The sequence below is a fragment of the Manis javanica genome, chromosome 14 (assembly GCF_040802235.1).
Source record: "Manis javanica isolate MJ-LG chromosome 14, MJ_LKY, whole genome shotgun sequence".
NCBI classification, from domain to species: domain Eukaryota; kingdom Metazoa; phylum Chordata; class Mammalia; order Pholidota; family Manidae; genus Manis; species Manis javanica.
Window position 1 is genome coordinate 80,152,510 of NC_133169.1, and position 121,724 is coordinate 80,274,233.

The 121,724-nt window shown below is 41.6% G+C and overlaps 3 protein-coding genes across 11 annotated transcripts; 1 reads left to right on the plus strand and 2 right to left on the minus strand.

The window, feature by feature from the left end:
* Positions 1-2,949: 2,949 nt before the first annotated feature.
* On the plus strand, positions 2,950-11,098 carry IL4 (interleukin 4). Its single transcript, XM_017648683.2, has 4 exons — positions 2,950-3,223; positions 3,499-3,546; positions 8,296-8,421; positions 10,565-11,098. The coding sequence occupies exons 1-4, from the start codon at positions 3,089-3,091 to the stop codon at positions 10,658-10,660; spliced, it is 405 nt and encodes a 134-aa protein (XP_017504172.2). The 5' UTR covers positions 2,950-3,088; the 3' UTR covers positions 10,661-11,098.
* KIF3A (kinesin family member 3A) lies at positions 3,295-72,816 on the minus strand. Of its 4 annotated transcripts, none has more exons than XM_073221285.1 (17): positions 72,684-72,816; positions 69,279-69,552; positions 54,190-54,334; positions 53,964-54,048; positions 46,406-46,511; positions 41,933-42,072; positions 41,337-41,534; positions 40,863-41,037; positions 37,730-37,828; positions 29,982-30,138; positions 29,400-29,580; positions 29,088-29,198; positions 28,648-28,773; positions 23,787-23,840; positions 23,391-23,459; positions 22,688-22,812; positions 3,295-3,604 (listed from the first exon to the last, which is right to left on the minus strand). In XM_073221285.1, the coding sequence occupies exons 1-17, from the start codon at positions 72,687-72,689 to the stop codon at positions 3,310-3,312; spliced, it is 2,346 nt and encodes a 781-aa protein (XP_073077386.1). In that variant the 5' UTR covers positions 72,690-72,816; the 3' UTR covers positions 3,295-3,309. The 4 variants fall into 4 exon arrangements, with proteins under 4 accessions (XP_073077386.1, XP_073077387.1, XP_073077388.1 ...); XM_073221286.1 differs by lacking the exon at positions 3,295-3,604 and adding an exon at positions 16,347-16,964; XM_073221287.1 differs by lacking the exon at positions 3,295-3,604 and adding an exon at positions 17,763-20,206.
* A 7,529-nt stretch (positions 72,817-80,345) lies between these two features.
* SEPTIN8 (septin 8) lies at positions 80,346-107,327 on the minus strand. Of its 6 annotated transcripts, none has more exons than XM_037017218.2 (10): positions 106,911-107,327; positions 95,828-95,948; positions 94,668-94,863; positions 94,187-94,367; positions 93,523-93,684; positions 92,890-92,986; positions 92,524-92,692; positions 90,933-91,065; positions 90,627-90,817; positions 80,346-81,680 (listed from the first exon to the last, which is right to left on the minus strand). In XM_037017218.2, the coding sequence occupies exons 1-10, from the start codon at positions 106,938-106,940 to the stop codon at positions 81,515-81,517; spliced, it is 1,446 nt and encodes a 481-aa protein (XP_036873113.1). In that variant the 5' UTR covers positions 106,941-107,327; the 3' UTR covers positions 80,346-81,514. The 6 variants fall into 6 exon arrangements, with proteins under 6 accessions (XP_036873113.1, XP_036873112.1, XP_036873111.1 ...); XM_037017217.2 differs by having other exon boundaries at positions 80,346-81,677; positions 94,187-94,373; positions 106,911-107,318; XM_037017216.2 differs by having other exon boundaries at positions 94,187-94,373; positions 106,911-107,318.
* Positions 107,328-121,724: the final 14,397 nt, after the last annotated feature.

Genomic DNA, 121,724 nt, shown 5'->3' on the forward strand with positions numbered 1-121,724 from the left:
TCACCGATGTGCTGGACAGCTCATCCTTTCTTCCCTGGCCTCATCCAACCATTAAAACAAAACAAAGCAGCAGCTCTAATTTTGAGCTACTGGTTTCCATATTATAATATTATATTCCTTTCCTGACTCACATCTTTGCCCCCAGAGCCCCAAGACTGGGGTCTGACCCTCCAAGAAGGCAGGCCCTAAAAAACAACTGCTGAATCCACGGACAGCTTTTCTAGTTTCTCACACACTCCAGGATCCTGCCAACCTCTCGTCCTCCCCAGCTCATCCTCAAACCTCAAGACTTCGAGAGGTGTGCTTGGTAGTCAGACTCTCCCCCAGTGTGTCTGTACTTCCAAGTTCACTCCTGTTTTAAATGAACCTTTCCTCGAGAAAGCAGTATGCCCCATTTCACTCCAAATAATAAATACGGATTTGAAGTCACCTGTCCAGAAAGGAAGTCTGCCATTCTCACTAGGTAGTGAAGAATTAATTTACCCTAGCAAAAAAATGAATAATCTAAGGGAAAAAATGGGCAAAGGACCTGAAAAGACATTTTTCCAAAGATATATGAATGGCCAACAGGTAAATGGAAACGTGTTCAGCATCACTAATCATCAGGGAAACGCAAATGAAGCCAGGGAGGTATCACCCTGATTATGCCTGTCAGAATATCCCTCAAGAATACAAAAGGGAACAAACGCCAGTGAGGGTGCGGAGGAAAGGGAACCTTCCCACACTACTGGTGGGATTGTAAATTGGTGCAGCCACTATAGAAAAAAGTTTGGAGGTTCCTCAAAAAATTAAAAATAGGACTACTTCTGGGAATACATCCAGTGGAAACAACCTACCTATTGACAGATAAGTGGATAAAGAAATCGAGGTGTAAACACCCATACAAACACAATGGAATATTAATCAGTCACAGAAAAGAAGGAAATCTGCCATTTGTGACAACATGGATGGACAAGCAATATGGTTAAGTGAAATAAGTCAGATATAGAAAGATAGATATTGTACGATCTCATTTGTATGTGGAATCTAAACAAACAAAATCCCCCACTAAACTCATAGAAAAAAGATGAGATTTGGGGTTACCATGGCATGGGGATGATAGAGGGGTGGGAGACTGAAGGAGGAGGTCGAAAGGCACAGACCACCAGCTCTAAGAGAAACACATTCTGGGGATGTAACGTGCAGCACGAGGGCCACAGTGAGCACGGCTCTGCGGTATGTTTGGAAGTTATTAAGACAGTAAATCCTAAGAGCTCCAATCACAAGGAAAAAAACATTTTTTTTCTGTTCTATCTATATGAGATGGTGGATGGTAACTAAGTTATTGTGGTGATCATTTCACAACATACATAATCGTAATGCTGGTACATAATCATTATGCATCTACACTTCAAATTTATACAGTGCTGCATGTCAATTATATCTCAATAAAGTTGACAAAATGATGTCTATTCTCCAAAAAAGAATTAACTTACCTAGGGAGGTCAAACTCTGGACACCCAAACTCAGGTGAACCACCCTGGCTGGCAGTACTCTGAGTGTTGTCAGACATGAAGGAGCTGGGGAGGTGACATGTTTGACTCCACGTCAGGAGACATACGAAGCTTCATATTTGAGACCCTCCTAGACCCCCCCTCTAGGTGTCTGCTTTTGGCTGGGTCTGGCTGACTGCTATGAGAAAACTGTAACTTCACATGTAAGGCTTTCTTGAGTTCCGTGAGTCATTCTAGGGAATTACTGAACCTGCGAGGGTAACAGGAACTTATAAATTTGTAGCCAGTTGGCCAGAAGTGAGGGTGGACTGGGGACCCCCAAATTCATAGCTAGTGTCTGAAGTGAGGGCAGGCTTGTAGAGGCTGTGCCCTTCACCCCGGAAGTTTGGCCCACATCTGTGTAGTTGGTATGAGAAGCCACTGCACTGAGTTAGGCTAACTCACTGCAGTTCCAGTGGAAGGATCCTGAATGGGGTCGAAGGCCCTTCCTGATACAATGCCCCAGATCCTCTCGTTCGGGAAGAGCCAGGCACTGTAACATCTAAAGTGCAGGAACCCCCTTCGCAGCAATCTTTTCTGTGTGGCCCTCCAGAGGAGGTCAGGAGGGAGAGGAAGGTCAGAAGCGAAGAGAAGGCAGGCAGTGGAGAAGAGGAGAAGGCAACGCTGAGGGAGGGAAGGGCAGCAGCCCACTAAGGAGCCTGCCGCGTGTGAGCGCGGGGCTGGGGAGCGCAGACCTCCCGGGGCCACAGGATCAGACTAAGGCAGCGCAGAGGGAGGTGGGGTGCTCTGACAGTCTGTAAAGCAGTGTGGTAAGACTCTTCCCTGATTATCTGAGGGTATATTTAAGTTCCATTTAAAAAGTGGTCTTTCCTGGAATTTTGGGAGAGACATACTTTGCCTAGGGCCTCCTTATTGTTAAAGTCCTGTGCACCTGATGTGACCCAAACAAAGCCTCACCTGGTGTTACCTGTCTTTTGCCAAAGTCCTAAACCTGGAAGAACACCATGACGGAGTGTCAGGATGGAAGAAAATCTGTGCCTGTCACTTCCCTTCTGCCCCAGGTATCCCAGATCAGCTTTTCCACAAAAGCAGAGTTTCCAAGACGCCTCCCATACTAGGAAGAAGCCACGCTGAAGCACCACTCAAGTCCAACTTCCTCGGTATCACTCTGTCTCTCCCCAGGAGGATGGCACTAAACAGACTCGGACACCTGTGGCTTCTTCCTTCTGTGCAAATCAAAAGCCGGCAGCAACCCCAAGCTGATAAGATTAATCTGAAGTGCAAATTATGGTGTAATTTCCTATGCTGGTACTTTGTAGTTAATTTTTTAAAAAGGTTTCATTTTCCTCTTGGTATGATTTCACAGGAACATCTTACCTGTTTCTGTGAGGCATTTTTTCTCCTGGACGAGAGGCGCTGATTGGCCCCAAATTACTGACAACCTGGTGTAATGAAAATTTCCAATGTAAACTCATTTTCCCTCAGTTTCAGCAATTTTATATCTATATATAGAGATACCTTTGTCAGAATGGTATTGGTAGTTTCTCCTGGGAAACTTACTGTCTTGCATTATCACTGCAAATAGAAAACTATTAATGGGTCTCACCTCCCAACTGATTCCAACCCTGGTCTGCTTTCTAGCATTCACCAGCAACCTCATCCACGGACACAAGAGGGGTGTTGCCTTACTGGAGATCATCAGAACGCTGAACATCCTCACAGCGAGAAACGTGAGTGAGCTATCTGGCACCATCTCTCCAGATGTTTTGGGGATGCCGGGGTGGTTCTTAAACTATGAGAAGAACCATAGCAGCTTCTAGAGAGGCTGGTACTTGGTGGTTGGTGACAGGATGGAGAACAGCGTCTTCTTCCCTGGAGTCTTTTTCTCCTGAGGGACCGTAAGAAGTTTTCTCGGTTTGGGAGTGAGGGACGTTCGGCCAGGATCCGTCTGAACAGGTGGAGGTAACTCTGTGTCTCTTGCTCTCTTGTTCTTGCCCGGCCCAAGGATCCATGCATGGAGCTGACTATACAGGACACCTTCGCTGCCCCAAAGGTACGGATTGTCTAACGGTCTGCTTTGGCAAGTGGGTGACTTGAGAGAGGAGGGCCATCTGCAAGTGTTTAAATAAGAAACTATTTAAATAGAAAATAGGCCCCAATGAACTATAAGGTGTTAAATGTTTTCAACGCATGAGAATTCTGATCTTTACTCTCAAATATGTTTTGGTGTTTCTGGTTTCACTTGACTTAGAAGATGTGTAATACAAAGCTTGGGTTTTGAAATCCTAATTCAGACTATGGTCATGGCACAAACTCTTTAGGATTTTATCCGGACCTGGCCTAGTACCTGGAATATGGAACATACTCAATAAATGCTTGTTGAAGGAGAGAATTTTTCTGGCCCATGCATTTCTGAAAAACCAACATTCTCACAAAAGCAGATATTGAGATTACAGGTTGAGGGAGCTTTCATTTTGTCTAAGAGACTTCCTATGGCAACAGAAAAGGCATCGCCAAGAGCCCCTCCTCTTCCGCAGCCTGGCCACCTACCAGCCCACTGCTCAGGGGGCAGCTGTGCAGAGACCCTCAGCTTGCTCTGTCCTGCCACCTCCCCTCCAGGCTGGCCCACAACCCTCCTGCCAGAAGGGGCCCCACACATCCCTGCTTCTGGTTGCTTGGGCATCTTGCCTTTCCACCTCCTAGGCCGCCTCACCCCCGCCCCCCAATCTTTAGTGGGAGGAGATAGATTTGACAGCTGATAGTGCATTTTCTCTGACAAACACATGACTACAGCCATATCAATAGCTTTGTGCACATCAGTTCCTGTTTTCATGGAAACACACAACTGAAAATGAAAAACCCAAAGCTTCAATTTCCCAGTGGTCTCCTAACTGCCAGCTTTCCAAGTGTAACGGAGGGGTAACTCGGCCAGGAGGGAAGCCTAGCAGGGTGCGTAGGGCCACACCCCAACACTCAGTTTTACTACTTCATGAGAAAAACTGTTCTTCAGGATTTGATCTGGACTCTGTCATTTCATTAAAGGTTATTCCAAGAGTCTGATGTACAATAAGATGAAATACTGTAACATAATTACATATAATATAAATTAAATGCAGAATATACACTTTTGTCCTTCGGAAGCTGGTCCTGTATCAGACTGTTCATCAATAGGCTGGAAGGACTTGGAGATTTTACACAAAAATATAACATATAAAAATTATATAACATACATATTAGTATTTTATATACATATTAGAGCCAAGAGTCACTGGGTGATGCTCTGGGCTCCAGAGGGCAGCTGCGCTGCTGAGAGGCTTCTACCACAGCCAAGGGTGGGCTCCAGGGAGGCGCTCAGGGTCTAGAAGGGAGGCGGTCTATGGCTTCAGCCTAGGCCTGCCATTAACTAGCTGTGTGTGGCCTTTGGCAAGTCTCCACAACTCCATGTGCCTCAGTTTCCACAGCTAAAGATACAAAAGTGATGCTGAAAGTGGTTGGAATCCAACTCGTGAGTTAGTGGAAAGTGTTATTATAAGATGAGACAACTGGATTAAAGGCGAAAACCGGTTGTAGAGAAGCACTAATTCTGAGGAGCGGCCAGTGGTTGGAAATAAGCGAACCCTCCATGACTCCAAGCCTGGGGGAGACCACTCCGGGCTAGCTCTAGAAAACCCAGCACCCTGGCCGAGGCGCGCGCCGGGCCAGTGCTTTCCTCCCGTTCTTAGGACTCCGGACACCCGGCTCCCACGGGGCCCCTCACGAGTAGGCATTTCCGAACACCAGCCCCACTGCCTTCCTTTGCCCGCTTTCTTGTATGCCTTCCCCCAAACTGCTTCTGGATCTCCTGGTTGACAATCTCATCTTTCCACTGTTTTTTCCTCAAAGATTTAGCACTGGTTAATTATCTATTGAGATATTTTAGAACAAGAGGTTATTTTCAAAACCCACAAAGGTCGTATGTGAAAGGAAGTTACTACTTTGTGTTCCCAAAGAACATCTTTCCAAATGCAGCACATACATTTTACCTCTTTCGGGGATCAAGAGTTCCATTATTTCCAAGTTGGCATCCTGCTCATGGCAGTTGCTGGAAAGACGTGCTGGTCTAAATCCTGGGCTTCACAGGCCACACCTCCCCAGGCGCCTATGAAATTAAGGTGCTCTGAGGAAGAGCCAAGTGGAAACCTGGAAAGCAAGCAAGCCAGCTGGTCTCCAAAGGATTTCTGGGGTGGACCGTGAGCTGGAGGTACTTCCTACTTGCCAAAGAGAGCTAAAGTCCATAATTTTTCAGCTCTATGCCAGTCCTCAAATTTTTTTTTTTTTTTTTTTAGTGAAAGTAAAGGTTTTTCTCAGCTGTAACACTGGCTGACTAAATTTGGGCAGAAGTGGAAATAATGAATACAACACAAAGAGGACTCTATTTTTATGACCTTAAACGAAGGGAGTCAAGAGCTAAGGTAGAAGTCTCAGAGTCCAGGCCCCAGAGGAAATGTCCCAGGTGGAGTTCCACCATTTGCTGACCTTCCCATGGGGGACATTAACGGGGTGTTCTTGCTGTCATGGACTTAACCCTCCTTTTGAGTCTCTTCTCTTGAGCAGTCCTGCACTGTGAGGTCCCCTAGGCTCTCCAAGTGTGCCCCCTGAGCTATGGCAACAGCTGGGCATGCGGATGCAGTGCCACCTTGCTGCTGCAGTACCCGTGGGACTCAGACTTTAAGGCTTCAACTAAAATGCCTTCAGAATTACTTCTGAGTTTTTCCATTTGATTCAAACTTTTTTCAATTCCTATTTTATCCTAATTACTTTCAGGAAGTCCTTTGAAAAATATCTTTAGAGGCTATTTTCCTATATTAGATAGTCATATACTCAAAACTGAGGCAATTTAATTTCTAGTCTTCAAGCCAAAGTTTTAGAAAAGTCTCATTAGGTTTTGATGGAAAAAGCAGCAGAAGAGCTTTTCTCCTTTTGGGCTTCTTGAGCTCTTTGTTGTCTCTCCGGCAGCACAGGTGGCTGCCCACATCTGCGTACACACGTACTGTCTGCCGTTCTCTCGGCCTCCCCACCTCGCCTCACCCACACAGCCCTCAGACATATGGTGATTTATGGGAAGTTTCTTGACTCCCAGAGCCCAGAAAAACTGATGCTGCTCTTAAATTTCCAAGCAGAACCAGGGCGTCAGAGGGCTGTCGGCCAATTCGGTAAGGGCATGTCCTTCCAGAGGCCAGGTCAGATGCACAGGGAGAAGGGGAAGCTTTTAGTCTAGGGTCCTGATGCCTCAGTCTGGGTCCAGGTCTCGGAAATAACCTCAAATAGGAACTGCACTTCTAGAATTTAGCTTAAAGAAATAAGAGACGAACACAAAGATTTATACAGATAACCCACTGCCGCTTTTACAGAAGCCAAAATTGCAGTGACAGGGGATTGATCAATTGTGGTACAAATACGCCATGGGATCCTCTGCAGCTCTCAATCCCAGGTTCTCTAGTACTTCGGAATGACTTGAGAAAATCCTTGTGCTAGATGTGTAAAAAAGTCACAAAACAGTACCAACCATTGATGCCTATTTTTTTTTTAAGTATTTTAAAAACATAGGAAGATATTTACACTAGTTATCAGTAGAAATATTACCAGTAGTTATCACTGGCTGGTGGAATATTGGGTGAAACCATTTTTGCTGAAGATAGCAATAGAGTAAGTTTATGTTACCTTGATAATCAGTAAAAATATCTAAGAACTTAAAAAGCTGCTTGGACAGCTCTTCTCATATAAATCCCCTGGAGAGCTTGCTAATGTACACCGTGATTCACTGAGTGTAGGGGAGAGGAATAAGATGCTGCATTTCTAGCAAGCCCCCAGGGAATGTCCCTGTGGCTGCTTCGTGGACCATACCTGGAGGGGCAAAGGACTGAAGAATGTCCTGGCAGAGGCTAGAGGTGCCTCAGTCTGAGCTGGCTGGGCTCAAGCCAAGACTACACTCTGGGCTCCATGCCTGGTGAGGGGACACACCAGGTGTGATTCATTCTGAGACATTCTCTCTCCCAGGTTCCCAGCAAGAACTGTTTCCCCACTTGCACATTCCCCCTCCTAAGGCCTAAACGCCCCCAAGAAGGCCCAGACCCACACTGGAGCTGCCAGCATCCCAAGGATGCCCTCCCTCCGAAGCTTCCCCTCACTAGCACCTAGCCCTGATTCTGGCATTCACCTCAAGCTCTGTGGGGAGACATCTACCTCCTCACCTGGACCCTGAGCTTCCACACACACTGCTACCTCCCATGGGGTGGGGGTGGGGGCTAAATGGAAAGTACTGTCCAAAGCACCCCAAACATTGGGCAATCATTCATTCAACAAGCCTATAGGATTTCCAGGGAAGCCTGGATTTTAAAACCTTATGGGAATGAGAGAGAGCATAAATTGAATATGGCTCATGTAGACACCTTCTATAAGGAATAAGCTATTCTTTAAGCTACATGGTATAAGGAAACAGACATGGGTTGTTGACAGATTCCCCACTCTGTCATTTACTTAGTTGAGCGACTTTATTCACGTATCCACCCTTTCAGCAAAACCCTTGAAAGGGAAAGAAATGGGGAGGTTCTGAGGAAAAGGTTGCATTTGTAGGTAACTGGGTGAGGGTGTTTAATGAGATGAGTGGCCTTCATTCCCATGGCAGGAATACTTGAATACCTGACCCATAGCTGAATATACCTTCTCCATATTTCCTCCTGGAAAGAAGAAATCAGAAGGAAAAACCTCTCTCCTGTTCAAAATGGAGCTAGCTTATTGCTCTCTGTTGCATTTCCTTTCCTAGAACACAACTGAGAAGGAAACCTTCTGCAGGGCTGCAAATGCGCTTCGGCAGTTCTATAAAGAGCACAAGTGCTGGCGCAGACTTTTGAGCGGACTTGACAGGAACCTCAGCAGCACGGCAAACACGGTAGGCTGCATCACCCCGACAGGTCAGCTCCGGAAACACAGCATCTCACTTCTTAGTGTTCCTCCTTATGAGTTGTAGTATCATTGAATAATTCATCCAATTAATATTTGTTGAGGCTCCGTGCTGGCCAGGTGCTGTTCCAGGCACTGAGGATACAGTCCTGCTCTCACAGAATGTTCTGGTGGGGAAAATAGTAAACATGTATTGCCTAGTAGTGGTAAGTGCTATGAAGAAAAACATAGGAATAAAAAACGCAGGGTCATGAGGGAAAGGGCTGATTTAATGCTCAGTGACAACATCTGATACTTGGATTGCGGGAGCTGGCCACATGACTAACTGGGGAAAGAACAGTCCAGGCAGAGGGAATAGCTGTGCAAAGGCCCTAAGGTTGAAATGAGCTTCATGGGTTCAAAGACTGGTAGGAAGGCCAGTGTGCTTGGATCAGAGGGGGTGAGGGAGATTTTAGCAGATCACTCGTGGCCTTTGGATTCTCCCCCAAGTACGGCGGTACAAACCCACAGGGTTTTGAGCAGGGCAGAGACTACTTGATTTAAAGCAATCACTCTGGCTTCTGTGTAGTAAACAGGCTGAACAGGAGTAACCACAGAAGCAAGAAGGCCTGTTGAGAGGCTACCGCAGCAATCCAAGCTAGAGATGATGGTGGTATCAACAGAATGGGAGCAGCAGAAGTTGTTAGGTTTGGGATATAATAAAGAATAGAGCCAGAAGGGCTTGCTGACATGATTGTGAGGGGTAAGGGAGAGAATACAAGGTACCTCTTGGTTCCTGGCCTAAGCCCATTGGGGGATGGCTGGTGCTATTTACAGAGACAGAAGGCCGGGCACGACTAGGGGTGAAGCAGGGCTGGAGGCTGAGTGGAGGACTACGCTCTATGCGCAGTGGGTTTGAGGTACCTGCTGGAGGGAGGGCCAAGGGATGTTGAGAAGATTGTTGGGCAAGTCCGGAGCTTAGAGGACAGGTCAGAACGCGTGGTATCAAACGAAGAGTCCTCAGACAGATGTCACTTAACATCATAAGCCTGAAGGACATGGAGGAAGGGAGAGATCCGAGGACTGAGCCCAGGAAGAAGAGAGTCCAGCAAAGGAGCCTAAGGAGCAGCCAGTGAGGTAGAACATCAAACAGTCCTGGCTGGCCAGTGAAGCAACTCTTAAGGAGGGCGTGGTCAGCCCTGTCAAAGACCTGCAAGGTCAAGTGAGATGAAAACGGAGAGCCGCCAGCGGACTTGGCGTGACAGGGGGCTTGGTGATGCTGATACCGACGGAGATGTGGGAGTGATGGGCTCCAGAAATAGGGGTGGGGAAGAGTGAAAAAGAAGGGGCTGGGAATATGGAAAACTCTAAGGTTGCAGAGCAATGGAACAAGAGCTGAAGTACAGGTGTGGAGTGAGGGAAGTTTTTTAAGGTGGGCTGTATATTTAGAATGACAATGTGCCAATGGGAGCTATGCCGTAGACAGAGGCTCATTAATAGTGTAGTAAAGAAGGGAAGCCAAGAGTGGATGTGCTCTGATGCCAAGTAGAGGAACTCACTGAGCCTTGCCTTATTTATAAGATAAGGTAATGGACTCATTCTCTCTTAAATCCTCTTAATTATCTTAGGAAGTAGGCACTATTATCCCCATTTTACAGAGGAGGAAACAGAAACTTGTATAAATGAGGCAGTTTGTCCTGAGCAATGCAATTAATAAATTGGTCGAGCTGAGATGCAAATGAAGCAGCAGCCTGATCGTAGGTCCCTGGAGTCCTTTCCACGCAAGTACTAGCAAGCTGTGCTGCTGCTGTTTATGGGCAGGAGGGCAAATACACCGACTCTGTCCACACGGCCAGGTGGCCAAGAGGCCCAGTGTGGCACTGGGCAGGTGGAGCCTCCCGTGTCATCTTACACCCCAAGCAGCACCGAGCTGTGACACGCCTCTCCAGAGACTGTGACCCCCTGAAGGCAGACAGCTAGCGATGGTGCCGTTACCATCACCGGGAGTGTAAGAAGTATGCACCCCAAACAGGCAAACCCTGCTGGCTTAGAGGCAAAGTGAGGCTCCCAATCAAGCTACTGCCACAGTAGGCTCGGCTCAGCAAATGCTCAGAGACCGAGCAACACAAGCTAATGAAATGTTTCTTTTGTAGACCTTCTGTCCTATGAAGGAGGCCAAGAAGAGCACATTGAAAGACTTCCTGGAAAGGCTAAAGATGAACATGAAAAGGAAATACTCAAAGTATTGAAGCTGAATATCTTAATTTATGAGTTTTTAATGCCTTTATTTTTAAAATATTTATATATTTATGACACTATAAAATAAAGTATATGTAGAAAATGATGGCATGATTTCACTTTAATGGCACTGGCCATGTTTACTTAAACAACTTTTTGGAAATGTCATTTAATTTACCAAGAGACTAAAACTGGTGTGGGAGTAAAACAGGAAACACTCCCAAGGAGTTCTCTTTCCAGTTGCGGACCTAATGCACAAAATGGTTAAAGAATACAAAGCCCCATAGGATGTAACTGGTAAACAAGAGAGCTTGCAGAGTTGGTCCATGAGACCTGACTACCAAATAATTCTGAATTGACAAGGTGTCAACTGGATGCTCAGAAAATTCTTCTCCCATTGGTATACGGTTGTTACAGTGAGTCTATGGGGGGGGAAATTCTAGCACATACATGGCTCTGCAGTGAACAATATTTAAAGTCCTAATAATGTAAATTCCTTTGATTCTCAAACCTTAAAACCAACCAATAAACAAAGCACAGAAGACTTAATTATGGTTACAAAACAGACTGCAAAGGCTATCAACTTGATAAAAGGTATAGCTGAAAATGGTTGAGAAGTAAAAACAGGAGGACGAAAGAGAAGTGGGCACTCATACCCCAGCTCACTTAGAGAGTGGGTCAGTTACGCACTATTGTTTAGGGTTGATGGAACAAAAACAAGAGATTTAAGTATTTATTCAAAATTGCAAAGGAAATAGAAGATGTAAAAACAATTTATTATAAAAAATTCATAAGGGGTGGTATAAACAGGGTAACCCCTCCCTTTTCAATAGGGAAATCAATACCCAAATCTAAATTAAAAAAACAAATAATTAGCTGGTCAGAGTCATCATGGTTGACCGATGTTGTGACAGGGGAAGTGGACATGGTGGTTGGTTGTATTACTATGCTTTTATATGTGCATGAAAGCCTTCACAGTAAAAAGTGAAAGAAAAGAAAACAATAGTGAATAAATCAAGATATTTGAGGCAGACATCAGAACAACAGAAAAGGGAGACTGTTGGGAATGAGACTTGGAATAAGGATTGGTGAAAGCAGGTAGGAGACTGTTGGCTTTCCATTTTAAGTCAGCGTGTAGTGCATAAATGATAGAATGTCTTTAACAATTGAAGAACTAAAATCAAAAAAGACAGGCAATAACAAATGCTGGCAAAGATTTCCAAAAACTGGAATCCTCATATGTTGCTGGTGTGATTGGAAAATAGTGTGGCACTTCCCCAAAAGGTTAAACACAGTTACCATATGACCCAGCAATTTCAATCCAGGTGTCTACCCAAGAGAACTGAAAACACATCCACACAAAAACCCCTACACAAATTTTCATAGCAGTGTTATTCACAATAGCAAAAGTAGAAACAACTCCAATGTCAATCGACTGATGAATGGATAAACAAATGTGGTATATGTTAGGCAGAAAAATAGGTATGAGCAGGGTAGACAGAGAATAAGGCCAGTAAAGCCCACTGAAAGGGACTCAAATAGTTAACCAGATAAAACTAGAGAGCCGGAAAAGATTCAGAATTAATGAGTTAATTAGTTGAAGCTCCAAAGGCCAGGAGTAACTTGGAATATCCCAATATTCCCCAGATAAAGAAAAGTATCCCAGCACAGCCCATGTCTTCATTGTGTTAATTAAATCATGCCAATGTAAGATTTACTTTAGCCTGCTAAAAGGCCCGGCTTATTCTTTAACTTAACCTATATGCTGTTTTTTTCCTCCTCCAGCCCCTAATCAAGTAATTTGCAACCTGGGCAGGAGACAAGCATCATGATTAATTTAGCAAATAAGCCCAGATATAAACAGTATAGTAAAAACAGGAAAGATTCCATTTTAAAGCTAAAATTTCATTTTAAAACCCAACAAGTTAAGAAGTAAGATTCTTAACTTACTCTTTAGCAAACACACAATAACTCAGTCCACCTTGCGGGCTAGGCAGGCAGTCTTGATTGGTCTGTTCCCAGAGGGAAGCCGCTCTCCTGAGAAAGAACTGGATCAGTAAATTTCTTGTGTTAATTATGCAGAATTACCTAGAGGACTGATAATAGAAGAGACTTAATGTCTCTCATCAAAGATAAACACCCTGAGACCACTTGACAAGTCTACGCCCCCTAGTCCTTTGTCACATTCCTGAAAAATCCTTAAAAGGGGGAACCACCAACCTTTCAGGGTGCCTTCCTCCTCTCTGAGGACACCGCACTTTGTAAGTGTGTAACCTTAAATACAATTTTTCAACCTTACAAGCCTCCTCTCTGAGGATGCCCGCACTTTCTCTCTCTTTAAGTGCGTTACTTTAAAACTTTTACTCCGCTTCACTACTGCATCCCTGCCCTTCAATTCTCTGTGGCCGCTGGGACAAGAACCGAGGAAAATAACAACCACCCCGTAACAGTATATCCATATAATGAAATAAGAAGAAATTAAGTACTGACACATATGCTACAATATGAACTTTGGAAACATGATGCTAAGTACAAGAAGCCAGACATAAAATGTCATATTGTATGATTCCATGTATATGAAATGCCCGGAAAAGGCAAATCCAGAGAGGGAAAAATCAGAATATGAGTTGCTGGGGGCTTAAGGAATAAAGGAATAGAGAGTGACTGCTAATAGAGAATAGGGTTTCTTTGGGGAGTGATGAATATGTTCTGATATTAGATAGTGATGATAGCTACACAAGTCTGAATATACTAAAAACCACTGAATTGTACATTTTAAAAGGATGAAATTTATAATATGAATTTCATATGAATTTTATAATATGAGCTATATATCAATAAAGCTGTTATTTTTTTTAAATTAAAGAGAAAAAAATAGTGTCCCATCACTGAAAATCGCTGTTTGAACACAAGTCCTCTGCAAGAATATCGACCTAGTAGTAACAGGGAATGAGAAATCTCTTTTCATTCTCACAAGTGTGACAGAAAATTAATACTAGTACCAAAATTATACCATAACATATTAACATCTTTTTAACCCTTTCAAAATAAGGGAACAAATCAAAAGCTTTAAGTCTCACCCTGACCACAGCCAGTTTCACCCTGCCCACATGAAATACCAGCATGCCAAGGGCAAAAGTAGGTAAGAGGGTCATGGAGCCTTCCACGGGCCACAGTGAAATACTTCACTTTCTTTCTTCTCTGACTGACGCTCATTTGCATTCAATGGCTAACACGAGCTGTAGTTGGCCACAGGATATGAGTTGTGGACTTTAGTATGCCTGAGCCAGGATGGCAAAGGAAAAGCTGCTGGGAAGAAAGATCTAGAACAGGCCATAGGAAGGCTCCAGGCAGGTCTGTTTTAAGATAAGCTTCAATGGTTAAGATGCAACTAACATTTCTATTTACTTCAGACAGGTTGTGCTGGGCTCTGGATGGTAACAACCCAACAATATGCCCTTGAGTTTACCAAGAACATGACTGAGGACACACATAAGAATGAGCAAAGAATTAAGGATTCTTTTTAGGAATTCAGTGAAAGTTTAGATGTGTGTCATTTAAGCACATTCATTAGAAAGCGTGCCACAGCCCATGCCTGCTCCAGGGGATGCACCTCTTTTCTGTATATGGAACGCATGACATTGATGGCAAAGAGCCCCTCCCTCGTGCTATCAGCTGCCTCCACCTTTGCCAATGAATGTTTTATGTATCTCCAACTGGCATTAGTAGGTAATAAATAGTTACTGAATAAATAAAAGAAAAAAACATTTTTCATAAATCTATGGTTGAACATCTCCTGAAATATTCTTGGGCCACAGTTAGAAATGCTGGTCCCTGATGACTACACATCAAGAGCTCTCGTTGCTGTTGGTCTCCATGCCCATTACTCTTCCTTGTTTTTTCCCACCTGTTGCTCCAGGAGGAGGGGCTTCCCCACTCTGAGCACATTCACTATGAGTTCACTCAGACCGAGTAACGACAAAGGAATGTTGTGGGTAAAAAGGGGCTCATCCCAAGCTTTATTCTCATGGCAGTAGGTCAAGCACTAGACTCCTATCTGCCTGTCTCAGTGTCTGGCCCAGGCACTGTCTCTGCTTGGTGGCTCCATCCCCACTCCCTCCTGTTCCCCAATACTGGCCCCACTCCTTCCCACTCCACTTTGCGGCCTCTCCACCAGCCTCTGCTCCCTCCTGCTTCCCAGCATGGGGCTCTGTTACTTCTGCTTCCTGTTCCCCTCTGCCCCTCCCCAGGCCAGTATTTCTATGACTGACAGTTCACTCTGGGAACTCTACCAGCCGGTAAAAGCTCACTGCCAGTGGGCATGGAAGCAGGTTAAGTATGTATATGATGGGTGATATTAGAATCAGATGGGACTCTTGGACATAAAATTTCCCATTTTCCCAATACCACCCTCCTCCACAGGTCATCTCGTTTGGCCTCCCAGGAAGCCCCAATCATCCGAGAGAGGCCATCTCAGAGAAGAGCACAGTGCATGGGTTTTTCTCACAGAGCAAGGCATAGCTTGGCCTATCAGCACGCAAGGTTAGCTCCTCAGTTCCTACCAGCTTCCACAAAGGGCAAGGCAAGCACTCGCTGGTCTTGAGGGCTGATTCCGGTTCAATTCGTCAGCTCCGGTTGGAGTTCCATTCCCACCGGGAGTACTACAGTCTAGTCAGCTGTCATGCCTAGCATTCTCTGAACTGGTCTTTGTCCAAAGCACTCATTCTCACCTCGGCTCTCCAAAGCACTGATCTTCTAAACTATCTTTTCTTTCAACCTCTTCCTAGTTCAACTTTCAGTCTCTAAGATGTCTGTTCCTTTCGTTTCCGATTAGCCGAAGTTAAACCAAACACAAGCATGGTTTGATGTTTTGTGTGCTGACTGCATACCTGGGTGTCTGCTAGGCAACATGAGTAAAGGGAAGTAAAGATATTATGTCCCCTCAGTCTAGGTACCAGCCATGAGTATGAGAGAGCCAGCTGAGAAGAGAGGGCGGCGGGCTCCCTGGTTCATGACCATCCCAGCTTCCCGGGTACAGCTGTGAACATCGTCTGCCCTCCCAGAGCCCTCCATCCTAAGTGTTCACGACATTTCCAGTGGATATTCCTCTAAAACAGATGGTGTGAGTGACCCACTTAAAATCCTCCCAGGGCTTCCCACTGCTAATAGACAACTCTTTCACAAAAGGATCCTGGTCCATCTCCTGTCGTTTCAGGCTCATCTGTCTGCAACACTCTTGCCTTACTTCAAACATATCACCAGTGCTCACAGCATCTAGCATCATGTTACTCCTGCCTGTAACTTCGCCCACTTACTGGTCTGCTTTAACACCTCAAACAGCATTCCCCTAAGAAAGCTCTCCTAACCTTTCTTGTCAGGTAGAAGTTCTAGGCACCGTGTTCACTGCTAGGGAAGAAGCCATGCCTGGCAGTTCACCATACGCCCTCCTTTACTACAGTCCTTGACATGCTGCATGGTAATTCTCCACTTAAATGGCCACCTCCCCTCCTGAGGGAGGCTATGAGCTTTGCAAGGACCTTCTACTCAGCACTGCACAAACAGTGAATACAGAAGACACCCGGTGACTGAGCGGCTTAACTCATGATGGAATAGAAATCAAGACCAACATAATATTTCTGTGATGACTATGGTTACTTTTAGGTTGGGTTAGGCAATATCCTCTTGCTAAGATTGGTATCAACTCTGAGAAATATTTTATTCAGTTGTAAAGCCCCAGTTAAATTCCTTTGTACAATTGGATAAATACAGCCTTTGATTAAAAACTAAAATTTCCCCAGCCCTCTAAAAAGGGATGGGGGAGGGGAGTAGGTGTGGAAGAATGTGTGATCTGGCATATTCTTTAGTCAGAGCCATAAACGTGTTTGGTAAGACAAAGTGATGTTCTGATAACATTGATAAAAGTAACTTGAAGATTGGGTCACAGGAAGCCCAAGATAAATGCTGAGAGGAAACAGGTTCTTTTTGAAGTAGCCTCTTCATAATCATCTTCCCACACATTTGTTCAGCTTCCGAAGGAGGACTGAATACCTGATTTGCTTTGCAAATGAAACAGCTTAAGAATGACACATAGATAATGTTATAACAAATGTCTTTAGAAGGTTCCTCCAGCTGGCTTTGTGTTTAGCTGTGGCTTCGGAACAGTGTTAACTGTTCCCATAGGCACAGGCTAACTCTAGTCCTTTGGCTGCTACTTAAATTTTCTTTTGCTTTTGTTTTCTTTTTCATACTTGGTTTTAAAAGAGTTCTTGAGGGTCTTCATGAGAAGATGGGTGGGACAACATCCTCAGCAGCATCCTGGCAACACAGGCAAAAACAGGTTTCCCTTAGGTGCGCCTTAGTGGTGCTCCCGATGAACATGAGTATCATAGTTCCAAAACCCAGCGGTGGAGGAGCAGTAGGTGTGCAGCAGCGCTGCTTATCACCTTGCATATGCCATGGCAGCCCTTTAATTTTAACATTCTACACACATGTGAGAGTTTTACTTGAGCTGGCAGTGGGGAAAAGGAAGAGAGTGAGCCCTGAAATGGCAGAACAATTCTCTATTGCTATGCAAAAACACATTTAAGTCCTCTGAAACTTGCCAACAAATCAAGGTCCACTGCAAATTTCTTAGGGGTGCCTAGCACAGTGCTCGGTAATCAGTAAATGTCTGTCAAAAGAACACATGATTAATAATAATCCAAGCAATGTTACTGTTCTGAAGATATTTTAAGTTCATTAAGTTTTTGAAAGACATCATGATATCATTACCACCAAGAAATGTCTCCTTTCACCTTCTAGTGAGATATATTCTGCACACACATTTCTTTAAGCTTCTGTTCTCAAATACCTGATGAAAATGATAACAAAGCTGGGCTAAAAATATTTTTAGTGAAAATAAATTTTGTCAATGAGAAGAAGCACATTTAGAAACCTCTCCCAGGTTTCTGATTCATGATGATTTTCTGTGTAAAGATGGACAGTAAAATCACATGGGCCTCTCTCACATATTTGAAATTGAGATGTGATGCACAAAAAAAACTGCCTCTTAATATCAGGATGGATATCAACACAAAAATAGTTTAGTAAAGAAAAAGACTACTACTACAGACATTAGGTGAAGATTTTTATTTATTTGGCCATGCTGAATGTATACACACAATATCAATATATACAAATTGAACAACACAATTTATACATAAAATACAAATGAAGTGTGGCTTTTTAAATTAATGCAATAAACCCCATTGTACAATTTGTCATTTTGGCCAGTATATAGTATTATAGTAATGCTATTGAAGTAATGCTATTAAATTAATTATTTAAATTAGATTACAGTATAAGTTCAAAGGCACTAGGAAGATCTATGTTTCCTTCTAGCATTTTAAAAACAAAGAATAACTAAAAAGGAAAACAGATGTATACATTAAGAAACTGAACAGACACTGGTGTGCTTACATGTAAACTCTCCTGCTCCTAAATTCACAGCCCTGTAGGTAGGAAAGAGAGGGACTTTCCTTGAGTTAAGGGGAAAGATATTTTTAAAAGACTAAAAAGAAACAAAACAAAAAACAACCCCCAAACAATAATCATAATTTTAAAAGCTGTTACAGATGAAGCAGCACCCCCCAAGTAACCTTAAAGTTCTTGCTGAAAAAAAAAGGGCCCCTTTTCTCAGAAATTAGATGACATAGTTTGTCAAATGGATTCTACTTGTGGACCTAACACACAGATGCAGACCAGCCCCACCCGATTACAATCTTATACTTTTCAAGAACTTTACCAAAAAAATGAAGACTATTTTAATGTCTTCATTATTAGCGTATATAATTATATATGGTTTATTAAAGAATATACTACAAACAACATTCTACCAAGCTCCTTTTAATATACATAAATATTACTTTTTTAAAGAGGAAAAAATACCCACTCAATAATCTACTTATATGTGACATTTAAATTGGCTTACTTATTTCAAATAATAGGCAAGTTTATCTACATCCTTTCATGAAATTAACACTGAAGTAACAAAAGATTTTATTTGTGGACAAAGGTATAGTAAATGTGAAGAAACCACAAGAACTGCTACACCTGAAACTACACGAACAGTTCTACAGTCAGTGTCTTGTGTTTTCATATGGATATTCAGGCCTGGCTCAAATATCTCATTTTGGTATGTCAAAAGATGAATAATGTCCTTCTGGTGTAATCAGTTCTAATGTAAATGCTTTTTTAAAAATGCTAAAGCAGCCTGTTTTTCAAATTTCTCGGTGTGTTGACTTTTATAGATTTCTTTTTTTCATTTTTTCCCCTGCAATGTAGTGGAATAGAAATAAAATCTAACACATCGGCTTCAACTTTCTATAATGTTTTAAAGCTTAATGCAAAGTTATTCCTTTCCTATTAACTGGATGATAAATGGCTAGAAACATGGACTTTTAAAAGAAGTATTCCTCTTCTTTTTCTATTGGCAAAATTAAGATTTCTCTCGAGTAATTACTAACAGTTAAATATGTATCTACAATTGCCAAGATTTTCTTCTCACACAAAGCTTTTACAATACACGATTCACCTCAAGTCTTCATAGTACCTAAACAATGCCTCACAGATTAAAATGATAAACTTCTATCTATCTTACATATTACAAAGAAAATGCTGCCAGTTAAATGCAGTTCTTATCACCTAGAAAATATGCACCATACACAGGGTACCACCTTTTAGTACATCACCTTTGGAATGTACTTTAAACTTCTGGGCACACTTTTACCACCATCTCAAAAGTAAGTCACCTACACTCATCCTTATTCTATAGCTTTATAATTAAAAACATTCATGTTAACTTTATAAATACTAATTTATGAAGTCTCAAAGCTTGCAAACAATGTGTTTCAGGACTGATTACATAATTTTAAAACTCACAGAAGATATATTAATGGTTCAGGAGTAGCGTAACTTAAGAATTGTAAGCAGCCAATAAAATAAACGATCTAACACTTAACAATTTATTTTGCTATAAAATAAAAATAATTTTTATTTTTAGAGGAACATGGTCTAATTGGTTTTGTCAAAAGAAGTTCAAGGAAGAATATTTTCTACTTATAAAATATGAAGAAAAACAGTGTTTTACAGGCAAAGGATTAAAAGGTATTTTTCTTGGTTTGGTTGCTTTTTCTGGAAAATGGGGACCTTTCTCAACTGGAAGGTACAGAGCAATTTCTACCAAAATTTAGAACTCAGACACAAGATAGCATCCATTAGTCATACTTCAAACTGAACTTTAAAAAATATACACATATGGACAAAGATTAGTAACTAGAATTTAGCTTCTTAATTTTGTGCAACTGTGACTTCTTCATATTTAGGTACAAATTCAATGTTTCAGGAGACCATGAAACCAAAACAAAAAAGCATTTTACTTGAAGTCAAAGTGGCAAAAAAGGTCAAAGAGGTCCAGATGAAACAGCTTTCAACTCTTGTTTTTTAAACATTGTATTTCCAAATATTGGCTGTTGAATTACAAAATTTTCTGCAGATCAATAAGATCAGTCACCTAATACCTAAAATACAATGAATGTTAGTATAAAAACTGGAACATATTTAACAAGCTGGGTGGGTGTTAGTATTCAATCATTTCTTAGATATGCAACCCATACATTCATATACAACAGCACAACACAGGATAAGCAGATCTACTACTTTCTGTATGCAAATCAGGACACATACATTTTTTGCTGTTTTGACTATCTGGTTATTGGTATATATGGTAGTTAATTATTAGCAGATACATGTAAACACTCAAACTGCAATCCTCCATAGCATAAGCTGTTTCCCCAACGTCACTGCACAGTATAAACTGAAGAGTAATACAACAATTTGAATTACCAGTTGTACAATTCTAATATTATATTAATATATAGAGACTAAAAGTTACTAGGTAAATTATTAGTTCCACTCTTACTCCATGATTTATAGCTTCTGTTATTTGAAATTACACAAAAATTTTCAGTGTTTTAAAGATTTCTGTCCAGGCAAGAAAATATCACTAATTTTTATTGTGATTTTGAGTCTGTAACATTTACTGAAGTAAAGAGTCAATTACAGTTTCAGGCTTTGCAGAACGCTTTCTGTTTGGAGAAGAGAAAAAGAAAACATGAATGCTTTCCTAAAGGACTGAGATTCATACACTTTACATTATGTCGTAGACTATACAGGGTAATCATACAGTGTAGAAACAGATCAAGATTTGACGTGGTTGACCATTTAAGAGCTTATATTCTATTATATTACCCGCTTTTTCAGGCTAGGGGCAGGTGACCTAGAGTATGAGCAACAGCATGCAAGGGCACTGCACTCCGTGCCAGCAACCAGAGTGAAGGGACGGAGGAGGTGGTAATTTCCAAAACTAGACTAGACAACATGGCCAGGCCAAGGGGGCTGCATGCTTGCCAAATTTGAACCCATTCATGATCTCTTCTCGGGTGTGCTGAAGGTGCAGGTTTATTCCATGAAAATCAGAGGCACAAATCATCTGAGACAACACCTCACAGACAGGTGTAAGGACTGACAGAAATGCTGTATTAACGTACTGTGTTTACTGCGATTTTGCCTAGCACACTGAACTATGTATTTCTAATGAGGAATATATGGCACTGAACATTATCATGTAATGTAATGCATCAGTAAACCACTTATTATGTGTATTTGTCTATGTTTATGGCCATCTACTGATTTTATAATACAGAGGCTAATTCTGGTACATCGTGATGCTGGGTTAGGTTCATCTAATGCTGTCTTACATTATTTTTTAGGTTAATTAAACCAAAATAAGTATTTTTAAATGAGTAGTCTGAAAACTTAATTTATACCTTACCAAGTTATTTGTTTTAGGTACACATAGTTTTAAAAAAGCAGCTAAAATCTCATATAAATAATATTCTTGAAACGAGAAGATCCAGAAATGATAGGCCCTCTTCCCAAAATTAACTAGCAGCAGGGTAGAAACCAGTCACTTCAGACGGCCGCTCTCCACAATCTGCCCCAGCCCCTACCACTGCCTATTTTCCTCCTACACCAAGACCAACCATTTATGATTACACTCGATGCTATTTTTCTTACTAAACGCAGCTAAGAGGAAAACATCTCTATTAGAATGTAAAAGTGAAAGACCTCAAGGGATCTGTGTCTTTGAACTGATATTACATGCACAGCTTCTATTGGCACATGAAGTTTTTAACTCCTGGCATCCAAATGCTAAAGAATGTAAAAATCTGTATACTTTTAATAGGCTACTGATTCCTTCTCCCCAAGTACAACTGTCCTAAATTCACAAATATTAGGTTACATCTATGAGATTACATAACATATAAATAATAAAACCATACAACTTCAACCTACACATAACTCAAAAGTCTAAGGTATTCAAGTAGGAGGAAAAACAAGATTATTTCCTATCATTTCAGGAGCCCCAAAATCTTACAATCAGTTTAAACAAGCTAAAGAGTACTTGATGTAGAAAAGGGAGAAAAGAAATAAGCTCCAACCACAGCCTTCACATCCTGATTTCCCTGGCTTGTGGTATAATTCATACAGACTACTCAGCAGTCAAAACCAGCATCAGAAGAACAGGGAAAGGTGGTCAGAGACGGTTTGCTAACTAGTGACGGAGGAAATCAAGGTTATTGGGGTAATAATATTTATGATAGGAAAAAAATGCAGCTGAATACAATCAATACCTCAGATATCTAACCTGGCAGGTTAATTAGCATCTCACTAGAAGTAGTGTAAGAATTAAGGAATAAGACAGTAGATGGCTTATACATTTGGAAAGAACAAAATATATTAAAAATAGATTTAATTACTCAGGAGGGCTAACAAAGTTGGCAAACCTTAATTCTTTAGCCAGATTTTATTTACTCAAATTGTAACTACTTAAGGACTTTGATATGTATTTAATTAATCAGCCAAAATAGTTATTAACTAAGTCTCTAATTAGAATATCTCACTACCTTTATGTCAAGGAATTCAAAGAGAGTCCTTACCTTCTCCCTGTCTTTGGCCTGGCTTTTCCCTTTGAAGTCCGTGGCCTCTCTAATTTCATTAAGGACTGCCGTAGGCTCTCCTCAGTATAGGCAAGATACACATGGGAAAGGTCCACTTCAAAGGGCTATGTCAACAAACACAAGACACTCTTACAAGGAAGGATTTAAACCAGATTTGGGGGAAGATTTAGAACACTGAATAAATACCTAGAAAAAAGCCACAGAAGACGAGACCAAATAAATGTCTAAAACGATCTTCTTCTAATGCCATTTATCTGAATGCATTTTAGCAAGGGTTGGTGAACACAAAGCTCTGACACACTCTAAATTCCTTAGTAGTAGAGAAAAACTGTTGCTGTTTTCCCTAAAGCTGCTACTTCCTCTTGTAGGCCTAAGACTACGACTAGCTTTGAAAAGGGCAGACACACTCCAGAATCTAATCAGATCCCCGTGACCCAGAGAGGCGGTGAGGAGAGTGCTCCGAAGATGACTCCATGACGCTCCTGCGGTGAAGTGATACGCCTGCAGTCATGACTGGAAGTGAGCAGACCTACTCTAGCACTCACCCCATCCTAGAATCTCTATTCCCAAAAGATTAGCCTATTTTTCAGCATAGATGATTAGTAAACATCATGGCAATACAGTTTAGTGGCCCACATTCCTTTAAAGAAACAACTTTAGTTTTAAAAAAAAGCAATCTTACATCTTTCTCTTTTTTATCAGGGACTGGAGTCTGCTTCCTCATGTTATTTCCTGTATAGGCAACACATTTCTCAAAAGAGGAAAAAGACGGAGGAGAATTGTCTTAGTTAGCAATGAAATTGTGAATAAAGCAAATCACTATGAGATAAACATTCATAAAACATGATTTAAATGCTGGAACAGAAAGGGACCCAGAGGTCATTCAGTCCTATGTAGCCCCGAACTACCCCATTTCCACTGAATAACACAGTTAATCAGAAAAACATCTTATTCACCCTACTGGATTTTCATTTGATTCATCATCCTGATCACCTTCCTCCCCACCGTAGCCAGCACAATTCTTAGTCTACAGGAAGTACTCAATAAACATTTCACAAACAATAAAGGTAATACTCACTAGCTGCCATTCTCCTATGTCTTCATTCCAATGGACATAGTTTTCAATCATTTCCTTTTAAAAGAGTCAAAGATGGTCTACTTTTAGTATTTAATAACATTTAAAATACTGAAATATATTCATGGAACTGAAATCTTTACATATTAAATGAAAAAGTTAAGTCTCAAAACATTATATACTTCATGATACCCTTTTTATAAATTAAAAAATATATACTTGTAAGGGATATAAAAAGAAGGAATTAAACTGTATAAAAATGAAAAGAAAATGAAGAACATGGGATTCAGGATGATGGTTACCTTAAGTCAGAAGAGCCAAAGAGATGGAAGAGGGGAGAGGGAAACCACTTGGTTAGATGTAGGTTACTGTCTCCGTCCTAGCTTTCTTTTTGGATGATGGGTTCACTACAAAATAACTAAGTAAAAGCAGACCATCCAGGGACCAATAAGGAGAGTGTACCATGAACCAAAAACAATAATTCTGTGCATCTGAGGTCCAAAGGAAAAAAAAATACTAAGGTTTATATTCAGACAAATTTCTTAAAGTTATATAGTCAAAATAAATTCTTAAAAATTCAATTTTATCTTACTACACTGATGGACAGTGACTTCAATGGGGTATGGGGGGGTCTCAATAATAAGGGTGAATGTAGTAACCACATTGCTTTTCTTGTGAAACCTTTATAAGATTGTATATCAATGATACCTTAATAAAAAAAATTTCAATATGTTAGTTTACTAAAATGTACTGGATGATGGAAATTTTGGTTAAAGAAAAATAGAGACAGATTTTAAATTATATTAGTATTATGAATTAGCATCCATCTTGGATGAATATCTGCATATCAGTCAATGTGGTACATCACATTAACAAAAAGAAATAAAAGCCATATGATCACTTCAATAGATGAAGAAAAAAGCATCTGATAAAATGCATCATCCATTCATGATAAAAACTCTCAACGAAGTGGGCATAGAGGGAACATACCTCAACATAAAGGGCCATACATGAAAAACTCACAGCTAATATCACACTTAATTGTGGAATGCTTTCCCTCTAAGATCAGGCACAAGACAAAGATGTCCACTCTCACCACTTTCATTAAACATAGTACTGGAAGTCCTAGCCACAGCAATCAGACAAGGAAAAGAAATAAAAGGTTTTCAAACTGATAAGAAGTAAAACTGTCACTATTTGCAGATGACCTGATACTACATATAGAAAATCCTAAAGACTCCACCAAAAAATTATCAGAATAAATGAATTCAGTAAAGTCATAAGATATAAAAATCAATATACAGAAATTTGTTGCATTTCTATATACAAATAACACAAACTAGAAGAAAGAGAAATTAAGAAAACAATCCCATTTACAATTGCATCAATGAATATAGTCAATAATTCTGTAACATCTATGTTGACAGATAGTAATGAAAAAAGTTGGGGTAAGAATTTAATAATGTAGATAACTGTCCAATCACTGTGTTGTATCCTTGAAACCAATATAATATTGCCAACTATAGTTCGATAAAAATAAATAAAAATAAAATAAACTATAATTACATCAAAAAGTAAAAAATGCTTAAGAATATATCTCACCAAGGAGGTGAAAGATCTGTACTCTGAAAACTGTAAGACAATGATGAATGAAATTGAAGATGACACAAATAAATGGGAAAAATATTCCATGCTTACGAATAGCAAGAATTAATATTGTTAAAATTGCCATAACCCAAAGCAATCTACAGAATCAGTGCAATCCCTACCAAAATACCAATAGCATTTTTCAGAGAACTAGAGCAAATAATCCTAAAATTTGCACGGAACCACAAAAGACCCAAACAACCAAAGTTATCTTGAAAAAGATTAACAAAGCAGGGGGAACCATGATCCATGATTTCGAAGTATATGACAAAGCTACAATAATCAAAAACAGTGTATACTGGCACAAAAACAGACACATAGATCAATGGAATAGAATAGAGAGCCCAAAAATAAGCCCATGTTTATGCAGTCAATTAATATATGACAAAGGAGGTAAGAATATACAATGGGGAAAAGAGTGTCTCTTCAATAAATTGTGCTGGGAAAACAGCTACACACAAAAGAATGAAACAGGATCACTGTCTTACATATACACAAATACAACTTCAAAATGGATTAAAGACTTGCACGGAAGACCTGAAATCATTAAACTCCTAAAAGGAAACAAAGATGGTAAACTCCTAAACATCAACATTAGTAATTTTTTTGCTGGATAAGTCTCCCCAGGCAAGGGAAAGAAAAGCAAAATAAACAAGTGGACTGCATCAAACTAAAGTTTCTGCACAACAAAGGAAACCATCAACAAAACAGAGAGGCAACATTCTGAATGGGAGAAGATATTTTCAAATGATATATTTGATAAGTAGCTGATATCCAAAATATATAAAGAACCCATACAACTCAACAGCAAATAAACCCCAAATAATTCAATTAAAAAATGGGCAGAGCGTGCCTCATATCGAATTTACCGAGTATCATAATTCTTCCAAGTGGTAAAGATACCTCAAGACAAATGCTGGGCATAGAAGCCACCTTCTCAAACAATATGGCTTCTCTCTCACTTGCCAACTTTACATTTCCCTGTATGGCCCTGGAAGATGACTGGTTAGCCAGAGACGGGTAAGATTCCTCAAGGGAGGAACAACCTAAGACAGGTACAGTCGCAGGGGGGCCATCAGGAGAGAAATTGGGGATCAACAGAGGTGAGGCTCAGAACCTCACCCCCCCTGTTTTGAGAGAAATCTTCTGCATGTGTGAATGTTTTATTGCCCTTGTCTAGCTTGGATTAGCACATAGTCTACAGGCACACACCTGATCATCTACATCTGCTCTCTTACAACACTAAACTATGTTTTCTACGTTTATCTTGCATCTACCTACCACTTCAGCATTTTATTAAAAAAAATAATAATAATAATAATAATAAGGGAGAAATGTGGGATTCACATATAAATCAAGTATAAAAATCAAACGAATATTCATATTTGACCTGATTGTTTATAGTTCATAATGTGTGATCAAAACCGAAAGTTTCTGTGATATGACTGCCCTTGCACTGTTCACTATGTAAGAACTTATTCACTATGTAAGAATTTGTTCACCATGTAAGAACTTGTTCGTTATGCTTCAGAAGATTGGAGACTGATGAGAATTAGGCTTGGGGTGGATTAATGATTGTGCATTGAGCATTGAGTCCCCTATACAGAATTTTATTGTTGTTAACAACCATTTGATCAATAAATGAGAGATGCCCTCTCAAAAAAAAAAAATGGGCAGAGGACTTGAATAGGCATTTTCCAAAGATGACATACAGACAGACAAAAGGCAGATGAAAACATGCTCAACATCACTAATCAACAGGGAAATGCAAATCAAAACCACAATGAGGTATCACCTCACACCAGTCAGAGTAGCCACTATCCAAAAGACAAGAATAACAGCTGTTGGTGAGGTTCTTCCTATACTGTTGGTGGAAATGTAAATGGGTGCAGCCACTGTGGAAAGCAGTATGAAGGTTCCTCAAAAAACTAAAAATAGAAACACCTTATGACCCAGCATTCCATTTCTAGGAATTTACCCAAAGAAAACAAAATCACTAATTTAAAGATATATGCACTCCTATGTTTAGCACAGCATTATTTACAATAGCCAAAATATAGAAGCAACTTAAATGTCCATCAATAGATGAATGGATAAGGAAGATGTGGTACACATATTCAATGGAAAATTACTCAGCCATAAAAAAGAATGAAATCTTGCCATTTTTTGACAACATGGATGGACCTAGAAGGTATTGTGCTAAGTGAAATAAGTGAGGCAGAAGAAAGACAAATATCTTATCATTTCAGTTACATATGGAATATAAAAAACAAAACAAATGAACAAATATAAATAGACTCAAAAACACAGAGAACTGACTGATACTTGCCAGTGGGTAGTACGGTCAGGGGATGGGTGAAATAGGTGAAGGGGAAAAAAATTAGTGAGAATGTTTGATATCTTGATCTGGGTGATGGTTACATGAGTATATACACATGTCAAAGTTCATTAAGATTTATGCATTTATTACATGTACTTCAATTTAATAAACAAACAAATAGATTAGCATCCACCTGAAGGCAGATAGTCGTGATGGTTATACAACATTGTGAATGTATTTAATGTCTCTGAACTGTATTCTTAAAAATAGTTAAAATGGTAAATTTCATGTTATTTGTATTTTAACACACACACACATAATTAGCAACCATAAGTAGGGAGAAAAGGTTAGCATAGGAGATCCGTTTATTCTATTTATAGAGTAAAAGGCTATTGAATGAATGAACAGGACTTAAATCTTGATTCTGATTGCAATTACATAAATCTGGTTTCCTCCAAAGGGCTGAGAAATTCTTACTCAGATACTTAAATACTCAAACAGAAAATTATATATTAAATTAACAACTTAAATAGACATTTAAGTTGCTTCTATATTTTGGCTATTGTAAATAATGCTGTGCTAAACATAGGAGTGCATATATCTTTAAATTAGTGATTTTGTTTTCTTTGGGTTAATTCCTAGAAATGGAATGCTGGGTCATAAGGTGTTTCTATTTTTAGTTTTTTGAGGAACCTTCATACTGCTTTCCACAGTGGCTGCACCAATTTACATTTCCACCAACAGTGAAGTGGATGTGATGGTATTAGTTGAGGAAAATTTTATCATTGACAATTGAAATGTAAGTATTTACTACCAGTCAAATTAGAAATCATATTTCCTTATTCCTTAACCCTAGCCAAGTGATCTAATATCTAGATCAGACAACTTCCCTCTTACCTGGTAATCCTTAGGTATAAAGTTATCAATAATAAGCATCTGAAGTCGAAGCTCCCGGCTAAGTTGTCGAATGTTCTCCAGTAAGCCTTCAATTTCCCTCTGATGTTCTTGCTGGAGATCAGCCATCTACCAGACAGTCAATGAAAATATTAAGGATAAACAAGATTTCAAATACAAAACAGTTCCATCTGACATAAGGTACTGGTCTAAGAAACCTTGTAAAAGCTTACCCAGTTCTCTCACAAAAGCAATGGACAGAATGACATATCATGACATGCATATTCATTCCATGTCTTCAGTTAAGGTTGGAAATAAATTTTATCTTTAGAATTGTAAGCATACATTATGATTCCTTTAGGATTCTTTATCATACTTAATCAAATTAATTATTTTTTTAAAAAATTCAGAATCACATTAGCAGGTGATTTCTAAAGACCAACCTCTGACTTTGCAGCCATCAGCATAGTCCAAACTTTCTTTAATTTCTTGGTCTTTCCCTGAGCTTCCTCTTGCAAACTGGTGTATTTTTCTTCAATATCCAAGCGCTCTTGCTATGACAAAATTTAATAAACTTAAAAATAATTTTCTTCATTAAACCATAAATTCAATTTTTTAACAAATATATTTAGCAACTATTATGTTTCAAAGTAATCAATAATCTGCTTTAAAATTTAATTGATACAGTTATCTAGCTTCTCGCTAGAAAAGTTTAGTACCTTAAGCAAAGAGTCAATCAAAAACAGTCACATTACCTCTTTTTCCTCAAGTTCTCTACGAAGTTGCTCTGCTCTTTTCCTCCTTTCTTCCAGTTCCATATTAGATTCTTCAAGAAGTTTCTCTTGTTCCTCAGCTTTCGCCAACAAATCAACCCCACCAACAATTACTTTCTTCTCCAGGGCAGATAATTTTTCTAGCAAAGACTGATGCTCTTGTCTGTTGATTAAAATGAGAATATCTACATCCACCAATTATCTACTGATCTACTAATATCATTTCCCAAAATTCAACAAGAATTTGGATGTAAAATTTCAAAGCAGGAATATAATTATGTAATATCTCTACCAAATTATATCACTGTGCAGTATTAATTCATGATTTAATCTATAACTAATTTAAATTCACTGATATTTTTTCCTCCCACATAGATGAAATAATCCAAACAGATTAATTTTTAGAAATGCAACACATACCATGAAACCTTTTATCCAAAAAGTGCCTCCTCTTGAGACAAAAATCAAGCTTTTTAGTTACTATTCAAGTTTCTTGCTTATATATCCTATGAAAAATGTGAGAAATTTAAATCATGAATCCATCTCAATTAAGTTAATACTCACTGGGCCTTAAGAAGATCTTTTTCCCGTTTCTCTAATTCTGCTCTAGCCTTGTTTCTTTCTTCCTCTTCCATGTCAAGCTTTGTTTCAAGTGCTTTTCTCTCTTCATCAATTTTTGCTTGCATTTCAACCATCTTATCTGGGGAGACTTTCTTTTTACCTATTTGAGTCATTCAATTGCAACAATCACTTTAGAATCAATGTTTCAGACTGGCATAAATTTTCTTCAATACACAAGATACATTCCTCAAAAATAAATATCAACATTTTAAGGAAATCAATTGAATAATATATTTTGTATTTATTTAGCTGTATTTCTATTTATTATATTCCTAGATGAACTTTATAACCAATTGCTAAATTCAAAGTGCTGTCCAATTGTACAATGATAACTAAGAACAAAGTGAAAGAGAAGCAAAACAGATGAGCAAGAAAAAGGAGAGAGAGAGGAAGACTGATTAATGGGAAAGATAAAAAAATTAAAAAGCAAAGATCCATGTATCTCCAAATAACATACATGGTAAAAAAACTATGTTTATTTAGTTACTCTTTTTGAAAACCAGATACAAAATCAAGTGGTTTTTCAAAATACCTCCCCAAAATTTATTAAAATAAATGAGTAAAAAATATGGCTGGTAATTGTAGGTCTGCTTTTGTTATGTATCTGTATTCCTATTCTGTTAATGTGTGTACGCAATTAGTAGTTTGTTAAAACCTATACATGCTTATGTTACTCTACAAGAAATTATGTCAAAGAAATAATCAATTTTCCCATGTTTTCTTCCGTCTGCTACTTCTATAGCTTTTCTTCTTCCTTCCTAATTACAACCCTTTAGTAGAATTCGTGCCTCAAATCGAAAATTACCGAGTATCATAATTCCTCCAGGTGGTAAAGATACCTCAAGACAAATGCTGGGCATAGAAGCCACAGGGCATAAATCTGCAAAGAAGTAAAAAGCTAACCTTTTCAACAATATGGCTTCTCTCTCACTTACCAACTTTACATCTCCCTGTATGGCCCCGGAAGACGGCTGGTTAGCCAGAGACGGGTAAGATTCTTCAAAGGAGGAACAACCTAAGACAGCAGTCACAGGGGGGCCATCAGGTGAGAAATTGGGGATCGACAGAGGTGAGGCTTAGAACCTCACCCCCCGTTTTGTGAGAAATCTTCTGCATCTGTGGATGTTTTGTTGCCCTTGTCTAGCTTGGATTAATACTTAGTCTATAGGCACAGACTTGATCATCTACATTTGCCCTCCTACAGCACTAAATTATGTTTTCTTCCTTTATCTTGCTTGCATCTACCTACCACTTCAGCATTTTATTAAAAAAAAAAATTAGGGAGAAATGTGGGATTCACATATAAATCAAGTATAAAAATCAAATGAATAATCATATCTGACTTGATTGTTTATAGTTCATGATGCGTGATCAAAACCGAAAGTTTCTGTGATGACTGCCCTTGCACTGTTCACCATGTAAGAACTTATTCACTATGTAAGAACTTGTTCACCATGTAAGAATTTGTTCGTTATGCTTCAGAAGATTGGAGACTGTTGAGAATTAGGCTTGGGGTTGATTAATGATTGTGCATTGAGTACCCTATACAGAATTTTATTGTTGTTAACAACCATTTGATCAATAAATATGAGAGATGCCCTCTCAAAAATAAATAAATAAATAAATAAATGAGTAAATAAAAGTCACATATTGGTAAAAAAAAAAAAAATGCACAGATAAAAATATCAGGCAGAATTTGTATAAAGTAGTTTTAATAGATATCTTCAGTTTTTCTGAAATTTTTGTTTAATAAAATTACATGAAAGCACTCTATTTCATAGTATATACTTTTAAAGGAAAGAAAATTCTACACAGTAATTAACCAGGCATTTTACAGTGCTAAGCTGTCATGACACATCATATCTTAACTGAATAACTAACATAGATCATTTTCATGTCAAACTCAGGATCCAAAATCTCCATAAGCCAATTAAACATGCCAAGTGTCAAACAAAAGTAGAAATACTACCAAATAATAAAGATGAAAATACAGGTTCCAGGTGATCATTTTGATTATGTCTAATAGAGTGTTTTATATACATAAAATAGATGTTCAACAAAAGTTTACTGAATGAATTTCAAAATCATGAAATTAAAATGAAAAACCAAAAAGAGAAAATAGAAACTAGCTTATTAAAGAGGTTATGAAACCACTTATGAAAGACAATTCATTTCTGGTAATACAATTTCTTTGAAACATACTTTCCTTCAGAAAAACAATCAAACTTTTCGTAGAATTGGTCTCAGGCTCTCCTGAAAGCTTTTTGTCATTCTTAACTTCCTTCCCAAAGGACCACAGAAGAGTACAAACCAGAAGAGTTTACAAATTGTTAATGTTTCCACCCGGAAGCCAACCCCTCCTGCTACCAAAAAAAGAGAACTGAGAAATGATGAGGGAGATATATTACATATCTGAATATATCCTTTCAGGAACTATGAGACAAAGAATCATTCATATAGGCTTTAATTCTTTATGATAAAATTATATTTAAAAATCCAAGAGTTTAAAATATATTATCCTTCATTTCTATAGAAATATAAGACCAAAGCAAACCTAAGCTACGAAACAAAAGAGTAAATAAAAGCAGTGATCCAAATGCATACTTTGGTGTGGTGTGATTAATTGCATTCCAAAAGTCAGGATACAGGCCTGATTCTGGTGGCTTCTTTGGCAGTTACCTGTGTTGAACATTCTGAATTACACTATTAAAAAGTGATTTTATAAAGTAATCTAACTCCTATTCCCAATGAATTCCTAGAAACGATTTCCCATTGGTAATACTATTTCTCAGAAATCTGAAGGGGAAAAATATAAGTTCATGCATTAAAAATCATAACTTCCTTTCAACCTCAGAATTACAAATATTTAAAGAAAAAATAGCAAATATGTTAAGACAAAGACAAAAACCCTCTATGTTTGAAGATATGAACTCTAATGGTACAGGGGAAATGATCTGATCAACATGTATATTAATATTTTAGGCTTCTAGGGTTCTAATTGTTTTGCTAACAGTTAAAAAACACATAGTTTCAAAACCCATTAATGCAGTGAAATAAAAATATTTTATATGTAAAATACAAAAAGGACATGCCTATTGATGAATTACAACTATGTCTGAATTATTTATTCAAAACCATTCCAGTAATATTTTCAAACTGATGGTCTAGCAGTAAAAATCTTGTGCTCTTATAACATTTCCATAAAGATGGCCATGCATATACAGCTAGGTTCAATTTCAAAAGTCCAATATTTAACTACCATATTATTGTAACCAGAATTATACTAATAAATCATTATACTTCTCCCCAAATAATATTTTAAGCTAAATGTGAATATGTACCAATTCTCCTAACCAAGCACTTAAGAAACATGAGATCCAGGGACGGGAAAAAAAATGTGACATCAACCAATCAAAAAACCCTTCTTTAAGTATTGCCTAAGAGAATTTAGAACAAAATTGTAGTAAAGAGCTTAATGCTACTGTCACAGAGTATTTAATTAAGCCAAACATGAATAGTAATATTTTTAATTGTTCTTTGCTGAAGGTGAAATTTGGTAAGGTAAAGTTAAAAGGAAGAATTTCAGGGAAGTGTTAATTGGATTAATTTTGTTTTCATTACATGAGCACCAAGGCTTTTGATTCCTTGCTTTTAAAAAAGAAAAGAAAAATGCCTGAATGTGAAATCATTTATATTTATATTCCCAAAATTTGTCTTTAAGAATTTAGGAAAAAGATTATGCCATCTGGTTCCGGTGATGTGTTTATTTTTGTCTACTTTGTTAATTAAGTCTGGAACATCCCATGTGTTTGTCACTGTCACTCTAATATTTCTAAATAATTCCCCTAAAAAAATCATTTGGAAAACTAGAATGTTTCTAATATCTTCCTCAATAAAAACTGAAATAAACATTTTTTTGAGAAAAAGGAAGTTTTTTTCTAAATACAAAAGATGGATACTTACCTCATAAAAAATTCTCAAATTAAAAAAATGTAACATAGTTAAATAAAAAGTTATTTATAGTTTAATTAATTTTACAACATGGAGTGCAAATCAATCACACCAACCTGCTTGGTCTTTCAATAAGAAGTAGTAAGCAAATCGTAGACAGGAAGCACATGCACAGAGATGAGGAGGAAAAAAGAAAAACATTATTTCTCTTGTAGAATAAAGAAAAATGTATAATAGCATTTATTTATAAGTATAGAAATAAATCATTATCAAAATTGAAATACAGCAGTTGTATTTAAAAAGAAAAGCATATTCATCACAGAGATGTAATTTAAACAAGGATAATATGAAGATTAATTTAGTCTAAGATTACAATTCAAATCAATCTCAAGAGTTCACACGGACTCCCAAACTCCTGCACATATAATTCAGCACTTTAGGTTATACTAACGGTAGACATGGGTTGGAAACTTGCTAAGACCTGGGAAGTAATCTAACAGCGTAAAACAGGAAATTATGCCAATTAAAAAAATTAGTACATTAGAAGTAGCAAAATTCACATTGTCCATTTTCAAAATTCCCCAATTCAATGTTCCTCTAATATAAGGATCCATTATAGGTGTGTCCCCCTTTAAGAAAATCCAACACAAAACTTCAATCAACTAAACACATAAATTAGATTGTAGTAATTTGCAGTGATTACTTGATTAACAAAAGGATTTAGTGAAGTTTTTAAAGATGACAGTAAGCTCTTCCAACATATTTTATTTTCCACCTTGATTTATAAGAGTTTTTTCAGAAAAACCACTTGTTGCATAAAGTCAAGTACACCTGTATAATAACAAACTTGCATTCAATCTATTAGTACATTGTTAAGATTAATTATAATAATGATTCTACAGAGGTAGATGATCAACTGATGACTCAAGCAAAGAATAGAAAAGAAGGCCATTCATATTTTTAAAAGGAAAGATACAGTTTGCAACAACATGGATGGAGCTGGAGATAAGAGAGTATTATGCTCCTTGAAATAAGCCAGGTGGAGAAAGACAAGCACCAACTGATTTCCCTCATTTGTGGAGTATACCAGCAAAGTAAAATTGAAGAAACAAAACAGCAGCAGACTCACAGACCCCAAGAAGGGACCTGTGGTTACCAAAGGGGGGGGGGGGTCGGGAGGGAGGGAAAAGGAGAGTAAGGGGCATTATTATTAGCACACATAATGCAGCTGGGAAGCACCGAGAAGACAAGTAGTGACTCTGTAGCATCTTACAATGCTGATGGACAGTAACTGTATTGGGGTATGTGGGGGGGACTTGGTAATAGGGGGTGAATGTAGTAACCACAATGTTGCTCATGTGAAACCTTCACAAGATTGTATATCAATAATACCTTTATAAAAAAAAAAAAACACCTTTAAGTTTGCCGTAAGTTTAGACAGATCCTTCATAAGCACCTTCTTATTAATTTGAATTCTCTAATCAGACCTTAGAAAGTTTCTTAAAATCAATCAGGTAATTTAGAAATAGGGATGGCCATTTGAAATAAAGTACTCTTCAATCTTCCTTCACTTGCTTCAAACTTTACTTTTTTTTAAATTTGGAAGCTTTTAATTTTAAATTACCCCTAAAATATGACACCTTAGCGTCAAATCTTTATAACTGTAAAACATGTTATAATGGGCACTAGTGTACTTCTAGGAATTCAGAATTTGCTATTACATGTCCCTTATACTGACTAGGATTAGAAATGTATCAGGAAACACAACAAACGAACCGAAAGAATTATTATTTTATACAGCTTACTTGCTCTCTTTACATTATCTCAATTGCAAAAGCATGAATCTCTCTTTCATTGTCTCAAACATAAGCTTAAGCATATGTTTTAACAACTATGGTTAACTGGAAGCAATGAAGAGGGCGGAAGTCATCACATGCTTTGTTCTTCTGAGAAATCCAACGCGTGTTCTTTAAAGACAGACAGCACGGCGCAGAGTTTCTCCGACAAAGCCCCTGGGCTAGCGCTGGAGTGTTTGAATGCCCCCACTCGCTAGGAGGGACGCATCCGGAGGCCTCTCTAGGGCAGAGCAGGTGGCGCCCACGCTTCTGCTGCTGCCCAGAGGGAACCAAAGGCCAGGGAAGGAGCACAAGACAAATGCAGTTCCAGAGAAAGATTTTAAAGGACAATCAAGCTTTGTATTAAAGAACCAAAACTTATTTTCCCTTAAAACCAGTTTGGTAAATGTATTCATAGTCTCTCACTACAAAGCCACAGGGGAATTAGAAACTGTATTCTTTCAAGCATCTACTACGAGCAAACCCCACTATTCACCTAAAACATAGTAATTCAGGGGATTGGAATGACAAGAATAAAAAGTAAGTCATTTGGTGACATTTAAGTCTATTTAAGCTATTTAGGTTGATAAGTTAAAGGAACTGAGTTTTAAATTTAAAGTCATACACAGTTAAACTACAGGAATGATAAATTGCTCTTCACTTTAGGTCGGTTTGTCTCCAATTTCACTCTTTTCCCTTCAAAACATCAGATATAATAATGTATGTTTAAGGTTTCAAGGCAAAATTGTGAGAGGCTCATTGAAAATTAAAAAATTTCTAAGCCTAGAAGGAAGGTATTTTACTATTAAACATTTTAACATATTAAGCAGTAGCATTTTTTTCTACTTAAAATTTTATTTTTAGTAAATCTAGTAATTGCTTTAGCTTTGAATAGTGCATGAAAAAATAGGTATGAACACAAAACCATTTCTCTAAATCAAGGGCCAGCAAACATTTTCTGTAAAGGGACAGATAATAAGTGCTTTAGGCTTTGTGGGCCATATAGTCTCATGTGAAAGAAGCCATAGACCATATGTAAATAGGAGCATGGCTGTTTAAAAAAATTTTATACACAAAGCTAGTGGTGCACTGGATTTGGCCAGCACACTGTTTTCTGCCAACTCCTGCTCTAAATCACTCTTTTCCTATCTCTTGAAGTTATAGAATCTTTATAGTTTATAAATCTGGGACTCCTGATCAAGCAGTGATGGGTTTATTTTCAGCAAGATCATTTTCATAAGACAAGCAAAATATGCACTAGCTTGAAAACAATGATCCACATTAATGTTAGAGAGTTCTGAAATAAATACATAGGGTAAAAGGCTTTGAAATACAGACGATTATAATTTGTCTCTCTCCCTCTTGCATATTATCTATATGTTTATCACAGTCAACATAATCTTAATTCACACTTGGCAACAAATGCCCCATAATAGAATAAGAATTAGAGTACATTTTATAATGAAAATGAAATTAAAATACAGAATCTCCAAATTTCTTACTTGAAAACTTAGACTTCTAAAGCCTAATCATGCTTGAAAAAAATTCTGCATTATCCTAACTTCCTAAAAAATTGAGGTTCCTAACAAGATGAAAGTCCCCACACAAAATTAATACTCTACATGAAATCTTAAAATGGTATATCCATTATCACAGATTTTTACAATTCTGAATTCTAGGATAAAAAAAACAGAACGTATGGCATTCTGATTCAGCTATAAATGGGAGATCAATATAGAAGAAAAAATAACAGTTAATCAAGCATACAGCATACTTCCTCTGTTCAAATTGCTACAGTAACTAAAAATGGCAAAATAAAAGGTGTGTACTCAATCGCCTTAGTAATGTTAAATTATCATTAGGTGGCAATTCCAGTTAATTTCTAGAACACAAAAAAGAACTTACCCCTCCTTTTTTTCCTTTTCTCCCCATCTTCTCCAATCTCACCCTCTTCATCATCATCCTCCTCTGAACCACTGATATCAGAGCCTGATATTTCTTCTCCTTGAATATAAGTTTAATACAATGATTTTTATTTGTAACATGTCATTGGCTATTTAGAATGCCTTTATCAACTTTTTATTGTCCTAAATAAACCTTATATTAGTATTCCTAGACATTATGTCAGGTATGCAAACTTCAGAAATAGATATGATATACACAAAAGCTTTATTTTTAAAGTTCCTAAAGAGAAGTTAAATTTCAATCCATTTAAAATTTCAAATGATCAATTTAATACAGTTCTAAACAGATATAAAAATTACATGTTGGAGTTACTGTTTCAGTCTTTTAATAATCTGATCACTTTTGGAGACCATTTTCTCCTTGGTTTTCTGTTTTAAGATTTTAAATAGTTCATTCAACCTGCATATTTTTTAAGAGCCATAAAAATGTCATTTTAACAAAGTGATCCTACTTTTAGGACCATATTATAAGAAATTCATTAAAGAAAAAGGGCTGATTTGTACAAAGATTATGTTAATTTAAAAAAACAAAAATCAAATAAAAGGGAATAATTAAGCTAATATTAATACAGATCAGTACTATATTACCTTCAAAGTAGTTAAAAATACTACTGTCCACACATGAAATGTCTAAGAAAACAAAGGTAATTGGGAAAAAAAGTAAAATATACACCAATCACAAAGCTATATTTGAATTTGTAAATAAAGAAAGGAAAAAGATCACAGAGTCTTTGGAGAAGGAATTCATTAAAATATTTTGTTCTTCAGGCCTAGAAACAAAGGCATCTTGGTAGCAATGAGCACACCTACTGCCCTAGTCTTGGTTTCTAAATACCATTCTCCAATGAAAGGAACCCAGGAGAAACAGATGACTTTAAGGCCTGGGTAGGAAAAATACAGGACCTTTGTATTAGCCTCAAAGTATCTCCCCATGATACATATGTTAATTACATAAGAAAAAATAAAATTGTAGATCTATAATGGAAAAACCTTGCAGAATTATTAAGAGAACTATAGACAAGCCCAAATTGAGGGACATTCTACAACTATATGACTAGTACTCTTCAAAAGTTTCAAGATCACAAACAACAAAGAAAAACTGAGGAAATGCAGACTGCAGGAGACTAGGAGGACATGACAACCAAATGCATTGTATTCTACATTGGATCCTGAACTAGAGGAAAAAGGGCATTAGAGGAAAAACTGTCAAAATTTTAGTAAGATCTATAGATTAGTTGATAAGTTTGTATCAATGTAAATTTCCTGGTTTCAGTAATTGTACTATGATTATGTAAGATGTTAATATTAGAGGAAGCTGGGTGATGACTATATAGGAACTCTATATCTACAAGTTTTCTATAAATCTAAGATTATTTCAAAATAAAAAGTTAAAAAAACTATACTTTTAATGTTTTGCCTACTTTTTTATTGTTTATATGGTCAACTGTACTAACCAGATTATAGAATTCTATTAACTGGATTATAAAAACAAATGTCAAAAGAACATAAACAAAATGAAATGTGTTAAAAATAAAGTCAGCATTACCATATGATACAGCAATTCCACTTTTGGGTATATACACAAAGAGTTGAAAGCTAGGACTTGGACAGATATTTGTACACCCAAAAGGATTATTATTCACAACAGTCAAAAGGCAGAAGCAGCCCAAGTGTTCATCAATGGATGAGTGGATAAACAAAATGTGGTATATACACACAGTGGAATATTATGCAGTCTTAAAAAGGAAAGAAATTCTGACACATGTTACAATATAGATGAAACTTGAGGACATTATGCTAAGTAAAATAAGCCAAACACATATGACGTGATTTTACTTATATGAAGCGAATAGAAGAGTCAAATTCATAGAGATAAAAAAACAGAATAATGGTGACCAGGGACTGAGGGAGAGAGAGGAATGGGAAATTACTGTTTAATGGGTACAGAGTTTCATTTGGGGATGACTGAGAAGTTTTGGAGATGGATGGTGGTGATGGTTGCAGAACATGTGAATGTACATAATGCCACAGAACTATATACTTTAAAATAGTTAAAATGGTAATTTTATATTAAGTATATTTTGTCACAATAAAAAAATGTAAAAAAAAATAAAGTCAACAAAATAAAGGTATGAACTCCACTAATCTAATTAAAAATATTTAAAACATATTGACTAAAATACCACCTAGTGGTCACATTTAAAACACCAAATTTCATTATCTAAGAGGCACCTCAATTACTACTTTTTCTTGATAATCTCACTCAAGGTTAGTGAATCAGTACCTTCTCCAAACGTTTGTGATGTTGGTGTCTCTGGAATTCACATCTGATCTAACCAGTTTCCCCACAGACTGAAAAGAAGCAGTTTCAAAGCCCTCTGTTTTCCTGGTATGCAAAGGAGCCCCATGTGATCAGTTCTTCGCATGAAGAAACAGGAGTCACATTGAGCATTCCATGGTAATTAAGTTTCTCACCCTCATGAACAAGGTCTCAAACTTTCTAACCTTCTAACATAACTTGTTAGAATAACAAAACTTTGGAAAGAACTTCCAAAATAGAATCTCATGTTCAAATGTAAGTATGAAAGCGTATTTTCAAGGCCACGCAATTAATTTTTACCTACAGTAATCTTAGTTTACCCATGACTCTCTCAGCTTTCTTTACTTCAAACAATAGTGACTGATATGTATCATAAAGAATCCTGATTATTTTCATCTAAATACATACATACATACAAATATATATACATACACATGGTAGAACTTGCTCTTATACAGAAACAAATAAAAATTCAGTATTTAATAAGTGATCATATGAAATCCTCAAAAGGTCATGGGGAGGTTTAAATTAAATGAATTTTTAAAATCATATACATAAATATTACATAATTTTACCTGAGCTTAATATGAAAATGCTAAAGTATATGTGTCAAATTACCTTACAGAAATGTTTCTTTAAATATTAATGTTTGAGGCTCAAAGAATTTTTACTAGGTGGTTTTTATTAGAACACTTAGTGGTTAAGCAACATACTTTTAGCCAACATTAAGGTTAATATTTTGAGGAAAAGTTACCTTCTTCAAGCTTTTTTTTCAGTTCTTCTATTTCTTTCTGAAACTGACGAAGCAAAGCATCCTTTGGATCTTCATTAATTCTAGCTTTATTTTTAATATTCTTAGCACGGTTAGCATACCGTAACGTACTGATAGTTTCATCATAATTGTAATCTGCTGGCCCAATATTTGCACACTGTTGAATTAGAAATACAAAGCTAAACAGTCGACACTTGATACAGTTAAAATCAATACTACCATTATGAATATACCAAAAAGAATTTTTGAAGCACATTTCCACTCTGACCTTCTTGAAAAAGAAGACATCAACCACATGGATTTCCAAGCAACACCATTATGGACCAGTACACATAAAGAATAACCACATGTCAAAAAAAATAAAATTGTTTTTAAAGTGTTATGCACATCAATTATTGGCATAAACAGAAATCTTAAATTCATCTGATGATAAATATACCACCTATTAAGTCTTACCATCATGGTTTTTGAATTTCCTCCCAAAGAATCCTGAAGAAGACGAGTCAATTTGGAATTACGATATGGCACATGAGTGCTTTTTCCATCAACCAAGGCAGAAATTACATTACCAAGGGTGGAAAGTGAAAGATTGATTTTTGTAGCTTCCTTTAGGCGTTGTCCAGTAGCTCCAGTTTTTGCTTGTCTTTCTGAACCCTAGCAATAATCAGAGACAGAAATAATGTAACGATAAAAACTATACAGAATTCTTCCCAAAGTTAAAAATATATATTTTTTAACTAAAAAAATCTAATGTGATATCTGGAATTCACTTCAAGACAGTACAGGATGGGAGGAAGTGGCTGAGGGTAGAAAGGGAACAGGACAAGCTATGAACAATTGCTGTAGTTGAGTAATGGTTCATGGGAGATCATTATACTACTCTATTAACTTCTGTATAGATTCAAAATATTCCTTAATAAATAATAAGTTAAACACATAAACAAGTAAGCAACTTAAAAGTCGTATTAAATCACAGCTTTTCACTTGAATTTTTATTCATTTATAAAATACAAAGAAAACAAGTTATTTCTTAATAGTATCCTGTTACTTACAGCAAGATCTACAAGATGGAGCTTCCCCATCCTGACATGCATGTTACCATCAATGCCTTTTTCACTGCATTCTATAGTAATTGTAAAGATGGCATGGGATCGGGAACTATGTTCATTCATATTAGTTGCACCAACAGAACCTTGAATAAAAGGAGGGAAATTCTTTAAAAGTATAACAATAGGGAGTGCCTTTGAAAATAATTAAGTACCAGAAATGGTTTAAAATACTTAATGTCATAACAGCCAAAGCCAGAGATCATGACTAACCCATAGAAGCATAGGTTTATTTAGCCATTATTAGAAATTTATCAGACAATTTATGCTGATAACAGAAGAATTTGTCATATTAGAAAGGTAGTTTTAGGACAAAAGAATTTCAATCACAAGTATTACTGACTACAAAATACTAATTTGAAAAATTTCAGCTCTTCCAACTGTCAAAAAATATTATGTTCTGGGACTCTAAGCCACAGAAATACTTGCACATTTGTATTAGATGATAACAGGATATTCAGTGCAGCATTGATCACACAGTGATAGATCAGAAGCAACCAAGAGGACAGTGGTTAATCTATCAAGGATTACTAAGTAGTCCTTTAAAAAAAAATAAGATAGATCTGTATGACATGGAAAGACATCCGTAACATATGAAACAAAAGAAAAAGTTAGAGAGGAATACATAACCCAATTTGTGTAAAACAAAAGCATCCATTTAAAATATATTAATTATTTCTGTGTGTGTAAATATTGCACATGAATATATTGTATGAACAAAGGAAAAGGTCTGTTTTTTTTTTTTTTACTATAGGCACATAATGGTTTTATTCTTAAATTCCAAAGTATTTAAAAAGCACTAGGTTAATTTTGCCTAATGCCAATAACTTCTCCATGAAAGCTTTGATACTAGAATTTAAACATTAAAAGGGTATTCTGTATTAGCATATGGCTTTATTAGAAGCCAGACAACTAGAATGTAAACTGCACTGATTAAGAAAAGTCAAGTCCAATGAAAGAAAGTAAATGAAAAATCAGTCAAAGAAATGCAATGATCTGTAGCTCTATATTGTATTTTTCTATGTTCTTTTAAATCAAATTATGAATTTATGTATTTTTTCCAATAATTAAAAAAAATACTAAATCTGATACGTCTTTGAATCATTTGATCAGTAGTGATACAGAAAAAATTTCCAGAGTATTGGATCTTATTTTATCTTGTTTTTTTCTATTTAATCTCATCTCCTATGATTATTTCCCTGTAAAAAACCTGAAAATTTTACCAAAACTGATTTCGCTATTCCCTCACTGAGAGAGATTTGGGATCATTTCCCATTTCTGGTCCTCATAGGGAACACTAATATGAGCATCTCTGAGAAGATACCTTTCGTCCTCTTTAATCTTTAAGATTATTTCCCTGTGATGTCTTTTCCAAACTGGAATTACCAGGTCAAAGGTTAGGAGTAGTTTTATAGCTTTGTGATTATTAAATCACACTGTAGCACTGTTTTTCAATTTGGACTGGGAAAGAACACAAAATCATATTAAATATTTTAATACCTATTGTTTTTGTAATTTAAGTAAAACATGCGGTTTAAATTTTGATTTTTCTATATTTCTGGTTACAAAAACAAAGCACTACAACAGACATGCTGTTAAAAAGTGACCTACATTGAACTTTACAATCCCTAGGAGACAACTTGCAGCAATCACATAGACTCAATGCTCCAATCTATTAACACATCATGTAATGGAAACAAAACAAAAAACATTCTCATAGCTTTCATTTTTGTCAAAATATTATTTGGGGATGAAAAATTTATTTGTTTTTCAATAGGATATAGAAAATTTTATCCTATAAACATGCCTGCATACATGTAAATTCATATATATATAAGAATTTTATTACAGTATAATAGCAAGACTGAAGACAACACTAAAGTCCATCAATGAAAGACTGGGTAAATAAATTACATAGATCCATCAAATTAATTACTATACAGTTATTTCTAAATGCCTATAAATGTACTAGTATGTGTTAGTGTGAAATGACCTCCAATATAATATCATTAAGTGAATAAAGTTTATGATTACCTGATTCATAAGGAAAGAGAACAAGCACTCTCTCTAAAAACACACATGCCTATGCACACATAGGCTATATCAGGAAAAGCACATGAGAAACTAGTTGCTACCAGGGATGGGAACAAGGTGACTGAGACACAAGGGTGGGAGAGAGACTTTCATGCCTTTTGAATTTTACACCATGTGTATGGATTACCTATTCAGAAAGATAATTTTCAAAGAAAAGGATTATGGTTTAAAGGTGGGAAAACACTGTCTGCAGAAATACTAACCAGTTTATAATGATGCCTATGATTTAAATATACCTAACTTAAATTTGCATTTTAGTTGCGATGTAGGCTATGTATGTGTTCCTGAGATGACTTATTTCTGAAGTGTAAAATTAACTATTTCTATACTATGACCACCAGTACAAAGTAGAAACTAGTTTTATATTTTTATCCATTTTTCATCTATTTATATTTGTAATAGCAGCTTTTATTGTCATATTCTCATCTCTGTTTTCCTCTTGATAGTTATTTTACGTATTTCAATATGATAAACTTTGTGTTTTTATGTTGGAACTTTTCGTTTTGGACATTGGTACTAAATGTCTTATTAATTAAGAATCTACTTATTCTTATATTCTACTTATTAGTTAAGAATATTACCCGTTCTCCTATTTTAGGTCTTTAAATCTCTTCATCTTTGTTTCATTTTACTTCTCATTAGATTTTTTTAGTTTTCTTTGAACAAGTCTCACATACCAAGTTAAATTAATTCTTAGGTAGTTAATGGGAGGCTTTGGTCACTACTATGAATGGAACCTTATGTTAAAAAATATTTTTAATTAAATAAGCAATACATGAACATATTCTGGTGTAAAAAAAGTAAAAATACAGACAAAAAACATAAAATGAAAGCTCCCTTCACCCCTTTTCCCAATTTTATTTACCCTTCCTTAAAGGTAACCACTATTAAATATCTTTTCATTTTATATTTCACATACACAGATGTGGCCATACACACACACACACACACACACACACAATGCCCAAATACATAGGTTAATATCTTGACTTTTTGGTAAATACATAAATGGGATAATGTAGTACATATTGTTCTGTAGTTTACTTTCTTTTCATTAACAATGTATCTTGAAAATCTTTCAGGTCCCTACATGTAGGTTTGACTCATTGGCTTTTTTACAGCTTCATTATAGTCCACAACATTTTTTGTACCATAATTTATGTAACTAACATTTTATTTATACTTAGATTGTATCAAACTTTTTGCTGTTAGAAGTAATGTTGTACAATAAGGCATTTATTTATACCTAAAAATATTTTTCCAGAATATAAATTTAGAATTTTAAAACACTGGGACAACAGGAATACATTTTTTGAATTTCAACACTGTTATACTGCTCTTCAAAAAGGCTATACCACTTTACATTCCCATCACCAGTGCCCATTTCTTCAGAACCTCACCAACCTAGATATCCTTTCATCCACACCAGTGGGCAAAAATATCTATACCACTGTTGTTTTAATATGCATTTTCCTGATTACCTGTGAAGTTGAATATCTTTTGATATACTTATTACTGCATATAGTTCCTCTGTGAATCATATATTCATACCTATCTTCTGCTTATTTTCCTGTTAAAATTTGGTCTTTTTCTACTACTTGGTTTATTAGAGCACAATTGGTTTTTTAAAATGTTTAACTTCCTTGAGTTTGCTAGATTTATAGTCTAGTCATAAAAACTTTAAAAAAATCTCTAATTGCTCTTAGCATCATCACTAGTACTACATTTGGGGCATCTATGTATTAAATATTGCTAAAGCTATTATTCTTTAGACAAAATTTGAAACAATTACTAAAAAGTGCCATTTTATTCGATTTTGTTTTGCTTTTCTTGTCAACAGAAGGGAAGCAGAATACTGTCTGGTTAATGCTGACGTATGGCCTAGGTCTAAATAGTCACTCTGTCACTTTTTAAGTAGTATTAACTTTGGAAAAGTTACCTAACTAGTCTTCCTTTACTCAATCATTAAAATATGACTTTAATACCTTCCATTGTGAGGATTAAAGGATATCATTTTTATAAAGCACTTGGCATAAGCATTTGCCACATAGTAAGTACTCAATAAACATTACCAATATTATTACAGCTGATAAGAGACTGAGTATTTCAAAGATATAGCACTATTACTAAATTTTGGACAGCATGGAAAGCAATCTGAGAGATCTTTCATTCATATATGCTCTCTAAATAGTAAAAAATCAGAGTAAGGGTTTTCAAGAAATCTAAAAATCCAGTATCTATAGGGCAAAGTGCCATACCAGTTCTGTTTCTAAACCAGCCTACTCAACGCATAAATGTTTAATCACAATTATGCACTACACTTACGATTCTTGTGGCCTAGTGTCATAATTCTATCCATATCATCAGCATTATTTACCACATAAGCTGATAAATCTTTGATATAAACTCCCACATCAGGTCTTTCTTTAACCTAAAAAAAAAAAAAAAAAAGACTTTACACATATATCCAGATTCTTCCCACAGGTATTTATTGAAACCCATGTGTTGGACACTCTGCCAGATGGTGAGGACACAGTAATGAACAAGGTAGGCATAGCCTCTACACTTGTGGAGCTGACAATCTACAGAAAGAGCATACAAGCAAATAATTATACACAAAAATCATTTTATTTCAATTGTGATAATGCCATGAAGAAAAAAATACAGGGCAGTATGAGAACACATTATAGAGAGACTTAATCTAGTTAAGCAGGGACAGGATAAATTTCCTCAAGATGATGTTTAAGACTTGAAGAAATCTGGGTTGGGGTAGAAGGAAAAGAGGATTGTGCAAGGATTGATTCTAAAATGGAAAAGAACTAGGTACTTAGAAAATATATAAAACAAACAAAGCCAAGATGGCTGGAAAGAATAGACAGCAGGGGGAACAGGTGGGGTATCCGGCTATAGGCGGTGGGCAGAGGTAAGTCGAAGCATAATTACTGGTCTTTAGCTTAACAGCAATTTGAAGCCACTGGAGGATTTCTGATAGTTGAGTGAAATAATTAGATCTATGGAATCCATGTAAAAATATTACCTTTCTGGGAGAAACCTTGTGAGAACCTTTACCAAATTTGAAGAATGTTTTGAGAATAGATTTGCCTAAATTAGATAGTTTTAGAAATACAAAATTCACTTCCCTAGAAGTTAAGTCACCCTATCAGTCAACAGAATAAAGTAAAACTGAGGCAGAGGCTTGTGGCTGCCAGGGAGGAGAGTCATTCCATAGGGACTAAGATTGCAGAGACAAAGGTGACAAAGTTTAAAAAACAATCCCAGACAAAAGTCACAAGGCCAGGCATCCCAAATTCCAGGTGTTGATCCTATGTCTAATTAAGGATTCTGGAGGTTCTGGTCTCTTTTATAACAATTTATAAGATATATTTATACATTAGGAAAAAATACCCCTTTTCTGTCATGAGAATATAAATTAAGCCCTAATTTTATTGGTAGTAAAGGAATGTGCTGGTCTTCATAAACTAGTGGGTTTCAAACTGTGCTCTTGTAACAAGCACAAGAGGATCTATGGTGGCATTGAGGGAGCTACTGTGGTAATCTGGGGGTTTCCAGGCCCTGACAAGCCCTAAAAAGTGCTTCACTTTCATGTATTTCACACACTGTGCTTCCACATGTGGTTTAGTTTGATGAAAGTGTTTAAGAATTACTAGTCCTTTCATACCAATGCTTCTCAGAAAATCTATAGTGAAGAACAATGTGTATGTTTCTAATCTGGCAAACTGGTATTTCTGAAAAATGCAAACATCATGCCCTCGGATGCCATGGCAATGTCAAATTACTGTAAAATTTTTAAGGCATTTACTCTCACTTTCTATGTTTAACTCATTGTAGATTGGAAACAAACATTTTTCAAACTGGCATCAGCATGCAAAGTCTATAGTTATTTACCATCACAATAGGATTATTAATGCAAAATTTAATTAGCAGATGTAAATAAACTGATTAGTTATAAAAGATGAAGAAACCACATATGATTCCACATCTATGAAAGTTTTAAAAATTAGGTAGTAATGCCATCAAAGAATTTTTATCATAAAGCATAGAAATTTAATTTCTGTAACAAATATGATTTACAACACTGAAACATGGACCTCAGTGGGGACAGTTACTCCCTCACCAAGAATGTTTTAGAAATTTGTGAATGGGTTTCTGGTTTACCTGAAGATGCTATCAGTACTCATAAGCAGGGGCCATGAATACTAAACATTCTGAAATGGGTGGGATGGTCTCAATCAATGAGGAATTGTCCCACACAACTTTGAATGTCCTATAAAGTCAAAGTGCTTTTTCATGATAATAATGCAGGAAATCTTTATTTTGCTCATAACTCTACCAAGAGCTAGTCACTATTTTAAAACACCATGTCACTGACAGTAACAGCAATCAAGGTGTTAAAATCACCAATACATCTGTAAGTGTTTGCATTTGTGGCTCTTGCAGTCATGACGACTATACACACCTCTGACTACTTCATTATGTCAGTGAACATCACATCTAAGAATTTATATAATGAAACACTAGTATTTTATTTTTAAACTACTTGTATTCTCTTTTATAGTATAATTTGGAAGTATATTGATATTTTTTACATTATGTGTGTAGGTAGATTTTATCATCTATGAGTTTTATTTCAGGATAGTCAAAGGGGCATTACAAAATGAATGTTGCAAACAGGCACTGGGTCTAATATGGTTGAGAACCACTGACAAGACTGTTTCTGAGAATAAATCTGATTTTTTAATTACTGGTACAAAGGTGGAAATGTTCTTTCTAAATGATTTTTATTCTAATAACCTGTGCAATAAAATGATAAACTTCTAAAAAGCAACAAAGTATTCATACAAACTAAAACAACAAAAAATAAACTTATCTCTACATTTTCTATGCACACATTATAATTATAGAATAAGCCTCAATAAGGTCTAAAAAACACAAAAAAATCCCTAACCCGTAATGTAAGGCTCCAAAACCTTATCTTATATATATAGTAAATTTAAAAATAAAAAAGCTAACATGTATTAAATGCTTTATTATGAGTCAAGTATTGATTTAAAATTTGTATTACTTTGTTAATGTTGCCAATAATCCTACGAAGTAAATACCATTATTTCCACAAAGCAAAACTAAGGCTCACAGAGGTTAAGTCATTTGCTCAAGAGATCAGAGCCAGAATTCAAGCCAAAATGGTAGGCCCTCAGAAACCACCTTCTTAATCCTAGATTATACCACCATTCACTTGCTACCTGATCTTAAGCAAGTCAAGAAATTCCTCTAGGTTTCAGTTTTCACATCAATAAAATTGAACTGTTGAGAAGATTAAATGAAATAAAGTATGTACTACTATGACAATTTATTGCACTGAATGCCTACCACCACATTATAAAAGCTTAGTAATAGTACCTGTTTGTTATTCCGCATGTATTCCATGCTATATCTTATTTTATTGTTATCCTACATACATTATTCTCTATTTTACTGACAATGCAATTCCAATCAAAATTCCAGTATTAATATTTTAAAGTTAATCTTTTCTTTATGTTTGTCTCATATCCTTAAGTATTAAAATATTTGAAAATATTTACCAATCTTTTACCACCTGACTTAACAATCCTGCTTCAGGAATTTATTCTCAGAAATGCCTGCTTATGTATGAAATGATATATGTACAGGCTATTTACTACAGAATTTTTTGTAAGAGCGAAAGAGCAGAAGCAATCCAAGTGTTCATCAGAGGTCTGGCTAAATAAACCTGAATTATGTCCGTACAAAGAACACTATACATATTTAAAAGTGGACAGAAGAGAAAAAAAGAATGAGGAAGCTTTCTCAGTACTGATATGGAAAGACTGTAAAATCTACTTTTCAGTGAAAAAAGCAAAGTGCAGTCGGGGGAAGGAACAGTCTTTTCAATAAGTGGTGCTTAGATACATGCAAAAGAATGACACTGATCCTCTACTTCACACCATATATAAAAATTAACTCAAAATGGATCAAAGATCTAAATATAAGGGCTAAAACTATAAAACTCTTAGAAGAAAAGAAAGATATAAATCTTGTGACCTTGGATGAAGCAATGGTTTCTCAGATATAACACCAAAAGCACAAGCAACAGAATTAAATATAAACTGGGCATGATCAATTTTGTGCTTCATAGGACACCATCAAGAAAGTAAAAAGACAACCCACAGTTGGGAGAAATTTTTTCAAATCATGTATCTGATAAGGGACTTGTATCAAGAATATATAAAAACCATTACAACTCAAAAACAAAAAGACAATCCAATTAAAAATGGGCAAAGGATCTGAAAAGACACTTCTCCAAAGGTGTATAATAAGCATCTTGTTAAAAGATGATCAACACCATCAGCCATCAAGGAAATAGAAATCAAGCCCACAGTGAGACCACTTTACACCCAGTAAATGCCTATAATAAAAGACAGACAAAACAAGTGTGGATGAGGATATAGAGAATTGGAAACCTCATACATTGCTGGTGGGAATGTAAAATAGTACAGCCACTGCAGAAAACAGTTTGGCAGTTCCTCAAATGGTTAAAAATAAACTTAGCACATGATCCAGCGATTACACTAATAAGTATATAACCAAGAGAATTTACTAACACAGTCACAAAAAAACTTGTACAAGAATGTTCATAACAGCATTATTTGTAATAGACAAAAAGTATAAACAACCCAGATGTTTAACTGACAAAGTAATCAATAAAATCTGAGCTACAAAGTACCATTGTATCCCATACAATGTAACATTATACAGCAACAAAAAGAAATGAAGTACTCACACATGCTATAACCTAGATGGACCATGAAAAATTATGCTAAGTAACAGAAGTTAACCACAGGACAACATATTGCATTATTCCTTTATATGATATCCAAAATAGGCAAATCTATAGAGACAGAAAGTAAATTAGTGGTTGCCTAGGATTGAAGAGAATTAGGGGGAGGGGAAGGTAATAGCTAAGGGATATAGAATTTCTTTTTGGGGTAATGGAAATGTTCTAAAATTGACTGTGGTAATAGATGCACAACCCTACAAATACATCGAAAGCCACCAAACAGTAGGCTTTAAATGGGTAAATTGTATGGTACATAATTATATGTCAATAAAGCTGTTTAAAAAAAGTGAAGTACCTATTCACGCTACAACATAAATGAATCTCAAAAACACTATACTAGTGAAAGAAACTAGACACAAAAGATCACATATTGTATGATTCCAATTATATGAAATGTCCAGAACAGGCAAATCTGTAGCAACAGGAAGTTGTACTGGTTGCTAGGAGGTAGGGAGAAGACGGAATGAGGAGTGACTCCTAATGGGCACAAGGTTTCTTTCTGGGGTAGTAAAAATATTTTCTTTCTGGGATAACAAAAATGTTCTAGAATTACATAGTAGTAGTGGTTGCATAACTATGTGAATATACTAAGAACCACTAAACTGTATATATTAAAAGGGTGAATACTATGCTATGTGAATTATACCTCAATTTTAAAAAATTAGGAATGTGAATCAGCTACACTTATCAGTTAATAATAGCATAATATACCAATTCACAAATTTTGAGGTTATCTGATATTTGTGCATATAATTTCATATTTCCCTTTTCTAAAATGCATGATGAAAGCAGTCTTTGGTGCCAATCTATTACCCAAAAGTGAACAAATTAGAATTTCTCAATCAGGAAATTTGGTTTTTCTTCAGGTAAAAGAAAGATTGACAACACTAGTGTTTGTGACTACATCCATAATTAGTCTTAATACCTATATCTTTGACACTTTAAAAATTTATGACTTAAATTCTGGGGTGCTCTTGGGCACTCACAGCAAAGAATAAAAATTACATTCACATAAAAACCTGTGAAATATACATAATTTCTTTATTCATAATAGCCAAAAACTAAACAGCCTGGATGTCCTTCAACAGGTGAATGGTTAAACCAACTATGGTAAGATACTATGAAATACCACTCATCAATAAGAAGGAAATGAACCATCTATACATGCAATAATTTGGAGGAATCTCCAGGGTATTATGCCAAGTGAAAAAAATCCAACCTCAAAAGGTTATATTCTAGTTATATTAACATTTTTGAGTTGACAAAATTATAGACCTGGAAAACAGATTAGGAGTTGTTGGGGATAAGGCATGGAAGGGAGTGGGCAGCAGAGAGGTGGATATGGTTATAAAAGGGCAACATGAGGCATCTTTTTGATGGAACTGTTTAGTACTTTGACCTAGTAATGGATATACCAATCTACACGTACGAAAAAATAGTATAGAACACAGATGAGCACAAAAAGACTGGGGGCATTTGAGTAAAATTTATAGATTGTATCAATGTCAATATCATGGTTGGGATAGTATATTACAGTTTTGTGAAATGTTACCATTGAGGAAAACTGTATAAAATGTACAGCTGTGTAGCACTAAACTATGTTTTCTACCTTTACCTTGCATCTACCTACCACTTCAGCATTTTATTAAAAATAATAATAATAATAATAATAATAATAATAATAAGGGAGAAATGTGGGATTCACATATAAATCAAGTATAAAAATCAAACGAATATTCATATTTGACCTGATTGTTTATAGTTCATAAGGCGTGATCAAAACCGAAAGTTTCTGTGATGACTGTCCTTGCACTGTTCACCATGTAAGAACTTATTCACTATGTAAGAATTCGTTCACCATGTAAGAACTTGTTCGTTATGCTTCAGAAGATTGGAGACTGTTGAGAATTAGGCTTGGGGTTGATTAATGATTGTGCATTGAGTCCCCTATACAGAATTTTATTGTTGTTAACAACCATTTGATCAATAAATATGAGCGATGGCATCTCAAAATAAAAGCAGCAGAAGACAAAACACACTAACTTCAAAGGAACAAGAATTGAACATTAAATGTAAATGGATCATATGTATCAATTTAAAGATACAAATTGCCAGGAAGGGGGAAATCCTTTCTGAATAAGGTAACAGTGTAATCAGCTTGTCTTGAGGAAAAGCAGTTGTATGATTGAATTGTGAGCTATATTAGCTGTTCATTTCCATAGTACAATATTTTTCCGGTGAGAGGGTGGTCAACAGATAAACTATCATCATTATTTGGACTTGTATTTTGCAGATATTTACTCTATAATGGTACAATGGCACATTGCTGCCAGTGATAATTTGAGCTTTCAAATGAAAATCAGAATTTTTGAAAATTGTACCCATCTCTGTAAGCATGACATTTTCTCAACACTAAAAAGTTTTTCACATGAAAAAAAAAATTTTTTAATTGAATAACTGACATACAGTATTGTATTTCAGTTGCATAACATAATGATTCGATATTTACATATATTACAAAATGGTCACACAATAAATCTAGTTACCACCTGAAACTATGAGTTGTTAAAAGTATTGACTGTATTCCCTATGTTATACATTACATCCCTGTGTCTTATTTTATAACTGAAGTCTCTCTATTACTTTTTACAACTTTATGTGAATCGATACTTAGCTCAATAAATTTTAATTTTAAAAAGTACAGATCAATATATATAGTATGCTACTTTTGGAGTAAAAATGGAATTACATTTGTCTGTATTTACATAAAGGTACACTGAAAGGATACTGAAAGTGATTATCTAAGGGTGGAGAGAAATGGGCAGATGCGGTAAGAACATGACTTTCCAATGCATAAATTTTTACAATGTTTTTATTTTTGAACCACATGATCGCATTATCTGATCCAAAAATATGTAAAATATTAAAAGTACCTTCTGTATAAAAGAGATCATAACTTAGTAAACATTCTATTGCTTGGGGAAGTACTCCAATTTCAGTTATTCTTACCTCTAACCTCTGTGTCTGATCCTTGCCCAAAAGGTCCCGAACTTCTTCATTATATATTTCCAAATAAGATACTCGAACCAAAAATCTATAAATAAAACATTTATAAGTATAAAAAATAGTGAAATAATTATAACAACAGGTTTTAAATGTTTATAAGATTTGTACCTGTATGCCTTTTTTAAGTTCAGACTTCTCAATATCAGAAAATAAAAGATTCTCTTTTTACCTTGTATCACCCTCTGCTTTTGCAATATGACCAAATATGTGAGCAAATGAATTTGGAATGATTCCTCTAAGTTCAGGAACAGCTCGAACACCTTCCATGGTAAAAGTTTTGCCTGTTCCAGTTTGTCCATATGCAAAAATTGTTCCTGAAAATGATAAGGAGACTCAGTCACTTTTTAGAGTCTATGCTACAGAACAATGGCTCTTAAAATTAATTTCTTTGACAATGTAGTACATTTTCTTCCCTGAATTTAAAATTATTATAGTACAAATAACAAGTGTTGGCGAGAATGTGGAAAAAAGGGAACCCTTTTATGCTGTTGGTAAGAATGTCAATTGGTACAGCCACTGTGCAAAGCAATATGGAGGTTCCTCAAAAAACTAAAGACAGAAATACCATTTGAACCAGTAATTCCACTTCTAGGAGTTTAGCTGAAGAAAATGAAATCCCTGATGCAAAAAGATATATGAACCCCCATTTTTTTTATGATCATGGTATGCTTTATAAGATTTTTTCTTTTTTTACTGAAGTATCATTGATATACAATCTTATATTGGTTTCACATGTACAACACAGTGGTTCAACAGTTACCCATATTATTAAATCCTTACCCCCTCACTACCTATCAGTGTAGAAAGATGTTACAGAATCACTGACTATATTTCCCATGCTGTACTATGGTTTTTTTTTTTAATCCTAAAATAAATTCATTAAAAAAAACGTTTTAAAATGACAGCTATAAGAAATGGGGAGGGGAGGGTTAACAAAAAAAGGTTACAATACAGTTATTACTGGTAATTACAGACACAATTTAAACTTTCTAAAAATACCTAAATTCATTCATTCAACAAATATTTACCACACACCTGAGTCCAGCATTGTGCTAGGCAACAGGGACCCAGTGACAAGACAACACAATCCTTAATCTTATGGTGTGTATAATCCTGGAGTGGAGATAATGGTCAAATAATTTAAGCCAGATGAGTGATGGGAATGAGAAACAGAGTTCTACATGGGAGTAAAGGACATAATCTAGGCAGGAGAACTAATGCAGGAGGTAAAGGGAAGAGGGCAGGGAAGGCTTTCCAGAAGAGCTAAGGTTTAAGATATAATCTGAAATATGAAAAAGAATTAAATAGGAACAGAGTACACAGCAAGAGATAAGAAAGAGTATGGAGATTTTGAGGAAATTAAATGAAACCAAAGTGGGAGAAACAGAGATGGAAAACGTGGAGACAGAAAACTAAAGAAATCAGCAGGGGCCTAATCACATAGGGTCATGAAGACAAAAGTTAAGGCTTTGAGTGCATATCCTAAAAACAAAGTGAGGCCATAGAATGATTTCTCAGTCAGAGGACTAGTATCATTTTTGTAATTTTCTGTACAAAAAAAAAAAATAGAAGCAAGGGGAGACAAAAAGAAACGAGCTAGAGCGCTGCAGTAGGTAACAAGGTAAGAGAGAGTGCACATAACAGAAGGGAATAACAAAGAGAGAAGAATTTCATAGTTAGCAGTTAGGATCAACAGGACCTGGGAATAACTGCAGTTAAAAAGACAAGGAAAAGAACTGAGGATGACTTTTTAATTTCTGTCTTGAATAAGGGGATGTATGGCTATGCCACGTACAGAGGTAGTGAACACTACTAGAAGAAACAGCAGTTTGAAAGGGAAGATCATGAATTCAGTTTGGGGCATACTGAGCTTTAGGTGCCTATGGTATACCCAAATGGGTATGTCAAGCAGGCAGGCAGATGGATGATATTTATTTGCCATAGTGGTGGATGAGACTTCTGCAGGAGACACTGTACTGTGAGAAGATAGTCAAGGAAGTGACGGTATAAATGAAAAAGGTTTCTCAACTATTAGCACTGTTCAATTACCTCAAATGTCATCATCATTTTCATATTTTTTAAAAATAAATCACAATAGAAGCCATGTTTTACACATGGGAATAAAAAGTCTATTTTTTCTAACGCATTAAATATTTCAAACTCTGCCATTAAGAATATACCCAATTGCATTCAAAAAGCTGAAAATATCATGAACTCATGGACTGCATTTTAGTACAGATAAACAGCTATCATTTACTGATCACTTGCTATGAGCAAGGCTATGTTCTTTATATGCATTCTTATTTAATTTTCACCTGATCCTAACAGCTACGCACTATTTGTATTTTCATGGTTTAGCTGAGGAAACAAAGGCTTAGAGATCTTAGAGATATTGAGTTACTTGCTTGATGTCATACTAAGTGGTAGAAATAAGATCTGTACACAGTCCATTTGACTCAAAAGCCCATATTTACCAGTAAGTAGTGACCAAAACTTTAACCCAAAATTAATTCCTAGTGCAATTTCTATGAATACATTATTCATTCATACATATATGAAGATTACAATTTTAAAAGTATATAAATCCATAATTTTAAGCTGAGGATCAGGAATCCACTGTAACAAAAGATTTGCATCTGGTTTTCAGAGATGAGATTCCAAAATTCTAGTTTTTAAATGTCAAACTTAACAAACATAATACTATTGTTTCCTTCAATATGAACTTCTCTTAAAACTCCACTATCAAAATTTTTTAAAGACCTTAGATTTTACCCAGTCTCATTTTCTGACAATAAAAAATGGTAGAAGGTCCACAAAAAACTTGCACCACATTTATAACAGCTTTATTCATAATTGCCACAACTTGAAAGCAACTAAAATGTCCTTCAGTAGGTGGAAAGAAACTGTGGTACATCCAGACAATGGAATAGTCAGTGTTAAAAAGATATGAACTACAAAGCCATGAAAGGAGGTAGGAAAAATTAAGAGCATATGTTACTAAGTGAAAGAAGCCAATCTGAAAGTCTACAATACTGTTTGATTCCAACTATATGACATTCTGGAAAATGTAAAACTATGGAGACGGTAAAAAGATTTGGGATTGCCAAATTTTAGGGGAGAGGGAAGGATGAATATGTGGAGTACAGAATGAAACTATTCTGTATGATACTATAATGGTAGATACATGTTCTTATATATTTGTCAAAACCCACATAATATACACCACAAAGAATGAACCCTAACGGTATAAACTATAGACTTTTGATGATAATGATGTGTCAATGTAGAGTCATCAATTGTAACAAATGTAACACTGTGATGCAGAATGTTGATAGTAGGGTAGGTTATGCATGTCTGGGGACAAGGGATATATGATAACTCTCTGTACTGCTCAAGTTTGCTATGAACCTCAAACTTCTCTAAAAAATAAAGTTTATTAATTTAAAAAAATTAATGGCAGAAGGATTATGTACTTGCTATTGAGAATCCAAAAAGTTACAACTAAACCACAGAATAAACTGTATTACATATTGATAATAGATATTATAATTTCCTAATTTCTATCCTTTTTCAAAATGTTTTTCTACTTGTTACTACCAACAATTTTAGTCAGCATAATACACTGGAAAATAGGTGAAAATCCCTTGAAATTCACACAGTACTCTGTATAACATTTATTTTTAAAAATATATAAGTCTATCATAATTCTTCCAAGTGGTAAAGATACCTCAAGACAAATGCTGGGCATAGAAGCCACAGGGCATAAATCTGCAAAGAAGTAAAAAGCTAACCTTTTCAAAGAATATTGCTTCTTTCTCACTTACCAACTGTACATTTCCCTGTATGGCCCCGGAAGATGACTGGTTAGCCAGAGACGGGTAAGATTCCTCAAGGGAGGAACAACCTAAGACAGGCACAGTTGCAGGAGGGCCATCAGGTGAGAAATTGGGGATCAACAGAGGTGAGGCTCAGAACCTCATCCCCCCTGCTTTGAGAGAAATCTTCTGCATCCGTGGATGTTTTATTGCCCTTGCCTAGCTTGGATTAACACTTAGTCTACAGGCACACACCTGATCATCTACATCTGCTCTCTTACAACACTAAACTATGTTTTCTACCTTTATCTTGCATCTACCTACCACTTCAGCATTTTATTAAAAATAATAATAATAATAATAATAATAATAATAATAATAAGGGAGAAATGTGGGATTCACATATAAATCAAGTATAAAAATCAAACGAATATTCATATTTGACTTGATAGCTGATAGTTCATAATGCGTGATCAAAACCGAAAGTTTCTGTGATGACTGCTCACCATGTACTGTTCACCATGTAAGAACTTATTCACTATGTAAGAATTTGTTCACCATGTAAGAACTTGTTCGTTATGCTTCAGAAGATTGGAGACTGATGAGAATTAGGCTTGGGGTGGATTAATGATTGTGCATTGAGCAGTGAGTCCCCTATACAGAATTTTATTGTTGTTAACAACCATTTGATCAATAAATATGAGAGATGCCCTCTCAAAAAAAAAAATAAGTCTATTAATTCTGAAACTAGTGACACTCTGCTTCCAGTGAAGATGGAGTAACAAGGACCAGATTTACCCTTTTGGTTAGAATAAAGAGTTTCATATACTTCATATGAAACAACAGTTTTTCCAGACAGTGGACATTGGTCAACAATGGGCTGTGATACCTGAAAGATGGAAAACAGGTGAGGTGAGCCCTATGACTCCCTAGCTTCCTATCTTGAGAGAGAATCCAAGCCTTGGAGCAGGAGAGAGAACCCAGGGATTCTGATCACCAAGGCAACAGTGGAAGCAAACTGCCCTGCCCACCCAGACTGAGACAACTATAGATGTCAGACAGACAGATGCCCAGCCCATGGCCCACCATGCTGGGGTCCCCACAAGAATCAGACACTAGAGAGTAAAGAATCTTGAGCTTCTGAGCACCCCTGCATGCCTTCTTCATAAAGCTATCGCTCCATAGGCCAGGAAGCATAGCAGAGACATCTAATACAAACAAAAACACTCAGAAACCCTGAAAAAGTGAGTAGGCAGAGAAATATGATCCAAACAAAACTACAAGACAAAACCCCAGAAAGAGGTTCAAAATACAGAGATCACCAATAATCTTCACAAAGAATTCAAAATAAAAGTCATGAACCTGCTCGCGAATTTGCAAAAAAGTATTCAAGTTCTCAGGAAGGACTTCAACAAACAGATAGAAAACCTAAAAAAGAGCCACTCAGGGCTGAAGAATAAAGTATCTGAAATGAAACAAACAATGGAAGGATTTAAAAGTAGATTAGAACATACAGAGAAAACAGGAAATGAAAGAGAAATTAGGAAACAGGATGACAAAGAAGCTGAAAAACAGAGAGAAAAAAGGATCCCAAGGAATAAAGACCGATAAGATAGCTAGCTATGTGATCAATACAAATGAAACAATATTTGCATAATAGGGGTACCAGAAGGAAAAGAGAAAGACAAAGGGATAGAAGTCTCTTTAAGGAAATAATTGTTGAAAACTTCCCTAATCTGGGGAAGGAAATAGATACTCAGGTCTTGGAAATACAGAGATCCCCTAACAAAAGGAACCCCAGGAAGATAACACCAAGACACAAAATTAAAATTGCAAAGATACAGGATAAGAAGAGAGTGCTGAAAGCAGCCAGAGAGAGAAAAAAAGATAATTATCTTTATAAGATAATACCATCAGGCTATCAGCAGACTTCTCAACAGAAACTCTATAAGACAGAAGGGAATGTACTGAAACAGAAGGACCTCCAACCAAGAAACCCCACCCAGCAAAAAAAATTATCATTTAAATTTGAAGCAGGTATTAAACAATTCCCAGATCAACAAAAGTTGAAGGAATTTACCACCACTCAGCCAACCTTACAGGATATGTTAAAGGAACTCCTGTATACGGAAATGAACCCAAGGCTAAATAGTTTTCACCAGTAAAAATGAACAAACAATAAAGGGAGTAGAATAACTAATTACCAAGCAAGTATGAAATTAAAACAAAAGAACCAAAATCAACTATACACAAAATAAGTCAAAGGATACACAAAAAATGCAGATTATGACATCTGATACAAAAGATGTAGACAAGAAAGAAGGAAAAAATGTACCTTTAGATTGCACTTGAAATAGAGTAAACAGCAATTAAAGATAGACTACTATACAGTAAGGAGCTATCCCCAAACTGGTAACAACAAAAACTAAAGCTTACAATAAATATACACATGAAAAATTAATTTAAAAAAAGAGAAATCCAATTATAACACTAAACAAAACCATCAATAACAAAAGTAGAGTATAAGAAAGGAAGAAACAGGCAGGAACTATTTAAAAAACATTCAGAAAACAATAAAATGGCAGTAAGTACATATCTATTGATAATTACCTTAGATGTAAATGGACTGAATGCACCAATCAAAAGACAATAAATGGCAGAATGGATAAGGAAACAGGACCCATCCATATTCTGCCCACAAAAGACTCATTTCAGACCAAAAGACATACAGAGACTAAAAGTTAAAGGACAAAAAAAGATATTCCATGCAAATAATAGGGAGAAAAAAGCAGGAGTAGGAGTACTGATATGAGACAAAATTGCTTTCAAAACAAAGAAAGTAACAAGAGACAAAGAAGGACATTACATAAAGATAAAGGGATCAGACCAACAAGAGGATATAACCATTATAATTATCTATGCACCCAACAGAGAAGCACCTAAATATGTCAATTAAAGGTGAAAACAGATGTAACACATAGATTTTAGGAGACTTTTAATACACCACTCTCATCAATGGACAGATAAAACACACAGAAAATAAATAAGGAAACAAAGGCATTGAACAATACATTAGATCAAACAGACTTAACAGACATCTACAGAAGATTTTCCACCCAAAAGCAGCAGGATGCACGTTTTTCTCAAGTGTACATAGAACGTTTTTCAGAACAAATCACATACTAGGCCACAAAAAGAGCCTCAGAAATTCAAAGCGATCAAAACTAGATCAAGCAGCTTCTCAGAACACAATGGTATGAAATGAGAAATAAATTACACAAAGAAAACAAAAAAGCCTACAAACACATGGAGGCTAAACAACATGCCTCCAAACAATCATTGAATGAATGAACAAATTAAAACAGAGATCGAACAATACACGGAGACAACTGAGAAAAACAAACCAACAGCCCAGAATCTGTGGGATGCAGCAAAGGCAGTTGTAAGAGGAAAGGATATAGTGATTCAGGCTTACCTAGAAACAAGAACAATCCCAAATAAACAGTCTAAATCCACAATTAAAGAAACTAGAAAAAGAACAAATGAAGCCCAAAGTCAGTAGAAGGAGGGAAAGAATGAAGATCAGAGCAGAAATAAATAAAAAAGAGAAAAATAAAGCAATAGAAAAAAATCAGTGAAACCAGGAGATAGTTCTTTGAGAAAATAAACAAAATAGATAAACCCCTAGAAAAAGATGTATTAGGAAAAAAAAGAATGTACACACATAAACAGAATCAGAAAAGAGTAAGGAATAATCACAAAGGATACCACAGAAATACAAAGAATTGTTAAAGAATACTATGAAAAATTATATGCCCATAAATTGGACAAGCTAGAAGAAATGGACAACTTCCTAGAAAAATACAACCTTTCAAGACTGACTGATGACCCAGGAAGAAACAGAAAATCTGAACTGACCAATTACAAGCAGCAAAATCAAATTGGTATAATCAAAAAACTCCCAACAAACAGAAGTCCTGGTCCAATATGGCTTCACAGGCAAATCCTACCAAACATTTAAAGAACATCAAATAACCATCCTTAAAGCATTCCAAAAGCAAAAGGGGAGGGAATACTTCCAAACTCATTCTATGAGACCAGCAACACTCTAATACCAAAACCAGACATGGCACCACAAAAATAAAATAAAATAAAATTACAGGCCGATAAATATCCGTTATGAACATAGATGCAAAAATCCTCAACAAAATATTAGCAAACCAAATCCTAAAATACATCAAAAAGATAATTTATTGTGACTGAGTGGGATTTATTCCAGGGATGCAAAGATGGTACAATATTCGTATATTAATTAATGTCATACACCACATTAACAAAAAGGATAAAAACGACATGACCATCTCAATAGATGGTGAAAAAACATTTGACAAAATTCAAAATGCATTCATGATGAAAACTCTCAACAAAATGGCCATAGAGGCCAAGTACCTCAACATAATAAAGGCCATATACGACAAACCCACAGCCAACATCATACTTAACAGTGAAAAGCTGAAAGCTTTTCCTCAAAGATCGGGAACAAGACAAGGATGCCCACTCTCCCCGCTTTTATTCAACATAGGACTGGAGGTACTAGCCATGGCAATCAGACAATACAAAGAAATAAAAGGCATACATACTGGTAAGGAAGAAGTCAAACTGTCACTGTTTGCAGATGACATGATATTGTACATAAAAAACCCTAAAGAATCCATTCCAAAACTACTAGATCTAATATCTGAATTCAGTAAAGTTGCAGGATACAAAATTAATACACAGAAATCTGTTGCACTTGGTGCATTCCTATACACTAATAATGAACTAGCAGAAAGAGAAGTCAGGAAAACAATTCCATTCACAATTGCATCAAAAAGAATAAAATACCTAGGAATAAACGTAACGAATGAAGTAAAAGACCTATACCCTGAAAACTACAAGACACTCTTGAGAGAAATAAAGGGGACACTAAAAAATGGAAATTCATCCCATGCTCTTGGGTAGGAAGAATTAATATTGTCGAAATAGCCATCCTGCTTAAAGCAATCTACAGATTCAACGCAATCCCTATCAAAATACCAATAACATTCTTCAATGAACTAGAACAAATAGTTCTAAAATTCATAGGGAACCAGAAAAGATCCCAAAGAGCCAAAGCAATCCTGAGAGGGAATAATAAAGCAGGGGGAATTAGGCTCCCCAACTTCAAGCTCTACTACAGAGCCACAGTAATCAAGATATTTTAGTATTGGCACAAGAACAGACACAGAGATCAATGGAACAGAATAGAGAGCCCAAATATAAACACACACATATATGGCCAATTAATATATGCTAAAGGAACCACGGGTATACAGTGGGGAAATGACAGCCTCTTCAACAATGGATGTTGGCAAAACTGGACAGCTACATGCAAGAGATTGAAACTGGACTGTCTAACCCCATACCCAAAAGTAAACTTGAAATGGATCAAAGACCTGAATGTAAGTCATGAAACCATAAGACTCTTAGAAGATAACATAGGCAAAAATCTCCTGAATATAAACATGAGCAACTTTTTCCTGAACGCATCTCCTTGGGCAAGGGAAACAAAAGCAAAAATGAATAAATGGGACTACATCAAGCTAAAAAACTGCTGGACCATCAGCAGAACAAAAAAGGCATCCTACAGTATGGGAGAATATATTTGTAAATGACATATCTAACAAGGAGATAATATCCAAAATATATAAAGAACTCACACACCTCAACAATCAAAAAGCAAATAATCCAATTAAAAAATGGGCGGAGGATCTGAACAGACACTTCTCCAAAGAAAAAATTCAGATGACCAACAGGCACATGAAAAGATGCTCCACATCGCTAATTATCAGGGAAATGCAAATTAAAACCACAATGAGATATCACCTCACACCAGTTAGGATGGCCAGCATCAAAAAGACTAAGAACAACGAATGCTGGCGAGGATGCAGAGAAAAAGGGAACCCTCCTACACTGCTGGTGGGAATGTAAGCTCGTTCAACCATTTAGGAAAGCAATATGGAGGTTCCTCAAGATACTTAAAACAGAAATACCATTTGACCCAGGAATTTCACTCCTAGGAATTTACCCTAAGAATGCAGCAGCCCAATTTCAACAAGACATATGCAGCCCTATGTTTATTGCAGCACTATTTACAATAGCCAAGAAATGGAAGCAACCTAAGTGTCCATCAGTAGATGAATGGATAAAGAAGATATATGGTACATATATGCAATGGAATATTATTCGGCTATAAGAAGAAAACAAATCCTACCATTTGCAACATGGATGGAGCTAGAGGGTATTTATGCTCAATGAAATAAGCCAGGCAGAGAAAGACAAGTACCAAATGATTTCACTCATCTGTAGAGTATAAGAACAAAGCAAAAACTGAAGGGACAAAAGAGCAGCAGACTCACAGAACCCAAGAATGGACTAACAGTTACCAAAGGGAAAGGGAGTGGGGAGAATGGGTGGGAAGGGAGGGATAAGGGGAATAAAGGGCATTCTGACTAGCACACATAATATAGGGGGAGTGCACAGGGAAGGCAGTATAGAACAGAGAAGACAAGTAGTGACTCTATAGCATCTTACTACACTGATGGACAGTGACTGTAATGGGGTATGTGGTGGGGACTTGATAATGGGGGGAATCTAGTAACCACAATGTTGCTCATGTAATTGTATATTAATGATACCAAAAAAAATGAGTAAAAGCATGAGAAAAGATATACCATGTTAATGCTGTTCAAAAGAAAGCTAGAATATCTGTATTACTATCAGACAAAGTAGGTTTCAGAATAAAGAATATTACCAGGGGTAAAGAGGCTAATACAAAATGAAAAGGAGGTTAATTCATTAAAAGGACATAAAACTGTTAAGCATTTATACATCTACTCACATGGTTCCAAAATACATGAAGTTATAAGCAAATACAAAACTACAGTCAAGGAATTCGACGCTCTCTCAATAACTGATAGACCTAGTACAAAATAATATGTACATAGAAGATTTGAACAACACTATCCAACAAATTGATCTAGTGGATAGTAACAGAATTAATAGTAATAATAATAGGTTATAATAACAGTTTATAATGCAACAATAAATGAATAAATGATAATAGAAATCTCCAGCCAACAACAGCAAAATACACAACTTAAAGTATATCCAAAATATTTAATAATAATAATAAATCACATTCTGGGTCATAAAACAAATCTCAACACATTTTAAAAGACTGAGTCATACCAAGTATAATCTCTGACTAAAATGGAACTAAATTATAAATCAGTAACAGAAAGATCCTGGAAAATCTCAAAATACTTGGAAGCTAACACATTTCTAAATAATCCAAGGATCAAAGAAGATATCAAGAAGAAAGTAGAAGGTATTTTGCACTGCAAAAAAATTAAAACATACTATGTCAAAATCTGTACGATACCAATAAGCAGTGCTTAGGGGGCAATTTAAAGCATTAAATCTACATTAGAAAGGGAGAAGGTCTTAAAACATGACCTCAGGTTCCATCTTAAGAAAATAGTGAAAGAAGAAGAAAGTATGTAGAAGAAAAGAAACAATAAAGATGAAAGCAAAAATCACTGAAATAGGAAATATAAAAATAATAAAGGAAAACTAACTAAACCAAAAGCTGGTTCTATGAGAAGATAAATAGATTTTATAAACCTCTGGCCAGACTAATCAGGAGAAAAAAGAAGACACAAATTATCAGTATCAGAAATGAGAAACACTACATCATTACATTTTAACATGATTATAACAGGCAAGTGCTATAAACAACTTTTATCAACAAATTTGACAAGTTAGATGAAATAAACAAATCCCATGAAAGACAAACTACCAATGCTCACTAAACAAAAAAAAAGATAATCTGAATAGCACTATATTTATTAAAGAAATTGAATCTGTAGTTAAAATCCTTCCAACAAAACACGTCCATGTCTAGTTGGCTTTACTGATGAATCCCACCAAACATTTAGGGAAAACATAATACTAATTCTGGACACATTTTTCCAGATAATTAATAAGGAGGGGCTACTTCCCCACTCATTCTATGAAACTAGCATTATCCTGCTACCAAAACCAGATAACATTACAAGAAAACTGAATACTTACAGCCCTTATGAACACAGAAGCAAAACAATTAAATAAAGTTTTAGCAAATCAAATCTAATACTATACAAAAGGATAATACACGATGACCAAATAGCATGGCTAGTTTCACACTTAAAAATCAATCGATGTAACTGACCATATTAACAAACTTAAAAAAAAAGATCATTTCAATAGGTACAGGACAAAAACTGCTTTTGACAAAATCCAGTATACATTTTTGAAAAAAAACTCTCAGCAAACTAAGGACAGAGGGGAACCTCCTCAATCTGATAAAGTGTGTCTATGAAAAATCTAAAGATAACAACATACTTACTGGTAAAAGATTGAATGCTTTCTCCTTAAGATCATAAAAAAGACAAAAATGTACACTCTTACCTCTTCTATTCAATATTGTGATGGAGGTTCTAAGCAGTGCGATTCAGATAACAGAAAGACTGGAAAGAAAGAAGCTGTACATCTTTATTTGCAGACAAAATGCTCTTGTATATAGAAAATCCTGAGAATTTACCAAAAGAAAAAAGCCCACTAGAAAGCAAGTTTACCAAGGTTGCAGGACACACATCAGTATACCTAAATCAACTGCAAAACACAATGAAATACCACTTCTCACCCACTAGGATGGCTACATCAAAAAGGTAACAAGTTTTGGCAAAATGCAGAGATACTGAAAACCTCATACACTGCTCGTGGGAATGTAAAAACAGTGCAGCCACTGTGGAAGATATTCTGGCAATAAACCTTTTGACCCAGCAATTCCATTCCTAGGTATAAACCTCAGAGAACTAAAAACATATGTTTACACATATATGTAACTTGCAGAAGAATGTTCATAAGGGTATTATTCACAGTAGCCAAAAAAGGGAAACAACCCAAATGTTTGTGTATTGATGGACAAATACACAAAAGTATATCCATACAATGAAATGTTATTTGGTCATAAAAAAGAATGAAGTAATGATACTTGCTACAACATGGATGAACACTGAAAACATTACACTAAGTGAAAGCAGACACACACAAAAAAAACACACGTAGTATGTGATTCTACTCAAATGAAATGCCCAGAACAGGCAAGTTCATACACACAGAAAAAGTCAGTAAGTGGCTGCCAGGGTAGAAGGAAGCAGGATTGGGATTGACTGCTAATGAGCAGAGTTTCTATTCAGGGTGATAAACATGTTCTGCAAACAGATAATGGTGATAGTTGCACAACAGTATGAATGTACTAAAATCTCCTGACTTGTACACTGTAAAATGGTTAAAATAGTGAATTTTATGTGGACTTTCATCTCAATTAAAAAATCTACTTAGGTAATAATTTGCATATTAACAATGGACAATTCCAAAAATGAAATCATAAAAAACAATTCCATTCAGAATAGCATCAAAAAATACTTAGGAACAAATTTATCAAAAGAAGTACAAGATCTTACTATGCTGATGGACAGTGACTGCAATGGAGTGTTGGGGGGACTTGATAATATGGGTGAATATTGTAACCACAATGTGAAACCATAAAATTGTATATCAATGATACCTTAATAAAAAATAAATAATAAAAACTATCATTTTGATGTATTAAGGAAATGTGGTGTATTGGCTGTCAGTTACTGACTTGTGAACAAATCCCTCCATCTTTCCTGTGATCCATAAACTGCAATCCCTAAGACCAAAAATAAAGACTGATTTTGAAAAAAAAAAATCTATATGCTAAAAACTAAAATATACTGATAAGAGAAATTAAACAAGACATAAATAAATGGAGAGAGATATCATGTTCATGGATTGAAAGGTTCAGTATTGTCAGAACAATTCATCACAATCCCTATCAAAATCTGAGCATGTTTTTTTTTAATGGAAATTGACAAGGTGATCCTAAAATTTATATAAAAATGTAAAGGAGCTGGAAAAGACAGTTTTGAAAAAGAATAACAAAGTTAGAGAACATATACTATCTAATTTCAAAACATAAAGTTACAGTAATCAAAATGGGAGAAACATGGAACAGAATAGACAATTCAGAAATAAATCCACACATTTGTGGTCAGCTGATTTTTGACAAAAGCACAAACTTTATTCAATAGGGAAAGGATAGTTATCGCAACAAAAGGTGCTAAAAAAACTGGACATGTATAGGCAGGAGGTTAAAAAAAAGAAAGAAAAAGAATTTAGACCCTTACCTCCTCATTATTTATAAAAATTTATTCAAAATGGATCAGACACAAATGGATGACCTAAGATGTTTACAACTAGATAAAAACATAGGAGAAAATCTTTGTGGTCTTGGGTCTGTAAAAATTTCTTAACTATGTCACCATAAGCATAATGGTAAAATGGACTTAATCAAAACTCGAAATCTCCTCTTCAAAGAACATTACTGAAAAATGAAAAATTAGCCACACACTGGGAGAAAATATTTTCAAAGCACATATTTGACCAAGGATTTGAATCCAGAATATATACAAAGCATGACTCAATAATAAGACAGGCAACCAGATTTAAAAATGGGTAAACTAATTTTAAGAAATATTTTACCAAAGAAGACATACGAGTGGCCAAAATAAATCAATACTCAAAATTGTTACTAGGGAAATAACAGTTAAAACTGTGAGATACCATTACAGATCTTCTAGAATGGCTATAATTAAAAAGACTGATAATCTAAATGTTGGTAAGAATGTGAAGAAACTGGAACCCTCTTACCAGCTGGTAGGCAATAACAGTAGTACAGTCACTACTTTGGAAACCAGTTTGGCAGTTTCTTCATACATTAACCAGATGACCCAGCAATTGCATTCTACCCAAGAAGCTTTAAAACACATCTGCACAACAACTTACCAAAGAATGTTCATAGCAACTTTATTTATCATAGCCAAAAACTAGAACAATCCAGATTTCCATCAAAGATCATAAAACATGGTATATTCATACAATGGAGAACAATTCAGCAATGAAAAGGGACTATTGAAACATGCAACATGGTCAACTCTCAAAAACGTTATGCTTAGTGAAAGAAAGATGATGCTGTGTATGATTTGATTTACATGAATTTCAAGGAAAGGCAAAACTACAGACAGAAACTAGGTCAACAGTTGTCTGGGGGTGGGACTGCAAGTGGACATAAAGGATCTTTCAGGGGTAATACAAAGTACATTGTGGTGATGTTTTCACAGCTGTTTGTATTTACTATAACTCATCAAACTGTATGATTACAATGGGTAAACTAATGGGGTATTAATAACACCTCAATAAAGATGTTTAAAAAAAGTGAACTACATAAAGTACTTACCATTGTAGCCTTCAAGAACAGAATCAATAATAGGCCTTGCAGTTAAGTTATAAACATCAAGTTGCTTACTCTCTGGTCCAAAAACAGTATCAAAGGTAAATGTCTTCGGAGGTTCATTGGAAGAATCAGTCTTATGTACAGTGATAGTTCCCCTCATCTCATCCACACTGACAGCCTGTTTGTAGCACATTGATTTCTCTCTTTCATTGAGGGGCCGGCACCTAACCACCACCTTCACATTATCACAGCTTTCCGGCTTCTCTGATTTATTGCTCTGGTGGAGAAAATATTTACAAATAATGAAAAGAACACATTTCTACCTTCACTAGATTAAAATTTGAAAATGGCTACTTTGCCATCTCAATGCCTTGCGCATATTAAGCACTCCATAAATATTTGTTCAATGCAATTAAAGATCTTACAGATATATAGAAAAAGCTTATTAAAAGATATGAAAAGGAACATAGTTTCTTTTACAATACAAATGAGGGGAGTCAAGATCTAGTTTACATTTATAGTAAATGTCACTGAAGCAGAAAACGAACCAGTATAATATAGACTGTCTTTCTGCACAAAAGTCCCTGACTTCCTCTGAGTTTCCTCCCTGTAGGAAAACATGTGACACGGTTAACAACTTAATCAAGAACACAGTAGTAACTGATGGACAGTGACTTCAATGAGGTATGGGGGGGACTTGATAATATGGGTGAATGTAGTAACCACTTTGTTTTTCATGTGAAACCTTCATAAGAGTGTATATCAATGATACCTTAATAAATAAATAAAAAAAGAATACAGTAGTAGGTCATATGTTCCCCTGAGACTTTTAGTTTTATTCCCTATAAGGCATTTATTTGCTAAATGTTTAGCATAAAACATAAGTTGTCTATCTTCGTTATATAAGACAACAATAAATGAAAGAAAAAGTCCAATGGCAGAAAAAAATGTTTTAGTAAAACTAACCTTATGAACATTTGTATATGTAAAGTTTTAACTTTTGAAATTTTGATTAAGAATCTGTTAAAATATAATCCTAAAGACAAATACCATAGGAGTTTACTTATATGTGGAATCAAAAAACAAAACAAATGAACAAACAAAATGAAACCCACAGATACAGAGAACAGATTGGTAGTTGCTAGAGACAATGGGGGTAGGAAGATGGGTGAAATGGGTGAAGGGGATCAAGAGGTACAAACTTGCAGTTACAAAAAAAAACTTATGGGGAAATAACATACAACATGGTGACTATAGTCAATATTATAGTACTGTGTAGTTGAAAGCTGCTAATAAAGATCTTAAAAGTTCTCATGCTAAGAAAAAAATTTCTTTAAGTCTGTTAGAGTTGGTAACAAGACTTACTGTAGTGATAATTTCACAATGTATACAAATATCAAATTATATTTTACACCTGAAACTAACATAATATGTTGATTATGCTTTAATACAAAATAGTCTTATTATTGAAGTATAGTCCAACAGTTTAGTTGAACAGATAATTTGTTAAATTCATACTGCTTCATATGCTCTTCTAAGCACTTGAGAAACAAATATAACCCACTGTCATTGACAATGAACAGATTCTATCAATGTAATACACTTCTCTGCATATCTACTTTTACCACCTTAGTCCAGGTCACCATTATTTCACTCTGGATTACAAGACACTCCTAAATGATACTCCTGCATCTGATTAAGTTCCCCTACAATCTGACCTCTACGTGGCAGTCAGCTTCAACCCAACTCTATGTCAATCCCTTACATAAAACTTTCCAATGGTTTCCCACAGATCTTAGGATAAAAATCACAATCCTTAAGGTGGTCTGTAAGATCTGGCTCTGGCTCATGTCTTATTTCACAAGTTACCCTGCTTGGCTTTCTTAGCCACAGCCACACTGGCTTCATTTAGGCCTTTTTTTTGTCACCAGGCTCTTTTTCACCAGAGGCCTTTCCATGAGCGGTTCCTTTGGCCTAGAACACTCCTCACTCTCCCTTGTACTTATCCAGAAGCTCTCAGCTCACTAACCACTTCATCTAGGAAGACTTCCCTGATTAGGTCAAATCCTTGTATAGGCCCTGACAGCACTCTTCTCCCTCCTTCTTCTACATCTGGTTACAATTCTCCTTTTGTTTGCTCATTATTTAAAATCTGTCTACCAGAGGTGGCAAACTAGTAGTCAAGGGGCTGAATCAGCCCACAAATGTCTTTTGCTTGGCTTGGTAGCCAAACCTGGTACTAAATACTTGGTAGTATTTAAAAATATTTTTTTAATTAGTTGCTAAGATTTAAAAACAAAAAAAGCAATTTCTAGATTCTCTTAAAAAAGCAAATTATCTGACATCTGTAAGCCAGAAATCCTACATGGGAACACTTTATAATTCACCAGAATGTACTCCTATCTGGTGTATGGCACCCATTCACTGCATTCATTCATGTTAAGTGTCTTATCTCTGTAAACATGTGGTTTTCACCCCTGCCCAAGTACTCAAGTTTGTCTTCCCAAGTTCAAGAACCTGTCTGGGTTTGTTCAATATTGTATTCCAAGTGCTTAACATGTGGTTGGTGCCCAATATTTGTTGAATGAATTGATAAATAACTTGAAAGCAATGACAAGGAATACTGAGCATTTAATACTAAATGTCAATCAATGCCCTTCAACCCTCCTATGCATTATCTTATTTCACCCGGCAACAACCCCATAAGGAAAAGTTTATGAGGAAACTAAGGGCCCAGAAAGATTAAATAATTGTCCGTGGTCTCAGTAAATAACTGGCCATGGCTCAAGGGTTCTCTAGAACGCTATACAGGACTTACAAAGACTGCCCTTTATTAATTACACGGTAACAATCTGTGAAATCCCACAAGACAAACCGACCACCACCCACAACCCACCTCCTCACACACAAAGGCACCTACGGGTTACACTCTGCACTGTAAAGCGGCACGAGACGAAGGACAGCTCGAGTCAGGCGCCTGATACAGGGGCAAGCAGCCCGCACTCTGCTGCCTTCCGGAGCTTGGCTCCGCCATGTAGAGAGCCCACCGGCCCCGAACATCCAAAACCGACCCTCCGCGGCCGCTTCCAGACGCCCTAACAAGCGGACAGGGCTGGGAGCGAGAGCGCATCGCCTGGCACAGCGCCTTCATGTCGAGCAGCGCAGGCCCTGAGGGATGCAGGAGCGACGAAGGCGGCAGGGCCTGCGCCGGGACCCTCCAAGCGCGAGTTAGACCCTTGCGGCCCGCGGGCCCCCCAGCGAGAACCCCCAGCCTCGGGAGCCCGCCCGACCGGGCCTGCCCCGCCCCACTCCGGCAGCCCGACAGTTCCGCGCCTCCATGGCAACGGCCGCGCCCCCGAGCCAGGCCACTGGGATGAGGAACCCCTACGGCTAAGCTTCTCTCCTCACCGGCATCGTGGGTCTCCCCTGTGCCCGTCGGACGTCCCCGCCCTGGGTGCAGTCCAACGACGCTGGGCTCACGGGAGTGGTTTGCCAAAGACAACCGAGAGACCACCTTGGCGCTCGAGACTGCGGCTCCTCGCGGTGCGCAGGCGCTCTCCGAGCTCGCCCCGCCCCATCTCCTGTCCTCGGATTTCCTCGGTCTCTTGAATTACGCCTGCGCGGAGGCTCTCCGAGTCCTTCTCCTAGGACGCCTGCGCAATGCTGCCGTTCCGCGGCGCTGCGAATCTGCCTGCATTGGCGGAGATACCCAGCTGACGCGAGCTGTGAGGAGGAGGTGCCCCTTGGTCGCCAGACCCACCTCTGGCGCTTGCAGTACTCTTCATATTAAAATCAACGCTGGCAGTTGTACATTTTGTGCCATTTGGAGAGCTAAAGACTTTACATACACTAATGGCGCTTGACCTTTGACTTATGACCTGTCTCACCATTAGATGAGGTCATGAGGAGTTTGGTCGTTATTCTCACGAGTATCTCCAGAGCCCAGAAGAGGACCTGGCACTGGGTACGTTTTCAATAAACACTTGTGAAAGAACGAATGATCTATCTTCTTTCCTGTCGTAAACTCTCCCCTGAACACCACTCTGCTTTGGATGTGTAATAGGCATTCCAAGTTTATCGTGTCCAAAATTGAAGTGTTAATTCCTGACCCCAACTAATACCGCTGACCCCGACCCCCACCAAACTTCAAAAAAAAAAGTCGCCATCTGTGACTTCCCTCATAACAATAAATGTAAGCTTAATTCTGACAACTGCTCAGGTCAAAACCATGGTCTGTCTCTCTCTCATATCCAATCTTTCAATAGAGCTTGTCTCTATTTTCAAATTAGAGCCAGAATCTGACGACTTCTCACTACCACCATCTCTGATTTACACTTCAGAACTGGTTTCCTTGCATGCATCCTTATCCCCTCTTCAGCACAGGAGCCAGAGGGATAGTGTCGAAACATGACCTAGTGTTGTTCTCCACTCAAAACTTGTCCATGATTTCCCGTCTCATAGAGCCCCCTCTCCCATATCCTACAATCTTCCGTCTTGCTCATTATTCTGCACCAGCCCTACCTCACCTTCATTTATCCACCATTACAGGCATCATTCCTTCTCAGAATGCACGGGCTTTTGCATTTGCAGTAGGAGCTAATAAAAATAACTGTAAAGTATTTTACTTAGGCTAGTGTACTGTTCTAGATGCTTTACTTTCTTTTTCTTATTGTCATTTTAATTATGATTATTAACCCACACAACAAACTTTTAAAATAAGTACTATCAGTCATTTTAATAGAAAATAGGAGTAGCTATTTTACAGATAAAGAAACGGAGGCACAGGACCATTAAGTAACTTGTCCAAGGCCATTCATATGGGCAGTGACAAAGCTCTGATCAAAACCCAGGTGCTGGAAAGCTCTCCCCACTAGATACCTTCATGACTCCCTCACCTCCCCCAGAATGCCTTTGTTCACACATCACCTGCTCAGCGAGCCCTACCATAATGTTTAAAGTTCCATTTTCAGCCCCAGTCCTCTTATCACCTCTTTGCTACTTTATTTCTCCATAGTACTTATCACCTTTAAAATTTCATCCCTATTGAAGCATGTATCAGTAATTATTTACTTTTTATGGCTGAGTAATATCCCATTGTATGGCTATACCACAATGGATAAAAGGGACATCAATGTCAATGGACATTTGAATTGTTTTTTGTCTATTATGAATAATGCTGCACATGTTTTGTGTGAACATGTTTCATTTTCTTTGGTGTATATCTAAAAGTGGAATTGCTGGGACATTTGGAAACTCCAATGTTTAAGATTTGGAGGAGCTGCCAACAGCTCTGAGCTCATCCCACCCCATCTTCTGTCCTTGGGTTTCCGTGGTCTCTTTAATTATGCCTGTGGGGAGGCCTAATTCCACAGCAGCTGCGTCACCAGCAATGAGAGGTTATCTGTTCCCACCAGCAATGTATGAGGGTTACAGTTTCCTCACATTCTCACCAACAGTGCTGCTGTCTTGCCTTTTTTATTATAACCATCCTACTGGTGTAAAATAGCATCTCACTATGGTTTTGATATGCACTTCCTTGATGGTAAATGACATTGGGCACCTTTCCACATGCTTACTGACCATTTGAATATTTTCTTTGGAGAAATTCTTCAAATCCTTTGCCCATTTTGTCTCTTATTATTAAGTTGTAAGAGTTCTATATATCTTATAATACAAGGCCCTTTTCAGGCATATAATATGCATAACTCTCTCCCATTCTGTAGGTTGTCTTTTTAATTTCTGAATGGTGTCCTTTCAAGTTCAAATGTTTTTAATTTGATGAAGTCCATTTATGTATTTCTTTCGTTATTTCTTTCATTTTGGGGGCATATCTAAGAAACAATTTCTTAACCTAATGTCACAAAGGTTTACTCTTTTAAGAGTTTTATAGTTTTCACTCTTACATTTAGATCTACAATCTATTTTGAGTTATTTTTGTATATGGTATAATACATGGTTAGAGCTTTATTTTCCTACAGGTGATTATCCAGCTGTTCCATCACATTTGCTGAAAAGACTGTTCTTTCCTCCACTGATTCATCATGGCACGCTTGTCAAAAATCAATTGACCATAAGTGTGAGGGTTGATTTCTGTTCTCTCAACTCAATGCCATTGATCTACATGTCTATCCTAATGCCAATACTATACTATCTTGATTAGTATAGGCTTGTAGTAAATTTTGAAATCAGATGGTGTAAGGCCTCCATCTTTGTTCCGCTTTCTCAAATTGTTTTGGTCATTCTGAATCCCTTGCATTTCCACAGTAATTTTAGAAACATCTTGTCAATTTCTACAAAAAGGCAGTACAAACTTAATAGGTACCATGTTGAATCTATAGATGAATTTGGAAAGCACTGCCATCTTAACAATTTAAATCTGTCCATATTTAGGTACTCTTTAATTTCTTTCTGTTCCTTTGTAATTTTCAATATATAAGTATTGCATTTTGGGGCTATTTTCTTAAATATTTTATTCTTTTTTAGGCTATTGAAAGTGGAACTGTTTCCTTAATTTCATTTTCAGAGTGTTCATTGGTAATGTATACAAATAAAATTGATACTTTTATTAATCTTATACTCTGCAACTTTCATGAACTTACTATTTCTAATGGTTGTTTATTGTATTCCTTAGGGTTTTTACATACAAGATCTCTACTTCTTCATAACTTTTGAAAGATAATTTCATTGGATACAGAATTCTAGGTTGATGGGTTCTCTTAACCCTTTAAATATTTCACTCCACTCTTCATTGCTTGCATGATCGCTGAAGAGAAGTCCAATATAATTCTTATCCTTGCTTCTTTATAGGTAAGGATTCCCCCTCCCCTGACCCCCTGCATCCTGGCTTCTTTCAAGATTTTTCTTTACCTTTGATTTTTTGTAGTTTGAATATATGTGTAAGGATAGATTTTTCTAATTTATCCTCCTTGGTGTTCTCTGAGCTGCCTGGATCAATGGTTTGGTGTTTGATATTACTTAAGGAAATTCTCAATCATAAGCACTTCAAATATTTCTTCTGTGCCTTTCTTGCTTTTGTCTTCTGATATTCCCATATATTTTAATGTAAATTTTATGTAATGTAAATTTTTAATGAAGTATATCTTATATAAGAAAAAGCACAAAAATCATAAATGTACAGCTTGATCAATTTTCACAAGGTTTATTACCTGTGTAATCAACAACTAGAGCAAAAAGCAGAACATGACTAGCCCCTTAGAAGCTCCTTGTGTTCTAGTCACTCTCCACTGCACCCCCAAGGGTAAGCACTATCTTGATTCTAATGTAGATTTGTTTTCCTTGTCTTTATATTTTATATAAATGGAATCATACAGTATGAACTCTTTCATATCACTATTCAATATACCTTGTTATACATTCAGTATTATACATTGTGCATTCAATATTATACTTGTGAGATTCTTCCTTGTTGGGTATAGTAGTAGTTCATTCTTTTTCACTGTGGTGGAGTATTCCGTACGAATATACCACATTTTTTCATTGTGGTGTATTCTGTACGAATACACCACAATTTTTTTATCCCATTCAATTGTTGATGAACATTTGCTGTTGTATCCAGTTTGGGGCTATTCTGAACATTATGCAGGTGTCTTCTGGTGCACACATGCACTTTTCTGTTGGGCATATACTTAGGAGTGGAATTGCTGGGATTTCCATATATTCTACTCACCTTTCTTGTTTGTCTGGCCTGACTAGAATGTTAAGTTCTCTGTCTGTTTACTCACGGTTATGTCCCAGCGCCTTTCACAGTGTAGGCCTTCAATAAATAACTGCAATGGAAATATGAACACACGAATGAAGGACTGGGAGGGTGATATCATCCCCTCACAAACCAAGGCTTTGGGCGGTTAAGTCACAAGCCGCAGGTCACACACAGTCGGAATCCGTGCCAAGCCCGTCTGGTTGCGGAGCGCACTCTCCACACTTCTCTACCTGGTCTGCGCCCCCCGGGGCATGACCAAAGCTCCGACGCGGGGTCTGTGGCCACGTGCCCTCCTCCCCGACTGGCGTGCTCACCAGGGGCCGCAGCTCCAGGTCCAGGGGCCGGGTTATAAAGAGCCGGGCTAAGCCGGCACCCAGGCTCAGGCAGGACGCGGCGCGCGCCCCGGCCGCACCGTGGGTCTCGGAAGTAGCATCGGTCAGTGGTCTGGGCGGGCGTCCTGGCGAGCATCGGGTTGGAAGTCCGGGCGAAACGGCCCTTTGCGGTCGTCTGCCGCCGCTTCCGTGGGACTCTCCCCTCCCCACGGCGACCCGGAAAAATGTTCCGGACGTCGGGAGCGCCCGCAGCTGCCTCGCTCGGCGCGCCGGCCCACGCAGGACCGCGGCGCGGGCGCGGCTGCAGGCCCCGCCCGGCGCTGCTCCGCGTGCTCAGCTCCGGCGGCCCCGCTTCCGGCCCGAACGCCGGCGGCTGCCGAGCCGCTGGGTGGCCTGCGGGACGAATGCCGTGGCGAGACGCTAACCCAGGCCCGGGTGCGCGGCGCGGTGCCCTCCGGCGCACACCTGCAGCCTGCTGCTCCGGCGCGCACCGACGCGGCCCGGCTCCCCCTGCAGGCGCGCTCGGGTGAGCCGCACCCAGGAGCCCCGGACCCTCCCCAGCTGCGTCCCCCGCGCCGTACCCGGGGCGGATTCCAAGGCTTCCCACTGAGAGGCTGGCTTTCTAGTAGGTGCTTTGGAAGAGGGGCCTGTTGAAGTTGGGGACTCTGCTTCGGCCCAAAAACGGGCACGGGGAGGGGCTGGTTCTAAATCAGTGAGCCCCAGGGCGACAGAGAGACATTTAGTCCAACCGCGGTTTAAGGTGAAGGGACTTCTCACAGTCCCTCTGGGTCACCTTCTGCCACTGGGGGACCGAGACTGGCCACGAGCCACCTTCCCTCCCCTCCCCTTTTCTGCAGGTTGAGGTCCACCATGCCTTCCAGGAAGTGGTGGTGTGGCTCCTGAGGCTTAAAAACATTTTTCACTTCTCCCAGGCCACTTGTAATCGGGCCCTATCTTCAGCCACCGCCTCATTTCAGTAAAGGTAGGAAAGCCTCCAAGTGATGATGACAAGATAGTGGGAGTGGAAGCTGACCTCTGCACCCCACTGCCGCCTGAAAGGTGATCCATCCCAGCTCAAGCTGGTGCTCGTAAAGTAACGTGCCTGAAGTGGTAGAGCTGATTGGAATAGCGCCACATCCTTACCACCATGCCTGCCTGATTCAGTGTTGTCTGGCCATCAACAGTGGACTTGGGGAGCGTGAGAGGACCTAGCTGGGAGGGAACTTGGGAACTTCCTGTGTGATGAGGTGGAGTGTGCTTGTCAAGACCTGTCAGCACAGACTAAGGCCAGGATGGGACTGTGAGTTCCCTGAACTGGTGGTGTCGTATTTCCCATCTCCAGTCAGTCCTCTAACAGGACCATAGACTAGCCATCTGTGAGTATGAAATCAGGAGCGTTTTCACTGGTCAAATCTAAAAATGGCACTAACTTTCTTGTGGAGGAATACAGCCTTTTAAGAAAAAAAGGAAAAAATTTGTTAAAGAAAAAAACCCACAGATGCTTTACAGTTTGTTTCTGGCATTCATGTTCTGCTCAAATGTGTTTGTTCCATACTGCAGATGAGAGAGACTACTCCAATGTGTGGCAACTACTTCCTTGAGACTTGCTGCAAAAGTTCATGTGGAAGAGGCGACAAACATCCCTGGAAGTGCACTCTGGGCTGCTTTTGAGGTATAGGGATGTAATGCTGGAGCACTCAAAGTTTTCTGAAGACTTCAAGAACCACTCAAGTACCCTTGGAAATGGTGGGCATTTTGGACCTTCCCAGGATCTCTGCTGTCCCTTCCTTAGGCTTGTCAAACTCTAGGACCCCACAAATGGAAATTAGAACAGCTAAATTCTCCTGGTCCAGCCAACACAGAGGCCTGACCTCCTAGCAGATACATCTTGCCTCACTGGTTGATGCCAGATACCACCTCCCACTAAGCAGATACGTCTGCCATTGAGCTAAGAAAAGAGCCTTCCAAACCATGTGGCCTAATGTCCACCCCCAGAGAATACATCTAAGAAAGCTGCTTGAAAATTAAGGATGTGGCTTTGTCAATGAAATAGGCCTTCAGGGACCTGGGATCCTTCTCTGATAGGGGCAGGGGATGGAGGAGAAGCCCCCACAAGTCCTTCAGTCTTGCTTGAACTTCTCAGTTTCACTGTTTAAGAGAAGATTCTCTCCCAATACCCTTCCCAAACCTCCCTCTGACCACTTCCCCTAGAGCAGAAGCACTGCCATTTCCACAGGGTCTCCCTTAGCAAATCTCAGGTCCAAGGAGGCAGAAAAAGTCACTTGTGTGTCTGGTTCCAAACCTTCAATAAAAATACATTTAACCTTTGTTTATCAGATTATAATTTGTGCTGCCCAAAAGTTGCTTGTGTCCAACTAAAAATCAAGTCACTGACCCTTAAAAAGTATTCCTGGAGGATAGAGTAACACTTCATTTATGTAAAAAAGTAGGACCAAGTCTTTAATGCCCTTGGTACTTGAATGTTTACTCATAAACAAGCCTTACTCATCTCTCTGGGGAAAAATCATAGTTTTTCCAGAACTGAACTGCCTTGAATTAAGGTTGAAGGGAATGTGTTTGCAGCTATGGTGTTACCAAAACCACGGGAGGTTTCATCAATGAGCCCATCTGGTGAAGACCAGGATACTCAAAGGCATAAATTTTTCTCCCTAGGACAAGCAATCATGGCAGGGACTGGAAATTGGAATGGGTAGAGCCCACAGCTGGAAAACTGGGTGAGTTCTTGCAGCTGAATGTGGGGAGATGGCACAGTGCCAGCCTCCAAAGCACCTCTGGGTATGAGCTCAAGTACAGCTGAGGATCAAGACCTGTTTGCAGAGAGTGACCGTGTGAAATTCACTACACATTATCACAACTACCTGGGGACTTGACTGGCAGCCTACATCCAGTTTGGTTTGTTTTTCAGAAGCATAGAAATATGGCAGGTCACTGAAAGACAACTCTGTTAGGGTCATGGTTGCCCAGTTCCGTGGATAAAAAACAAAAGCTACCATGTGATGTAGGGCTTTGGTGGCTTTATTTTCTTTTTACAGTTAATTCCATATGTAAAGGATTTCATAAAGCACTATGGCTCCGGCTGTACCCCAAATGAGCTGCTGAGGACGGAGCTGGCTATTTTGGACAAACTGCACTGGGACCTCTATATTGGGACACTGCTGGACTTTGTGACCATAGTAAGTACGAGGAGTTTGCAGAGTCTACCCTAGACTCAATTTGTGCCTTTGGAACAGCTGTTCAGAACATAGGACGGCAAGGCACAGGCGTGCACACGTCCTTGCACATGCACCACAGTGAGGTGACCCACAAGGCTCACGACACACAGAAGAGTGGAAATATATCTTGAATCCAACACAGTTCCACCAGACTCCCACTTCTAAAGGACATTAAATTAGCTTTACAAAGAATTTTTAGACGGCACTATTATGGTTTCTCTTTTAAATATACACTGCAAAAATATTTTAACTTTCCATTCTATGAATACTGTACATAAAAAGCTGTCTGTTTTTGCTACACTTTACACACATTCACTTAGCTGTCTTTATTCACCTACACACGATCCTTATTGAGGCTTTAGACCATATTGATCTGGCACTTAAAAAATATCATATTAGTTTGTATTTGTTTTAGTTAGGGAATGATGGGCATCCTTAAGGATCTGATTCTGTTAGTAAGGCAAAATTATGCAATGTGGAAATGTCATAGGATTTGGGTTTGTTAGGAAGCATGAAGATTAAATCACTAACAGCTGTTTCTTAATGAAAACTGGCCACTGAGTTTCTTCTCCTGCCAAGTAGACACAAGTAACTTTTCTACTTTAATCTTGAATAGTATGCTTCTATTTTTCAAAACTGAAACATTGTCATCTGTTCATCTGGGTACTTTAACCTCACAATGACCATGTCACAAAACAGACTTTTTTCTTCACAGTTGATCCTCATCTTGGCCACAAAATGGGTATTAAGCCTCAAGCCCCTTGTCGGGCTGTGGATGGGAATGAAAAGGGTTGGGCAACTTTTGATGTTCCCTGATGGCAATTTAAATTGTTTGCACTTTTGGTCATTAGTATACGAAAAGTATGGGGTTTTCTGTTCTCACATTAAAAACCATGGTCTCCAGTTCCACACCCTGGTGGTCCTGGGCTGGCCCCATGTGGTGGAGCTGCTCCCTCAGAGGAATCCTTCCCTCCACGTCGCGTCCCTGACCAGGCAGCTGCAGCACTGTATGGCGGGCCACCAGCTGCTGCAGTTCAAGGGCTCCACACTGGCCTTGGTCATCATCACCTTAGAGCCGGAGAGACTCATGCCCGACTGGTGTGCTCCTATATCTGATCTGCTAAAGAAAGCACAGGTAGACATCAACTTTGCCCCAGACCAGGATTTTGCCCCTTCAGCTGATGTACTCCGCTCTCAAAAGGGATTCCACAGCCCTTCTTGGCCCTTGTGGGCTCCAGAAGATGCTTTGGCCATGGTGACTCTGTGAAGAGTCTACCCAAGGGCTAGGCTTTCCACACTTGGCATGCCCTCTGGACTTGCGTAGGGCCCCCTGTTCCCTCCTCGGGACCGCTGGAGTGGGTTTCTCTGACAGTGAGAGAAGCCTCATCTCAGTGGCAGCCCTTATGGCCAGGAGGATGGGGGGTGGGGGGCGATATGTCCAGCTCAGGAGGAGGCAACTCTGAGCTGAATATTGTGTGAATTTCAGCCCCTTATCCTCTATACAAGTATATGGTACCAGGCACTGAGGAGTCATAGTCCCTCAGGATGGACAAGGTAAGATGGAATGCATAGTTAGATAACGGCAGTTTTTACTGAAGTTGGAGATGGATGTTCCTGTGATGGTGGAGTTAATGCTCTTAAGTTGGGTAGTTGAACCTTCCTGAAATAGTTCCATGTTAACATTTTGGCACTTGATTGCTCATTACATAGAATGTAAAATTATTCTACTTTGAGGATGACCATTCTATTTTAATTACAACTCACTATTGAGCAGTTGAGCTGCTGCAAGGACTGGTGAAGCAACAGCTGAGAAGTCTGGTCATCCCCCTGCACAGAGACGACTTTCTGTTTCGCTGCCAGTTTCTGTGCCCTACTCCACTGCCCTTAAGAGTGTAAAATCCACCTATCCTTGCTTGGATGCCTCTAAATTCTAGGTTTTATGGATTCTCTAACAAGAAGGGAAGAGGGCCCTGGAAGAGCAACTGAGAAAAAGTCCTTGCGTCTTTAGAAGAAAACGAGAGAGAAAGGCAGGTCACTAGAGGGAAGGGTAGTCTGACAGACCGTGCCTCCCTCTCCCCTGGGCCTGAGACCAAGGGTAATGAATCAGTACTCATACTGCAGCTTGGTTCTCCTTCTTGAGCAAGGGCTGGGGTCGGCGCCCGAGCAGAGCTGTAGTATCAGGTCAGAGGTAGACCTGGCTCAGGACCAAAGGGCCAGCTGGTCCTGACTGACCAGTTTTCACTGCTCCACCTGCAATCAGAGCTAAGTCCTTCCAGTTTCCTACCAAGCACATGGGTAGCACTTTAAGCCCCAACTACCTTGCCAGCCACTGCAAAAATGGGAGTCTTTCCAAATGCATTTACTCGGACTTGGCCATGATTTATGTCCTTTCATTACCAGGACTGGATTATAAAGTATGCTTCATTTAATGGACAGTACTTTGATCAAGCTTTACATGTATTTTTCCTTTGTTACTATTAAGCAAAGTAGTTTATTAGCTTAACCAGAGGAGTTTTTATGCTAAAGAATCTTACAAGGTGAGCCCTGTGATGGGGAGGTGCAGTTCTGAGAGTTGTCGATTGGTCTGAGCAGATTCCATTGCCAAGCCTGCTCCAGCCACTGTGCTGCCAGGAGGGAGGAGGTCCTCACCAGCAGGGCAGTGGGGGAGAAGCCAGCTGCTTCTCTGGAGCTGTGACATTACAGAGCCATTCTCTAAGCAGTGGAGTCGTCCCGTGGGCAAAGATGGTGGAGATGCATAAGTAGGGTTGGGGATACGCGGGACTGAGACACCTTGTAGAGGTGATTGTGAAGTCTTTCCACTGTGAATAGCCTGTTGTAAATGTGCAAAGCCATGGGGAGTATGATCTATTACTAGGTACAAAGTTATCAAGGACCAGATACACTATAACTGTACTGCAAGTCAGTACAGACCTCTACCTTTTCTTGACAAATTTTCTTGTTGGAGCTTAAAAGCTCCAATTTCTTTCAGTCCTGTCTGAATCTAATTTTACATGTATTGGATATACCATGCATTTAGGCTTGATATGAGTCAAATACACTTGGAATACCATCCTCTGGGTCCTATCAATAACTGTCCTCTAGTCTGGCACAGATGGAGATACTGAGGGGTGGCATGCTGTGATGGCCACGGCTCCCACCAGTGGCTGTGACTGCCCTCTGCCTCCATCCTTGCACTGTGAGGGGGCACTATGGTGGGTGGGGTGGGAGCTCATCCTGAAGGCCCACACCAGCTCAGGCTGTCTCTAACTTTGGGGAACTGCTGAGAGGTATCTGGGCCTCTTAACCAGGCAGCCTGGATGTACACACAGTCCCCAGAGCTAATCCAACTCCACATCTCTTGAAGAAAAGATCATGTTGACCTGTGATTCTCCAGTACAGGGGGAAGGGACAGTCTTACTACCCCATCTTTCTGGAAGTAGTATTTTATTGGGGAAGACAATTTCTGTACTGCCAAAGTTCCACTTGTGAGGCTTTTAAAAAAGTTTTTATGCTGTTCAAGTTTGCCTTGGGGTCCTAGGTCCCATCCTATGCCCCTCAAACATTTTTCTTCTGAGATTAGGAGTTCATAACCACTCACATCAAAGATTGGGGAACACTATAGTGGAAATATGGAAACCCTTTTCCTTTTGCCCTACCTACAGAGGGATTGGTGAAGGACTCAGCTGCAGAAAATGGAGATGGGAGAAGGCTCAGAGGCAGATGGGCTAAGGAAAGTGCAAGGTAGATACGCATCACAGACCTTATTTAAACTTGTCTGAATATTCTTCTCCTAAGTGGGTGAGCCGAGTTGTAGAATGTTATCCCCTCCATCAATGAGGCCCTCCCCCTGGCGTCCTGAAGTCTCTGCCTTCCAAACTCAGTGAAGGCTTTGCCTCCCTGCTATCTGCCTCCCCATGGGTAGAGTTGAGGGGGTGTTTCCACACCAGTCTCCCTGCTAGGCTGTCAGCTCCCTGACCTTAGTCCCCATCTCCTCATTTTGGACTTCCCAGAAATTAGCCTAATGCCCAATAGAGAATGTTCCTCAATAAATGGACCCATGAGCTTGTTATCACTTCTTACAACCACCAATCTGCCTTTCCTCAACCAAATATTGGCACACCTGCCAGGGCATCCCACCTCTACAAAACCGTCTCAGATCCACCAACCCACACTGTCAGACTGCTCACTTTAATACTGGCTACATTCCCACTGTTATTCCATCTCATTATTGCATTTCCAAGGAGCAGCTATAACTCAGCAATTAAGGGTACAGACTACCAATATTCTGATGCCAGTTCCTCCGGTTACTGCGGTGTGACCTTGGGTAATTACTTAACCTCTCTGTGTCTTGCCTATAAAATGGGGAAAATGGTAACTATAGGATTATTGTGAAAATTAGATGAATGAATACATGTAATGCATTTTAGAGCAATGCCTAGCAAACAGGAAGAAAAGTGTTAGTTGTCCTGTGTCAAGCCTCCTCCATTAGGATATAAACTCTTAAAAGGGCAGGGTTTGTTTTCTCTCATGTTCTGCGTCCAGATTCTCGATAAAGACTCATGGACCACAGGCTGCATCTTCTATTTCCTAAGACTCCTCCACCCCACACCCATTCAAGAGCCTTTCACAGATGCCCTTAGCACAATTAACTATTAAAATGTAATTCCTATAGAAGTTGATCAACCCCACAAAGTTCACAGAAAACAAGCTATATTTTACTGTAGCAGATTAATAGGCTAGCAAACTTGTTAAATCAGAAAGGCTGCTGCCCAAAAAAGACACCACAAAAACTCAAAATAAATGCAAAATTTAATGAAAAAAAAGTACAAAGTGAATGGAAAGGAACAAAAACAGTCAATGAATGAAGGAGTAAATGAATTACCGAGTGAAGCAGTTTTAGAAAAGCATGTTAATGGAACAGACTAGCAAGCCACACGTCCCTCGGGCCTCTTACCCAGTAATACGAGTCCCATGTAACAGGGAACCCACACACAGACATGCACAAACATGTAGTCAGACTGCACAGTCACAAACCACCCAGACTCAGGTGACTTATAACTGTGTGACCATATATCCTAGTGTGCCTGAGACTCTTCTGGCTTAGGCCTGTTGATCTGGCATAATTATTAACAGCATCTCCTTTCACTCTCAAAAATCTCAGTTTGGACAATAAATTATATGGTGATTCTACCCAAAACCAAATTGGTTCAAGAAAGGCATGATAGTGAATACCAGCATGATCCCACTGACTGCTGCAATAATACTAACAGATGATACTGAGGAGAGGAGGAGCAAATCAGCTCCTGCCAGACAGGGGTCCCATTCTACAAGGGGTAGCTTGTTAACTAATGGCAAGTTTTAAGCTCATCTTGTGCACCATTTTTGGATTATTTTGGTCTCAGCTATAAAGATGACTAAATCCCAAACACAAACAGCATGGGCACAGAAGCACAGAGGCTCACTAAAGCTGATGGGACCTGTAGGGGGCAGCACAGACCCCAGAAAATGTACCAATGACAAGTCTCCCCAGAGATGTTTGGAAGCCTTAGGCCTGCAGGCAGGTAATCAGCCATGATTCTGGCCTTCCCCTGTGCCTGGGTGCAGCCTGCAGGCTGGGTGGTCAGGTGGCAGACCCCAGAGTCCTCACTTCTTATGTAACCAGGGAACCTGCTAGGCCAACAAGCCTCATCTTCAGAAAAACGTTTGATGACAGCAGCTACCTTGAAGGTCATACTTCAACCCAAATGAATGTACCTTCAGACATAATCACCCAGAGTTAAGCCACTCACAGTCCATACCTGCCTTAGATATGCTGATAAACCCTTGTGGATACCCACATTGAAGCATCCCATATCGGTCACAACCAGAGGTGAATTTACAGTGATGCTAATGAAGCTTAATTCTCAGGGCCCCTTCTAAGGCCTATACCTGATTTTATACTCATACTTTTTCTTGAAGAAGCCTTCTCACATAGTTCAAGCTTCTAGCCCCTCAAAATCTGGACCCACCCTGGTCATGGCATTAATACTTGGAGAATTTTCACTTTGAGTATTAATAAAATCTAATGTGCTCCTGGTGAGGAGAAAAAGGCTGCCTGTTTCTGGCTGTGCCTTAGTGGACACACAGCTCAGCCCTCCACCCACTAGGAAAGGAACACTGTCTCACAAGGGCACGGGGAAGGCACCACGTCGTTCTGGAAATCAAAGCAGGCCAAGGCAGAAAGGGGGAAATGGTGATGGGAGGGAAGATAAAGACATGAAAAACAAACCACCAATCCAGCAATAAATTAGTGCAGCTTCCTAACGCTCCCATCAAGGCAGCTCCCATCAAGGCAGCACGCTAGACCGTGAGCTCCTTGAGGGTGGGGCTGCGCATTACTCTGGATGGTGAGTGATCAGCGCAGGGCTTCATCAACATTAGATAAAATCCTTTCATCTATCCATTTTTGTCTCCCATTTTATCAGGCCAGATTTTCAACCCTGACACTCTCAATGACTTGCAAGCCAACAGGAACACAGGAAAATCAGTGCTGCTAGTACTTTGTTAAAATGTTCCTCTTAAGAGGGGAAAATCTCCTCTGCTGGTAAATTGCCCACATACACCAGACACCTTCCTCTCTGCCCTGTGAACTCAGCCAGGAAAAAGGAAACAATAAGCTTGAGATAAAAACCTTTTCCTGGCTGAGCATTCTTTACATTCGGAATATGCAGGATTGGTTTGGAGGAGTCTTAGCTGGAGACAAACTGGTAACATACTCATGTGGAGTTGGTCCCCATTGACATACAGGTAGCACCTCTGGGGCACACAGACAACGGCTTTGGGCTGCTGTTCCATTTACATTCACAGTAAAAACACTAGACGTGATCTTGTACATGTTCCACTTTCATCCGTAAAGAAATTCCAAACACTGTCATTACAGGATTTTATTACCCACCTCTCCCTATATGTTATAGGGATACTTTTTATACATATGAATGGTTTAGAGATATTTTTAGTTTTTAAAAATCAGGGAATCATGTTACTTATGAAAATAATGGGAGAGGCTATTATTTGTCTTTATGTTTGTGCCAAAATAAAAATTTAGAGGAGTGTTTTAAAAGTTATTGAAATTAAGCTCTAGGTTAGAAAAATTAAAAAGAAGGGGAATTGGGCAAATTTTGCAGCATGTATACCAGACCACACCTAGGACGCTGCATGAGTTGCCATCTTGATGCTGAACAATTAGGCTGAGCATCGCTGGCCAGGGCCTTCGCTAGAGTGGCACATAACTGCTCCATCAAGGAATAGTGACACTGTAAATGGAAGACCAGCCACTGGCTCTGAAAGAAATAAACCTGGTCAGTTTTGGATTGCAGCATTCATGGCTTTGCTGTGTTTGCATAGAGAGGAGTGGCCCCCAGGCCTGGGGCAGCCTGGGGGTGGGGTGGGGGACAAAGCAAGGCTGTAAACACTGGAGTCTGTACCGGCTCCCAGTCCATCCTCACACCATGCTATGGGAGAAGGGTCACAAGGTGTAACTCAAGCAACTTAACACATGAAAGGCTAAAGTCCGCTCTTGACATGTAAGTCTGTGCGTGCGTTAACTGAAAAATAAAAATAAAACAAACAAAACAAAAATAGACACATTAAAAGATACACAGACAACCAAATTAAACAGAAGCCAAGAGAGCAAGGTGGACACGGAGAAAGAGCAGTCAGTTTGGCATTTGTGATCAGCAAAGCAGAGAATTTGCTTCAGTTTGTGGCATCCCAGGCTGAGGGTCAAGATCTGACTGGGAAGTAATTTTGCAAAAGTGAATTAAAATTTGAAGAGTAAGTACAACCAATCAAAGCCATTCAACTAAATGATTATGAGACACCCCAACCCCCCACACCCATCAAAATGCACTCCCAACTCACCCCACTCCTCTGACCATGGCAGGAAGAAGGGGTGCCCCCAGCCACACCCCCAACCCCACAGGCCATCATGGGAGAGGAGGTCTCTCTTCTAGAGGTCAAACTGACTGAAGCTTTCTGGCATGTCCAGCAAACAGAAACAACCTGTGGTCCAGGCCCAGGCCACAAGGGAAAAGCAGGGACACCTGACAACAGTGATGAGCACCCCTGCCCCCCCTGAGGGCTGAGATGGTGCCCTCAAAGCCAGTCTGCACCCCACCCCACTGGCCCTCAGACCCTGACTTGCCCACATGTCCTTGTCTTCAGTTTCTGAGTGGTTTCTCCATAGCTTATTTTCTAGGGGACTCTGCCTGCCTTTCTTTGACAAAATGGCTTGACCCCAGCTGGCAGGGAGCAGGGCAAAGTCACTTTGGGTGCCAGCACCTGGGTCACAGATCTCTTCCAGAAGAATCAGATCTCTGAGCCAGTAGCTTGAAACCCACGCAGGTTCCAATTCACAGAGGCCCAGGCTCATCAAGCCGAAAGCCGGATGTGGGACCAGGGCTGGAAGCCATGCAAAGCAGAGGAGAAATTCACATGGCTGAGGGGAGCGTGGGCCTGGTTCCTTCCTGGGCACAGGCAGGGGCTCATCTGTCCCAGCAGTGCCAGCAGCTAGGGTGGGGCCACCAGGTAGCAGATGGTGGAGACTATAGGAAGGGAAGAGGAGGGTTTGTCCTAAAGCAGAGGACAGGCCCTAGGAATGGGAACTGCCATCTGATACCTAAATGCCTGGCTTTGTTCTCCTGGCCTCCTCTAAGGAGAAGCCCTTGAAGTCTCTTTTCCTCAGATGTGTCTGTGCCTCTTTGCGTGCATATCTTGGGGACTGTGTGTGTTGGCTGATAGGCACCTGATCTGTGTATGTGATGTGCAGGAGAGAGAGTAAGACAGCATGTGCACATGTGGGGGTGTGTGCAGGGATGTGTGCGCGCTGGGAATGCAGTAATGGTGGGCGGGGGGAGTGCTGATGCCGGGAGCAGCACCCCAGGGCCACAGCTCTCTCTCCTAACCGTAGGCTCCATGCCACCCAGGAAGGAAGGGTCTAGACGTACACATTCCCAAACATTCCAGGAGGAAATCGGACTCCAGGGAGCCCAAGAATGAAGGCCAAGATGGGTATACCTGCTCATTTCCTATGTTGGCAAGAAAGGCAGGTACCTGGCACAGGCCAGGGGCAGGGAGGGCAGGGGCAGACAAGAGCCCCACAGTGTGCTGTGGTGTGGGGCACTGAATGAAGTAGGCTGGGAGAGGGAGCTCCCAGGACCCAGGCTTCTGGACTCCAGCTGAGAGTGGAAAATAGGCTATGAAAATGCCCCGAGAAGTGCCTCAGAGTCTCCCCCACCTGGCCAATAAGTTGATTGCACTCCTGCAGGTTGGGAAAGCCCCCCTTGCCGGCCCCCACATTCTCTTTCCTCTGAGTCTACTCTCCTGAGGGACAACTCCAGCCTTCACTTGGTGGGCAGCCCCTCTCTCAAGCAGGACTCACAGCGCCCTGACACGGAGCTGCTGTCTCCCTTCAGCTGGGTGGTGGTCATAGCGTCCAGGGGGCCGGGTCTGGCTGGGCTGTCTTCACTGTTCTCAGTCACCACCTGTCAGCCCACAGGGACCCCACATCTACCACCTCAGAGATGGAGGGGGAGGCAGCACCACAGCTGCCCAAGCAGAAACCACATGAGCTTTTAGAATCTGTCTAGAAATGCTGACATTCCTAGGCCCTGACCCTCTCCTGGCATGAAAGGCCTTCCCCAAGAGCCCTGTACCCTCCTGGGGGCCACTTCCGGCCTGTGTGGCCCAGCCTTCACCACCCAGCCCTGAGAGGGCTGCAGGAAAAGGGAGAGAGAAGAGAAGGGGAGAGAGGGGGAGGGACACAGAGACATGGGGAGGGAGAGGGTGCTGCACATGGGCAAGAGGGAAGGTACACGGACACTTGGTATCTTCATGTGTCAAGATCATTAGTGAGAAAAAAAGAAAGGGGAGCAAGAAGGAGGTGGGAAAGCAAGTGAAAACAAGAGAAAGAAAAATGAAACAATAAGGGAGTGAGAAGAAAAGCAGATGCAAAGGAAAGGAGGGCAGGGCAGAGGCAGCGCCCAGGACAGAGCGAGAGCCAGTGCGGGGCAAGCAGCCCACCACCTACTTCTTCTTGTCCTTGTCCTTCCTCAGAGGCTGCTGCGAGGTGGCGTGCAAGGCCTGCGACTGCAGGGCCTCCACAGCTGCCTTCCTGCGGTTGAAGGCGTTGGTCTCCTCCTCCAGCTCCCGGCGCTTGTCCTCCACCTTGCGCTTCTCCTCCTGGTGGACCCGCTTCAGGTGCTCAAACTTCTCATGGAGCTGGAGCAGAAGGTAGGGGAGCTCAGGCTTCTGTGGGGGCCAGAAAGCCACCTCCCGCCTCCGGCCGGCCACTCCCCCTCACCAGCCTCACCACGACCCCAAGCCCGACACGCACCTCCCTTTCCTTCTCCTTCAGCTCCAGCTCTGTCTCCTTCACTTTGTTGACAAACATCTGCCTCATCTCCTCCTCCTTCCTCTGCAGCTCACTCAGGAACTCCTTCCTCTTGGCCTCGTAAGTCTCCTGCAGGCTGTGGAGACCCAGGGGAAAGAGGCCAGGGCTGGGATCACATTGGGATGGGGTGGGCAGAGCCAGAGAAGCAGAATTACGTGGGCAGTAGGCCCCAGAGGCTGCCGCCGCCCCACTGCCTCTCTCCCTGGCTCAGAGACCCCAGAAGCAAACATCGGCATGAGAAATTTCTTTCTGGATACATCACCCCCGGAAAGGAAAACAAAAGCAAAAGTAAGTGGGACTGCGTCAGACTAAAAGGCTTCTGCACATCAAAGAAAACCCTCAACAAAATAAAAAGGCAGCCTCCTGAATGGGAGAATGTATTTGCAAATCATATCTCGGATAAGGGGCTAATATCCAAAATATATAAAGAACCCATACAACTCAACACTAAAAAAATTATCCAATTAAAAAATGGACAGAGAACCTAAACAGACATTTTTCCAAAGAAGACATACAAACAGCCAACAGACACACGAAAAGATGCTCCACATCGCTAATCATTAGGGAAATGCAATTAAAACCACAATGAGATATCACCTTATACCAGTCAGAATGGCCACTATCCAAAAGACAAGAAATAACAAGTACTGGCAAAGGGATCCCTCTACACTGGTGGTAGGAATGTCAACTGGTGCAGCCATTGTAGAAAGCAATATGGAGGGTCCTCTAAAAACTAAAAATAGAAATACCATGTGACCTGGCAATTCTACTTCACGGAATTTACCTGAAGGCAACAACAATCACTGATTTGAAAGGATTTGTGCAAACCTATGTTCATTGCAGCACTATTTACAATAGCCAAGATACAGAAGCAACCAAAGTGTCCATCAACAGATGAATGGATAAAAAAGATGTGGTACATATACACAATGGAATAATATTCATTATTCATAATAAAGAAGCCATAATAAACTCAGCCATAAAAAAGGAAACCTTGCCATTTCAACAACATGGAAGGACCTAGAGGGTATCATGTTATGTTAAATAAGCCAGGCAGAGAAGAACAAATACCATATGATTTCACATATAAGTGCAATCTAAAAAACAAAAGGAACAAACAAAAAAGAACTAGACCTATGTATATAGATAACAGACTGTTGGTAGCCACAGGGAAGGGGGTAGTGAGATGGATAAAATAGGTGAAGGGGATAAAAAGGCACAAACTAAAAACTGTAAAATAAGTTAAACATAGAAATGGAAGTACAACATAGAGAATATAACCAATAATATTGTAATATCTTGGCATGGTAATGGGCTAACTATTTACTGTGGCAAGCATCTAGTAATGTATCTAATTACACTATGTTGAACATCTGAAACCAATATAATATTATACATCAACTTTATTCCAATAAAATAAACAAATAAATAAAAGCAAAATGATGACAAAAAACAAAACCCCAGAAGCAGATACCAGCATGGCAAGTGTGGCAGTAGCTGTGAGGACAGGGTCACTGCCTATGCAGGCTGTCACCTGAAGGGCTGGCTGTCACCATCGCTGTCCTGGAAGCCCATCTCCTCCAACTTGCAGCGCCGGTAGAGCTCGTAGTGCCGACTGTGGGTTTGCTCTCGGAGGTCCTCCATGTTCACCCGGATCAACATCTCCCGGAGCTTCACGAAGTCACAGTGATTCTCATTCTCCACTGAAAGCAGAGGACCCAGGGCACTCAGGCGGCACACAGACAGGCTCAGGGAGGAGAGGGCACAGGACAGTGGTCAGAGTGGTAGAGGCAGGACAGGCAACAGCGAGCACACAGGACAGGGGCTGCAGGAAGCAAGGCAGGACGAGGGACTAAGTTTGGGTCCCCAGCTGGGGATGTGCTCTCCCCACGGCACTCACCCTGCACCACTCCCCAAGGGTACTGCCGTGCCCGGACCAGTTTGTTCCCCACCTTCACCTCCTCGGTGCTGCCCACCACGGCAAAGGGCAGGTGTGCCTGCAAAGGGGCCCAAGTATGCATGAGCGGCGAGCTGACAGGCTAATGGACAGACCATCGCACGCTGCCTGGGGACCCAGGATTGCCTAGACCTGAACAAGGCCTAACCACATGCTCACTTCCTGGCTCTCTTCTGGAGAAGTGTCTTAGAACCTCCAAATAGGGGAGTGGGCTAAAACCACAACCCCGCTTTCTCGTGTTCTAGGGTATTCTTGCAGCCCTTGGGTTCCCCTGTGAGCCTGGCTGTCTTCCAAGTTCCCAAGCCCTGGCATCCTGCCTGCTCATTCCTACAGGTTTCAGGTCCATATCTTGTGAAACTTAAACCTGGGGAAACCCCAGTACCAGCCCCAAACCCCATTCCTCCCGTCCCCTCTCCACAGGACATAGGGCTAGCTGGCTCCTGCATGCCTGCTCGTTTTCCCTGGAGAAGCTAAGGCTGGAATCATGGGGAACAAGAGTCCCCTGGGGCTGTCAGAGATCTGGGCCTGCTCCAGGCCCTGTGGCCCCAAAGCCCGAGACCCTTGCCCAAGGCTCACATTCATGACTGCATTAATCTCTGCAACAGCCTCATCATCAGTGGGAAACTGGTAGATCTGGACCCCATTGCTGACCAGCTCGCCCATGATCTTGATCTTGAACTTGTGAAGCTCACTCTTGGAGATGGTGTCAGCCTTAGCAATGATGGGAATAATGTTCACCTGCCAGAATCAGAGAAGGGGCAGCAGGTTAGTTGCTCCCTAACTGTAGGCAGCCCTGCCAGGGTCACATGCCCGGGCAGAGGGGCAGGAAGCCAAAGAGATGGCACTGCTCCCATGGGTAGTTGCAGCCTGAACCTAGCCACCTGGGCCATTCTGATGGGTTTCAGCAGTTGGGTGCAGTGCTTCTTACAGGTCTGGTTCCTTCAAACCACAATCCTGCCCCAAAATTAGTTCCCTGGTCATACTCAGCTTTGTCCTGAGAATAAGAATCAACTCAGCTGGAAGGAAGGGGCTCAGGGACAGAGCCCAGGGGACAGCAATAGGCCCGCTGGAGCAGTAGGAACAGATGCATGAGAAAATACAGAGGACCAAGCCAAGGCGGCTGTCTGCAAGCCCCCAAGCAGCAGAGGCGCTGGAGACCACTGTGGACAGTCACACTGCAGCCGCCCACTCAGTGGAGGACCGTGGAGCCCGTGTAATGAGTTGAGGGGAAGGGCCATACCTTGCTGTCTAGTTTCTTCATGGTCACCAGATCCAGGGACTTGAGGGAGTGCCCTGTGGGCGTGATGAAGTAGAGACAAACGTGGATCCTTGTGTCATGGTAGTCAAAGAGTGAGCGTCGGATTTTCAGCTCTTCCTGCAGGTAGTTTTCAAACTGCGCGTCGATGTAGTCGACTATAGGCCTGTAACTGCAGACAGCTCCATCACCCAGAAGGCAGGCAGCATGGCTGCCCACGAGCCGTCCCGCTAGAGGAACAAACAGCTTCTACCTGGGGGTCCCTGTCTGGGTGCAAATGGCTGACCCATTCTCTAACCCCCAATGGGGGCCTCAGGAGCTCAGATATTCCCCAAGAGGCTCTCCTTTGGCCCCCACGATGTGGAGCTTGGTTATTCACAAGGGAGCAGCGTGGAGCAAGGAGCGCTCAGGCAGGCGTCAGAACCAAGGCCAGCATGGGTAAGGTGGAGCCCTCCCCGCCTCTTGCCTCTCATCCTTATTGATCTGATCCCCGAAGCCCACGGCGTCCACGATGGTTAGCTTGAGCTGCACGCTGCTCTCTTGGAGGTCGTAGGTCTGGGGCCGCAGGCGCACGCTCTCCTCATGGTGACTGGCTTCCTCGGTCTCAAAGGTCGTGTTGAAGAGTGTGTTCATCAGTGTAGACTTACCGATACCGGTCTCCCCTGGGGAACAGGGAATGGAAGAGAGGGGATGTCAAAGGCTAGCACTAGAGCTGTCCCTGGCTTTTGGGACTCGGGCACCCCAGCCTCCATCCATGAGGGAGGGGCAGGCCTCCAACTCCATCCCTCACTGTCCCCATTCCAACGAACCATCCCTTCTTAGTGGCCTCAGAAAAAAATGTATGGAAAAAAGAGCCGAAAGGCTGACTTGGACATAAGACATGGCTTTGTGGGATGTGTACGATGTTCCCTTAGGGACTGGGAAGAGGCAGAGCCGGGCCACTGCAAGACACCCCTGGACACTGGCCTCAATGGGACCCAGTCGCCTGTTGTGCATGCCATCCCTCCTGGGGCCAGCAGGGCCAGCGTCTGAAGCCACCAGGGGCTCAGCCCACCTGCCCTAGGTGGCCCCAGCTCCATGTATGGGGGGCAGTGGGGGGAGGTAAGATAGGCTGCTTCCCCAGAGCCGCCCCCAGCCTGGCAGATGGCAGGGCTTGGAGACCTGCAGAGGGTCTGGCAGAGCTCTTTGTGCCCTCTGGGAGCCCCAGGCCCTGCGGCACATGGAACCTCCCTGTTTGGGGCTCTATTTGTTCAGACATGCACTGGAGCTCCTACTACATGACACTGTAATAGAGGGACAGTTTTGTTTACCATAGTGTCCCTGACACACAGGAAGAACAACAGTAAATGTTTTTAAATAAACAAATTAATCTAAACCTCTGTGATAAACACTCAGCTTACAAAGCACTTTTACATGCCTAATCTTGTTTATTCTTCAAGGCAACTCTGAGCTGGAGCCGGGGCCTGGCCGAGACACCAACCAAGCCTTGTTTTGACCCCCAAAGTTTTACTGTCTGGGAGGTCCCCGCAGCTGGGCAGGTGGCCGGGGCCGCAGCACTGCATTTCTCAGAAGGCCCTCATCTGCCCTCTGCGTGCCACTGTCCCCTGGCCAGGCCTCCACACTCACCCACACAGAGGATGTTGAAGCTGAAGCCCTGTGTGACCGACTTGCTGACCAGCTGGTCTGGGAGGCTGTCGAAGCCCACATGGCCGCCCAGGGAGAGGCTCCGGGGCTTCTGCTCCACATTCTGCCAAGAGAGAAACAGCTCAGGGCTGTGAGCCCACTGGGTAGGAGGGGCCGAAGAGGGGGATAGGCTAAATCTGAGTCAGCTGCTCCAGCTCCCTTGTCTGAGTTCTCAGCCAATCTCAGGACACAACATGAGTGTACCTGAGCTCCAACTCCAGGCCAGGTTCCACAGAGAGCCAGGTGAGCCTCAGGGCCCCTGATTCTATCAGGGAAAAGGCCCTTCCATGCATGGCTCTGCTCCACCTGGCCAGTGGCATCTCCAGGCACAGATGGTCCCAGGACCTAGGGCTGCTGCCCCTGGGGGCTCACCTGCCCCCCCCTGCCCAGGAAGAAGCCCCCAAAGGTCCCTGGATCTTAAACAGAGATTTCAAGAGGCCAAGACTGGGGAGTATCACACTCCTGCAGTGCCTGCCAGACCCCCGAGAACTTCCTAATGAAGCAGGACTCAAGCAGACACTGGTCTGGCCCGACCCCCTCACACCCGCTCTCTGACAGGGGGTGAGGCTCACAGTTCTCCACAGGCGCTTCTTGCTCCGCACGCACTCAAGCATGGAGTACACATATGGGCCCTGCTGAAGGAGGTGGCGCTCCCTCAGAATCGCCCCTGGGTCTCAGGGCCGTCTCTGAGGCCTCCTCCTCCCTACCTCGGTGGCTTTCTCTAGGGACTCCAGGCCCTGGCTATGCCGCCCTCCCACCCCCAGCCCCAGCCCCGGTTGTTCAGACAGAGGATTCTGGATGGGAACGTGAAGGCCTGGCCGAAGCCGAAAGGAAGGCCACAGGTCCCGAGTGAGCGGGGGCCACCGGAGCACTATAAAAAGAAACCATCAGGGCCCAACTCAGAAGGTCACAGTCAGACTCCAATGTGTGTGGATAGTTCCTCTGGCCTCCCAGGGCATGGGGGTGAAATGCTGTCCTCTGAGGGAAGGTTCCCAGGCTCAGCCTCTCTGGCGTTGGCCCCGCTCAAGGGCAGGCCCCACACAGCTCCGGGATGGTCAGAAACACATGCCTCCATTCCCGTGCCCCTCCGCCCTGAGGGAACTAGAAAGCCAGCTAGAAAAGCAAGGACAGGCAGGGGCAGTGGGGCTGCGTGTCGTCCTGCCCTGCTGCCCAGAGCTGCAGAGGTGGGGAGACAGGCCGCCTGCAGAGAGCTCCAGGGGTAGCTGACTCGGAGCCTGGCAGCCCTTGGCGGGGCGGAGACTCGCGCAGTGGGCAGAGGGGGCTCAGGACCAGTGTGAGTGGCTCCCTGCCCTCCTGCAGGGCAGTCTCAGCATCTGAGTTCACCCTGACCTCTGCAGCCACCGTGGTTGCCTCAAGCTGAATCCTTCTGACCATTCTTCCCTCCCAGCCAGAGCCCCACCCTCCTCCTCTGCACTAATCATGCCCATCTCCTCACCCCAAGCTCACCTCCCAGCTCAGTCAGTGTAGCCCTGCATCAGTGACTCCCAAGTGTGTGCTTTTCAGTCTAGACCCACAGGGACCCCCTGGGCAGTTGTACTATCCCCTCAAACAAGTCGGGGTTACCTGCTGTCTCCACCACCCTCTCTCAACAGCGCCTCCTTTCTTTCAGCCCTTTCTTACTACCCCCTAGCCCCTGGGGACCTTGTCACAACCCGCCCACTTAAGCCCAGGTCCCTGCAGGGCTGCAAACATAACCCAACAACAAGCCTCCAGAAGCAGCCTCCTCTCGCTGGTGCCAACATCAAAAACACTAAATGGAGACAGGATGTGCTGGGTCAGTTCCAAACCCTCTGGCGTGGCATTCCAGGCCCGTGGTGGTCTGAGGCCTTCCTCACGGGCATGGCCCCAGGGCCAGCTGGTTAGCTCTGAATTCACTTTTCAAGCCCGGCCCCTTCCCTGGGCCCCAGAGCTCACTCTACCTTTTCCCTGCGCTGCCTTGTCACCTAAGTATTTATGTTCGAGGCCCCTCACTGGGCTGCGACCCCATTTCCTTGCACTATTAGATGCCATGCATCCTGGCACCCCAACTCTTCCTGAAGCTGGCTGCTGGCTGAAGGAGGTCAGCTTTCCATTCTTCCCACCCTCCCACCACGATGCCCAACACGCTAGACAGCACAACCACCTACAGATCACTGAACACGGTCTGCAACGGCTGCAGCACCAGGGGCGACTGCCCACCTCACACACAGCTTCATTATTTAGCCCCTGTTCCACCTGCTCATGGCAGCGTGAGGACCAAATGGAAGACAGAACAGTTAGTCTGGAGCTTTGTTTCTCAGGCAAGACTGAAAATCTCCAAAATTTAAGGCGTGCTACGCTTGCAGAGAAGGCTATGTGTTTATTCATCCTCTTTTTCCAAGGGTGACACAATCAGGATGCAATCCAACATCCTGTAGTCTGCAGCCAGAACCCACCCAGTCAGCTGTGCCTGGAAACCACACGTGTGTGTGTGTGCATGCACACACACATACACACGCTCGGCTGAAGAGTACTTGCACAGAAACAGGGGCCATCCTATTCCTGTTTCCCCCACTTCCTTACAGTTCCAGGCTCCAAAGGCCAAGAGCAGCACCGGGAGGTCTCACACAAATCCACCTGACTATACTCAGCAAGCCCTGCCTGCCTCACTCACTTGGCTGTCTCTGGAGAAGTATGTGGATACAGGGAGGTCCTCGTCCCCAGGCTGCTGTCCAGGCTGCACACAGTCACTCCAGGGGCCACAGACCTAGGGCAATTGATGCCTGCTAAGCCTATGGGAGTGTCAGTCTCCAGAGCACTAGTGCACACACACGTGCACAGCAGAATGGCCACTGGTCCTGACAAGGACAGGGCAGTGGTCCCTGGTCTCAGGAGGAACAACCTGTCCTCCAGCTCTACTGAGGCATGACTCTAATGCCAGCATCCTATATTTAGCATCAACAACATATGATCCAAGGTGCACCACTCACTCCAAGGTGCCTGCCCAGGTGTCTCTGCTGACCTGCGTGCGACCCCAGAGGAGCCAGCCACCTCCAAAGCAACACTGGCTCACCTCAGCTACCATGACTTGGAAAGAACTTCAGGTCACCCATTGGTTACCTAGCTACCAGTCCCGCAATTGGCAGATAAGACCTCATCTCCAAGTCCAGGAGTGGGTCCTAATAGTTCTGCGCCAATCCGCATGATCCTACAATTGCTTCAGGTACAGGCAGACCCAGGTTGAGCCTTTATGACCATCTTGTAACCATTAGGTTACAAGGAGAGAGCTAGCCTAAGGCAGATGCCCACTTGAGAATGGTGGGACTAAGAAAATTACATAGGAGAGAGCCAGGGTCTACCCTGCCTTTGGGCTTTTCTCATTACCCCAGGCCATCTCTCCCCTTTCTGCTTAAGCTAGTTGAGGGGGAGGGTCTACCCATTACTTACTGCTGAAAGCACTTTGACTGCTAGTCTCCAAAGTGAGACTTTGAATGCAGAGGAACAGGGAGACAGCAAGGAGATAAAGGCAGTAAAGGAAAATTCTGTGGAAAGTAAAGCATCTCAGCATTTACCTCCAAAGGAAGGAACAGGTATCAGATGATGACACCAACCCCTCAATGACACCTATCCTGCACAAACTAAGACAAGTGATGCACACAGTCCCTTCACATTCCTTCCCGTTCTGTGTGATGGACACCATTGTCGTTGCCACTTTATAGTTAAGGAAACTGAGGTGCACAGAAGCTAGAGAACTAATCAAGGCCAAGCACCCTGCATACCACCTCCCCTACTCTCATTCATTCATTCAGTCAGTCACTAAGCACACCCTCACTGTGCATGTCTGCTCGGTGCTAGGCCCGGGGGTGGAAATGAAAAGATGAGGACTCTACATCCTTGACCTCCGGGGCTCAGCCTAATTCAGTCTAAACTCAAGTGGCTGTAGAGGCCAGGTAGGTAATGTACGTGGGTGAAGGAGAGCAGGGCAGTGACACATGACAGCACCGCCACCAAGTGCTTGCCACGTGTGACTCCTACTCAGTCTCAGTGAGTTCGCACACCAGCACTCTGAGACAAGCTGTAATATTATCTCCACTGTACAGATGAGACAACTGAGGCACCAAGAGATTAAGTGATGTGCCTAAGACCGCACTGCTCAGGATAGTGAAGCCAGATCTGAATGGAGACAGAATGACTGCAAAACCCACACTTCCAGCCACATCACTCCACTGCCAGCTGGGTAAACAACCTGTGGGCCTGGGTGGGTGTGGTATCCCCCAGGGAGAGGCAGGACCGGGGAAGAACTGCAGAGCCTGTGCTCGGTCCACGGTGGCCATGGTTCTGCAACTCCAGCCAACTGTGCAAATGGAAGCCTAGTGTTTCCAAATCTCCCAGTTCTCCAAGAGAATCCAGAAATCTAGATTTTCACATGAAACAAACACCTCTCCCCCCACAATTGCTAATGGTTGGGAACCAACACAAATTGAGAATACCATGAGGGCACGACCCAACATGTCTGGGGGCTAGACCTGGTCATGGCTTGACAGTCTGCAGCCCTGGGTCTAGAAGGACAACACGGCCCTGTCTCCATTCCCAGGGCAGGGATACCCACAGGGGACCACTTTGCAGGAGGAGCTGTCAGGCTAGACAACCTAACTGGACCCTGGTGAAAGGTGGACTCTGCTGCTTCTGGCCCTTTGCACACACCAGCCTCCTGGGGGACCAGCTCAGGGGCTCTACCTGTTCCCAAAGCTCCAGGACAGAGAATCGGCAGCTCTGAACTCTATACACACAATGGGAAACTCCACAGGACCATTGTCCCCCCTCTAATCACTAACAAGTTTTTGGCTCCAGAGTCAGGCCCCAAGTTTCTGTGTCATCATTTCTTTGGCACATCAAAGACAACCCCAAAATAATGACTGCTCAGGCCGGCTGTGCTCTCACATGCCTTTTGGTCCAGAGCAAAGTGGAGAATGGCATTTGTTATGCAGCCCAGTGGATAAGTAGGACGTCACTTTCCTGACGAGGAAATGTTCTGTCTGTACCTTCTGGAACAGACCTAACTGCCAGCCACGTGGAGCTGCCCCTTTTACCAAGAAGAGAGGTGCGCTTGAGGGAAAACCCATGTCTCATGGTTTGCCCACACAAAAACAGGATTTTATCCAGAAGGAACTGGAAATCTGCTCATTGTCTAAGCCAACAGAGCCAAAGAAGCTATGAGTGAATAAAGAATCCTGAGATCAAACCTCCCAAACCAGGCTGGTTGTTGGGCGGGAGCAGAGAGGATACTGCACTCACTGTAAGTGTATTTGCCTCCTCGATCCTGCCAAAGAGCAGCTCCCCAGTCCAGGCCTTCCACAGAGTTCTGTGGTGCCTTGGACTTAGGACAGGGTTCTCCCCCAGGCTCCCATGCCTAGCACCTAGTGGCCTGAGCACCCTGCCAAGGGGTAGCCCACTCCCCAGGGGAGCTCCAGCCCTGGGGGAGGCCCTATTAGGTCGTTGAGCAATGGACGCAGGAGTCATTGTGCCACGGGGATCCTTCTCCACCCATGTTTCTGGCACAAACCACCCCACCCCAGGCTGTAGCTACTCTAAGCAGCCTGGGCCTTAAATAGCCAGAGCAGAGGCCCCTGGCCAGAACCCACGGTCATAGCACAACTGTCCTTTAGTCTGAGAGGAATCCTAGGAATTTTCCCAGGAAAGACTTAGGCTCCCGTCCCAGGATTCCAAAGCAAGCCACTAAGCCCAGGTCAAAGGTTACAGGAAATAATCAAAGGGATGTGTGTGGGAGGGCGTGGATGGGAATGTTCTTATGCTGGGCCAGAAAGGAAGAACAGAGGCAGGATATACCTGTCTGTCCCAAATCAGGTCACCTGCGAGCCAAATGTGTCTCTCCTAAGGCGGCAACAGAAACTTGGGGAGAGCAGGGATCAACCATCACGGCAGCAGCATAGTAGCAGATAAGGTGGTAATGGCAAGACAGCAGTTGGGCCCCAGGAGGAGGCCACCAGTCACTCTCCCAAGGCCAGTCATCCCCTTCCCAATACTGGGAAGCAAAGGGATTTAGGGACTAAAACTATCCCCAAGAGCTCAAGACCACCCTATACCCGGACCCCAATATTCCATTCTCTCTGCTTCTCTGGCTCACTAAGACGCATTTTCCTCCCTCTTGCTGCACATAGACAGACAAGGCTGCTACTTAGTAATTTGGGATGGCCTGTTTCACACTTCTCATGGCAAAATCAGATTTCTAAGAAGTCAAAAGTAGTTACTGGTCTCTGGGCTAGCCTGCTACGGCCCCAAAACACCACCAGGCCTAGAACACAGACAGAGGGACATTTGTTATGTCCTTTGAGCACTTCTCTCAAGAGTGGTCCACACATCATGGAGCAGGTGCAGAAGGCGCTCTGGGGACTGGAAGGTACTGAGGAACCCTAGGCTCAGGGACTACAGCAGCAGGCCCCGTTGTCTCACAGCAGGGAATACCGCAAGTGGTCTGGACATCACTGGGAGGAGGCAGCCCGTGTTCCACAGCAAACGAGACCCTGCCCTTGGAAAGGGGAGTGTGGGCAGCAAAGACGTCCGCCTCCAGCCCTTGGATAGCTGCAAGTGCTGGGAAGGGGCAGAGAAATGCGTGGGTACCAACATGAGCCAGTAGGCGCTCAGGGCAGTAGTGTAGTACTTCTCTGCTGCTTGGCCCATTCACCCCAGCACCAGGCAGAGTATCAGACTCACACCTAGGCCCCACAGTCAGGTCTGATGAGTGGACTTGGGTCCATGTCCACAGCCCCTGCTAAACACCAGGCCCCAGATGGCCCAAGCCAAGTGGCCTCTTAGAGGGTAGCAAGCACGAGCAGTCTGAAATAGGCCCTGATTTCCTCCTTCTCTGGTTCTGTCTCTCTCATGTGGCCTTCAAGATAGGAGCCAAGAACCACCTGGAAGCCATGTGTTCTTAGGAGGAGAAGATCTAATTTGCCCCAAGACCACCCAAGGCAACTGAAGTTCCAGGCAAGGTGCCCCTTGCTCTGCCCTCCACCACCTCCTCCCAGCCATGGCCCCTCACGTGAGTCCTGAGGATGCAGATGGCTCCAACAAAGGACACCTCACTCTGTCACCAAGGCATGCCGGCCATGGGAGGCATCCTGCCTCCAGGCAGATGTGTCCTTCCTCCTGTGTGCACAGCTCCACATCTGGTGGCCTGCAAAACTTGTGTCTTGGGGACCATGCCTAGAGTTCCCGAGACCCTAGCTGGGAGCACAGAGGCAGGAAGGCTAGAGAGGCTGCAGGGGACACACAGAGGCCAGCTGCCCCTCAGGCCCTTTGCTCTGTCATCCTGCAGCTTCTGGCTTCCGGTAGCTGGACTGAAGCCACAGAGACATTCATGGTAGTTAATGCCCCAGATATGAACCTCCACTTAGCCCATCTTAGGCTCAAAACTCAGAGGGTTCCAATCTGTCTGTGACCTCAGGGGTACTCACGTACTGTGTGGTTAGGTGCCAGGCCCAGACTTACCAGTGGCCAGAGTCTGCATCGTCATCCAACTGCAAGCTACTGGCATCAACAAGATGATGGGCACAATACATCCAGCATTCTCCCTGCCATCCAAAGTTTCTGACAAAATTCAAACCCCAGGTTCCCAGCCTCTATCGATTCTCCCATCTTGTTGGCACTGTGGTCAGTCTCCTTGTGACTCTGCCCCTACCCTGGTCAGTCCCTTACCATGTTCTCACTTGGATCACCAGCGCCTTCCCACAGCCTCCCTGCTCTGACCCATTCCAATCAAGAGCCCAGGCAGACCTTCCTAAAGTGAGCACCTGCAGCATGGCACGATGCCCACTAGGGAGGCAAGGCAGGGCAGAGCTGCATCTTGCAGGTGGTGCTCACTTACGACCCTCTAACACCGCCGGCACTGGAAGCTGCACAGATGTCTCTTGCCCAGCTCTCATTTCTCCTTCAGAACTACTCATCGAGTAGATTACTGGCCGTTTTTACAGGATAGGGAAACACTGCTCTGTGACAGAGCCCCACTTGAGTGAGACGGCTGCCTCCCACATGCGGTCCCACCAGGGCTTGCTTCAGGGAGGGAATAAGCACTCTCTGAATAGCCTGCTTCTTGGGAACTGTCAAGTCTAGGGGTGACAACAGAAGTGACAGATGGTACTGGGGATAAAGTGAAGATAATGGGGGGAGGTGGTGTGACTGGCTGGGAGGAATGCCAGGCGTGCGGCTGCCATGCTGCACACTTCTTCCTCTTCCTCTCATATCTCCACGTCCTTCTGGCCCTAAATCCTCCCTCTTCATGGAGTTTGAACCCTGCCCCATGAGATTCTGACAGGATTTGAAACAGGAAAGGGTGAGCCCCATTGCCTGGGACCCAGTAAGGAGGAGGGGCAGGGTGAGATAGGCAGGAGTCTGGCCACCCAAGGAGGGCAAGAAGCAACAGGAACTCCCCAAAGGGCTGTCCCAGACAAGCACATCCAGAAGTCAACCCCAACCCCTAACAGCTGATCTCGGGTTGAGCAGGGCCCAGCCAAGGTGCACAGGCTGCTGAACCTGCAGTGTTTACATCATGCTGTGGGGGGGCACAGGAACCCAGCACACAGTGATTTCAAAGTACAACTCTGTATGCAATTCCCAGACCCTCCAGGGCTGGTATGACCACCAAACCAGCCTGAGTAGCAGTGTAGACCAGCCACAGCTCAACCAGATCATAGCTTACGGCCACTGCTTAATACCAAAGTCAACTGTGGGGCTGGGGAGACAGCTAAGCATATCTCTAAACATTTCACAGACTGCAATTAACCTTCAACAAATTCTTTGAAAAGTATCAGTACAGTTGTGCCCATTTTATATTGAGATAAAGAAATAATTTTCCCAAGATGACAAGCCAGGAAAGGAGAATAGAGGTCACTCTTAAATTCAGACCAAACCCCACCTAAGGTATCCACCCAAATTCAACCCTGTCCAGGTCCACCTAAGAGGCCGACAGCCCAGAGCATGAAGGGTGTGGAAGGAGTCCATCCATCCAGCTTAAGCTGACATAGTAACCAAGGCCCTCAAGCTCAGTCTACACAACCTTAACTGAGTCAGTCCCCTCTCTGTGCCATGGCTCGCCACGGGGATAATACCTGAAATCCTCACAGAGACTGTCTAAGAGCAAACACAGGAATCTAAGGGGGAGAGCCCTTCTAGCCCACCTCCTGGCCATGCAGCTAGGCCTCTCAGCTCAGCCTCTGAGGATAATCTCAGTACCTGAGGGGATGGGAACCCCTAGGGAGGGGGCCATGTAATGGAGCAAACTCATTCTCTGCTGCTGTTTACACAGGGCAAGTCTTCACATCCACATGGACACTAGGTATCATGTGTCATTTACTGCGTCCTTAGCATGTGCCAAACACTGCTCTAAGTACCAACCGGGATCCTCTCACTGATCCTCCCAATAAGCCTATGAGGGAGGTCATATTTTTATCCCATTATATAGATGAGAACACAGAGGGGTTTAACTCGCTCAAGGTCACATGGCCAACAAACAGTAGTGGAGGATTCATATGGGGCAGTCAGGTTCTGGTTGTTCTACATACCTCTCCCACCTGCAAGGCCAACAGAGCAACTTCTGACTGCAGACAGACAAGACCCAGACATAACTTTCTGATTAGCTGGGCATCAAAAATGCACAGAGACACACACACAGAGATACGTAAACATTCACAGATCACTTGGCCTCCAGCTAATCAGCAAGTCCATTAGGATTCAGGTACTGCCCTCCTTGGGTACATAAATTCCAATTTACAGTGCAGGGAGGGGGTGAATTCTGATTAGCCCAACCTCTGAATCTGCTCCTCCCATATTTAAACTTACCTGAGTGACACACTGCCCCCTCCTCAATGGGTATAAAACACCCCAGTCTGGAAATTATGAAACCTAGAGCTCCTGCTTCAGTTACAGATATTTCCAAAGTAGATCAACAAATACATTTTCAGATTAAAGAGAAAATTTACATAAACTCGGATGACAGTATTTATAGCATTAATTACGTAAGTCCGGGCTCCCTTATTCAGACCCCGAACCAATTTCTTATCAGTCACACAGTCAGCATTTCTCCCTCCCTCCAACAGTCCTAGGCCTCCCTCTCTCCTCATTCCCTCCAACCAGGGCCTCACATGCTGGCAAGAGGACACAGCTTCCTTCACTGTCACAGCTCCGCGTCCAAGACACACCCAGATCCAGCCTTAGACACCAAGGGACATGCAGACACAATCCCCAAAAGGCCCCCCTCGCACCGGTGAATTATAGAAACCTTTAAGAAGTTGGCCATCAGGCCCAAAGAGACCCCTGCGGGGACCACGAGAGAGACGTTAGCCTGGCAGAAGGCACACCCAGACTGGGGCCCAAACAAACATCCACTGGGCTGAATCTGGAATCGCTTCAGTTCCTTGGGGAAGGGCTGCCTCAGACCCGACCAGAGGCTGGACCTTCCTGGAATCGCACCCAAGATCCAGGCGCTTAGGCCGGGAGTGGGAATGGGGGATTGGAGGGGTGAGGAAAAGCAGGCCCAGGGTCTTTAGGACCCAAGTCCACACTGCCCTGAGCTCATCTGAGCGACTCCCTTGGATCCCTAGGGGCTTGAGTCTCACGGGTTGTGCCCATCCAACAGCACCTGCAAGGCAAGGAGTCTCCCCAGCAGTGCAGAAACACCCAGGGAGATGTGGGGTCCGGGGTATCCCCGATCCTCTCCTCCGGCGCCTGGGGCCCCACTGTGTCCTCGCACCCGGCCGGAACCAGGCGGGCATTTATTTGCTCCTTCCCGCGAAAGGGCTCTGCCTCTCAGTGCCCAAAGGGGGCGACCCCGCCAGCTACCCGGCAAGGCGCGCCAGCCCGACGCCCCGGGGCCCCCGGCCAGCGATGCGAAGGGCGCGCGTTCCGGTGACCCCCAGCCGCCCGGCGTCGGGCCCGGCCGCGCGGCGCTGACAGCCCGGCCCGCGCCCCCGCCGGCTGCAGGGCGGCCCCCTCCCCGCGCCCCGCGCGCGCAGCGGCCCAGCGGAGCCCTCACCGAGAGGCGTTCCAGGTCGGTGGCCGCCATGGCGAGCTCCGCACCGGGCCCGCGGGCCGGGGCAAGGACCGGCCGCGACGCGGACAATCCGGCTGCGGGACGCGCTCCGCCCGGGCGGCTGCGGCTGAATGGATCCAATATGGCCACTTCCTGGAAACTCCCCTTGGCGGCGGCGGCGGCGGCGGGAGAAGCCGCGGAGCCGCCCCCGCCCGCGGGACCGGCCCTCCGCCCAGCCCGGCCTCGAGCGCAGCCGGAGCCTCCACGGGGACTGCCGGGGTCTCCGCGGTGAGGCGGAAGGTGCCAGCTGCGCGGGCTGCCGGGACTTGTAGTCCGCGAGTCGGGGGGCCAGGGGGCCGATGCCTGGCAGCCGGCCGCGTATCCTTGGGAGGCTGGGGCTGAGCCTGGGTAGGGAGGTCCGGGGGCCGCGCTGGGAATCCCGTTCTGCGAGAGGAGTGGGTGCCGCGCGCGCCGGGGGGTTCTCCCCCACCGAGCCCCCTCCGCACGTCTGAGCCTGCAAATGCACTGGGACCACTGGCTGCTTGCGTCCCGTCGGGCCCAGGCGCGGCCAGCTCAGCCTCCTACGCCGTTTGGCCTGGGCTCCACCTGATGCTCTGGTCTAAGCCAGGGCGGGACCCGCGCGTCTGGTCCGACAGCCTTCCCGGGAAGAGACCTGCCTACAGCTTCTTGAGCAATGAATGCCGAAGATGTGCATTTCAGCCTAGTTCAACAGTCAAGGCATCACCCTGATTGCTTCCCGGACTTGGGGTGACGTCTTCTGGAGTCTGGGCACTGTGCAAAACAGACCACGGCTCCCAGTGTCTGCACATTCTATCTCCTAATCTCACTACTTAAAATGTGCACAAACTCAGAAAACTGACACCTCTGCCCATGCCGAAGGCCTCAGGGCCCTCTGGTCCTTTTACTGACTATCCATTCAAAATCCAGTTCCAGATCCTCTGAAACCCTCCTTTTGTTTCCTTTCCCCCTGCCTTTCTCTTCCTGCTTTCTCTGGGAATACTGCAAGGCTGGTCTCCTGCTCCTCCACTGGTCCGCTTTGGGGGTGGATCCGCCCTCTATACCTCCCTTCCGTCACCGTCTAATGTCTTCTGAGAAACAACCCAGCCTGTCCCTTCTACTCAGAACCATATGCTGCCTGGAAGTGACCAAAGACTGTATCTGGACTTGGCGCACTTGGCTTTAAGAGGAGCCCCCTTTCTGCCCCTTCCCCTGGCATTCAGACCGACCTAACCCTGAAGTCGTTCTCATCTCCCTTCTCTCCCAGGCCAACTGCAGCTTGTCATTAAGATGAACTGACACCCCTCTGGTTCTTTCTGACTCAGGTTTTCACTTTGTTCCTCTCTATGATGGGGTTTCACGTGCTGTTACCGTATTTATCTGCAAGAAAAGGGCAGAGCAGTGGTAAACAGAGCTGGACCTATTGCCTGGGTTGGAATCCTGCTTCCATCCCTTGCTAGCTTTTTAGCTATAGACAGTTTATTTAATGTGCCTCCCTTTCCTCATCCTAAAAATGAGAATAATATAGGCCCTACGAGATAAAATATGTAAAGGGCTTTAAACGATGCTTGAAACAAAATGCTTAATAAACTTCCCTCTCTAGACTACAAAGCCCTTCACGTCAGAGCCCAGAGAGGGGAGGAGAGTGGAGAATCAATGCAGAATCGATCATCCTGACCTTATCTGTTTCCTTTTTATTTTCCAATAACGGGCAAGAAATCTGTCCCAACTGCCATTTTCTGCATCACAACTCTCTGGAATCTGCCCTAAATTATCTTTAAAATGATCTTTTTTTCCCATACTTGGTCATATTTCAAAATAAACTTCCAGCCGTCCCAGCTGGTGTCTGTGAGAAGGCAAAGCCCAGATAATAGCTGACCTCCTTCTCTCGGGGAGATGTTTCCTCCTCAAGGGGAATGTACACCTGCTTCCCCAACCCCACATTTCTTTCTTTCTCCCTCTTCCTCTTCCCCATCTCCTTCTCTCCCTCTCCCTCCTTTCCCTCTCCCCACCCCCATCCAATGCTGCTGCTGGTCAGAACTACTCAGCAAGGGAGAGCACACACGGATGACCGAACAATCATTTCTCACATGAGGCAGTGGCATTTCCAAGCGTTCCTTACACACCCAGGAGAAGTTCATAGATGTCACACACACACACACACACACACACACACACACACACACACACACACACACACACAGTGGTCCCATGGTGAAGTAACTGTGCATATAGAATGCTGAGTTCCATACAGGAACAAGTTTTCTGTAGAAGTCCTCAGATCTTTTGATAAGCTAATATGAATTGTCACTGCCTGTCAAAGAGGTAGAGGAAATATGCAGCTGTCCCCAGACTTAGCTGACCACCCCTCTGCCCCCAGTCCACACACCTGCCCAGCACCACACTGAACTTGAACACGACAGATCTCACTATTGCTTGTCTTGTTTCTAGTATTTTTTTTTTGTCCTACAAAAGTTTTAAATGATGTCGTAAAGTTTACCCATTATTTCCTTTATGGTTTTCACCATAAACCTCTTTTTAAAAATCCTTCTGCACCTCAAGTTCATAGACATTCTCTTTGTATTTTTAAAATACCTGTGGGGACACAAAGGTGAATGCAACAGTCATTTGTCACATGAGGCAATGGGTGCATATGTGGGCTGCTGGCAGAGAAGAACTATGTTTTAATGTTTAAAATCTCTTGTCACATTTAGGTCCATTTGTTTATGTGTGTGCCACACCAATCATTTCATCTTTATACAGTGCCAATAGTATCAGACTAGATTTCGATGTGTCTGTAGTGCTGTGGATCAGTTAGGATGAGGTTCATTTACTTCAACAAGATAGAATTTTCTTTTTTTTCTCACATTATCCAGGTAGGCAGCTAGATGGTGTGACATTCTGTACACACCTGTTAGTTTTCTTTGAAAGGCCTTGACCTCATGGTCCTATATGGCCATATCTGCATTCCAGGTGGCAGGAGGGAATTACGGGAATAAAGAGAAAATGAGTAAACACTCTAAAATGATTCCAGAAGCTGCCACATGTCACATATGCTTACATCCCATTGGCCAGAGCTAGGAAATATGGTCTTTATTCTGGCCATCATAAACACAACTAAAAATTCCATAAAATGTTAGGAGAGTAGACATTGGGAGATAGCAATCTCTGCTAAGTCTGTTCCTTGACTATTTATTCTGTTCCAATGAGATGCCTGAAAAAATTTTTTCTAATGTTTTAATTTTTATTTATTTATTGGAGAATTAAAATATAAAAAAGTGACAAGGAAATAATCAGCTATATACCACCTTTCAGAATCAATCACAGGAATGACTTATGTATCATTACATAATTCCAGAAAGCTTTCTATGCATTTTTACAGATAGGAGGAGAGATTATGGAGAGATTTTATAAGAATTGGACCATAATATAGGTGCTATTTTCACAAAAAGCATTTAATATTATTTTACTTGAATTCAAAATAAGTGAAACCAAAGGAAGAGTTGAACTGCAAATAATATTTCTTGACCACAGGAGATATTACTTCCTGAAAGTTACCTCCAAGATTCAACAAAATGGTGAAAAACATTTGGATGTTGGAGTTGTTTTTTTAAGTTACACATTTCAAGTGTGTGTGTGTGTGTGTGTGTGTGTGTGTGTGTGTGTGTGTGTGTGTGTATTAGCTCTCATGATTCTTTCAGTCTTTTTATGTCCCTTGACCTTGCCTATTACTTATGTTATTCTTGTTACATTGTCCAGGTTTAGGACAATCAAACTCTGTTCTGTAGAAACATAACTGCATAGTTAGTTGGGATACATTCTAGATTTAAATGAATTCAAAGCTCATCACTGGTCCTTTTATCAAGGCTACTTTATTTGCAAATTATTTCAGTTCATGTCTTCATGGGCTGCATTTCATTGTTACGCTGTTTTTTCAAGAAGGGTTTTGGATGCTTAAGAATGTCTGTTGCCTTTACACTGGAACTGTATCTTGGCCGGGTGTTATATCCTTGGGTCTCACCTACTTTCCCCTAGACTATGGTAGTTTTTGTTCCTTTATCTTCTGGGTAAAAAGATGAAAACAGCCTGCATTTTTCCCATGTAGGTGACCTTTCCTTCCTGCTTGTATGCCTAAAGATGTCACACTTCATCATTTTTGTTGCTGTTTCAGTAATTTAACTAAGGCATGTCTTAGTATTAAACATCCAATCAAGCTTTTCTGGACATAATGTTTCAATCTGCAGTTTTAGTGTTGTTTTCTCTGCATTAGACATTCTCTTTTGGCTCTATTTTTGGTTTCTCTTCTTCAGAGATATCAGTTAATCCTTATACTGGATCATCTTTGTATTATTCCGTTTCTGTTAATGCTAATTTCTTAAATCTCTTGTCATTGTTTAGCTGCCCCAGTTCAGTAATTTGAGTTTCAATGTGGTCAGTTCTCTTTCTTGTTGGTACTAATGTGTTTATTTGTCCTATAATGATGTGGTTTTTGTCCTCAGTTTGTTTCCTTCCCATCAATTCTGTTTTATCATCCCATCTTTAAGCCTCTGATTCATTAAATTCATGTCTTGTGTGAAACAGTTTAAGGAATTTCCTTTTTGGGAGGAGAGGAGGAGCCTGTCTTTTGCCCGCTGTTTTCCCTCTATTTATCATGAGTTTGCTGCCATGTGTTTGCATCCATTTCTCTTCATCTTGGTTTGGTGGCTCTGTCCAGACCTTCTTTCTGCTGCTCTAATGGGATGGCAGGAGAGGGGGGCTTCCTGGCCATCTCCCCACTATGTGATACCAGTATGATTTTCCCTCTGAGCTAAACGAAAGGCTGGGTATTTGGATGTTGTGCACTTCTCGGTAGTCTGCAGGGGAGGGAAGGAGAGAAGAGAGCTCAGCGGAAGCAGGGCGCGGGCTCTGCTGGAGTACCTGTGCGCTGCTCTCGGGAGGTTCTGATTACTGTCCTGTAGGAAGCTCCTGTCACCTGACTGGGGCAGCAGAGAAGGACAGTGAACACCTTTTACAAGGCAGGGGGATAACTCGGGCTTTGGATCAATTTTCCAAGCTGGGGTGTTGCTCTGGAGATGCCACCAGCCGAGTCAGCTCCATGGATCATGCCGCTTGCTTCCCCCGTTTCTCCCCAGCACACTGTTCAATACTGCTGCCTCAAAGGGGGAGAATATAGGACATGATTCACACCTGTTTCCTTTCAGATTCAGGAGTGCTGAGGACAATGCTCAGGATTGTCCATTTCTGGGCACAGAGGACAGGGTAGGGAGTAGAGATGTGCTGAGCCACTCTTTGCTGCTCCAAAATCTTCTGTATCTTTCTTTAGATGCCAAATTTGAAGTGTATTGTGTGGATTGCTGAAAATAAATTTCCCCTGTGGTTTTATCTACTTTCTGTTTGGTGTTGTTAAGAACTGAAAAAGAGAAGTTATGTGGGGAGGCTTTAACCCACCATCTGTATCCAGAAGAGCCGCTACCCATTTTTAAATAGGATTTGCCATCTCTGGTTTTCACATCTGACTTGTACCAACGGCTGCCAAGTGGTATAGAGCAGAGCAGATAGGAGGAGCCTGCTGGGCCCCAGGTACTGTGTGCACAGGCCCCAAGCTAACCTAACCAGGCAGGCAAACTCCCATTTTGCAAAACATGACACTTAAAAGCCAGTTTTAGGAATCTCAGTACATTGGCAGCATTGCCAATTAGAGGCTAAACCGGGAATCCAGGTCTGCTGGAAAAGCTGTCGTGGAGAGAAGGAACCCTGTTCTGAATCCTTCTTCCAAAAAGACTGGCCAGAATTTGCACCGAAGCTGGACACAGGAGCCTGGGGCACAAGGGAAATAGCAGCAGAAAGCAGGCTCTCCCTGGCCTCGTGGGTTTCTGGGAGTCCTGTGCCCCACAGTCCCACAGTGGAAGCGCACGCTGCAGCTGGGATGGGAAGCAGGTCAAAACTTAGGCCTCCCTGTTTTCCCCCAGAGCGTTTGGCATGGATACCCCATACACAAGTACTAGGAATGCCGTGGAAAGTCTCAAAGATCAGAGTCTCTGTTTTTCCCACAGAACAGGCTACCCCAGCCCAGGAACCCTGGGTCCCCGGGTGACTCCTGAGGCTGCGGGACGCATCCAGGGTTGGTAGGATCTGAAGCTTACAGAACTGAGAAGGTTTCTTTGAGGAAAAGAATACACAATTACAAATACAAGATTAGGCATGGAAGTAATTACTTATTCAGAGTGAGAAAAGAGCAGGACTTGGAACCCACGTGATGAGAGGCCTGGAAGTTTAAGCTTATGGGAGTCAGGGTGCTGGGGGTGGGGACCAGTAAATGGGCCATAGAGACGCCCAGGGTCCCTAGGACCTGAGGCTATGGGGATTCCTGGGGCAACCCCCATGGTCCAGAGCTGCTTTCTGAGGGGGAAACCCCACCTCAAAGCTGGCCTGGAGGGCCCAAGGGCAGGGATTGATACCAGCTTTACAAAGGAGCCCATGTGGCTTGTCAGAGGTCTGCCCACGCCTCCTCCCCACCCCCACCCCCACAGGCAGGTTGGAACCTGGGCCTCCCTGAAGCGGAAACATTTCTGCTCCTCCAAGGTATTTGTTACCAAACAAAATTCTCTAGAAAAAGATATGCTAACTGTCCAGTAACCAGCAAGCTATAATCTATAAACGTGGAGTACTTAAGATGCTCCCATTATGGAGAGGAGGTCAGGTGATGGGCCACTAGCTGGCCAGCCAATTTCAGCGTGGCCTCCATCCCTGCAGCCACGAACGGGTGGGTGACAAGCAGGTGAGAGGAAGCCCCAGGGGGTGACGTGCTAGGCAGAGGATGAGGAACTTAAAACGTTTTGCTCATTTGGAAAATTGTGACCTTCGAAGAGCATAAAGGAAGACAAAGAGGAAGAATGCCTCACGAAGGCCAAGGCGCTCGAGGAAACCCTCAGGAAAGCAGACAGTTAACTCGGCAGAAGCAAACTGAACTCTGCAGGGCAAGACTTAAAGTGGGCGGGTCTGCAGAGCCATGGTTTTCAAACTGGGGAAGGGTGGGGAAGACGGGGGGCTCCACCCCTCCCCAAGCAGCTCCACTCCATCTGCTTTATATATCGGGCTTTCATTTCAACAAATGGTTCTTCTGCAGCTAAAAATAAATCTGAAAACCACATCTCTGGGGGGAATTTATTCCGACAGACAAAACGTGTCTGGAAGAGGCTGCCGCTGAAGGAACCCGGGGAAAGCACGGAGCCTTGAGTCCGAGCAGCTGCGAGGCAGACTTTTACCTGGAACCAGGGGCTGTCCGCAGAGGTTGCAAGAATGAATTCAAGGTTGCTAAGAGAAATTACTCTGACTTGAATTAGGAGTAGAAATAAAAGTAAAGTAGCAGTAAAGAAAACACACACATGAGGACAGAGCCAGCTGACTGAGGAGGGGAACTAGAACTAAGGACCTGATTAACGTATAGAACCCAACCTAGATGAACTGAGGGGCAAGAGGCCAAGGCCCCCTACCTCACCTGTTTGGTTCTTACTACTGGTTTACTAAGTACTCCTCCCCTGCTTAGGGGTTGGCAGCAGGGGTACTTGAGAGCAGGTAGGTAAGACAGAAACTTCTATGAAAGCGGGCAGAAGTCTGCACGGACAGGCCTGAGCTCCTTGGCGTGGGGCGGGCCTGCTGCGGGGCTCCGGACCTTTGGTCCGGGGCCGGGTGTGGCGCAGCGTACTGGACCCACACAGACAGGATCAAGGCCCACAAAGATGTCCAGGTCCTAATCCTCAGAACCTGCGAGTATGTTACCTTACATGGCAAAAGGGATTTTGCAAATGTGATTAAGGATCTTGACATGGAGAAATTATCTCAGATTATCCAGATGGGCCCATTGTAATCACAAGAGTCATTATAAGAGGGAGTCAGGAGTGTTGAAGAAGGCAATGTGACAGCGGAAGCAGAGACCAGAGTGAAGGGACCACAGGGCAGGGACTGCAGCCAGCCTCTCGGCCTGAGAAGGCCTGGAAATCTGTTCTACAGCCTGCAGGAGGACAGCAGCACTGCCAATACCTTAATTTTGGCCGTATTAAGTTGTTGGACTTAATTTGTTGGGCTGCCGACCTTGAGAACTGTAAGTCAGCAAATGTGCTTTGCATAAAGCCCACAGTTTGTTATAATTTGCTGCGGGGGCAATAGGAAACTAACACAGGCGGTGCTGTATCTACATGTGTGCACTCTGAACTCAGGTCGCCCACATTCAGATTCCACGACCACCACTTGCCAGCTGAACAACCTCAGGTAAATTCCCTTACACTCTGTGCCTCAGTGTCTTCAGGTACAAAATGAGGATAGTACTCATTTCCTCCTCATTTGGTTATTGCGAGGATTAAACGTGAAATGCTTAGAACCATTTCTGACACCAAGGAAACTTTCAATAAAGGTTAGCTGCTTTTAAACTAATATAATTAAATGATCATCACAAGATTCATTTTCACCATCCTGCTTTCACCTTCCCAACTCTGAACTTAGAAATGAAGCTTGATCAGAAGACGCAGCACAGATGTTAAAGCTGAGCCCCAATACCATTCACCCATTCATTCAACCGACTATTTGTTGAGTGTCTATTATGTGCCAGCCACTGATTCAGTGCTGAGGATGGAGGAAGGAAGGAGGGGACAAAGGGCTCTGCGCTCGCATTGCTTCTGCCTTTTCTTAGGGAAGAAAATCTTTTCCAGATGCCTCCTAAAAACATCTGCTGGGCTCTCACGGATCAGAAATGCATCACGTGACCACACAGAAGGCTCACGATTGCCAAAGGCTGTCTTAGAACATAACGTGTATTGACTTACTGTTGAAGATCTTTAAGTCTTCTGGAGAAGGCAAGAAAAAAAAAACGAAAAATTCAAAATATATGTTAAATATAGGTAGCAAGTTGTTAACTTACAAGATGTGCTAGACATAGATTGAAGGAAAGGAATGGTGAATATAGATCAAAAAGGATGCAAGAACATAGGGATGTTACTTGTAGATAGAAAGGGATGGAAAAGCCAACTTATAAAGGTAAAGAGCATGCTAATTCCTGATTGATGGCTGTCATCCCCAAATCCACTCCCTTGGTGACCCACATTCTGGTCCCATCCTGACCCTTGTGTGCCCTTCCCTAGCTGCCCGTAGAGGCATCCATATGCTACGATTGTAGCCAGGGGTATGTGCCCGTTTCTTTGATGGAACATTTGTTGGCTCCAGGCACCGTCTGTCTGCTGACCCCCTGTGTTCAATCTCCACCCTGTTCTCACAGCCCCACTGCCAGCAGGGAAGGGTGATAGCTGACAGAGAGGACAGAGAGACAGACGGAGACAGGGAGAACGTGAACACTGTGGGGCTTGGGGCTCAGGGACACGGGGTTCCCCCAGCCTGTGTGCACCTCACTCTAAATGGGTTCACTTTCCCCTTACTTCTTACTGCAAGCTTTAAATTTTATTCTTAAGCTGGGTGATTGGATTATCTTAAATTGGTCTGAGTCCTTCTGTTCATGACCTCTGGACAGCTTGCCCGACAGAGTACTTAGAAGCTACATCAAATTGAGATCATTTCCAACATGACAGGCAGTAATGATGACTTGTCCCCAGAGCTGGGCACATTGCTCTCCAAACAAAGCTGGAGTCCTGTTAGAAAGAAAGGGAGAATGGCTGTTGGGTAGGCGGCCGAAGTCACAAGATTCACTTGGTCGGTTCTTCAGAGTCCAGATCAAGTATTCTAAGTTCATTTGAGAGAAAAGAGTCCATTTGTTTTGATAACTTGTGGATATGGCACCTTTAGAATCTATTCTCATCTGTGAAGTCCCTCTTGGAGGGGAAAGGAAGAACTGGCTCACTTCTCAAGATCCTGCTGGCACACAATTATGATTATAGAAGTTGTTGGGCTGGCTAAACACTGAGGCCACTCAGCCACTCACACAACTAGGACATCGCGAGCATTCACTGCATGGTCTGGGCACGAGGATGACCAGCGTGGCTGCTTCCTGTTAGAGCTCACCAGGAGGGTAGACATTAAGGCATTGTTCATAATGACACACACTGGACTCAGCTGCCCCTTTAAGAATCTTCCCTTAGGAAAGCAAAATGTGTCGGGAGTCAAAAAAGCACAATCACAAGCATTTGTGAGCCCAAATCCAAGCTTCCCTGCGCTAGCAACCTGTCCCTGTCTCTCACTGCCAACCTCTGCCTTATATGTCTCACTCACCTAGCCTGCCCAGTGTGATGTGTACCTTGGTTTGCTGTTGGCCTCCAAAACCCCATAATGCCATGTTCCTGCCCTCCGTGGCTCACCAGTCCTAACGAAGGCCTGCAGGTGTATACCTGATGGCCTGACCTGGCTCTTGCCTCCCAGCGTGGGCTCTGTCCTGGCAGACGCTGCATGCCCAGCACAGGCTTCCTAGTGGGACTCTCGGTGCCCCCTGCCAGGGACCCAGAGGAGGGTGTGAGGAGGGAGGAGGAAGGAGGAGGCTTCCCTGGGGATGACATTTGGTCTGAGGCTTACCCACTAATTTGCTCTGGTCACAGCAGCTACAGACACAAAGGATGAGCCCACCCAAGACCAAAACACCCTCTAGGAATGACGCCAGGGCCCTGGGGAGCTGTACTAACGCCTCCAGGCCTCCGCTGAGAGAATGACAGCAGGTCAGCTCACATTACAACAAGCCCATCTGCTTTCTCCACATGTTTCTGCACTGCCTGGAGTTGCGGAAGGAAGAACAGAAAGTGCCAGGAGCTCTGTGTGGATAGACTCCTGCCCGAAGTTTCCAGACCACCTCCCAGAGGGCCCCAGAAGTCCTGCACTTATTCCTAGGCCCCACCCTGGCCCACTGCCCTCACCCCCACTGCACATTCAGCTGATGCCCTGACCTTTTTTTCACAAAGAAAAATTCATTCAGTTAGTCAACAAACATTGACTAAAGGCCTACTGTATGCTGGAGCCCTGAGGATAAATCAGGAGTGGTTCTGGCCTCACAGAAGAGTGGGGAGGCAGAGAAACACACACGGGCAAGATGGGGGGCCCCTGGCTCCTGTAATGGAAGCTACAGGCCCGGGCCAGCTTCAAAGCCCTTACCCCAAACTGCAGCCCCAGCCCCCAGCTGCCTGGACCGCTTCCCCTGTGGGCTCCAGGAAAGTAGTGCCCCAGCTCCTCCCGAGGGCACCTGCCTCTCGGTGTCTGCTATTCCTTGTTGTCCCACACCGTAAGTCTCTCCCTCCCCTCCTCTGGCCTTACCAAGCCAACACCCTCAAGTCCTGCATCTAAAAAAATCTGCATCTTTCACAGCCCCTTGCCCCTCAGGCCCCTTCTTCTCTCTCTCCCCTTTGCAGTCCAACCTCCTGAAAGAGCAGTCTACTTTTCAACTCATTCATGTATCTTGTGTCTTTTTGTCTCCACAACCCCAAGGAAACTATTCTTTTTGAGGCCACCAATGATCTCTTAATGGCCAAATCTAAGGCGTCTTTCCAATGCTGATCCTACTCGCCTAGTTACTTTCTCTGTAATGTTCTCAGTATACATTCATTAAGAAAAAGAGCCAAATATATCAGAACTATTGATAAGGCAAAGAGTGGAAGACCCTGTCCCAGCCTGCACCCTACTCCCTGGGTTGACACACGTCTTTTCAGACATTCATCCAGGCATAAACAAAAGTAGAATCATGCACAGAGTCTGGATTTTTGTTTTAAACAAACATGAAAAACAATACCTTTCATTCTACAAGCTTCATCGGCTCCCGGTTTCCCCCCGTGTTCCAGGCCCTAATGCCCTGCCTTGAGAGGAGTATATTTAGCCCTTGGCAATTCACAAGAGCCCAATTCCTGGATATCTCACTGCATCCACTGTGGAGCCATCAGGCCTATGGCTTGAGTCTCTGGGTTTCTGGTCCACAGAAAAATTTATCCTGTTTAAGTGTATCTCTAACTTTTGAATTTTCTCCTTCTGCACTTGATCATTACATTGGAGCTTCAAACCATGAACTTTCAATGCCAATTATCGTGCTCAGTGAATGATTCTTTGAAGTTGGATCCCGTCACTACCATGTTCATAAACCTGCAATGGCTCCTCCCTCCACCAGAGGAAAAGTCTCCGTCCTTATCAGGGCCTGCAACAGGCTGTCTGACCTCTTCTCCCGTTCTCTCCCCTCCAGCCCACGGGACTCTTGGCTGTCCCTGAAGCACTCCTGGCCCATTCCTTTGCCTGCCTCCTCCCCCAGATAGCCACACAGCTCACTTCTTCACTCTTTTGAGTCTTTTCTCAAGTCACCTTCCCAAAGAGGCCTTCTCTGTCCCCCTATAAAGTCGCCATGCTCCCTACATTTCCTACACCTCTTCCCCACTTTATTTTTTCTCCATAACACTTGCCGCCTCCTAACATACTGTGTATTTCAATTTTCTTATTCACCATCTATCCTCCCTAGCTTATGATGAGCTCCACAAGACCAGAGATTTGGGGATGTTTTGCTCACTAGTGAATCCCCAGTGCCTGGATACTTGGTAGGTCCTCAGTAAATGTTAGTGGAATGAATGAAGTTGCTGGGTTCATTTAGCACATATCATGCATGCCCCTTGCTCCTTAGCAGCACATACAGTTCTTCATTCATGTTCTAAGGGTGCCGTCAGGCCACAAGTTAGCCATTTCCCTACATCCTTATCTCTTGGAATTCTTTCCTTCCTTGCTTTTCCTGCTCCCCTTCTGCCTCTCTGTCCGTTCCTCCCCCTTCCCCTTCCCCTCCAAGGGATTTTCCTTCACCTGCCACTGCAGGACTGAGATTCCCCAGGGTGCTCCGTGCTCCTTCTTGCTCCTCTGTACCTTCTCTCTAGGTGGGCTCACCCACACCCTCATGTCATCTACCATTTAGAAGTTCATGACACCCACATGGGACTCCAGCCCGAATGTCTCTCCTGAGCTTCAGATCCTCCTTTGCAGGTACTTGCCAGGTGACCCACAACCACCCCTTAACTCAAAAACCTGTCCAGAGGTCACCTGTGCCTTCCCTTCCTGTCCCCCTCCCTACATCAGCAGGCGGGGACACTGGTTTCTTCTTCTCACAAGACAGAAACCAGAATCATCCTTGAATAGTCATGTTCCCTCATCTCCATGTGCAGGGCTACCAGATCCTGACTGTGGCCTCAGAAGCATCTCCTCAGCCAGCCTCTCTCCCCATCCCTCCTGCCCCCGCCCTGATCAGGGCCTCCTCGTCTCCCGTGGACCCTGGCGGGAGCTCCCTAATCCATCTCCCGAGCACGGTTCTCTCCCGCTCATCACCCACATTGCCACCAGATGGCTTCCTAGAAACCACGGTGGCCGCACACTGACTCTTGGCTGCCACACAGAACTTCTCTGAAGCCCGAGTATATCCCCGAACAAGGCAGATGAGAGCCTACCCTCAGGGGGCTCAGTCTGAAGACAGGCACAAGTAGTAACAGTAGATGGAGACATGTGGTGATGAGGAAAGTTTAGAATGTGAGCGGTGCACCAGCAGGGGGACCTGACTGAGTGGGGGACCAGAGGAGCCCCCATGCAGGAAGGGGCGCGGACTGGAAGATGAGCAGGAGGTCACCAGACAAAAGTCTGTGTGGGGCAGATACAGGGAAGGAGGAATATTTCAAGACAAGAGAGCAGGATTTCGAGAAGGAGAGACCTATCCAGGCCCTGGGAGGAGCTGAAGGCCGGGGAGGAGCACTGAGGGGAGCCTGAGACTCGCAGCTCACGCCTGTCGCCTCTTTTTTCACGATCCCATTACAGTAATTGTAAGGAAAAATTTGAAGTGTCTTCCTTTCTGATACAGCACAGAAAAGAAAAGGACAAGACATCCGCAGATGAAGGACTTCAACGAATTTCTAGAGGGCAGAGAGCAGAAGGATGAGCATTCAGGGCTGCAGCAGAGTGGGTGGAGCCCAGAACCCTCACGGAGAGGGCTGTTCCCACCCAGCCCAATGCCGTCCCAGGCCCTGGACTTAGAGCGCACAGACGCTGTGGAGAGCAGGCGTCAGAGGGGAGCTGAGAGCCACAGGCTGATGGCCACCTGCATACTGAATATTCCTACCCATCCAACTACATTGTGGAGGGTTAATTTTAAAAGACTCACACCTAGACATGTCATAGTAAGATCTCGGAACTATAAGGGTGAAAGAAAGATCCTAAAAGCTCCATTAAATGAAGGAAGGAAAGAGAAAGAAGACCATACCTTTATACATATCAGGGAAATTTGAAAACTAACAGGCCATTTGATAATATTAAGAAATCATAGCTATTTTTAGGTGTGTTAACAGTATGGTGATTATGTTTTTTTAAAAGAGTCCTTACCTTGCATTCCTGTTTATCACTGCACTGTTTGCAGTAGCCAAGATATGGAAGCAACCTAAGTGCCCACGAATAGATGAGTGGATAAAGAAGATGTACATATACACAATGGAATATTATTCAGCCATAAAAAGAAAACAAATCCTGCCATTTGCAACAACATGGATGGAGCTAGAGGGTATCATACTCAGTGAAATAAGCCAGGTGGAGAAAGACAAGTACCAAATGAGTTCATTCATCTGTGGAGTATAAAAACAAGTCAAAGAGAAGGAACAAAACAGCAGGGGACTCATAAACACTGAGAAGGGACTAGTGGTTACCAAGGGGAAGGGGAGTGGACAGGGGGAGAGGGTGGGGGAGGAGTACTGATGAACCACCGTGATATACATTTGATAATAAAAAAGAAGAAGAAAGAATGAAACAGCCACAACAGGATATAACCTCCTTGCAGAAAGGACTGTTTCTCTTATTCACACTACAACCCCAATCAAT

What these genes read in the sequence shown, in the direction of transcription:
- IL4 (XM_017648683.2), top strand. Translation starts at nt 3,089, where the DNA reads ATGGGTCTCACCTCCCAACTGATTCCAACCCTGGTCTGCTTTCTAGCA. An exon ending in ACATCCTCACAGCGAGAAAC is followed by an intron (nt 3,224 to 3,498) that starts GTGAGTGAGCTA and finishes GCCCGGCCCAAG; the next exon opens with GATCCATGCATGGAGCTGAC. An exon ending in TCAGCAGCACGGCAAACACG is followed by an intron (nt 8,422 to 10,564) that starts GTAGGCTGCATC and finishes TTTCTTTTGTAG; the next exon opens with ACCTTCTGTCCTATGAAGGA.
- KIF3A (XM_073221285.1), bottom strand. An exon ending in GAAATTCAAAAACCATGATG is followed by an intron (nt 41,038 to 41,336) that starts GTAAGACTTAAT and finishes CTAATTCAACAG; the next exon opens with TGTGCAAATATTGGGCCAGC. An exon ending in GAAAAGGAAAAAAAGGAGGG is followed by an intron (nt 30,139 to 37,729) that starts GTAAGTTCTTTT and finishes TGACTCAAATAG; the next exon opens with GTAAAAAGAAAGTCTCCCCA.
- SEPTIN8 (XM_037017216.2), bottom strand. Translation starts at nt 106,940, where the DNA reads ATGGCGGCCACCGACCTGGAACGCCTCTCG. An exon ending in CCGACCTGGAACGCCTCTCG is followed by an intron (nt 95,949 to 106,910) that starts GTGAGGGCTCCG and finishes CTCTCTTGGCAG; the next exon opens with AATGTGGAGCAGAAGCCCCG. An exon ending in TGAAGGAGAAGGAAAGGGAG is followed by an intron (nt 90,818 to 90,932) that starts GTGCGTGTCGGG and finishes CTTCTGCTCCAG; the next exon opens with CTCCATGAGAAGTTTGAGCA.